This window comes from Chiloscyllium punctatum, chromosome 23 (genome assembly GCF_047496795.1).
Source record: "Chiloscyllium punctatum isolate Juve2018m chromosome 23, sChiPun1.3, whole genome shotgun sequence".
Taxonomy (NCBI): Eukaryota; Metazoa; Chordata; class Chondrichthyes; order Orectolobiformes; family Hemiscylliidae; genus Chiloscyllium; species Chiloscyllium punctatum.
In genome coordinates, this window is record NC_092761.1 from 50,727,221 (window position 1) to 50,871,399 (window position 144,179).

The 144,179-nt window shown below is 42.4% G+C and overlaps 2 protein-coding genes across 2 annotated transcripts; one reads left to right on the forward strand and one right to left on the reverse strand.

Annotated features, from left to right (window-relative positions):
• The first annotated feature begins 13,658 nt into the window (after nt 1-13,658).
• On the forward strand, nt 13,659-70,203 carry endou (endonuclease, polyU-specific). Its single transcript, XM_072592904.1, is given in 9 exon segments — nt 13,659-13,704; nt 23,257-23,376; nt 24,311-24,460; nt 28,165-28,324; nt 29,885-30,087; nt 48,551-48,664; nt 54,949-55,055; nt 62,344-62,486; nt 70,089-70,203. Coding segments are annotated over 9 exon segments (1,158 nt in total).
• Nucleotides 70,204-77,024: 6,821 nt separating this feature from the next.
• Nucleotides 77,025-103,626, reverse strand: LOC140493954 (baculoviral IAP repeat-containing protein 5.1-like). The gene is given in 4 exon segments (XM_072592906.1): nt 77,025-77,104; nt 80,128-80,258; nt 97,603-97,712; nt 103,549-103,626. Coding segments are annotated over 4 exon segments (399 nt in total).
• Between the last annotated feature and the right edge of the window lie 40,553 nt (nt 103,627-144,179).

Here is a 144,179-nt window from a genome sequence, read left to right on the forward strand (position 1 = left end):
CCCTCTCTTCATTTGTCCAATTCAATAATTTAGGCTCTTCCTCCAATTGTTTCAAATATAATTTCTTTGTTTTCTGTGCATAAGAGTCCATTCATAATCTACAGTACCCTGTTAATCCCAGGAATTTTCAAAATTCCCTTTTGGTTTTATGCGTTTGGAGTGGTACACACCTTCGGAAAAATTTGGCAAGAAGGAGGACTGATAAATAGCAGAGGAAATTCCCACAATTCCCTCAGTTCTTTCTGGGCTTATTTTTAGTTTTCCTTCACTGATTAGGTGTCCCAAATATCTGACTTCCTTCTCTACATACTGCAATTTATTCTTGGAGACTCTCAATCCTTGTTTTTTTTGATTAGATTACTTACAATGTGGAAACACGCTCTCCGTCCCAACAAGTCCACACTGACCCTCCGAAGAGCAATCCACCCAGACCCATTGAGGGTAAAAGGCACAATAGATATACTGTAGTAGATGGGGTAGAGAGAAGCGTTATCGAGGCTGAAAGACTGCCTAACAGCTGGTCAGCCCAAACTTGTGAACTCTATGCCTTAGAAAGAGCTCTTAGAGCATTAGAAGACAAGGAAGGAATGGTGTACACAGACTCCAAATATGCGTTTGGAGTGGTACACACCTTCGGAAAAATTTGGCAAGAAAGAGGACTGATAAATAGCAGAGGCATTCCCACAATTCCCTCAGTTCTTTCTGGGCTTATTTTTAGTTTTCCTTCACTGATTAGGTGTCCCAAATATCTGACTTCCTTCTCTACATACTGCAATTTATTCTTGGAGACTCTCAATCCTTGTTTTTTTAGATTAGATTACTTACAATGTGGAAACACACCCTCCGTCCCAACAAGTCCACACTGACCCTCCGAAGAGCAACCCACCCAGACCCATTCCCCTACACCTAACACTACGGGCAACTTACCCTGGACAATTCACCTAACTTGTACATCTTTGGACTGTGGGAGGAAACCGGAGCATCCGGAGGAAACCCACATGGGGAGAACATGCAAACTCCACACAGACAGTTGTCTGAGGTGGGAATTGAACCCGGGTCTCTGGCGCTGTGAGGCAGCAGTGCTAACCATCGTGTCCCAGAAAGTTTAGTAATTCGTTTGTGGCATCTATTGCTTTGCCCCTTTTCTCGCCTGTTACCAGAAGATCATCTACATATTGTAACAGAGTAGTTCCTTTGGGGCTATTAAACTTCTCCAAGACTTGTTCCAACACCTGACCAAAGAGATTCGGGGATTCAGTAAATCACTGCGGGAGTACTGTCCATCTGTAATGCTGTTTTCGCCCTGTTTTTGGATCTTCCCACTCGAAGGCAAACATATTCCTACTCCCCTCCACCAGTGGGCATGCCCAGAAGGCATCCTTCAGATCCACTACACTGAACCATTTATGGTCATGGGGAATCTTACTCAGTAGTGTATAGGGATTAGGAACCACAGGGTGGTGGGCTTGTACTATTCGATTCAATGCCCTTAGGTCTTGTACCAGACGATAACTACCATCTGATTTCTTCACTGGCAGGAGAGGGGTATTGTAAGGGGACATGCAGGGCTCTTGTAATCCATCCTTAATCAATCCCTCAATTACTGGCTGCAGTCCCCTGCGTCCCTCTATTGAAATCAGATATTGTCTTTTGCAAACCACTACTCCCTCTTTGTTGAAACTGATCTCCAAAGGAGGTACTTTTAATCCCTCGCGATTCCCTTCCAGTGCCCACACTATGGGTTCTATTTCCTTCTCCTCTTCCTCAGTCAAGACAGCCATTTGTATTACTAAGGTCTGGTCCCATACTCCAATCTCCAGTCCCAGGAGTATGATTAAATCCCTCCCCAATAAGCTACTTCCAAAATCAGGAATATATAACAGTTCACCTTCGACTATCTCTTCCCCATTTTCAATTATCATAGGTTCAAAAACTGTAACTGTAAATCCCTCCCCTTTTACTCCAGAAACAGCTAACATTCGTTTTGAGATTTGCTCTCCCTTGGGCTTAAAATTTAAGGATGACCTTGCTGCCCCTGGATCAACTAGGAAAACTACGTCCTCTTTGTAAGGTCCCACCTTTAAATTTATCAAGGGTTCCTGGTGAGTCCCCGGGGGCAGGGACCCCTGACACTCCTATTCTTCATCAAGATTCTTAAACAGTATTGCCTTTGCTTCCTTTTTCAGATCTGGGACACTCTCTCTTAAAGTGACCTGTCCTTTCATAGTAATAACATCCCGCCTGTGGGGATTTTCACTTTGATCCTTGTTCCTGTCTACCAGACCCCTTAACATCTGCTCCCTGATCTCTTCTCCTCCCTTTATTTTCAACAAGCTGCTCGCCACCATTCCGGTTTCCTCCTCCTTTTAGTTTTGTCCTTTTCTTTATTAACTCATCAACCGTGGCTATCATTATTTTTGCCTTTTGTTTCTGCTTCTCATGTTACGTTACCAAATCAATTGCTGAGCCGATTTAACCAATTGAACAGCTTTAGGGCCATTCTTCATCACCCAATGTTTTGTTTAGATCTTGATTTTTTAAAAATAAATATTGCAATATTTCTTGCTCCTTATAACTTTAAATACCAGGAGCCTCTTGCTCTCTGTGACCTCAAATACCAATTTATCAATTTATGCTTGTTTAACTTTAAAGCCTGTTCCGAACTATGCATTTTGGAATCTTACTTGTAAGTATATATATTTATATATTATAAATTCATTTATTCAGTATTTAATATTTAAAATGTAAAATGAATACAGTTCCCAACTTTGAAATCCACTATAAGTACCCAGTTTTAGTCCCTTAATGTAAAACCAAAATTAGTTTTCTTAAGTAGTCCTGACCAGTCATTGCTCAATTACAATGTTATAGGTCGTGAAATAACCGGAGCTGCCTTAAAAGGATTTGTCAATTCAAGTTTAAAAAAAACCTTCTAATGCATGAATAATGGCTGAATGCAAGGTCACAGATATAAACCATAGGATTTTTTTTGTATTTTTTACAATCTAATGTTGAACTGAAACTTTAACTGTCCTCCATAAATTGCTTTTATGTAAGGATAAAAGAGATTAGTTAGAAACTGATAGTAAGGCAGTCATGACCTGTAAAAAGAACAGGAGTTATTTCATAATCACTGTAAAATCCTTAACATTAAAGGAAATCATATATCCATAATAGAAATCAGATTCAAAACAGTCCCGGATCTCAAGCTCCAGCGAATAAAGCACAAACATTCAATCACCAATAAACAAATGTGCATTCAAACCAAATCACAAAGGTGTAAACTTTCTATTAGCTGTACAGCTCTTTTCTCTCTCTCTCTCTCACACACACACACACACACACACACACACACACACACACACACCGTATCCCACAGACACTTTCTGAGCTTCCAGCAACAACATGGAGTTCAATGTAGCTAAGTGTGAAGTGATTCACTTTGGTAAGAGTAATAAAAAGATGGATTACTGGGCTAATGGTAGACTACTTGGTAGTGTGGAAGAGCAGAGGGATCTTGGTGTCCATGTACACAGATCTCTGAAAGTTGCCACCCAGGTAAATAGTGCAGTGAAGAAGGCATATGGCGTACTGGCTTTTATTGGTAGAGGAATTGAGTTCCGGAGTCCTGAGGTCATGCTGCAGTTGTATAAGACTCTGGTGCGGCCGCATCTGGAATATTGTGTGCAGTTTTGGTCGCCATACTATAGGAAGGATGTGGAGGCACTGGAACGGGTGCAGAGGAAGTTTACCAGGATGTTGCCTGGTATGGTAGGAAGATCCTATGAGGAAAGGCTGAGGCACTTGGGTTGTTTTCATTGGAGAAAAGAAGGTTTAGGGGTGATTTGATAGAGGTGTACAAGATGATTAGGAGGTTAGATAGGGTTGACAGTGAGAACCTTTTTCCACGTATGGAGTCAGCTATGACAAGGGGGCATAGCTTTAAATTAAGGGGGGGTAGATATAGGACTGATGTTAGGGGTAGGTTCTTCACTCAGCGAGTCGTAAGTTCATGGAATGCCCTGCCAGTAGCAGTAGTGGACTCTCCCTCTTTATGGGTATTTAAGCGGGCATTGGATAGGTATATGGAGGATAGTGAGTTAGTGTAGGTTAGGTGGGCTTTGATCGGCGCAACATCGAGGGCCGAAGGGCCTGTACTGCGCTGTATTCTTCTATGTTCTATGTTCTATGTTCTAACTCCTCTAGAGGCTTCTCACTCCACCCCTCTATCTTTGAATCTTTTTCTGGATGTCTGGCCACGATTTAGTTACGAAGTGTACCCTCAATAGCCCTTCAGCTACTAGCCCTTCTGACACGAAGCATAATCTGATCCCTCCTGATTGTAAGGCTGTTTTCCGTTGACATATAAATTCAAATATTTACAAACACAGTCTTCGTCCAACCTGTGCTTTGGCCAGAAGACGGCAGGACTAAGAATGGATTCCTTAGTCCGTACAAAGCAACAATATTTAATCATCTTTTTCCCATCTTTTCCCCTTGTACAAGTATTATTTTTCCAATTCCACAACATCCTGCCCAACAGACTTTCTGGAGGTATGTTGTCAGGGACTGCACCCACCCCACCTCCCCCCTCCCCCCCCCCCAACGCCCCCCCCCCCCCTCCCATTTGCATTTTATTTTTTTTCCTGGAGGCTTTTTTTTACCCTCAGCACAGCCTATATTGAGTTCCTTTGTTAGTCCCTTATTAACTACGAAAACTCAATCCCAGCCACCAAGGCAGTGCTTAAAAGTCAATTTCCTGCCTTGGTCCATGCACGGAGTTGCCTGGCTCAATGTCTCCCTGTGTCTACTTACAACCTTTTGCCTGGTCTAGATAGACTCTAATCAGATCTTGATCAGTCAACCAGAATGGGGAACCCACCGCCGAGGAACACGGGACTGTTCTAAAAGGAACGGGACGTGTCTTCCCATCTGTCAACGGTGACTACCCTGCTGGTGATGATGGACACCCCAGACACCGCCCAAATTGTGAGAAACAGAGTTCACAATGTAATAAATTTCAGTCCGAGTCAAATTCTGAAACAGTGAATTTTATTGAAATGTTCTTGCAAGACGGGTGTCGAATAAGTAGGCACCCCGATCCAAAAATTACTCCACAATTTATACAGTTTAATTGAGTCTCTTTTGGTACTTCCCTGTTTATCTCATTGGCCTTCAAACCTATCAAAATTCCTTATTATTTTCTGCCCCTGCCTAGCTGCGCTTCTCCCCCTACTCCAAGCCGGGCGACCCTTATTCTTATTTACCCTGTCCCTTATTTGTAACTAACTTGGCTCATTTCAGTACCTACATGAGGGCAATTTGCCGAGTTGGCATAACTCAATGTTAAGACCATAAGACCATAAGACATAGGAGTGGAAATAAGGCCATTTGGCCCATCGAGTCCACTCCGCCATTCAATCATGGCTGCTGGGCACTTCAACTCCACTTACCCGCATTCTCCCCGTAGCCCTTAATTCCCTGAGACAACAAGAATCTATCAATCTCTGCCTTGAAGACATTTAGCATCCCGGCCTCCACTGCACTCTGCGGCAATGAATTCCATAGGCCCACCACTCTCTGGCTGAAGAAATGTCTCCGCATTTCTGTTCTGAATTTACCCCCTCTAATTCTAAGGCTGTGTCCACGGGTCCTAGTCTCCTCGTCTAACGGAAACAATTTCCTAGCATCCACCCTTTCCAAGCCATGTATTATCTTGTACGTCTCTATTAAGTCTCCCCTTAATCTTCTAAACTCCAATGAATACAATCCCAAGATCCTCAGCCGTTCCTCATATGTTAGACCTACCATTCCAGGGATCATCCGTGTGAATCTCCGCTGGACACGTTCCAGTGCCAGTATGTCCTTCCTGAGGTGTGGGGACCAAACTGGACACAGTACTCCAAATGGGGCCTAACCAGAGCTTTATAAAGTCTCAGTAACACAATGGTGTTTTTATATTCCAACCCTCTTGAGATAAATGACAACATCGCATTCGCTTTCTTAATCACAGACTCAACCTGCATGTTGACCTTTAGAGAATCCTCGACTAGCACTCCCAGATCCCTTTGTACTTTGGCTTTACGAATTTTCTCACCGTTTAGAAAGTAGTCTTTGCTTTTATTCTTTTTGCCAAAGTGCAAGACCTCGCATTTGTTCACGTTGAATTCCATCAGCCATTTCCTGGACCACTCTCCCAAACTGTCTAGATCCTTCTGCAGCCTCCCCACTTCCTCAGTACTACCTGCCTGTCCACCTATCTTCGTATCATCGGCAAACTTTGCTAGAATGCCCCAGTCCCTTCATCCAGATCATTAATATATAATGCGAACAGCTGTGGCCCCAACACTGAACCCTGCGGGACACTGCTCATCACTGGCTGCCATTCTGAAAAAGAACCTTTTATCCCAACTCTCTGCCTTCTGTCAGACAGCCAAGCCTCAATCCATCCCAGTAGCTCACCTCAAACACCATGGGCCCTCACCTTGCTCAGCAGCCTCCCGTGTGGCACCTTATCAAAGGCCTTTTGGAAGTCTAGATAGACCACATCCACTGGGTTTCCCTGGTCTAACCTACTTGTCGCCTCTTCAAAGAATACCAACAGGTTTGTCAGGCATGACCTCCCCTTAGTAAATCCATGTTGACTTGTTCTAATCAGACTCTGCTCTTCTAAGAATTTAGAAACCTCATCCTTAATGATGGATTCTAGAATTTTACCAACAACCGAGGTTAGGCTAATTGGCCTATAATTTTCCATCTTTTGTCTTGATCCTTTCTTGAACAATGGGGTTACAACCACGATCTTCCAATCATCCGGGACTTTCCGTGACTCCAGTGACTCTTGAAAGATCTCAACCAATGCCTCCGCTATTTCCTCAGCCACCTCTCTCAGAACTCTAGGATGTAACCCATCCGGGCCAGGAGATTTATCAATTTTAAGACTTTTTAGCTTTTCTAGCACTATCTCTTTTGTAATGACAACCATACTCAACTCAGCCTCCTGACTCCCTTTAATTGTTGGGATATTACTCCTGTCTTCCACTGTGAAAACTGACGCAAAGTACTTGTTAAGTTCTCCTGCTATTTCCTTATCTCCCATCACTAGGCTTCCAGCATCAGTTTGAAGTGGCCCAATGTCTACTTTTGTCTGTCATTTGTTTCTTATGTTTTGAAAGAAACTTTTACTATTGTTTCTAATATTACTGACTAGCCTACCTTCATATTTGATCCTCTCCTTTCTTATTACTCTCTTTGTTATCCTCTGTTTGTTTTTGTAGCCTTACCAATCTTCTGATTTCCCACTGCTCTTGGCCACTTTATTGGATCTCTCTTTTTCTTTAATACATTTCCTGACTTCCTTTGTCAACCATGGCTGTCTAATCCCTGCCTGGATAATCTTTCTTTTCTTGGGGATGAACCTCTGTACAGTGTCATTAATTATACCCACAAACTCCTGCCATTTTTGCTCTACTGTCTTCCCCGCAAGCCTCTGCTTCCAGTCTATTTTTGTCAGTTCCTCTCTCATGCCCTCATAATTACCTTTATTTAACTATGACACCATTACATCCGATTTTGCCTTCTCTCTTTCAAACTCCAGACTGAACTCTACCATATTATGATCGCTGCTTCCTAAGGGTTCCCTTACTTTAAGATCTTTTATAAAGTCTGGTTCATTGCAAAGCACTAGGTCCAGAATAGCCTGCTCCCTTGTGGGCTCCATGACAAGCTGTTCCAAAAAGCCATCCTGTAAGCATTCCATGAATTCCCTTTCTTTGGATCCACTGGCAACATTATTTACCCAGTCCACCTGCATATTGAAGTCTCCCATGATCAATGTAACCTTGCCTTTCTGACATGCCTTCTCTATTTCCTGGTACATGTTGCGTCCCTGGTCCTGACCACTGTTAGGAGGTCTGTACACAACTCCAATTATGGTTTTTTTGCCTTTGTGGTTCCTCAATTCCACCCACACAGACTGACGCTATGTCATTCAGTGCCATAGATTTAATATTGTTCTTAACTGACAAGGCAACCCCACCCCCCTCTGCCGACCTCCCTGTCTTTTCGATAAGTTGAAAATCCTTGGAGGTTTAACTGCCAATCCTGATCCCCCGTAACCAAGTCTCTGTGATGCCTACCACATCATAATCATTCACTATAATCTGTGCCATTAGTTCATCTGCTTTGTTATGAATGCTACGCGGATTCAGGTAAAGCGCCTTAATGCTAACTTTCTTAACATTAGAAATATTGGAAGTCATATTATGTCCTAAGTTATCCTTGCTTTTTTCTGCATTCCCAGACTGCCTCAATTTTAAATCCGCCTGGACACATGCTATCCTGCTGCTTGTTTTTCCATTTAACGCCATACTCCCTGTTGCTTTCACTTTCCCTTCCCCCCAACTCAGAAGTTTAAAGTCCTACTGACCACCCTATTTATCCTCTTCGCTAGAACATTGGTACCTGATTGGTTCAGGTGGAGACCGTCCCAACGGTACAGATCCCCCCTGTTCCAAAACTGATGCCAATGCCCCATGAAGTGGAATCCCTCTTTCCCACACCAATCCCTTAGCCACGTGTTTACTTGCCTAATTTTCTTGTCCCTATGCCAATTGGCACATGGCTCGGGTAGTAATCCGGAGATTATGACCCTTGAGGACCTGAGCTTCAATTTCCTGCCTAGTGCCTCGTAATCCCCAAACAGGTCCTCCACCCTAGTCTTGCCTATGTTGTTAGTACCAACGTGGACCACAACAACTGGATCCTCCCCCTCCCGCTCCAATATCCTTTCAAGCCGGTCGGAGATGTCCCGCACCCTGGCACTGGGCAGGCAACACACCATGCGAGACTCCCGATCCGGCTTGCAAAGGATACTATCTGTCCCCCTAATTATAGAATCCGCTATAACCACTACTTGTCTATTAACTCCCCCCTCTTGAATGGCCTGCTGCACCATGGTGCCTTAGTCAGTTGGCTCATCCTGTCCAGAGCCCTTTTCCTCATCCGAACAGGGAGCAAGAATCTCGTACCTGTTGGACAAGGTCAAGGGCTGAGCACCTTGTTCTTTGCACCTTATCTGTTTGTTATATCTTCCATTGTTTGCAGGCACATTTCATTCTTGTATACACTAATGTAACAGCAATTATGTATTTCCTTATGCACATTTTAACTAATGTAAAAGCAATTATGTATTTTCTTCACACAGTTCTCATTCTTAGCTGAAACAATTATACACTGGTGTTAATTCATTACCTTGCATAAGCAATTATGCTTGCAGAAGTAACACTGCTTTACCTATATCTCACAGTCTTTAACCACAGTAAGAGTATGAGAGTCCAGAGGAAATAGTGTACTGGCGAAGTGGGATAACAGCACTGAAGTGAGACATGGACAACAACCAAGCATGGGCTAGGAAGTGGCAAATACCACTTGTGCCAGACAATACCAGTACAATACAAGAAAGCATTGAATGTTTGATAAATATTTGAATTCCTACATTGTCTTTCCAGACCTCAAGATGTCCCAAATGCTTCCCAAATCAATGAAGTACTTTTGCATTGTACAGGTAAAAGACCTTTTAATGATATTTGCAGTTTAATAGCTTCTTCACTGTTTCTTGCTTGCCACTGTTCTCTCAAAGGTAAACTGAGTGCTTGAGAGAAAGGCAACAAGAAAACGATGGTGAGGCAGCAAATGCTGACAGAAATGGGGAGGATTGGGCTCCAAAAGGGTGGGTGACGGGAGAGAGGAAGGTGGAAAAGCACAAATGTGATCTGACCTATTTCTTATCCTCTGGGAATTTTGCACCAGGCATTGATATGTGAGTTCTCAGAATATATCCCAGTCTGGCAATGGCCCAGTGCTCCAAAGCTGCAATGTGATTTGTCAGTTCTGTGAATTAAAGAACAATATCAGAGGATAGGAAGTAATGTGTGGGTCACTCCAGACTCATCATGATGTTACCTCTTGTGATTCTGTTTGTTCTCCTGAATTCAGCTGCTTCTGGAATCCTCAAAGAAAGTGAGTATTTGTTTCTCTGTGCAACACTAACACTTTGGCATTCCTGCCCTTTTTGTGCTCAATGTGCCAATCTGTGAATGAGACATCAGTTCCTCATTTTCACAATTCATTTTAGAGCACTACTATTTGGCTCCTGAGCCGAGTAAGGTGCAAGTTACAATCTAAAGTTGCTCACAGCACCCTTGCCTTAAAATTGCAGGTCAATCATCAGAGATTTATTATTAAGTTTTGTTTTCTTTTAAAAATAGGTGGTAGCATGTTTCCACAAACTTTGTTATGAAATCCAATCTAAAAATGATCCATAGCAATTGTTTTTGGGGTTAAAGAGCTTATCATGAACACATTCAAACCTGTGAGCTGGCAAATTGGATACACAGGAAGCAGAGGGTAATAGTGTGAGGATGTTTGTTAGATTGGAGGCCTGTGACTTGTGGAGTGCCTCAGTGGTCGGTGCTGGGCCCATTGCTGTTTGTTATCTCTATCAATGTTTTGGATTAGAATGTACAAGGCATGATTAGTAAGTTTGCAGATGACACTAATTCATGCTGTATTGTGAACAGTGGGGAAAGTTCTCAGAAATTGCAGCAGGACCTTGATCAGCTGGGGAAGTGGACCAAGAAATGGGAAATGGAGCTTAATATAGATAAGTATGAGGTCTTTCACTTTGGAAAGTCAAGTCAATACAGGAGTTTTATGGTGAATGGTAGGGCCTTAAATAATGTAGTGGAACAGAGGGACCGGTTCATGGTTCTCTGAAAGTAGAGTCACAGGTAGACAGTGGAGTGAAAAAGGCTTTTGGCACACTGGCTTTCATCCGTCAGGACATTGAGTATAGTATGGGAAGTTGTGTTGCAGTTGTACAGGATATTGGAGAGGCTGTGCTTGGAGTATTGTGTTCAGTTTTGGTCACCTTGCTATAGGAAGGATGTTTTTTAAACTGGAAAGAGTGTGGAAGAAAGGGTTTGAGTTATGAGGAGAGGTTGGACAATCTAGGACATTTTTCTTTAGAGCATAGGAAAATGAGGGGGATTTTATCAAAGTGTATAAGATCATGAGAGGCATTGATAGGATGAATGCACTTAGTCTTTTTCTCAGATTTGGGGAATCAAGGATTAGCGGGCATCAGTTTAAGGTTAAAAGAGAAAGAATTAAAAGTAACTTGAGGGGCCACTTTATTTACACAGAGGGTGGTATGCATATGGAATAAGCTGCCAGCAGAAGTGGTTAAGGTGGTACATTAATAACATTTAAAAGGCATTTGAACAAATACATGGATAAGAAAGGATTAGAAGGATGTGGGCCAAGTGCAGGGAAATGGGGTTAATGTTTTGGTTGGCATGGACCAGTTTAGGCCGAAGGAGCCTGTCTCAGTGCTGTTTGACTGTATCCTTGGGATATGATTGCAAAATCATCCTTTTGTCGTTGGACAGATGTTGCCGCCAAGATCACTGGTTTGTATAGTACCCTGAAAGGTGTACTGAGGTGAAAAATCACTTCCGATTATGTAAAAAGCCTCTTGACACTGCTCAGTTCATGCAAACCACGATTTCTTTTTGGTGGGGAGAAACACATTCACTTGAATGCATTTAATTCCAACCCCTATACATCGTTGTGTCATGCAAAAAGTTTGCAATGCTCATGTCCACAAACCAGGCACAGCATTAAAAAAGGACAGAGCTATAGGGGGAAAGGACTGACCTTAGCTGAGGAGGTGGAGGACAGGGAAGATTGGAGTGAGCAAGGACCATCCCTATTCCATCCCCATCTCCATCTCCATCTCCCTCTTCAGATTTATGGCTCAGCAAATAAAGCCCAGTACGTTGCTCTGCATCATTACTGAATCCTGCTGTGACCTGGGCTATGATTTGGAGGTACCAGTGTTGGACTGGAGTGTACAACGTTAAAAATCACACAACGAGCTTTCGAGGCACTGCGTCTTCATCAGATGGTTGTGGAACATAACCATTCAGCACAGAACTTACAGCAAAAGGGTTACAGTGTCATTAAACAATTTTAGTTAAAAATCACATAACACCAGGTTATAGTTCTTAAACAAATTTAGATTAAGTCTTTCATCTTTTAGAATGGGATATGGTGGTTTAGGTTTTTTAAATATGTAAATCCCAGAATTACATTATCAAGGTGGGGCCAGCTTATCTATTCAAAGGTTAAACATCACACAACAACAGGTTATACTCCGACAGGTTTAATTGGAAGCACTAGCTTTCGGAGTGCTGCTCCTTCATCAGATGGTTGGACAAACACCTGATGAAGGAGCAGTGCTCAGAAAGCTAGTGCTTCCAATTAAACCTGTTGAACTATAGCCTAATATTGTGTGATTTTCAGCCTCTCCCTTTAGCTCAAATCCTTCAACCATGGCAAATTCCTTGCAAATCTTTTCTAAACCCTTTCAAGTTCCACAACATCTTTCTGATAGGAAGGTGATCAGAATTGCTCATAATATTCCAACAGTGGCTTAACCAATGTCCTGTACAGCCACAACATGACCTCCCAACTCCAGTACTCAGTACTCTGACCAATAAAGGCAAGCATACTAAACGCTTTCTTCACTATCCTATCTACCTGTGACTCCACTTTCAAGAAGCCATGAACCTGCACTCCAAATTTCAGGAACAGTCCCTAGGACCTTACCATTAAGTGTATAAGTTCTGCAAAGATTTGCTTTCCCAAAATGCAACACCTCACATTTATCTGAGTTAAACTCCATCTGCCACTTCTCAGCCCATTGGCCCATCTGATCAAGATCCTGTTGTAATCTAAGGTAACCTACTTCCCTGAAAATGTGTTGCTGGAAAAGCGCAGCAGGTCAGGCAGCATCCAAGGAGCAGGAGAATCGACGTTTCGGGCATGAGCCCTTCAGGAATGAGGAAAGTGTGCCAAGCAGGCTAAGATAAAAGGTAGGGAGGAGGGACTTAGGGGAGGGGTGTTGGAAATGCGATAGGTGGAAGGAGGTTAAGGTGAGGGTGATAGGCCGGAGTGGGGGTGGGGGCGGAGAGGACAGGAAGAAGATTGTAGGTTAGGAAGGTGCTGCTGAGTTCAAGGGTTGGGACTGAGACAAGGTGGGGGGAGGGGCAATGAGGAAACTGGAGAAATCTGAGTTTATCCCTTGTGGTTGGAGGGTTCCTAGGCGGAAGATGAGGCGCTCTTCCTCCAGCCGTCGTGTTGCTATGGTCTGGCGATGGAGAAGTCCAAGGACCTGCATGTCCTTGGTGGAGTGGGAGGGGGAGTTGAAGTTTGAGCCATGGGGTGGTTGGGTTGGTTGGTCCGGGTGTCCCAGAGGTGTTCTCTGAAACGTTCCGCAAGTAGGTGGCCTGTCTCCCCAATATAGAGGAGGCCACATCGTGTGCAGCGGATGCAGTAAATGATGTGTGTGGAGGTGCAGGTGAATTTGTGGCGGATATGGAAGGATCCCTTGGGTCCTTGGAGGGAAGTGAGGAGGGAGGTGTGGGCGCAAGTTTTGCATTTCTTGCAGTTGCAGGGGAAGGTGCCAGGAGTGGAGGTTGGGTTGGTGGGGACCTGACGAGGGAGTCACGGAGGGAGTGGTCTTTTCGGAACATTGATAGGGGAAGGGAGGGAAATATATCCTTGGTGGTGGGGTCCGTTTGGAGGTGGCAGAAATGACGACGGATGATACAGTGTATATGGAAGTTGGTGGGATGGTCGGTGAGGACCACTGGGGTTCTGTCCTGGTGGCGATTGGAGGGGCGGGGCTAAAGGGCGGAGGAGCGGGAAGTGGAGGAGATGCGTTGGGGAGCATTGTCGATCACGTCTGGGGGGAAATTGTGGTCTTTGAAGAAGGAGGGCATCTGGGTTGTACGGTATTGGAACTGGTCCTCCTGGGAGCAAGATGTGGCGGAGACAAAGGAATTGGGAATATAGGATGGCGTTTTTACAGGGGCCAGGGTGGGAGGAGGTGTAGTCTAGGTAGCTCTGGGAGTCGGTAGGTTTATAGTAAATGTCCGAGTTGATTCGGTCACCCGAGATAGAAATGGAGAGGTCTAGGAAGGGGAGGGAGGAGTCTGAGATGGTCAAGGTAAATTTGAGGTTGGGGTGGAAGGTATTGGTAAAGTGGATGAACTGTTCAACCTCCCCGTGGGAGCACAAGGCAGCACCGATACAGTCGATTCTCCTGCTCCTTGGATGCTGCCTGACCTGCTGCGCTTTTCCAGCAACACATTTTCAGCTCTGATCTCCAGCATCTGCAGTCCTCACTTTCTCCTAGAAGATTTTAACTTACTGCGAATCCTCTTGCAAGGATGCCTTCCTTGAAGAAGCTTTCTTCCTCCCTCTACAAGGATTTCAGTGAGTCCTTCTCTCACTGCACACCCCAGGTCATCTCCTCTGCCCAGAAGCTCTTCAGCCACGTTCTCAAACAGACTCGCTAACCTCCTTCCACCTATCGCATTTCCAACGCCGCTCCCCCAAGTCCCTCCTCCCTACCTTTTATCTTAGCTTGCTTGGCACACTTTCCTCATTCCTGAAGAAGGGCTCTTGCCCAAAACGCATCTTGTCCTGCTCCTTGGATGCTGCCTGACCTGCTGCGCTTTTCCAGCAACACATTTTCAGCTCTGATCTCCAGCATCTGCAGTCCTCACTTTCTCCTAGAAGATTTTAACCTTCTTCGCTGTCCACTACACCTCCAATTTTGGTGCCATCTGCAAACTTACTACTATACCTCTTATGCTCGCATTCAAATCATTTATGTAAATGATGAAAAGTAGAGGACCCAGCACCGATCCTTGTTGGCACTCCACTGGTCACAGGCCTCAAGTCTGAAAAACAACCCTCCATCACCACCCTCTGAGTTGTACCTTTGAGCCAGTTCCCTCTGTATTCCATGAGATCTAACCTTGCTAACCAGTCTCCCATGGGGAACCTTGTCGAACGCTTTACTGAAATCCATATAGATCACATCTGCCGCTCTGCCCTCATCAATCCTCTTTGTCACTTCCTCAAAAAACTCAACCAAGTTTGTGAGACATGATTTCCCACACACAAAGCCATGTTGACTATCCCTAATCAGTCCTTGCCTTTCCAAATACATGTACATCCTGTCCCTCAGGATTCCTTCCAACAATTTGCCCACCACCGATGTCAGGCTCACTGATTGAAAGTTCCCAGGTTGACCCCACCACCATTCTTAAATAGTGGCACCACGTTAGTGGCACCTCCAGTTTTCTAGCACCTCACCTGTGACTATCGATGATACAAATATCTCAGCAAGAGGCCCGGAAATCACTTCCCCAGCTTCCCACAGAGTTCTGGGGTACACCTGATCAGGTCTTGGGGATTTATCCACCTTTATGCATTTCAAGACATCCAGCACTTCCTCCTCTGTAATATGGACATTTTTCAGGATGTCACCATCTATGTCTTCCATGTCCTTTTCCACAGTAAATACTGATGCAAAATTATCGTTTAGTATCTCCCCCATTTTCTGCGGCTCCACACAAAGGCTACCTTGCTGATCTTTGAGGGGCCCTATTCATTCCCTAGATACCTTTTTGTCCTTAATGTGTTTGTAACATCCCTTTGGAATCTCCTTAATTCTATTTGCCAAAGCTAGCTCCTGTCCCCTTTTTGCCCTCCTGATTTTCCTATTAAGTATACTCCTATTGCCTTTATACTCTTCTAAGGATTCACTCGATCTATACCTGACATATGCTTCCTTCTTTTTCTTAACCAAACCCTCAAATTCTTTAGTCATCCAGCATTTCCTTTACCTACCAGCCTTTCCTTTCACTGTAACAGGAATATACTTTTTCTGGATTCTTGTTCTTTCATTTCTGAAGGCTTCCCATTTTCCAGCTGTCCCTTTACCTGCGAGCTTCTGCCTCCATTCAGCTTTTGAAAGTTATGGCCTAATAACATCAAAATTGGCATTTCTACAATTTAAAATTCAACTTTTAGATCTAGTCTTCTTTTACCATCACTATTTTAAATCTAATTGAATTATGGTCACTGGCCCCAAAGTGCTCCCCCACTGATACCTCAGCCACCTGCCCTGCCTTATTTCCCAAGAGTAGGTCAAGTTTTGTACCTACTCTAGTAGGTACATCCACATATTGAATCAGAAAATTTTCTTATATACACTTAACAAATTCCTCTCCATCTTATAACTGTACCTGCCACCACTAGTTCCTGGGTGGAATGATGGCTCAGTGGTTCGCGCTGCTGCCTCACAGCACCAAGGACCTGGCTTCAATTCCCACCTCAGTCTGAGTGGAGCTTACATGTTCTCCATGTGTCAATGTGGGTTTCCTGCAGGTGCTCTGGTTTCCTCTAACAATCCAAAGATGTGCAGGTTAGGTGAATTGGCCGTGTTAAATTGCCCATAGAGTTCAGGGGTACGTAGGTTAGGTGCATTAGTCAGCGGTAAAAGTAGGGGAATGGGTCTGGGTTACTGTTCAGAGGGTCAGTGTGGACTTGTTGGGCTTGATGGCCTGTTTCCATACTGTAGGGATTCTATGATTCCTCTGGCAGCTCGTTACATACACATACCACCCTCTGTGTGAAATAATTGCCCCTTAGGACCTGTTATATCTTTTCCCTCTCACTTTAAACCTATGGTGTCTAGTTTTGCACTCCCCTAGTCTGGGATATTCACCATATCAATGCCCATCATGCTTTTATAAACCTTTGTGAGCTCTCCCCTCAGCCTCCAATCCTCATGGGAAAATAGCCCTAGTCCATTTAGTGTGTCACTATTGGTTCAAACTCTCCAATCCCAGGGACATCCTTGTAAATCTTCTCTGCACTCTCAAGTTGAACAGTTCTTTCCTGTAGATAAGCAGGAGGCCAGAAGAACACAGCAAACCAGGCAACCTCAGGAGCTTCAGGTGATTTTTTTAATGTCAGATACGAAACAAAACACAACATTTGTTAGGTTTGTGGATTCTGCATTTGATGTAGAAGACGTAGAGGGCCTCTACAAGTTTGGGAAAGAGAGGCCTTGAGCTGGGGGATGAGGAGAGGGAATGGAGGTGCCGGTACACTGCATAGAGGGTTGAGTGGAGAATCTGGAGGGAGAATTGTTTGTAGAGGCTATTGTAAGTACGGAGCATCAAAGGTAGGTCTAAATTTTGTGGTTTAAGATGTACTTGTAGGCCGTGGAGATGGTTGCAAAGTCAGCAGCTCAAGAAGGTCACATGACTGTAGTTTGTTTCATGGTGTGGTCAAAGAGCTGAAGGGCTAAAGAGGTCACAGCAGTGTGGCAGTGAGTAAGGGATTCACTGGGTTGGCAGTGAGAAACAGACTCACTGAGTTAATCTCCACAAATAATTGTCCCTCCAGATTCTCCATTCAACCCTCTCTGCTATGTATCAGCACTTCCATTCTATCTCCTCATCTCTTCCCCATCTCAAGGCCTCTCTTTCCCAAACTTGTGGAGGACCTCAACTCTTATATATCCAACACAGAATCCACAAGCTCAACAAATGGTTTTTCTGTTTAATATTTGACATTAAAAAATTACCCGAAGAATGATTGTACGGAAAAATCGATTTCTCCACCTCCTGATGCTGCCTGGCTTGCTGTGTTCTTCCAGCCTCCTGCTTGTCTACTTTGGATCCCAGCATCTGTAGATTTTTGGTTTCTAACATCTTTCCTGTAGCAGAGAGACCAAAATTGAATGCAGTATTCCAAAAATGGCCTAGCCAATGTTCTGTACAGTTGCAACATGGCATCCCAACTCCTATACTCAAGCTACCGACCAGTAAAGGGCCGTGTACCAAATGCTTCCTTCATTATTCTGGGAGAAAGTGAAGTCTGCAGATGCTGGAGATCAGAGTTGAGAGTGTGGTGCTGGAAAAGCACAACAGGTCAGGCAGCATCCGAGGAGCAGGAGAATCGATGTTTCGAGCATAAGATCTTCATCAGGATGCTGCCTGACCAGCTGTGCATTTCCAGCATCATACTCTTAACCCTTCTTCATTATTCTGTCCATCTGCGATTCTACCTTCAAGGAGCTATGAACTTGCACCCCAAGGTCTCTTTCTCCGGCAACAGTCTCCAGGGCATGGAGGTTAATCTGATCTTAGAGTAGGATAGAAGGCCAGCACAATATCGAGGACCGAAGGCCTGTACTGTGCTGTACTGTTGTGTTCTATGACCGTACCATTAATTGCATAAGTTCTGTTCTGATTTGCCTTACCAAAATGCAACACCCTATATTTCTCTAATTCTGTGATTTCGTGTAGGCTCTAGGGAAGAAACAGTAAATTTAGATGCCATCATAGGAACAACATTCAGCCCCTGGAGCTTGTATACGGGTGGCACGGTGGCTCAGTGATTAGCACTGCTGCCTCACAGCACCAGGCTCCCAGGTTCGATTCCAGCCTTGGTTGACTGCCTGTGTGGAGTTTGCACATTCTCCCCGTGTCTGCCCGGGTTTCCGCTGGGTGCTCCAGTTTCCTCCCACAGTCCAAAGATGTGCAGGTCAGATGAATTGGCCATGCTAAATTGCCCATAGTGTTTGGAGCTTTAGTCAGAAGGAAATGGGTCTGGGTGGGTTTCTCTTCGGAGGGTCGGTGTGGACTTGTTGGGCTAAACGGCCTGTTTCCACACTATAGGTATTCTAATCTACTTCTAATCTATACCAGTCAATGAGATCATGGTTGACCTGTGGACTAGGAGAAAGTGAGAACTGCAGATGCTGGAGACCAGAGTTGAAAAATGTGGCACTGGAAAAACACACTAACTCTATATAGAGGTCATGTTGCAGCTGCACAGACATTGTTTAGGGCACTTTTTGGAATATGGCGTGCAGTTCTGGTCTCCCTCCTATCAGAACGATGGTGTGAAATTTGAAATGGGTCAGGAAAAATTTACAAGAATGCTGCCAGGGTTGGAGGATTCGAGCTACAATGAGGCTGAATAGGCTGGGGCTGTTTTCCCTGGAACGCCGGAGGGTGAGGGGTGATCTTAGAGAGGTTTATAAAATCATGGATAGGATAAAGAGACAAAGCCTCTTCCCTGGGGCGGGGAAGTCCAGAACTTGAGGGCATAGATTTAGGGTGAGATGGGAAAAATTTAGAAGGGACCTAAAGGATAACTTTTTAACACAGAGGGTGGTGCGCGTACAGAATGAACTGTCAGTAGAAATGATGGAGGATGGTCCAAGAACATTTAAAAGGCATCAGGATGAGTACATGAATTGTAAGCATTTAGAGGGATAGGGGCCAAGTGCTGGCAAAAGATGAGATTAGGTTAGGAATCTGGTTGGTGTGGATGAGTTGGACTGAAAGGTCTGTTTCTATGCTAAAACAAAAAAAGAACAAAGAAAATTACAGCACAGGAACAGGCCCTTCGGCCCTTCAAACCTGCACCGATCCAAATCCTCTATCTAAACCTGTCGCCTATTTTCTAAAGATCTGTCTAGATTCATTTAAATTATGCTATCATTCCTGCACCTAACACCTCTACTGACAATGCATTCCAGGCACTCTCTACCCTCTGCATAAAGAACTTTCCATGCATATCTCCCCTAAACTTCTCCCCTCTCACCTTGAACTCGTGACCTGCAGTAATTGAGTGCCCCACTCTAGGAAAATGCCTTTTGCTATCCTATCTATACCTCTTATGATTTTGTAGACCTCAGTCAGGTCTAATGAAAATAATTGTAATCTCCTCAAAGTCTCTTCATAGCTAGTGCCCTCCATACCTAGCAACATCCTAGTGTACCTCCTCTGCACCCTCTCCAAAACATCCACATCCTTCTGGTAATGCAGCAACCACAACTATGCGCAATTTTCCAAATGTGGCCGAACCAAAGTTTTATACGACTGTAACATGACCTGCCAACTCTTGTACTCAATACCCTGCCCAATGAAGGAAAGCATGCCTTATGCCTTCTTGACCATCTATTAACCTGTGTGTCCCCCTTCAGGGAATAGTGGACCTGAACACCCAGATCTCTCTGTGCAGCAAATTTCCCCAAGACTTATCAATTTTCACTCTTGAATTGGATCTTCCAAAATGCATCACCTTGCATTTGCCCGGATTGAACTCCATCTGCCATTTCTCCACCCAACTCTCCAATCTATCTATATTCTGCTGCATTGTCTGACAGTCCCCTTCACTATCTGCTACTCCACCAATCTTAGTGTCATCTGCAAACTTGCTAATCAGACCACCTCTATCTTCCTCTAAATCATTTATGTATATCACAAATAACAGTGATCCCAGCAGTTCTCCATTTTGAGAAACTCCCTTCCACTACTACTCTCTGTATCTTGTTGTCCAGCTAGTTCTTCATCCATCTAGTTAGTACACCCTGGACCCCATGTGACTTCACTCTCTCTATCTGCCTACCATGGGGAACCTTATCAAATGCTTAACTGAAGTTCCTGCATATGACATGTGCAGCCCCTCCCTCATCAACCAACATTGTCACTTACTCAAATAATTCTCTTAATTTCGTAAGACATCACCTTTCCTGCACAAAACAATGTTTCCTTTCACTGATAAGCCCATTTTCTTCCAAACGGGAATAGATCCTATCCCTCAGTATCTTCTCCAGCAGCTTCCCTACCACTAACGTCAGGCTTACCAGTCATACCTGGATTAGCCCTGCCACCCTTCTTAACCAAGGGGACAAAATTAACAATTCTCCAGTCCTCTGGGACCTCACCCGTGTTTAAGGATGCTACAAAGATATGCTGTGCATCTCTATGACCTGCATTCATCTGATATCTCTGAATACCAATGCTTAACAAAATCTATCTATCTCAGATTTAAAATTATCAAATGATCCAGTTTCCACTGCCATTTGTGAAACAGAGTTTCAAACATCCACCATGCTTTCATATAATCATAAAATCCCTACAGTCTGGAAACAGGCCATTAGGCCCAACAAGTCCACACTGACCCTCCAAAGAGCTCAGACCCATTTCCCTACCATACGATTTCCCTGACTAATGCACCTAGCCTAAATATCCATGAACATCGTAGGAGATTTAGCATGGCCAAGTCACCTAAACTGCACAGCTTTGGACTGGGGTAGGAAACCACAACACCCAGAGGAAACCCACGCAGTCACAGGGCAAATGTGCGAACTCCACAAAGACCTGAGGGTGGAATCAAACCCAAGTCCCTGGCGCTGTGAGGCAGCAGTACTAACCACTGAGCCACCATGCCACTTTGTTACTCATTCCAATTATTACTCATAGAATCCCTACAGTTTTAATGCAGGCCATTTGGCCTATCAAGTCAACACCGACCCACTGAAGAGCATCCCACCCAGATCCACCCCCTTGCCCTATCCTTGTAACCTTGCATTTTCCCTGGCTAATCTACCTGGCCTGAATATCATTGGATACCATGGACAATTTGACATGGCCAATCGACCTAACCTCCACATTTTTGGACTTTGGTAGGAAACCCACACAGAAGAATGTGCAAATTCCAAACAGACAGTTGCCCTAGGCTGGAATTGAAGTCCCTGGTGCTATGAGGCAGCAGTACTGACTACTGAGCTACCGTGCTGTTAACATCTTGAAGACTTGGATCAGGTCGCTCTTAACTTCTAACTTCTAGAGAAAATGTGCCTGCTTGCACAATCTCTCCTCATAACTTAACCCTTGAAGTCCAGGTATCAGTTTTTTAAACCTATGTTGTATAACCTCCAAGACCAATAAATCCTCCTTGAGGTGTAGTTTCCAGATCTGCTCAAAGTACCCCAAGTGGGGTCCAGCCATTGTTTTTTCATGACTGCACATAATTCCTGCATCCTTATACTCCAGTACTATGAAAACATACAAGCCAATGTTCCAATAGTTTTCTTGACTATTTTCTGCACATGTTCATGCCATTTTAAAGATCTATCTATCTGAACTACCTAGTCTCTGAATATCCACTGTATTTAACTTCATATTATCTTAAAAATACCCTGATCCCATTTTGGGTCCAAAATGGATAACCTCACACTTACTTACTATCTGCCACAATTGTGTCCATTCATTTCAGCTATCATTATACTTTTAAATTTGCTGCCATCATCTGTACTGTCTAGAATACCATTAACTTTGCTTAAGAAAGATGTCATTAAACTTACAAAGGTGTTACTAAGTTTCCAAGGATTGAGCTATCGGAGAGGCTGGATGTGCTGTGACTTTTTTCCCTGCAGAATGAAGGGTGACCTTTTAGAAGCTTATAAAATCATGAGGGATGTAGATAATGTGAATAGCCAAGGTTTATTTCCCCAGGGTAGGCGAGTCCAAAACTGCAGATCTCGTGTTTAAGGTAAGAGGAGAAATATTCAAAAGGGAGCTGAGGGGCATTTTTTTCACAGTGGTGTGAGCTGACAGAAGAAGTGGTAGAGGCAGGTGGAATTGCAATATTTGAAAGATGTTTGGACAGGTACATGAATTAGGAAGGTTTAGAGGACTATGGGCTAAATGCAGAAAAATGGGACTAGTTCAGTCTAGGAAAGCTGGTTGGCATGGATGAGTTGAGCTGAGACATTATTTTGCATGCTGTATAACTCTATGACTTATTGCTGATTCCAGTTTTTTCTATATCATTATGATTGTGTATTTATGAAAGGTTACTGCTTCAAACCAGTTACGATTAATTTTGTCATAGATTTAACTGATTTTGAATTAACAATGAATAAAAATGACTGAGCGAGATTGGGGCATACAAAATAGTCAATATTTTTGGGAACTCCATCCATTTCATTCAACATCCCATGCACCAATGCATATACATATTGGCAATAGTGTGTAATATCTACAAGAGGCACTATAGCAACTCACCAAGGGCCCTTCAACAGTGCCTTCCAAACTTGTGGCTTCTACCATCAAGAACAAGGATAGCAGAGCACCATGGGAACATCACGTCTGCAAATTCCCCTCCATGCAACACACCATTCTTGCTAGGAAATATATCACTGTTCCTTCACTGTTACTCAGTCAAACTTCCTCACGACACCATATGGATAACAGATCAAAGTGGCAACTCACCACCAGCACCTTCTCAAGGCAACTGGGAATGGACAATAAAAGCTCATGACATGCACATCTTATAAGCAAAAGATTACAACCAAAATAGTATGTTCCTGGTTCTCCTGTATATATACTGATCTTCTTAGTGTCCCTGCCCAATTCTCATGTCCTCCCAACCTCCCCAGCACTCCTTCCCCTCTTCATTTCAACCCGAAGACCAGACATACAAGGCAGATTTAGTCATTCCATTAATTTCTACGCTTGTTCACAGGAAACAAGGATTCATGTGTTGATCGCTGCGGGGATCATGTAAACCATAATTATAACTGTCAATGCAATAGCGCATGTGTGCGCCATGGAGACTGTTGCACCGATTACAACTTGTGTAATGGTAAGTAAGGAACTAATGACATTCGAAAAGCTAACAGGATGTTCAGCTTCTCAAGTACAAAAACAGTAAAGAGCAACAGTGATGACACTTCTCTCCCTGGTCACTATCTCAGGCTGAATTTGACTTAGTAATTTCCTATTTGATCCTGAGCTAAATTCCTGACTTCAGTCTCTCTATTAATAAGACCACAAAAAATTTACTCTCTCTCTCTCTGGATTTGTTTCTGTCTTGCTTTCTTTCTTTCTACTCCCATGCTAGTAAATTTGCTATTCACTGTCTCTCTGACTGCATTCACGCTCCCTCTCATTGTCCTGCTGTTCCAGTCTCTATCTTTCTAGGTATTCTACACTGATTGCATTAGCAGACTTCTTTTTAATCTTGGTGTCTCTCTCATCCATGCCTTATCAGAGGCACTATCTTTCTTTTGGACATGGAACAGTACAGCACAGGAACAAATCCTTCAGCCCACCAGTCTGGGCTCCCTTTCACTCTTGCTATTTCTCCCATTCTCCTCACTATTTCTTCCTTTCTCTCTCTCTCTCTCTCTCTGGTTGAATTTTTAAAGTCTGCTTTCTCTAACATTGTTTATCTTCCAGATCTGTTTGGTTCCCAAGAAGAGTTATTGGACTTTAAACAATAACTCTGTTTCTCTCTCCAGAGATGCTGCCAAGTATGCTGAGTTACTTCTGCACTTTCTGTTTGTAATTTTCTCTCCCTATTGTGACCTCTTTAACCAGGTGTTTTCTCACGTTCTAACATCCCTGTATCCGTATGATGTTTAAAATCTGTCTAATTGCACTTATATTAAGTACCTGCAAATGTTTGCAGTGTTAATATACTTCTATCTTGAGCAGTCAGTCTACCAAATGTGAGAAAGTTTACAAGTCTGCAGAGGTCATGACTCAACTGAACCTGCTGTTTTTACTTACTGCAGTGGGGTTGTCATGCAGGGGAAGGTGCAGTGAAGCTTATAATCCCAACAACCCCTGTCACTGCAATACCAAGTGCAGCCACTATCACAATTGCTGCCAGGACTACTCTTCTCAGTGTGGGGGTAAGAGTGAACTGTACTAATTGTGTTCGCGTATCTTTTTTCCTCTCCCTCTCTCTCTCTCTCTCGATCTCTTTCTCACTCTGTCTCTCCCTACCTGACCCCTCCCTCCCCCCACATCTGTCTGTTTCCCTCAAACTTCCCTCTGTCTCTTTCCCAAAACTCTGAAGCATTGTGAACTGTGAAGTATATAGAACCTCAAAAAGATAGGTTGGTGGAATAGCAGACAAGTGGCAGATGCGGTACAATGCAGAGAAGTGTGAAATGATTCATTTAGGTTGGAACAATGCAGAGAGACAATACAATGTAAAGGGTACAATTCTAAAGGGGTCATAGAAGTGGGATCTAGGTGTACATGTGCATAATTCCTTGAAGGTGCAGGATAACCCTGAGCTTCATTAAGAAGATTTTCACTAACACTTGATTCCCTAATTGATTAAGAATCTGTCTTTCCCAGGCATAAATATACACAAGGACCCTATTCCCACAACTTTCTGAGGCAAGGAGTTCCAAAGACTCTTAAGCCTCCAAGAAAAAAACTCCGCATCTCAGTTTTAAATTCATGCCCCTTTTATTTTGAGATTATGCCCTCTGATCCAAGATTCTCCCCTGAAGGGAAAACAGCATTTACCCTGTCAAGTGCCTTAAGAATCCTAAAAGTTTCAACAAAATCACCTTTCATTCTTCTAAATTCCAACGATTATGACCCCGATCTGCTTAGCATTTGCTCCTAAGATAATCCTTCCATACCAGGAATCATCATGGTGAACCATAAATGAAATATCTTTTCTTGAATAAATAGACCAAAACTGCACTGTGAAGCAGCAGGGCTAACCACTGAGCCACCGTGCTGCTGCTGGTAATGCTATTGAATGCTAAAGAGAGAGGGTTAAGACTCTCTACTGTTTGAGATGGTAATTCCTTGCCGTTTGTGTGGTGTGAAAGTTACTTGCCATTTTCCAGCTCAAGCCTGGATATTTTCTGGGTCTTCTTGTGTTTTAACACAATAGTATTGAGGATTTTGCAGTCATTAATGAGCATCCCACTTCTGATATTATGATGGACAGAAAGTCATTGATGAAGTAGCTGACAATGGTTGGGCCTCAGACACTACCCTGTGCTACTCCAGCAGAGGTGTCCCGAAACTGAGATGACTAACTTCCAACAACCTAAACCATCTTCCTTTGTGCCAGCTCTGACTCCAGCCAATGGGGAGTTTTCTCCCAATTTTTACTGACTGCAGTTCTGCTCGAACTCCTTGATGCTGTACTCAATCGAGTGTGGACTTGATGTCAAGGGAAGTCACTCTCATCTCACCTCACCTCTAAAATTTAGCTCCTTTTTCTATGTTTGGACCAAGGCTCTATGAGTGGCCCAGGTAGATCCCAAGTTGAGCATCAGCGAGTAGGTTATTGCTGAAAGTAGGACTGTTCTTTGTCTACTTCTGTCACTTTACTGATGATCAATAGTAGATTGGTGGAACAATAATTAATTGGTTTCTTTGTGCATTCTGCATACAGGATATATGTGGTACTGGAACAGGTTTGCTAGGGGCATAGCATGTTCTGGACTACAGGTCTTCAGTACGATAGCCAGAAAATTGTCGAGGCAATTAGCCATTATCAACTTGGGAATTACTCAAATTGGCTGAAGACTGGCATCTGGAATCATTCACTCGACACATTTGGCTGAAGACTTTTGCGAATGCCTTTGCACTAATATGCTAGGCTCCCCCTTTGTTGACAATAGGGATGTTTGTGGAGTCTCCTCTTCCAGTGAGTTGTTCAATTGCGCACCTTCATTCACAACTAGCTGTTCAGAGCTTAGATGTGATCAATTGGTTGCACAACTCCTTAGCTCTGATGATCAGTTGCTCTTTGTGTTATTTATCATCCCCTGATGGAGATAGTAGAGTGGAAGTTATACTAGGCTGTGGGGTTGTAGATTATGTTGGAGTACAGTTTGGCTGCTGTTGATGGTCCACCATACTTCGTGGATGCTGGATCTGTTCAATGTCTATTCCATTTAGCACAATAAAAGTACCACACAGCATGATGGTATTTCTCAATGTGTGGTGGGGCAGCAAGAGTGTGTGCGGCGGTAGTACATGGGAGTCAACAGGAGGTTTCCTTGCTCATTTTTTATTAGACCTGATTAGACTTCTAACTCCAGATTTTTATTGATGCACCATGATGAGATTCAAACTCACACCCCCTGGGTCTCCCACAGACCTGACTTATTAGTCCTGCAACAATGCCACTAGGCCATCATTTCCCCCTTTATTCTTCTTACCAAAGTGCATAACCTCACATTTTCATGTATTTTATTCCATTTACCAGATTTTTGTCCACTCATCCAAACCTGTCTATGTCCCCCTCTTCATACTCTGTGTTATCCTCACCTCTTCCCTTCCTACTAATTTTTATAACATTCGCAACCTTGGCTATAATATGTTCATTTTTCATAAATAATTGTGGTCCCTGTGGCTTCATTAGCTGAATGACAAAGATCCCCCACCCACATCCAAACTCTTTGTCTTCTGTCAGTTAGCCAGTCCTCTAATCGTGCCAATATATTACTCATCGGATCACAAATAAGCGTGAGAGTGGCAAAGGCATAGAATGTATTCTGGGTAGGAACTGCACTGTCATGGCCAAGAGTGGTAGAGATGGTTTTTCTAAACATATTATACATTTCTCAGTCTATTGTTAAGACTTGATTGTAATTTTGATCATTTTTCCAATGAGTGAAGTTTGGCTAACTGGTCTGTAGCCTTTATTTTCCATCTCTCTCCTTTCTTGAAAATACATGAATTCCTCTATGGTGGGACCATTCCTGAACTTAAGGAATATTGTGAACTTGCAGCTCGGATCTAGACAATAGGGATTTATTGGATTTTAGACCCTTAAATTTCTTCAGTACGTTTTGACTCAAATGAATTATCATAATTTTCAAACTCTTTTTACCTTTTTATTGCCTTTTGTTTCATTGTGCAACTTTTGTTTTCCACTGTGAAGAAAGACGCAAAATGTCTTATGTCTTTGGTGATTTCTTTATTTCCAGTGATAATTTCTCATGTCTCTGTTCCAACTAATTAATTTCTTTTATGCAACTTCTTATGTTTTTGTAAATATTCTTACAATTTGGTTTTATATTTTTGGCTACTTTATCCTCATGACTTTTATTTTTCCCTTTTCATCAGATGATTGCCCCCATTCCCCCAGTGCTCTGTAATGTCTGCAACTTGGACTGTAGCCTTGCAACTCTGAATCAAAGTTGCACAATCTTCAGTCACTTATTGCAATTATGGTTGTTTGGGACTGCAATGCATCCCACAGATTTTGAAATACTGTAGTCACAGCACAGCAGTATTAGCCTAGGTTAAATAGTTTATAACTTACATAGATAAAATAGTAGAATGTCTCATTATCCTGGCCTGGAAGCAAAGGAATGAGACTTGTCATATTTGGAGGCAAGAAAAGGTAGTTAAAAAGAGCATCTCTTCTCGATCTGTTTTGAATTCTCACATGAACCAAATTTCTGACTTTGCATTTGATCTCCATGTCACAGAGGTTGCATCTCCACACATGCCCCCTTCCTGTTTGAGTCTCACTCAATCTCTATTGCCACACATTTTTGGTTTTCTCTAGTTTATTCCCTCTTTTCTTCATACTGACTGGGTTTGCAAATCATGAAGAATTCCTGGCGTTGCTGATGTAAATTTTGTTAACTTGCAGGAAGTGAAGTCGGTTTTACCAATGAGGAAATTCTCGTAGTTTCTGAGCAGATTTATTCTCTGGACACCAACAAAGCAACAAAGAATGAGATACATCTTAATCTTCAACACTCTGTTTCCAATTCGCAAACTGGGACTAAGATTGATTATGCCCAACAGCGGTAGGTGCATTTGAGCAACTTGAGATCATCCAATAATCTGTATCTAGTTTTATTACCCATCATAGAACATAGAGCAATGCAGCACAGGTACAGGCTCTGTGATCTATCAGTTCTGTGCTGACCTTGTCGCCATTCTAAACTGATTCCATCTGTCTGCCTGCCTTTCCATAACCCTCTTTTCCCCACTGGTTCACATGCCCCCTGTGTATGTTGATTAAATTGATTCCTTGGCAATGTCTCAAATTTAAATTTCTCATTCCATCTTTTCACATCTTATTTCAGTTATGGGCCAGACCAAAGCCCCTCAAATATATTAAGAAAATAGCCCAGACCCTAACTTTTTCTTATTTTAAAGGTGAGTGTAAGGCAGTTGCAATTTAACTGGTTAGAATACCCAACATTAAGCAAAACACACTTTATTCATGCACTATAGTTAAAACACAATCAAAGAAAGAAGAAATTGGAATAACTTAACTCTAATTGGATAACTTAACAGAATAATAAGACATGCGGTGAGCTCTGTTACAAACAGGGTCATATATGCATACAGATGCAAGATAAGGCTACAATAATCAATGACTATTGGTATTGGAGTCATATAGCATGGAATCAGTTACTTCGTTCCAACTTGTCCATACCAACTAGGTTTCCCAAATTAAACTAATCCCATTTACCTCCATTTTGTTCACATTCCTCTAAACCTTTCATATTTGTATACCTAAGTAAATATGTTTTAAATGTTGTAACTCTACCTGCATTGAAAGTGTAGTGCTGGAAAAGCACAGCAGGTCAGGCAGCATCCGAGGAGCAGGAGAATCGATGTTTCGGGCATAAGCCCTTCATCAGCAATAAGCCCGAAATGTCAATTCTCCTCCTCCTCGGATGCTGCCTGACTTGCTGTGCTTTTCCAGGACTACACTCTCGACTCTGAGCTCCAGCATCTGCAGTCCTCACTTTCTCACAGTCTACCTGCATCTACCACTTCCTCTGGCAGTTCATTCCACATACAGTTTACAAGAAAGAGAACACTGATGAAATACCAGTCATGGTGGAAAGGTAGAGGGAATAAATAGAGTTAAAATTGATCAGCCTTATGGTGTAGGCTGTGGTGGAATAAGTAAGTCACCTGGTAGAGATAATGCATCCCAGATTCTAAAGGAAGATGGAGTGGAGATTGTCTAGTGACATTACCCTCCCCATGAGAAAACGCCCCATTAAAAAATCAGTCGAGACATGAGAGAGAAAAATAAATCATGTAGTGTGTGTTTGGAAGCTGGGATGTGCTGCCAGAGAGTGGGATGAAGGCAGAGTCGACAAAGCCTTTTGAAAGAGAATGAGCAGGGCTACAGGGAGAAATTGGAGGAATGCCACTGGGTGAATTTATCCCTCACAGACCTACCAGAGACAATGTGGATCAAATGGCCTCCTTCTGTGATACAGGACTCTGCAAGGGATAAGCATACTGCTGCATAATAAAGCATCCAATACAGAAAAATAATAAGACCATCTAATACAGCACACAGCAAATTCTTACAAACGCATTCCGAATTTCACATTTAGGCTTTTTGCTTATGTGAATGAAGAGGCTCTGTTCTCAAGGCCAACTTTTGCTAAATTCATCGCACTATTAAACAATTACAACCGAATGACTGGCATCGCAGAGAAGTTCACAGTGGAGCAGCTGGCAGAACAAGACATGTTCATCACAGAGATTATGAAGAGTTCCATCATGAACAAGCTGTACCAGGTCTTCCGGTCAAAGAGTAAGTGCTGAATCTTATCTTTTTTGGCTAAGTGCAAGCTTTAATGCTTTATCTCCATGAGGCCAAGTGAGGTATCTTGCTCATGTACCATTAATTACCTTTCCCATACATATGACTTCCCACGTGTCCAGTTCTAGCCCCATCTTACCACATGCCATTCCCAGAATAGTTCATAACCTGATGAAAGACCAGATCTTTTGCATCCACAGTTATTTCTAAAAACCCAATGTTTAGTCGATAAGCACTGTCACTCCAGAGCTGCCCTGCACAGTTCCTGACATTTGACTTGGATGTGACAGACAGGGGGATATCAGGGTCCTGTTGTGCAAGCAGGAAGACATCTAGGATAGACAGTGGCATCAGATCCCGTTGGTCTGGACTGAGGTTACCACCCAGCTCAGTGCCATCTCTGGAGGAATGCCCAGCATTATGAGAAGAAGATCAATAGCCTGCTCCAACTCCCTCAATCACTCGATGTTTGCAACTTGTACCCATCTCCCATTAAGATTCATGGTCTTCTGTTCTACCTGTTACCTGCAATATCAGGGGCTAATTTCGGTAGTGTAGTGGAGGTCTCGTTCACCTAATATACAAAACGTGCCCATATCAAATCCTTGTTCTCGACAGAAGTCTTTTTGTTCAAGAAGAGGAGTAGAGACAGCCCTGGAAATTATAGACCTGTCAACCTTGTGGATAAAGTGTTGGAAAGGGTTATAAGAGATAGGATTTATTATCATCTAGAGAGGAATAAGTTGATTAGGGATTGTCAACATGGTTTTGTAAAGGGTAGGTCTTGCCTCACAAATGTTATTGAGTTCTTTGAGAAGGTGTCCAAACAGATGGATGAAGGTAAAGCAGTTGATGTGGTGTATATGGATTTCAGTAAGGTGTTTGTTAAGTTTCCCCACAGTGGGCTATTGAACAAAATACAGAGGCATAGGATTGAGAGTGATTTAGCGGTTTGGATCAGAAATTGGCGAGCTGAAAGAAGACAGAGGGTGGTGGTTGATGGGAAATGTTCATCCTGGAGTTTAGTTATTAGTGGGGTCCCGCAAGGATTTGTTTCAGGTCCAGTGTTGTTTGTCATTTATATAAATGACCTGGATGAGGGCATAGAAGGATGGGTAAGTAAATTTGTAGATGACACTAAGGATGGTAGAGTTGTGGATAGTGACAAAGAATGTTGTAGATTACAGAGGGACATAGATAAGCTGTCGAGCTGGGCTGAGAGGTGGCAGATGGAAGTTAATGTGGAAAAGTGTGAGATGATTTGTTTTGGAAGGAGTAACAGGAATGCAGAGTACTGGGTTAATGGTAAGATTCTTGGTAGTGTAGATGAGCAGAGAGATCTCGGTGTCCACATACATAGATCCTTGAAACTTGCCACCCAGGTTGATAGGGTTGTTAAGAAGGCATACGGTGTGTTAGGTTTTATTGGTAGAGGGATTTTCAGAACCACAAGATCATGCTGCAGCTGTACAAAACTCTGGTGCATCCACACTTGGAGCATCATGTACAGTTCTGGTCACCATATTATAGGAAGGATTTGGAAACTTTGGAAAGGGTTCAGAGGACATTTAGATTAGATTAGATTAGATTACTTACACTGTGGAAACAGGCCCTTCAGCCCAACAAGTCCACACCGACCGCTGAAGCACAACCCACCCAGACCCATTCCCCTACATTTATCCCTTCACCTAACACTACTGGGATTTACTGGGATATTGCCTGATATGGAGGGAAGATTTTACGAGGTAAGGCTGAGGGACTTGCGGCTGATTTCGTTAGAGGGAAGACGACTTAATTAAGACATATAAGATAATCAGAGGGTTCGATAGGTTGGACAGTGAGAGCCTTTTTCCTTGGCTGGTGATGATTAACATGGGGGGACATAGCTTTAAATTGATAAATATAAGGCATGTGTCAGAGAGTAGTAGGGGTATGGAACACACTACCCACAACAGTAGTATATTCACCAATTTTAAGGACATTTAAATGGTCATTGGATAGACTTATGAACACGAATGGAATAGTGCAGGTGAGCTGGGCTTCAGATTGTTTCCGCAAGTCGGCACAATATCAAGAACAGAAGGACCTCTACTGCGCTGTAATGTTCTATGTTCTATCTTTCTTTACTCACTCTCATTAACACCACATGCACTCTTCAATGTCTACTTTCTCACTCACTCACTCACTCAGGACACCTCCTTACCTTCTCCAAAAGTCATAAACTGTGCCAACAATTTTCATCTCCATTAATGTCTGTGTCTTTCATTTGAGGATGAAAGCAGTGCACAATAGGGCAGAAAATATCCAGACAGGTAGCCTGATATTAGGCTCCTCACCAGACTGACTGCCTTAAAATGGCTGACTGACTGTGTCCAAGGCCCTGGTCTGATATTGGAGGCTGCTCTGAACTTATTGTGCCAGTACTCCCTCTTGACTTGTGTGAGTTCTGCTGACAACATGATAAGCTTCCTAGCTTTGTGTCTGTGCTAAATAACAAGGCAAGACAGAAATAATAAAAACCTGATAATTCTGGCTGAGGAAACAAAGCTCAAAAAAGCAAGGCAATGCGTGAGGCAGAGATACTATGAGCATCTTGGTAGGCTCAGAGTGGGTGAGTACTAAGACAGCAAGTAAACTGCAGGTACAGGTCTGGCTCATGAGCTGGGTATCCATTAGGGCTGAAGGTACAGCATTGAATTGCAGGAAAATACTCTATAGGATTGGTGATGTGTCATAAGAATTCTGAAAGGCTAACACATCAGATGTCATTATTGGTGGGTGGATTTCCTCACAATCAGTAATGAGCTAAGTTGCCAGGTACCTGATCTGACTTCCATGTCAAGAATTCTCAATGTTTAGCTTGTTTTGGCATGTTTAGCTATAAGATGTGGGAACAGAAGTAATCGCATTGACTCAATTCTACTTTCATGTTTTCCCTCATAACACCTTGTTCCCTCGCTGATTAAAAATCCGGCTATTTTAGCCTTGAATATACGTAACAACCCAACCTCAATAGCCCTTTGTGATAAACAGTTCCACAGATTCACTGTCACAGAGAAGAATTTCCTCCCCATCTCTGTCTTAATTGTGCGACCCTCCCCACCAATTCTGAGATTATGTACTCTGGTCCTAGACTCTGCCATGGTGGGAAACAACCTCTCTAAAATCTGTAAAGTCTCCTAAAAATCTGTTTGTTTCAATAAGGTTGGCTCTCATTCTTTTAAGTCCCAATGAATATAGGCCACACCTACTCAACCACTCCTCATCAGACAGTCCCTCTATATTCTGAATTAGCCTCATGAATCTTCCATGGACTGCCTCCAAAACCATTTTAATTTTCTTTAGATAAGGGGACCCAAAACTGTTCACAGTATTCCAACTGTGATCAAACTAGTGCCTTGCACAGTTTTAGCAGAGACTCCATTTCTTAATACTCCATTCCCTTTGAGATAAAGGCTGACATTCTATTTGATTTCCCTATTACCCACTGAACTTGGATGCTAGTTTTTTTGTAATTCATGCAGAATAACTCCCAAATCCCTGTGTTCTGGTGCTTTCTGCAGTCTTTCTCCATTTAAATAATCTTCACCTTCTTCCTGTTCTTCCTGCCAAACTGCATAGCTTCATGTTTCCCTGCATCTTATTCTATTTGCCAAGTTTTTGCTCACTAACTTCACCTTTGGTAAGGGAGGAAGCTGAATATTAATGATAAGAGTTGTGGTGTTAATAAGGAGTTTAACAAGCTATTACTCCTTTTAATTAGCAACTTGCCACCATTTAGTGAGAAACTCATCTCACCCCTCATCCCTCATGAGATGCATCAAAGATGCTCCTAATGTTCACCGGATTTCTCTCCCAATTCTTCCACAAATCTCACCATAGCCCACATCATTCAGGGCACAATGCAATCCTGCCCTAAGTGTGCTCTGCAGGCTTCTGTTCTTGAACTGTTGCTCTGTCCGCATTTCACTATCCATAATATGCCTTATGAAACAGACAGGTTAAATTTAACATACCTTCTGACAGCACTTGTTTCCAGTGGTGCAGTGACAGGTTCCTATTTCTAGTTGTCATTGACCAGGATGTAAGCAGAGCAACACATGCATCCTAGAAGGACAGCTTCAGCCCAAGACTCCACTTCAACACTGCCCTAGACATATGCATCAGCCCATAATCAAAATACTTGGTATACATTGGTATTGGACAGTGAGGAAGAAAGAATGTAGAAAGGACATAGATGGACAGGTGATGTAGGCGGACACATGGCAGCAGAAATTCAACGTAGTGAAAAATGAAATGGTGTGTTTTGGTAGGCAAAATAAGGAGCGATAATATAATCTAAATAGTGTGATTTTAAATAAGTTTATGTACAAATGTTGTTGAAGTGAGCAGGACAAGTTGAAAAAATGTCAAAAACAAACAGAATTCTGAGCTATTCCAAAGGCAAATATTTTATGTTAAATGTTTACAGATTGCTGATAAGCTGCAAAATTGAGAGCAAGTCGGATACACACATTAAAAGGAATTAGCAAGTTTTGAGAAGATTTGTAGCTCAGGTTGAGGTTCTGGATGTAGGTTTGCTCGCTAAGCTGGACGGTTCGTTTTCAGACATTTCACCTGAAAGAAGGAATGTCAAGGCTTTAGAATCATGGTATCATGCAATGTATACACCACAGAGCAAAACAATTCTGACCTGCTCTCTGCAAGAAATAATACAAGTACAATTATGTAGGAATACAGATGATAGGAAGAGGAGGAGGCCATTCGGTTCTTCAAGCTTAATTTGCCATTCATTATAAGCTTGGCTGATTACTCATTCTCATCCTCATGGCATACCCCCTGATCCTTTTAGTCACAAGAGCTACGTCTATCTTCTTGTCGCAAACACACTTTTTGACCTCAATCACTTTCATTGATTGAGGTCAGTCAGGACTGAGGTATGGCATTTAGGAAGACAGGAAAGGGTGGAGGTGTGGTTTTGTTAATTACAGATATAAATAATAGATAGTAATAACATAAATTGGGTTAGTCATAGTGTTAAGGATTTAAAGAGGGTAGATTTCTTGAAATGTTTCCAGGAGAGTTTTTTGTACTAATAATGAAGGCCACAAGAGCCACATAGTGCTGGATATGGTTCAAGGGAATGAAATCAGACAAGTGTTGGATGTGGCAGTGAGGGAACATTTAGGCGATACGACCATAACATGGCATGATTCATATTTGTTCTGGGCAAGGGAAAGATTGCTTGAAAAAGATTGCTTTGGATTGGGGGAAAGCAGATTTCATTAAAATAATGCCAGATCTGGCCATAGTAGACTGGGAACAGCTCCTTGCAGATAAGCCTACAGTACAGCTGTAGGGACATTGAAAAAGAAATAGGGGGGAGTACATGTTCAACACGTACCCTTTTGAAGGAAATCTGGGAGCAATATGTTCAGAGAATCCTGCATGTCCCAGACAATTCAGGACTGGATGAGGAAGAAGAGTAGGGCTTTTACTGGATAAATGCGAAGTGATGCATTTTGGAAGGTCGAACTTGAAAGTTGAGTACAGGATTAAAGACAGGATTCTTGGCAGTGTGGAGGGACGGAGGGATCTTGGTGTGCAGGTACATAGATCCCTTAAAATTGCCACCCAAGTGGACAGGGTTGTTAAGAAAGTATATGGTGTTTTGGCTTTCATTAACAAGGGGATTGAGTTTAAGAGCCGTGAGATCTTGTTGCAGCTCTATAAAACTTTATAAATATTGTGTCCAGTTCTGGTCGCCCTTTTATAGGAAAGATGTAGATGCTTTGGAGAGGGTTCAGAGGAAGTTTACCAGGATGCTGCCTGGAATGGAGGGCTTATTTTACGAAGAGAGGTTGACTGAGCTCGGACTTCTTTCATTGGAAAAAAGAAGGAAGAAAGGGGACCTAATTGAGCTGTACAAGATAATGAGAGGCATAGATAAAGTTGATAGCCAGATACTTTTTCCCAGGGCAGAAATTGTAAACACAAGGGGTCATAGTTTTAAGCTGTTTGGTGGAAAATATAGAAGGGATGTCAGAAGTGGGTTCTTTACACAGACAGTTGTGGGAGTATGAACTGCGTTGCCAGCAGCAGTTGTGGAAGTGAGGTCATTGGGGATATGTAAGAGACTGCTGGACATGCATATGGTCACAGAAATTTGAGGGTTCGTACATTAGGTTTACCTTACATAAAGATCAATGGGTCAGCACAACATCGTGGGCTGAAGGGCCTGTACTGTTCTATGTTCTATGTTCAGCAAGTCTAAAGGGAGCAATTCAGCTGTAGCTGTAGTGGAACTGTAGAAAGAAACTTAAGAAAGCAATTAGAAGAGCAAAAATGGGGCATCAGAAAGGACTTGGAAATAGGATTAGGGAGAATCCTATGATATTTTATAAATACATTAAAGGGAAGAGTAGGGAAAGGAGTACAAGGAAAAGAGTAGGGTCCATTAGGGACCAAAGGGGCAATCTGTGTGTGAAGCTACAGGGTGTAGGAAGCGTGTTAAATGAATACTTTACTCTGGTCTTCACTCTGGAAAAGGACAACTTAGATACAGAATTCAGGAAAAGGGACTGTGAGGAACTTGCACAGATTAGCATAATAAATGGGGAGGTATTGGAGTTTTAAAAACAGACAAATCCCCCAGCCCGGATGAATTGCAGCCAGGCTGCTGTGGGAGGCAAGGCAGTAAATTGCAGGGGCACTGACACAAATTTTCAATTCCTCTCTGGTGACAGGGGAAGTGCCAGGAGAATGGCTAATGTGTTTCTTCTTTAAGGGGGTTGGTACAAGTGAACCTGGAAATTATAGAGCGGTAAGGCTCACATCAGTTGCAGGGAAACTATTGGAGAAAATTCTGAAGGAATGAATTAATAACCACTTAGAAAGGCATGGGTTAATTAGGGATCGTCAACATGGCTTTGTCAGAGGGAGATCATGCTTAACAGATTTACTTGAATTTTTTTGTAAACATGATGAAGTGTGTGGATGAGGGAAGTTCAGTTGTTGTAGTTTCTATGGATTTTAGCAACGCTTTTAATAAGGTTGCAGGTGGGAGACTGGGAAGGTTAAAGAACATGGAACTGAAGGAAACTTGGTGAGAGATCAAAAATTGGCTTAGTAAATGGGACACAAGAAATAGTTGTAGAAGGCTGTTTGAGTGACTGAACCTGGTGTATAATGGTGTTCTACAAGGATCATTAAAGTTTGTTATATGTACAAAAGATATAGTTGAAAATATGGGGGGATTGTAAAGCAAATTAAGAATGGTTAATAGTGAAGAAGATAGTTTTAGTTTACAGGAAGATATAGATGGATTGATCAGATGGTATTTAACCCTATAAGTATGAGATGTGTGCTTTATAGAATAGAATCCTGACAGCATCCCTTCAGCCCAACAAGTCAACATCGAGTCTCTGAAGAGTGACTCATTCAGACCCATTTCCCTATTACTCTGCATTTACCCCTGACTAATACACCTGACCTACACATCCCTGAACACAATTTAGCATGGCCAATTCACCTAACCTGCACATCTTTGGATTGTGGGAGGAAGCCGGAGTACCCGGAGGAAACCCATGCAGACATGGGGAGAATGTACAAACTCCACACAGGCAGTCACCCAAGGGTGGGATTGAACCCGGGTCCCTGGTGGTGTGAGTAGCAGTGCTAACCACTGTGCCACCCTGGAAGAAGAAGCATGTTGAGGGAGTATTTAATGAATGGCAGGAGATCAGGAGCTGAGAAAACAGAAATCTTCAGGAAATGATTCACAGATCACTGACATCAGCAGCATATGTGAATAGGATAGTTAAGAAGGCATATGGGCACTTGCTTTCAACAGTCATGGCATAGAATAGAAGAGCAAGAAGGTAATGTTGGAATTGTACAGAGTGTTGGTCAGGCCACAACTGGAGCATTATATGCAGTTCTGGTCACTACAGGACAATGTGACAGGAAGCTTTGGAAAGGATTCAGAGGAGATTTGCTAAGATGTTGCCTGGTATGGAGGGAAGTCTTATGAGGAAAGGCTGAGGGACTTGAGGCTGTTTTCGTTAGAGAAAAGATTGAGAGGTGACTTAATTGGGATATATAAAATAATCAGAGGGTTAGATAGGGTGGACAGTGAGTGCCTTTTTTCTTTAAATTGCTTTAAATTGAGGGCTGATAGATATAGGACAGATGTCAGAGTAGTTTCATTACTCAGAGAGTAGTAGGGCATGGAATGCCTTGCCTGCAATAGTCTTAGACCTGCCAACTTTAAGGGCATTTAAATGGTCATTGGATAAAGATATGGATCAAAATAGAATAGTATAGGTTGGATGGGCTTCAGATTGGTTCCACAAGATGTCACAACATCGAGGGCCGAAGGGCCTGTACTGCACTGTAATGTTCTATGTTCTATGTTCTATAACACTAGAGGGATGCAGAGGAGATTCAATAGGATGTTATCTGGGATGGAGAAATTGAGCTATAAGGAGAGACTGACGGGCTTAGATTGTTTTCCTTAGAGCAGAGAAGTCTAAAGGGAACATGATTATACTGTACAAGATTTACGAGTGATATGGACAAGGTGAAGAGAGAACAGCTGTTCCCCTTGGTTGATGCATCAATCATGAGAGGACATAGTTTTAGAGTAAGGGACAGAAGATTAAGAGGTGATTTATGAAAAACTTCTTCACTCAGTGGGTGATGGGCATCTGGAATACATTGCCTGGGAAGGCTGGAAACCTTACAAGCTTTATAAAATATTTGGATGAGTACTTCAAATATAATAACATTCAAGGATATGGGACAAGTGCAGGAAATTGTGATTAGTGCTCTTTTAGTGGTAGTTATGTCAGTGCTGACTCAATGAGCTGAAGGGTCCTTGCGCAGTATGAATAGACACAATAGAGAGGAATGATCTAAATTGAGAAATCCAGGATTCTATTTGGGATAGAGATAAGGAATAATCAAAGCAAGAAGTCTCTTGTGGGAGTTGAGTGTAGGTTCCCTAACAGTCACCACATTGTAGGACAGGATATTAAGGAAAAAATAATGGGACACAAAAACAGAAGTTGCTGGAAAAGCTCAGCAGGTCTGGCAACACCTGTGAAGAGAAATCAAAGTTAACATTTCGAATCTGGTGACCCTTCCTCAGGGGCTTTTCCAGCAACTTCTGTTTTTGATTGTGATTTACAGCATCTGCAGGTCTTTTGGGTTTTTGTTAAGAAATAATGGGAGCTTGTCAAAGGTGTACATCAATTAATATGGAGGAATTTCAAACCTACTAATAGACTGGAAAAGTCAGATATGCAAAAGTAGTCCAGATGAGGAATTCATTGAATATTTTCAGGATGGTTTGTGTCCAATGGCACCAACCCAAGGAGCAGACTATACTAGACTTGGTTTGGACCAATGAGATAGGATTAATTACTGACTTTATAGTGAAAGCACATCTGGGTAACAGCGACCATAACATGATTAAACTTTACACATAGTTCAAGCGAGAGAAGTGTGGCTAGAAGTCAACTATTTTGAATGTAAACAAAGGCAATTATGAGGGTATAAAAGCAGAGGTATCAAACATGAACTGGCAATTTAGATTAAGGGCTAGGTCAACTGAGATTTTGTGGTGCTAATTTAATTGGATATTCCACAGAACACAGAATAGGTAAGTTCCAACAAATAAGAATAATTCATAGGCATGAGTAGTGTATGGCATGTTGAAATCTGGAGGGCCTTTTTGTTTGCTTCATGGTTTTTCTTTACAGAATGGGAATAAATTCTGAAGCACTGAGGTCAGCCTATCAGACAACCCACATGTGCAGCACTCTGAACTCTGCAGGGGTGTTAGGCCTGAAGAAACATTAGGCAGCGCTAGGCATTTTCTCCAAAGCAGGTTTGAAGAGGCAGCAATCTTTTCAACTCGATGCTCTGGAGTGAAAATTCTAGTCTAGGCGAAAATCCAATACACTTAAAACTTCAAACAATAGTAGTTCTAGGATTGTGTCTTTACTGTCAGACGAGAATATGCTGGCTACGTTTTCTCTATTCGTTGGAGCTTCAGTCTGCTACTAGAATAATTTTAGGTTTCATTTCTACCTGTGTTCCTGCCATTGTCTTTATGTACTAGTCCTTATCGACATGATACTTACAGGCTATTTCCAGTATCTACACGCAAGGAGATTTATCTATGGCAATATGCTTGTCCCATAGGTAAATTACTAAATTCTAGAGAACCCCACAGTAGTACAGTTGAAATTGATAATGATTGGGATTCAGAGTGAGCTTGCTAATTGGTGGACTGGAGGCCTGTGACCAGTGGAGTTCCACAGGGATTGGTACTGGGTCCACGTTTGTTTGTCATTTATATAAATGTTTTGAGTGAGAATACAATAAGTTTGCAGTTGACAATAAAATTGATAGTGTGGTAAGACAGTGACGAAGGTTATCTAAGGGTGTGCCCTTATTCAAGAAGGGCTGCTAAAGAAAAACCTGTGAACTATAGACCAGTAAGCATAACATCTGTGGTAGGTAAGTTATTTGCAAAGATTCTGAGGGATAAGTTATACGTGCATTTGGAAAGACAGTGTTTGATTAGGAGTAGGCAGCATGGCTTTGTGCTTGGGAGATCATGCCTTACAAATTTGTTACAGTTCTTTAATGAAGTGACCAGGAAAGTTGATTAGAGTAACGCAGTAGATATAGTCTATATTGATTTCAGTAAGGCCTTTGACAAGGTTCCACATGATAGGGTCTTGGGATCCTCCAACAACATGGGATCAATGTGGATTTCACCAGTTTCCTCATTTCCCCTCCCCCAACTTATCCCAGATCCAACCTTACAACTCAGCACAACCCTCTTGAACTGTCCTACCTGTCCATCTTCCTTCCCACCTATCTTCTCCACCCTCCTCTCTGACCTATCACCTTCAGCCCCACCTTCATCTACCTATCGTATTCCCAGCTACCTTTCCCCCAACCCCACTCCACTCCCATTTATCTCTCAACCCCCTTGGGCCACCCCCTCATTCCTAATGAAGAGCTTATGCTCAAAACCTCGACTCTCCTGCTCCTCAGGTGCTGCCTGACCTGCTGTGCTTTTCCAGCACAACACTCTTCTGCTCTGAAAGGTTAGATTACATGGAAACCAGGGCAGCTGGCAAATTGGATACACAATTGGCTTGATGGTAGGAAGCAGGGATTAATAGTGGTAAGCTGTTTGTCGGATTGAAGGCCTTTGACTACACAGGGGGCGGTGCTGGGCACATTGCTGTTTGTTATCTATATCAATGGTGCAGATGAGAATGTACAAGGGATGATTAGCAACTTTGCAGATGACACTAAAATAAGTGGTAACATGGTCAGTGAAAAAGGTTATCAGAAATTGCAGCAAGATCTTGATCAGCTGGGCTGAGAAATGGCAAATGGACTTTAATGTAAATAACTGTGAGCATTTTGGAAAATCAAATCAAGGTAGGAGTTCCATGGTGAATGCTAGGATTTAAGGAGTGTAGTAGAACAGAGGGACCTTGAAGTTCAGGTGCACAGTTATCTGAAAATGGAGTCACAGGTAGACAGGGGAGTGAAAAAAACTTTTGGCACACTGGCCTTCATCAGTCAAGACATTGAGTATTGTAGGGGTAGTTGTGCTGCAGTTGTAAAGGACGTTGGTGAGGCCACAATTGGAGTATTATGTTCAGTTTTGGTCACCTTGTTAAAGGAAGGATGTCATTAAACTGGAGAGAGCGCAGAAGAAATATACAGGGATGTTGCCAGGACTCAAGGGAGTTATAGGGAGAGGTTGGACAAGCTAAGACTTTTTTCTTTAGAGTGTATGTGACTGAGGAGGGATCTTATAGAAGTATCTAAGATCATGAGAGGTATGGATAGGGTGAATGCACTCAGTCTTTTTCCCAGGTTTGGGGAATCAAGGGCAAGAGGGCATCAGTTTAAGGTTAGAGGGGAAAGAATAAAAGTGGACCTGAGGAGCAACTTTTTTACACAGAGGATGGCACGCATATGGAATAAGCTGCCATTGGAAGTAGTTGAGGCAGGTGCATTAACAACATTTAAAAGGCATTTGGACAAATATATGGATAAGAAACATTTAGAAGCATATGGTATAAGAGCAGGGTTAACTTAGATGGACATTTTAGTCGTCATAGACCAGTTTGGGCTGAAGGGACTATCTCCAAGTTGGAGGACTGTCTGACTCTACTACAAACAGATCTTGATCAATTGGGTCAATGGGTTAAGGAGAGGCAGGTGGAGTTCAATTTGGATAAATATGAGGTATTGCATTTTTTGTTAAAGAAATAAGGGCTGGCCCTATATAAATAATATTAGGGCCCTGGGTAATGTTGTAGAATAGAGAGACCTGCGGGTTCAGGTTCATTATTCTTTGAGATTTGCATCACAGGTTGACAGGGAGGTTAAGAAGGCAGTTAGCACACATGCTTTCATTGCTCAGACCTTTGAGTACAGAAGTTGGGAGGTCATTGTTGAGGTTGTACAGGAGGTTAGGCCTCTTCTGGTGTACTGTGTGAAGTTATGGTCATCCTGTTATTATTAAACTGGAGAGGATTCAGAAAAGGTTTGCCAGGATGTTGCTAAGAATGGAAGGTTTGAGTTATGAGGAGAGGCTGGATAGGCTGGGATCTCTTTTGCTGGAGATTAGGAGGCTGAGGGGTGACCTTAGAGCAGTTTATAAAATCATTAGAGGCACATATAAGTTGACTAGCAAAGGTCTTTTCCCTAAGGTGGGAGAGTTCAAAAATAGGGGGCATAGAACATATAACAGTACAACACAGCATAGGCCCTTCAGCCCTTGATGTTGTGCCAACCTTTTATTCTACTCTAAGATCAAACTAACGTACATACCCTTCATTTTATTATCATCCATGTGTCTATCCAAGAGTCGCTTAAATGTCCCTATTGTATCTGACTCTACTGCATTCTATGCACCCACCACACTCTGTGTAAAGAACTTTCCTCCAATCACCTTAAAATAATGTCCCCTTGTGATAGCCATTTCTGCCCCAGAAAAAAAGTCTCTGATATCCACTCTATCCATGCCTCTCATCATCTTTTACACCTCTATTAAGTCAGTTCTCATCCTTCTTCACTCAATAAGAAAAGTTCTAGCTCTCTCAACCTTTCTTCATAAGAAATTCCCTTCAGCCCAGGCAGCATCCTGATAAATCTCCTCTAAAGCTTCTTCATCCATCCTGTGATGAGGTGACCAGATCTGAACACAATATTCTAAGTGTGGTCTAACCAGGGCTTTATAACTTTGCATAACTTCGCAACTCTTAAATTCCTACTAATGAAAGTTAACACACCAAATGCCTTCTTAACAACCCTATCAATTTGGGTGATAACTATGAGGGATCAATGTACATGGACCCCAAGATCCCTCTGTTCCTCCACATTGTCAAGAATCCTGCTTTTAATCCTGTATTCTGCATTCACATTCAACCTTCCAAAATGAATTACTTCACTCTTTTCCAGGTTGAACTCCACCTGCCACTACTCAGCCCAGCTCTGCATCCTGTCAATGTCCCATTGCAACCTACGACAGCCCTCCACCCTATCCACCATTCCACCAACCTTTGTGTAATCAGTAAACTTAATAACAAACCCTTCCACTTCCTCATCCAAGTCATTTATAAAAATCACAAAAAACAGAGGTCCCAGAACAGATCCCTTTAGAATACCACTGGTCACCAAGCTCAGGCTTAATACTTTCCATCTACTACCACCCTCTGTCTTCTATAGGCCAGCCAATTCTGTATCCAGACAGCCAAATTTCCCTGTATCCCATGCTTACTTACTTTCTGAATGAGCCCATCACGGGGAACCTTCTCTAAATTCCATGCACACTACATCCACTGCTCTACCTTCAATGTGTTTTGTCACATCCTCAAAAGAATTTCATAAGGCTTGTGACACATGGTCTGCCCTTTACAAAGCCATGCTGACTATCTCTAATCAAATTATCATTTTCCAAATAATCAAAAATCATGTCTCTCAGAATCTTCTCCAATAATTTGCCCACCACAGATGTGGAGGAATATGGACCAATGCAGGCAGGTTAGACAAGTTTAGTTTTGGAACATGGCATGGACTCATTGTACCAAAACCTTTGATTCTATGCTGTGTGATTCTGAGTCCTTTTGCTATGAGGACCAACAAACAGGATTTACCTTCTTTACTTTTGCACACTAAAGCACACATCCAGATTTCATTGAAAATTCTCCTCTCTCAATTTATAGCCCTTCAAATAGTAATCTGACTTCCTATTTTTGTTACCAAAGTAGATAACATCACATTTCTCCATGCTTTACTGCATCTGCCATGTATTTGTCCACTCGCTTAACCTGTCCAATTCCCACTGTAACATCTCTGTGTCCTCCTCACAACTCACCCTTCTAACAAGCTTTGTGTCATTTGTAAACTTGAGATATTTGGTTTAGTTCCCTCATCTAAATCATCAAGCTGTATTGAGTATAGCCAAGGGCCTTGTTCTGATTCCTGTGCTGCCCAGTAATTATTGCCTGCCATTCAGAAGAAAGATATGTTTATTCCTATCTTTGTTTCCTGTCTGCTAACCATTTTCTACTCATCTCAATTCACTGCCTCTAATTCCAAGCACTTTAATTTTACACATTAATCACTTACATGGAACTTTGTCAAAAGCTTTCTGATGGCTCACTCTGATCAACTCTACACGTCACATCCTTGAAGAGTTCCAGTAGATTTGTCAAGCATGATTTCTTGTCTGTAACTCCATGCAGATTGTTTATATTAGATTAGATTGCCTACAGTATGGAAACAGACCCTTCAGCCTAACAAGTCCACACAGACCCTCTAAAGAGTAACCCTCCCAGACCCATTCCACTACCCTATTTTTAGCCCTGACTAATGCACCTAATGCATTTTAGTATGGCCAATTCACCTGTCCTGCACATCTTTGGATTGTGGGAGCACCCAGAAGAAACCCACTCAGACACGGGGAGAATGTGCAAACTCCACACAGTCGCCTGAAGCGGGAATCAAACCCGGGTCCCTGGTGCTGTGAGGCAGCAGTGCTAACCACTGAGCCACTGTGCCACCCATACCGATACAGACTCACCAATCTATAATTCCCTGTTTAACTCTATCTCCATTTTAAAATAATGAGGTAACATTCACTAGTCTCCAATCTGTAGGAATTGTTCTAGAGTGTTATGGACCAAACCAAGCCTCCTCAAAATATATCAAGGAGTTAACCTAGACTTTTACAGGAAGACAAGATGTTGTGTTTCAGATGTGACTTGACTGGTCCACCACTAGGCTTTAAGAAAAATACTTTCTATTCTTATAGCACAGTTAAAATATAACACAAAAAGAAGAATTGGCAAAATTTTAATTCTATTGAAATACTTACTAAAATAACATATTTTCGTAAGTAATCATCAATTTAGTAATCAGCAATTGTTCTAACATAGCAGCGTCCCATTAAGACACCCTTGGCAAAGGCAAATTCAGAAAACAGATTTTCCTCACATGCTATCTCCCTCCTAGTCCAGAAGAAAGGAACACTCAAAGAAACAATCTAGCAGGAGGGAAAGAGCTTAAACTTTTTGCAGCAGCACCAACAGACAACTCCAAACTTCAACTAAAGCAAAACTATAATCCTGGGTCTGCATGAGTCTGACTCCAGCTATTTGTACTTCTTTCATTTAATATTTTTAAAACACTCAGAGAGCTCAAAGCTGTTTACTCACTGCTTCTGAATTAGAGATTTCTACACTACTATATCAACATCTCTCTCTAAGAACAGAACTCTCTTAAGACTGAAATAACTACACAGAGGCCAGCTTCCGTCACCAAGTCACCCTTTATTTACTTTTGTACAGTACACTGTCTGGCCAGCCAGCTCAGAGTCAGTCCTTAACTGAGGAGATTCTAATACTTTTTAATTTTTATCTTTTTCCCACACTACTGTCAAACAGCAGCAGTGCTTATTTCTCCCCAGCACACATGTTATGTGTGAGTAGGTGTTGGACACAGTGAAGAAACATCAAGTGCAAAGAACTTTATTTGTATTCCACCACCAGGAATGTGACAAGCAGTGCCACATTCCTTAAGGGCAAAGCTTGCATGAATGAAAAAGTGAAGGGGACGGCAGGGGTTAAATCAAAATAGAGTTGGCTGGGGAAACAAAGCACTCCATGCTCTGTGGTGCCCACTTTTCCCTCTCCAGTTTATAAATCTTTATTCAATTTCCACCAGCAGGAAGAAAGGAAACACCCAAATGGCCAGTGACAAGCAGTGCCCTTCTCATGAAAGGGCAATGCTGCGTGATCAAACAGTGAAGGGCAGGGGCTAAATCAAAATAGAGTTGGCAGGGGAAACTAAGCACGGCACTCTCCGTGGTGCCCAGCTCTCCCTCTCCAGGTTATATTGGTCAGCCAAGGCTTTCCAGATTGTCCCAGGTTATCAACCCCAACCAAGAACTTTGTAGTTAATGAGGCTAATCTGGTCCCAATCATACAAAGACACAGTACCATCACAAGAGTCTAAAGAATCTTGGAAGATTATCACCAATGCATCCACTATTTCTAATGCTAATTCCTGAAGTACTCTGGGGTGTTCATTATGAGTCTATGGGGATTTACCAGCCTACAATCCCCTCAATTTCTCAAAGACCACTTCTTTACTAATATAGATTTGCTTTCGTTTTTCCCTGTCACTGAACCCTGTGTTCCTCAACATTTCTGATAAGTTATTCATGTCGTCCGTTTTAGAGACAGAAGTGAAGCATAAGTTTAGTTGTTAGCCATTTCTTTGTAAACTACTACCATATAAGCCACAAAGCAGTGAGAAAATATAGAAGCACAATTCTGCAAGCAAATTAGACAAGCCTAAAAACTATAATTACCTTTTTGTATTTACATGGATGTGGGTATCATTGGCTCAGCAAGCATGTATTGTCTATCCCTCATTGCCTTCAAGAAAAAGCAAAAATAAGTTGCTTCCTTAAACTATTGCAGGTCATTTAGTGTATGCACAGTGGCACAGTAGTTAGCACTGTTGTCTCACAGGGCCAGAGACCCAGATTCAGTTCCCGCCTCAGGCAACTGTCTGTGTGGAGTTTGCATATTCTCCCCGTATCTATATGGGTTTCCTCCCGGTGCTCCGGTTTCCTCCCACAGTCCAAAAATATGCAGGTTAGGTGAATTGGCCATGCTGAATTGCCCGTAGTGTTAGGTGAAGGGGTAAATTTAGAGTGTGTTGCTCTTTGGAGGATTGGTATGGACTTGTTGGGCCAAAGAGCCTGTTTCCACACTGTAAGTCATCTCATCTCAATCTCAACACCATAAGGGAAGGAGCTTCAAGACTTTGATCCAGCGATATAAAGAAATGATAATATATTTCCAAGTCTGAATGTTGAGTTGCTTGGAAGAGAACGAGCAGGTGGTGATGCTCCCATATATCTGGCCTTGTTCTTCTAGATGGTAAAGGTCACGGGCTTGGAAAGTGCTGTTTAAGGATCCTTAGTGAGTTTCTGCAGTGCATCTTGTAGATGATACACACTATTGCTATTGAGTGTTGGTGGTGGAGGGACTGCATGTTAGTGGATGTCGTGCTAGTCAAGCTATGGCAGAACCCAAACTGAGTTTCAATGTGCAGGTTATTACTCTAAATGCTTTCCCACAAATAAGGTTAAACTGATTGGCTTATAGTTGCTGGGCTTATCCTTAATCCTCTTTTGAGCAATAATGGAACATTTTCAATTCTCCGCCTCTGATACCTTATCTGGGTCTGACGTGGATTGGAAAATTGTGGCTGTGTCTGCACAATTTCCATCCTTTGTAATGTAAATATATAAATGTATAAATAACATATTTTAATATTTACCACCGTTGCTCAGTATCAGATGGCCATTCATACTGCATCAGCGGCAGCCGAAGAATAGATTGTTAACTTTAACATCGAACCACAACCACATCCCCAGCCATACAGATTTATTTTACAAAACACTAACATTTTTGCACTTTTTAAAAACAATATTCTGTTTGTTTATTCTTATGACTACAGTGAATAATTTCACTTCTTCACATTATGCCTAATCTACTATCTTGTTGCACTCTCACTTATCCTGTTTTCCTGCAACATTTTTGTGCTATCCTCACATCTTGCATCCACATAACTTGGCATTGTCATCAAGTTTGGAGATATTACTCGGTGTCTCTCAGTTAAAATAATAAAATAGCAAATAGATGGGGCCCCAGTACTGACCCTTGTGACACAAGCTGTCATATGGAAAATATTGTTGTCTAATATTATTCATGCTAATATTATTATTCCTAGCTCCATGAGACCTAACCTTGTCCACTAATCTTGAGTGTGACACTTTATAGGACATCTTTAGAAAGTCTTTTATAGCATATGTCTTATTTCTTGTTCACAGAAATGTATAATTCCATCGCAGAGTTTGAGGAGGACCTGAAGAAGATGTGGTTTGGTCTCTACTCTAGAGCCAACAACGTTCTTGATTCCAGCGGCTTTGAACATATTTTTTCAGGTATGCAATGGTTTTGAAAAGTCTGACTGAACTTCTCACATTCATTATTGCAGCGCCTGACACTGAAAATCACTGCCACACCTTGAATATACAGATTTAGCTACCTTAGTGTTGTAACAACCCAAAAACTCAAAATAGGGTTTGACATCTTTGCCATCACACACACTCTCACCATTAGATTCTTCTTCACACATTCAACACAAAATTCGCCAGCGCACTCACTCACCAGTAGTTTCTCTTTCCCCACGTTCACTATCATAGTCTCACCGACACAAATTCTCATGGGAACAGTGACGGTGATTAGCTGTCCATGTAGTGGTCCAGTCATCCTTATTCCTATGTCGGTCTTCTTATCATTTTCGTATATCAGCATGTTCAGAGCTGTTATTACAGATGGGTCTTGAACCCAGGTCACCTAGTTCAGAAATAGGAACACTGTTTGGCTGTGCAATTTTAATTCCCTAAGGTGACCATCTAATTAGATTACATTACAGTGTGGAAACAGGCCCTTCAGCCCAACAAGTCCACACCGACCCGCCGAAGCGCAACCCACCCATACCCCTATATTTACCCCTTACCTAACACTACGGGCAATTTAGCATGGCCAATTCACCTTACCTGCACATCTTTGGACTGTGGGAGGAAACCAGAGCACCCGGAGGCAACCCACGCAGACACGGGGAGAACGTGCAAACTCCACACAGTCAGTCACCTGAGGCGGGAATTGAACCCAGGTCTCTAGCGCTGTGAGGCAGCAGTGCTAACCACTGTGCCACCGTGCCACCGTGCCGCCCATTTCCTTCTGAAATCATTGATTCTGTGTCCTTCCCCCTTATGGACAGCAAGTTCCAGGTTGTTAAAACTCATTGCATTGAAGGTTTTTCCTCTCATCCCTCTTGCACACTTGCCCAAAACCTGCTTCAAGACTCATACAGTACAGAAGAAGGCCATTCAATCCATCATCTCTGTACCAGCTCCCTGAAGGGCTACCCAACTAATCTCATTATTTTAAATATATCCTTCTAAATGTAAGTTTCTAAATATATCCAGTAACTTTCAAATATATATCCAGCTCTATTATGAAACCTCCTATGGAATCTGCCTTCACTACTCTGCCAGGCAGCGATTGCAAATGCAAGCAACTCTGATTAAAGGTGGAGTAAGTAGCTCATGTTGTTCCTCTGTTTGAAAAGGAACTATGGATAATCCAGGAAATTATAGACAGGTGAGTCTCGCTCCAGTGGTTGGGAAGCTGTGGGAGAGGATTCTTAGGGATAGAATTTATGCAAATTTGGAAAAGCATGGCCCTGTTAGGCACAGTTTGCGCGGGATAGGTCATGACTTACTACCTTGATTGACTTTTTGAGGAGGTAATGAGAGTGAGCGATGAGGTTAGAGCAGTGGATGCTATTTACATGGATTTTAGAAAGACTTTCAACAGAATCCCTCATGATATGCTCATCCAGAAGACTAAGATGCATGGGATCCATGGATGCAAAACCTGCTGGCACACCAACGCGCTCACCTCCATCCAGGGCCCTAAACAGTCTTTCCAGGTGAGACTGTTCACCCACCTATCCTCCAACCTTGTTTACTGCATCAGGTGATCCCAAAAAGTGGTCTTCTCTATATCAAGGAGACTGAACATAAACTTATGAATGGTTCACCGAGCATCACAGCTGGCACCGACCGGACCTCCCAGTCACCGCCCATTTTAATTCCCCCAACCACTCCCTTTCCGACATGACCATCCATTACCACATGTCTCCTCCATTACCACATCGAACCACACCACAAATTAGAGGAACAACGCCTCATCTTTCTCCTGGGCAGCCTACAGCTCGGAGAACTCAACATTGAGTTTTCCAATTTCAAGTAACTCCCTTCCCAGCCTCTCCCCCCATTTCACTCCTCCCTGCCACCAAATGGATCCATTACTCCTATTGACCAACCAGTTTGTACCTTTCACTTATCCCCATGTCACCACCCTGCCACCGCCACCCCTTTATCTGCATCTCCCCCTATACCCACCCCAAGTCCTGAAGAAGGGTTGCACCTGAAACATCAATGTCTCCACCTCCTGATGGCTTGCTGTGTTCTTCCAGCCTCCTGCCTGTCTACGGTGACTTGGCAATTTGGATTCTAAATTGTCTTGCCTATAGAAGACAGAGGGTGTTTTCCGTGACTAGTGGTGTTCCACAGGATTCTACACTGGGACCTCTGCAGTTTGTGATTTATAAAAGTGACTTGAATGAAAATGTAGATGGAGGGGTGGTTACTAAGATTGGTGGACTTGTCGCTAGTGTAGATCAGTTACAGATAGCGTATGGAGATTAGTCCAGGCAAGTGTGAAGTGTTGCACTTTGGGAGATGAAATGTTAGGGGAAAGTTAGGCAGGACTCTTAACAGCATTGATGTACAGAGGGATCTTGGGGTTCTATTCCATAGCTCCCTGAAAGTGGCCACACAAGTAGATAAGATGGTAAAGAAGGCATATGACACACTTGCCTTTATTGATTGGGACATTGTGTATAAGAGTCAGGAAGTAATGTTGCAGCTTTATAAAAATTGGTTAGGCCATACTTAGAGTATTACATTTAATTCTGGTCACCACACTACAGAAAGAATGTGGAGGGTTTGGAGAAGATGCAAAAGAATTTTATCAGGATACTGCCTTGATTAGAGGTTATGAGCTTTAAGAAGAGGCTAGACAAACCAGGGTTGTTTTCTCTAGAGCAGTGGAGGCTGAGGGGAGTCCTGATAGAAGTTTCTAAAAGTATGAGAGGCATTGAAAGAGGTGACAGTCAGAATATTCTTCCCAGGGTTGACATGGATAAATGAGCTGAAAAATGTTGATGGAGTTTAATCCGGATAAACAAGGGTACAATAAACAAGGGTAGGGCTTATACATTTAATGGTAGGGCCTTGGGTATTGCTGTAGAACAAAGCACCTAGGGGTGCAGGTATATAATCCTTTGAAGCTTGTGTCACTTATAGACAAAGTCGTTAAAAAGGCATTTGGCATGCTTGCGTTCGTTGCTTAGTCCTTAGAGGATAAGAATTGGAAAGTCTTGTTGAGTTTGTTCAGTGCATTGGTGAGGCCTCCTCGGGAATACTGTGTCCAGTTCTGTCACCTGTTTAAAGGAAGGATATTATTAAACTAGAGAGGGTTCAGAAGAGATTTACCAGAATGTTGCTGAGTATGGAAAGTTTGAAATATAAAGACAGGCTGGATAGGATGGGACTTTTTTCACCAAAATGTAGGAGGTTGAGGGGTGACCTGGTAGAACTTTAAAAACTAATGAGAGGTATACACAGAATTAAGGTAGTTGCCTTTTCTCTAGGATGGGGGATTTCAAAACTTGGGGATACTTTTTTAAGTTGAGTGGAGAAAGTTTTTAAAAAGACATGAGAAGCTTTGTTTTACACAGAAGATGGTGAACATGTGAGTGAACTTCCTGAGGCAGTGGTGGATGTGGGTACAATTACAATGTTTAAAAGACATTTGGACAGATACATGAATGGGAAAGGTTTAAAGGGATATGAGCCAAAAGCAGGCAGGTGGAACCTGTTTAGTTTGGGATTATGGTCGGCATGGACTGCTTGGATCAAAAGGTCTATTTCCATGCTGTGTGACAATAGAGTAGAGTGACCAAATGACTAGAGAACATTTTCAGGAAAGAGGAGTAAAGTTTGAAGGAGATGTGAGAGGCAATTATTTTACACAGAAAGGTAGGTGTATGGAATGTGCTGCCTGGGGTAATGGTGGAGGCAGATATGAGGGGATATTTAGATATGCACAAGAATATGCAAGGAATGGAGGGATATGGACCATGAGCAGGCAGAAGGGATTAAATTAACTTGCTAAACTTGTTAAATGTACTCTGGGTGGCAGATTTCAATGTCCACCAGCAAGAGTGGCTCACCAGCAGCCTACTGATCGAGCTGGTCAGCTCCTAAAGGACATAGCTGCTAGAAACGATTTGTAGCAGATGATGAGGGAACCAGCACGAGGGAAAAACATACTTAACTCCATCCTTAGCAATCTACCAGCTGCACATACATTTATCTGTGGTTGTATCTGTAAGAGTGACCACAGACACTCCTTTTGGTGACAAAGTTCTGCCTTCACATTGAAAATCCTCTACATTGTGTTGTGTGGCATTATCACTATAATAAATAGGCCAACGTTGAACAGATTTAGCAATGTGACTGGGCATCCCTGAGGCGCTGTGGGCCATCAACAGCAGAATTATACTTGGACACAAACTGCATCCTCATGGTCCAGGGGATCAACCATATTTCAGTGGAGAGTGCAGGAGCGCAAGGCCTGAGTAGCACCAGGCATACCTAAAACTGAGATGTCAACCTAGTGAAGCTACCAAACAGGACTACTTGCATATGAAACGGCATAAGCAGTAAGTGATAGATAGAGCTAAATGAACCCACAGAAAAATGGATCAGATCTAAGTTCTGCAGTCCTATCACGTAGGTGAATAGTGGTGGACAATTAAAAAACTTACCGAAGGAGGTCGCTCCACAAATATCCCCATTCTCAATTATTCTTCTATAACTTTGGCTATTTTAAACAGTTATCGCGCTCAGCAATTCCAGTTATTTCATTTGCAAACAAGCTGTTAACTTTAATGAAAATTAATGAAGACCAGTTGACATTTCTAACGAGCATCAACCTTTTTTTTCCCTGGGCCTGGTCAGTAAGCAGAATGTCTGGGGTGCTTGGGAGGGTCAGGTGTCACGTTGGGTTGGAGGTGGGAAGGGTAGCAGGTGAGTTGGGCCCTTAGTTTTAGAGTTAGCTAGGAATTAGCAAACTTTATTCTTACTTTTCCTAGACATCTATGTAGTTGGAAGCTACAGGCATCTCTGAACCTAACTCAGCTGGAGGCATTTTTGGAGGCTTCCAGATACAGAGTGGTTACCCTGAAGTTTAAATTTGGCGTCTTGTTCAGCACAACGTCATGGGCCAAAGTCCTGTGCTGCAGTCTTCTATGTTCTTTTTTGTAAAGAAGTTGTCCTCATCTCATCGCTAGCTGTTTTGGTGAAATTGTGACCCCCTAGTTAATGACACTTAAATTGGTGGAAATATAATATTCTTCTCTACCCTGTCAAAATTGTTCATAATTTTGAACACCTCAATAAAGACACATTTTAATCTTTTCTACTCCAAGAGAGCAGAGTATCCCCCATGTCCTTGTATCATCAGCAAATGGAAATAGTTTTCCCTTGCCAAATTTATCCAAATTTGACATTATTCTGTACATCTCTGCAAAAAATCCCTTCAATCTCCTTTGTTAAAAGAATAACTTTGACATTCCTAACCTCACCATCTAACAAAAACATCCCATTCCAGAAACTATATTAGTCAATTTTCTCTGCACCCTCTCAAGAATCTTCACAAATTTCTTAAACCAGAAGTGGATACAGTACTCTATAGGGCGGCATGATGGATTAGTGGTTAGCACTGTTGCCTCACAGCACCAGAATCCAGGTTCAATTCCACCCTTGGGTGATTGTCTGTATGGAGCTTGCACGTTCACCCTGTGTCTTCATGGATTTGCTTCAGTTTCTTCATATGGTCCAAAGATTTGCAGGTCAGGTGCATTGGCTGTGCTAAATTGCCCGTAATGTCCAAGGATATACAGGCTAGATGGATTAGATTCCTGTGAATGGGAATTGCACGGTTCCGGGGATAGAGTAGAGTTTGGATTTGGGTGGGATGCTCTTTGGAGGGTCAGTGTGACTTGATGGGCCGAATGACCCTGCTTTCATGCAGTGGGGACTCTATAATTTCTGGTTACCATTTCTGCATGGTAAAGAACCTTTCCATCTCAGAGGAAAGTCAACCCTCCACTGGTTGGAGATGCAAAGGTTGATGGGTTGTAGTTGTGGGAAACCAATCACCTGAGTCCTTAGGACTTTGCTAAAGAGCTCTAATTCATCCTGACTTTCCTTCTTTCATAAGGGCCAAGTGCTCGAAAATGAAACTAGAGTAGATAGGTACTGGACAAAATGAAAGACCCCTTTCCATGCTGTAAAACCCTGACCTCATAAGATCAGAAGTAAGATGTTATCTTATGATTGCATCATTACAGCCTGAGCTATTACATCAACTGCTTTAATTATACCTTACACTTACCAGCTGAACTCTGTCCTTCTACATTGCCCATCACTCAGGACTGACCAGCTATAGTTTGGTTTATTGGGTTTATAGTTTGCTATTCTAGGTCATCCCAGGATTAATTTGCACAAAATTGTTTTGGAAACAGGTGAAGTGAAGAGAGGGAAGGTGTCTGGGTTCCACAGTTGGATCCGCTTCTACCTTGCCGAGCAGAATGGCGAACTGAATTATTACAGTTACAACTATGACGGACCAGTGAGTGATTGAGCTCGAAAGAGCATTTGACCACAATCTAACATCATTACATTTCTTTTCATCTCTGTACACCTTTCCTTCCCTTCAAATCTCAGAAGGCTAGTTGGTTGAATCAGTCCTTTGATGTGAGGTTCTCAAGTCTGAAGTCTGACCTGCTGGATGGAGCCTGTCTCTGGATTGCAGTACCAATCCTTTCACCACCTCAGGAAGGATGGAAACTCTATAGATTGACTTTTGCTTTGGACATGTAGTCAAGTGTACTGCACCTTGGACTTAGATCTGAGTGTAAACTAGATTATTTGTGTGGTCCAATCATACCTCACACTGACAATACAATACACAAGGAAAAGGTAATGTGAAAGGCTGATGCATCACCCCAGTGTCTTACCAACCTCTCAAGAACTGATGGCTTTGTCTCATTGATTGGAAACAGAGGTGGAATGTGGTAATCACAGCTTCTGTGCTCCTGTCCTTGCCTACTGCATTTCAGATCTTGCTCTCTAGGGATCCTCCCCTGGGTAATGTGAAAGGCTGATGATCTCATCGATGGTCTCCACATGACAATGCAAGTTTGTCTAAGAAGAGCAAGACTGAATACTTAATTCTGAGAATTTGCTAAGTGAGATAATTTGGGAAATTAAGTAAGGGAGAAGGTACTGTTCTGGGCCAAGAGCGAAAGCCAAACACAATGAGACCTGAGAGCTGAAACTTGAAGGCATTAACTGGTAACTAATGAGTTTTAAGTATATTTAGTCACTCTAAACTGAAATAGTTAAATATTACATAACACCAGATTATAGTCCAATAGTTCATTTGGAAGCCCAATCTTTTGGACTGATGGTCCTTCATCAGGTAGGAGCTACCTGAGGAAGGAGCAGTGCTGTGAAAGTTAGGATTTCCAAATAAACCTGTTGGACTATAACCTGGTGTTGTGTGATTTTTAACCTTGTTAACCAGCACCTCCTCAATATAAACTGAAATAGTAGTTTAAACTATACTAGAGAGGTATAAATATTAAATTTAAAGTATATTTAGTTGAACTCCCATAATATAAGTATAGATATTCATTGATATTTCTTAACTTGAGATCTACTTATTTCAACAGAATAAAGATGGCAGGGCAGGTGATGTGTTGCAGCTATGTCATGTGGAAGCTGCTGAACACCGGTGTGATCCACAACAGCTAAATCTATAGTAAAGGTCTGTAACTCAAGGAGTGGAGAGTGTGGTGCTGGAAAAGCACAGCAGGTCAGGCAGCATGTGAGGAGCAGGAGAATCAACATTTCAGGCAAAAGTCCTTCATCAGGAAGTAGCTCAAGGAACTTTGTCTTAGACATGATGACCTGGGCTCTGAGATTCAGAGACTGATGCATAGGGGAGGGGGAAAGATTAATTGAATCCTTTGTTCCAGAAGGCATTGAGACCCCTTAAATTTGGTGCAAGAGATTTGCTGCAAGAGGAGATAGTGGAGAGTGAGACTGTAAGAGAGGCAGATATATGGATCCAGAAGATAACAATTGCAGAGTGCTAGTGCTTGGAATTGTTCAACAAGTTTGAAGCTCTTTCAGCTTTTGTGTCAAGAATGCTGGCTGCTAGATGGGTGAGCAAACTGACTACAATATGGGCGGCACGGTGGCTCAGTGGTTAGCAATGTTGCCTCACAGCGCCAGGGATCCGGGTTTGATTCCAGCCTCGGGCAACTGTCTGTGTGGAGTTTGCACATTCTCCCAGTGTCTGTGTGGATGTCCTCCTGGTGCTCCAGTTTCCTCCCATAATCAAAAGATGTACAGGTTAGGTGAATTGGCCATGGTAAATTGCCCGTCGTGTAGGTTATTAGGCAGGGGTAAATGTAGGGAAATGAGTCTGGGTGGGTTACTCTTTGGAGGGTCGGTGTGGACTTGTTGGGCCGAAGGGCCTGTTTCCACACTGTCAGGATTCTAAAAAATACCATGGTGCAAGGATCCATTCAAGTGAAGTGAATGAAAAGGAATGTAGTTATACCAGATAATTGAATATTCAGATGAGAAGGGAAGTAGGTAGATACTTTAGCCGAGAGCTTTGAGTCCTGATTCTGTTGTCTGCCAAGCTCCAAGTTAAGGATACCTTGGAGCTAGAAAGGAACTTGAAATGGGAAGGAAAGGATTCAGTTATTGTGCTCCATGTGGTTACCAACAACAACTAAGAAAAAGGTTCTGTTGAGGGAGTATGAGCAGTAAAAGACCAAATTGAAAAGTAAAACTATGAAAGTAATAATCTTTGGATTTAGAACATAGAACATAGAACATAGAACAATACAGCACAGAACAGGCCCTTCGGCCCACGATGTTGTGCCGAACTTCTATCCTAGATTAAGCACCCATCCATGTACCTATCCAAATGCCGCTTAAAGGTCGCCAATGAATCTGACTCTACCACTCCCACGGGCAGCGCATTCCATGCCCCCACCACTCTCTGGGTGAAGAACCCACCCCTGACATCTCCCCTATACCATCCACCCTTCACCTTAAATTTATGTCCCCTTGTAACACTCTGTTGTACCCGGGGAAAAAGTTTCTGACTGTCTACTCTATCTATTCCTCTGATCATCTTATAAACCTCTATCAAGTCACCCCTCATCCTTCGCCGTTCCAACGAGAAAAGGCCGAGAACTCTCAACCTATCCTCGTATGACCTACTCTCCATTCCAGGCAACATCCTGGTAAATCTTCTCTGCACCCTCTCCAAAGCTTCCACATCTTTCCTAAAGTGAGGCGACCAGAACTGCACACAGTACTCCAAATGTGGCCTAACCAAAGTCCTGTACAGCTGCAACATCACCTCACGACTCTTGAATTCAATCCCTCTGCTAATGAACGATAATACTCCATAGGCCTTCTTACAAACTCTATCCACCTGAGTGGCAACCTTCAAAGATCTATGTACATAGACCCCAAGATCCCTCTGTTCCTCCACCTGACCAAGAACCCTACCATTAACCCTGTATTCCGCATTCTTATTTGTTCTTCCAAAATGGACAACTTCACACTTGGCAGGGTTGAACTCCATCTGCCACTCCTCAGCCCAGCTCTGCATCATATCTAAGTCCTTCTGCAGCCGACAACAGCCCTCCTCACTGTCCACAACTCCACCTATCTTTGTATCATCTGCAAATTTACTGACCCACCCTTCGACTCCCTCATCTAAGTCATTAATAAAAATTACAAACAGCAGAGGACCCAGAACTGATCCCTGCGGAACTCCACTTGTAACTGGACTCCATGCTGAATATTTACCATCTACCACCACTCTCTGACTTCGACCGGTTAGCCAGTTTTCTATCCAATTGGCCAAATTTCCCTCTATCCCATGCCTCCTGACTTTCCGCATAAGCCTACCATGGGGAACCTTATCAAATGCCTTACTAAAATCCATGTACACTACATCCACTGCTCTACCCTCATCCACATGCTTGGTCACCTCCTCGAAGAATTCAATAAGACTTGTAAGGCAAGACCTACCCTTCACAAATCCGTGCTGGCTGTCCCTAATCAAGCAGTGCCGTTCCAGATACTCGTAAATCCTATCCCTCAGTACCCTTTCCATTACTTTGCCTACCACAGAAGTAAGACTAACTGGCCTGTAATTCCCGGGGTTATCCCTATTCCCTTTTTTGAACAGGGGCACAACATTCGCTACTCTCCAGTCCCCTGGTACCACCCCCGTTGCCAGTGAAGACGAGAAGATCATTGCCAACGGTACTGCAATTTCCTCTCTTGCTTCCCACATAATCCTAGGATATATCCCGTCAGGCCCGGGGGACTTGTCTATCCTCAAGTTGTTCAAAATGTCCAACACATCTTCCTTCCTAACAGATATCTCTTCTAGCTTATCAGTCCGTTTCACACTCTCCTCTTCAACAATACAGTCCCTCTCGTTCGTAAATACTGAAGAGAAGTACTTGTTCAAGACCTCTCCTATCTCTTCCGACTCAATACACAGTCTCCCACCACTGTCCTTGATCGGACCTACCCTCGTTCTCGTCATTCTCAGGTTTCTCACATACGCATAGAATGCCTTGGGGTTATCCTTGATCCTATCCGCCAGGGATTTTTCATGCCCTCTCTTAGCTCTCCTAATCCCTTTCTTCAGGTCCCTTCTGGCTATCCTGTATCCCTCCACTGCTCTGTCTGAACCTTGTTTCCTCAACCTTATGTAAGCCTCCTTCTTCCTCTTTACTAGACATTCAACCTCCCTCGTCAACCAAGGCTCCCTCACACGACCATTTCTTTCCTGCCTGATCGGTACATACATATCAAGGACACGTCGTATCTGCTCCTTGAGAAAGTCCCACATTTCCACCACATCCTTCCCTGACAGCCTATGCTCCCAACGTATGCTCCTCAAATCCTGTCTTACAGCATCGTAATTTCCTTCCCCCAATTGTAAAAACTTCCTTGTTGTGTGCACCTATCCCTCTCCATAACCAAGGTGAAAGTGACTTGAGTCATGAGCAGTGTGCGTCTCAGAGATAAATGTGGGAGAAATAATTGGGTTTTGGTTCATGGCACTGATAGCAGGTTTAGGGAAGGTGAGAACTGTAGTGTTGGGACAACCTTTATCCAAACCATGTTGGGACCAGTGTTTGGTAAATCATATCATTTGGGCTGTTGACAGGGTTTTAAACCTAACAAAGGGGAGGAGAGTTCACATGAGGGCAGATTTGGAAAATTTAAAAGAAAAGATAAAGTTATTATGATTAAAGATAACCAGAGTGTAACATGAAGAGAACAGGGAATATGATCAAAATGGAGTATATGGTCAAAAGCAGAATTAAAGCATCTTTATATAAATGCGCACAGCAATCATGAGAAGATTGATGAATTGACAACACAAATAGAAGTGATAGAATAGACTATGATATGAAAGCTGCTAAAGACACTTCTTTCGAAGTGACCACATCTAGAACCTGGGTATTCAAAGTTCTTTGACATTTCAGAAGGACAGGAAATAAGAGCAAGGAGATGAGGTGATTCTATTAATAAAGGATCAGAGGATCACAAAGTTGAATCTGAATCAGTTTGGATGTCGCTAAGGAAAGAAGTCAGTGGTGACATATGTTAGAGGATCCCTGGCTGTAGCTACTCCACTTCCCTATCACTAGGTAATTAATCCAGAGACTCAAATAATGTTCTGGGGACCCAGGTTTGAATCCTGCCACAGCAGATGGTGGAATTTGTATTCTATACAAAATATCTACAAACAAGAAGCTACAATGATGATGGGACTTTTTTCAATTTTTGAAAAAAAGTGGTTTGGATCACTAATGCCCTTCAGGGAAGGAATCCGCCATCCTGATCTAATCTGGTTTACAACGATGTGGTGGACTCTCAACTTCCCTTCAAAATGGCTTTGCAAGCCACTCAATCGTATCAATTGCTATGAAGTTTCAACAAAGAAATGAAACTGGACAGACCACCTAGCACTGACCTAGGAACTAGAAAAGTCAATGACAAAAACCGTCCTGTCAACCCTGCAAACTCCTCTTTACTAATATCTGGGGGCTAGTGACAAACTTTAGAAAGATGTCTCACAGACTGGTTAAGCAACAACCTGACAGTCATATTCACAGAATCATACCTTCTGAACAATGTCCCAGGCACTACATCACTATTCCTGGATAAATTCTCCCAGCAGGACAGACCCAGCAGAGGTAGTAGCAGAGGCAGTGTTACACAGTTGGGAGGGTGTTGCCCTGGAAGACCACAACATTAACTCTGGACCCCATGAGGTCTCATGGCTTCAGGTTAAACATGGGCAAGGTATCCTCCTGCTGATTGCCATGTACTGTCCTCTCTCGGGTGATGAATCAGTACTCTTCCATGTTGATCAATACTCAGAGGAACCAGTGAGGGTGACAAGATGCTAAATGTACGTGGCATAGCGGATTCAGCCAATTAGTTTAAACTATATCCTGAAAAGTACCAAATTCCAATCAAGTTTGAATTGAGTATATTGATAATCTTAAAAGCCAATGACACAATCTGATGCTCTCAGGTGTAAGACCCAGAAAAAAATAAACAGTTGGGAGGTGAACTGCCAAGCCCCAGCATGTAAAATGACTGCCTGAAAAATAGCTCTCTTAGAAGTACCTTTATTGATCAGTAACCTGTGAAGCTGAATTCCTAAGAAGAAGAAAAGAAGACACAGCAAGATCCAAATAGAAGAACCAAAAGCTGCCTGATTTTGAAATAAGAAGTTTGGTTTTGTAAATCTTAATTGACAGTTTTATTGTTCTAGTATTATAGAAGGGAATGTAAAAGATAGGTTAGAGTAAGGACTTGTGAACAGTTGTTAGTTAATTATTTTCTGTTATACTTTAAGAAAAAAAGTTGTTAATTTTTATTTTTAATAGTTCAAATTTTTACAGATTACTGCGTTTGCTGGTTTAAAATTAAGCAGGAGGGTTTACCCTGTGTCACAACACTACCAAACAGAACGACTTGCATGTGAAACAATATAAGGAGTAAATGATAGACAGAGCTAAATGATCCCACAGAAAAACAGATCAGATCTAAGCTCTGCTATCCTATTACATCTAATTGTGAATATTGGTGGACAATTAAACAAATTACTGGAGGTGGCGGCTCCACAAATATCCCATCCTCAGTGCTTCTTATATAATTTTGGCAATTTTAAACAGTTACAGAGCTCAGCAATTCCAGTTATTTCATGTACAAATAAGCCAAGGGCTGTTAATTCCAGTGAAAATTGATGAAAACCAGTTGATATTTCTAACTAGCGTCAACTGATGTTTCCTGGGGCCTGGCCAGTAAAGAGGAATGTCTGGGGAGCTTGGAAGGGTCAGGTGTCAGATTGGGTTGGAGGTGGTCGCAGGGCTGAGTTGGGCCATTGTTTTTAGAGTTACTTAGGAATTAGCAAGTTTTACTCTTACTTTTCATAGACAACTGTTTAGATAGGTGAGTTGGAACCTACAGACATCTCTGAACCTAACTCAACTGGAAACAGTTTTAGAGGCTTCCAGATGCAGAGTAATTGCCTCGAAGTTTAAACTTCACAGCAATTTCTGGTTGCCATTGCTTTGGGACTTTCAAAGGGTTTCAACTATCAGGATAAGTTGCAATTGGACAGTCCAGAACAATGTTTTCTTCCCTTATGTCAAACACCAGCTGGAACTCTTGATTTGATTCCTGTGTAAAGGTTCAAAAAGAACATTAGAAGAAGCTGTGTTGATCCAATTTTGCGGTTGTTAATTTCCAATAATTCTGATACCTTGTTCTATTTTTAATAGTGGACTAGCTATCCAGATGTGCTGGCGATGCAGTTTAACTGGAATGGATACTTCAAACAAGTGGGTTCAGAATTCATTGGCTCCAGTCCCGAATTTGACTTTGCCATTTATACTCTTTGCTTTATTGCAAGGCCAAATTCTCCGTAAGTATTACATAAAAACCAAGAGCAGGGTTAGATCATTTGGCCTTTCAACCATGCTCGACCGTTTATAGAACATTTATAAAACATTGCAGCGCAGTACAAGCCAGTTGGCCCTTGATGTTGCGCCGACCTGTGGAACCAACTTAAAGCTCATCTAACCTACACTATTCCATTTTCATCCACATGTTTATCCAATGACCATTTAAATGCCCTTAAAGTTGGCGAGTCTACTACTGTTCCATGCCCTACTGCTCCTCTGAGTAAAGAAACTACCTCTAACATCTGACTTATATCTATCACCCCTCAATGTAAAGCTATGTCCCCTCGTGTTAGCCATCACCATCCGAGGAAAAAGGCTTTCATTGTCCACACTATCTAACCCTCTGATTATTTTATGTATCTCAATTAAGTGGCCTCTCAACTTTCTTCTCTCCAACAAAAACAGCCTCTACTCCCTCAGCCTTTCCTCATAAGACCTTCTCTCCATACCAGGTAAAATCCTAGTAAATCTTCTCTGAACCATTTCCAAAGCTTCCACATCCTTCCTATAATGCGGTGAGCAGAACTGTATGCAATACTCCAACTGCAGCCACACCGGAGTTTTGTACAGCTGCAGCATGACCTCATGGCTCTGAAACTCAGTCCCTATCCCAATAAAAGCTAACACACCGTATGCCTATAATCATGGGCGGCATCTATCAGGGGTCTATGTACATGGACACCGAGATCCCTCTGCTCATCAACACTACCAAGAATCTTACCATTAGCCAAGTACTCTTTATTCCTGTTGCTCATTCCAAAGTGAATCATCTCACAAAGTAAATTCACTTTTATCTAGGTCTACCACCAAGCCTGCCTTCTGGAGTCGATCGAACAAGTCTGATAAATGCTGTAAATGTTCCTTTCATGAATGACTAAAAATGACCAGGTCATCATTATAGACAACACAGTTGGGTAATCTGGCAATGACCTTATTAGTTAGCCTCTGAAATGTGGCCGGAGCGTTTTTCATACCAAATGGCATGACCTTAAACTGATACAGTCTATTTGGTGTTATGAAAGCAGAAATTGCCTTTGCTTTCTCTGACAGGGATACCTGCCAGTAGCATCTGAACAAATCCAACTCAGAAATGTAAGTTTTTAACACAGTCTTCCAACCATGGAATTGGATATGTGTCAGTCTTTGTAACTGCATTGACTTTGCGATAGTCCATTGAGTACCATCTGGCTTTGGCACCATGACTATGGGTGAGCTCCAGTCATTGTAACTCACTTCGATTATGCTACATTGGAGCATACATTCTACCTCCTTCTGAACCTGTGCCAACTTTAGAGGATTATGCCTTTAAGGAAGTTGCTTAATTGGAGCAGCATCTCCTATATCTACATAATGCACAATTAGGTTAGTACTTCCCAGTTTATTTCTACATATCTCTCCATGTGATAGTAATAACTCTTTCAGGTCAGTTCAGTTTTTCTCAGGAAGTTAACCCAATAATTTATCCCAGTTTTTGACAATTTCCTCATTGTCCAATTTAATTTGTGGAATGTCCAATTCAGAATCCTCTGAACTTGATCTTCCTTCTGTGCTGTGATCATTAACACTTTCTCTGCTTGCTTTCCTTTCCTGGCAAAATACCTTTTGAGCATATTCACATGACACACTGTGAGATTGCTTCCTGTCTGGAGTCCTTATCAAGTAGTTTACCTCACTTGATTTCCTCTCGATTTGATAAGGTCCTCTAAATCTTGCTTTTAAAGGTTCACCTAATACTGGAAGGAATATGAATACACTATCCCCGATAGCAAAACTGTAAATTTGTGATTTCTTTTCTGCTTCCTGTTTCATTGCATTCTGCGATACTTTTAAATGCTGCCGAGACAACTCCCCAACTCTATTTAATTGTTCCCTAAAATTTGACACATAATCCAAATCTCTGATTTCTGACTTACTAATTTCTCCTTATCAATTTTAATGGTCCTCTCACTTCATGCCCAAAAACTAATACAAATGGACTGAATTTGGTCAATTCATTTGGTGTATCTCTGATCACAAAAAGCACAAACAGAATTCCTTTATCTCAATTATCTGGATAATTCTGACCATAAGCCCTCAAAATGGTCTTTAGTGTTTGATGCCATCTCTCTAGTACTTCCTGCGATTCTAGATGGTGCATGGTAGATTTGAATTGTTTTATAACTAAACTGTCCATACCTTCCTTGAATAGTTTGGATGTGACATTTGAGTTTTGAACTGACTGGATCTCTGTATCTAGTAAAAAAATTCGAGTGAATCCTCGGTAATCCTTTTAGCTGCCTACTGAAATGGCCTCTGGAAATCTCGTCAATATATCCATTATTGTTAACAAATACTGATTCTCACTTTTTTTTTGATGTAGGAGACCTATGCATTCAATTAAGACTCTTGTAAAAGATTCCTCAAATGCTGGAATAGGTCTTATTACTACCTGTGGTTTTCCAATTACCTGACATGTATGATACATTTGGCAATATTCAACTACATCCTTGTGCAGTCCAGGCCAGTAAAAATGCCTTTGTATATTAGCCTGTGTTTTCCTCACTCCTAAATGACCTCCAAGTGGTAGCTCATGTGCCACTCGAACTCCTCCTTTCTATACTCACTGACAATACAATTATATGAATTTCTGCCCATTTCTCATCTGCTTGAATATGTGGTGGTCTCCATTTCCTCATTAAGACATAATTTTTCAGGTAATAACACATAGGGATACATTCAGACTCTTTTCCTTTTGATACAACTGCTTTAAATTTTTATCTTTCTGCTATAACTCAATGAGCTCAGCAGATACTTGCAGGTTTATCTATTTGCTCCTGTTCTGTCCCACTTATATGACCAAAGACAGTCCCTGCTAATGCCACTTCAGCTTCCTTATCTGTGACCTTTGATCTCTCCTGCTTCAGGGAAGATTCCTGGATAAACATCCTGCATTGCTTCAGTTACCTGCATCTCTACTGGCCTGTCAACCAGAGTAGGCAGAATGCCCAATGGTGAATCAGCTATATCACTCACAAGGACAAATTATATTCCTGGAGCCAAGAGATTGTCCAGTACTGCTAACATAAATTCTTCGCTCTTTTCTGGACACTCTAACTTCACTTTACATAATTGAGCGCTTTTTGTCTCACCATGAACTCCTGTTATCAGTACCTTTTCTGGCAATAGTCCTTCAGCAGTACAAACTGAGAGGATTCTGTGTTCCTTAATATTGTAACTTCTTTACCTGCTACTTCTGGCCTATGTGAACAAACTTTACATTGCAAGTATATTTTTTAAGCAGATCTGGCACTTCCTCCTCAACCAAACTCTGTACACTCTGATGCAGATTTCTAGCTTCCACTGTACTTTCTGTTACTACTCCAACAAAACTCCCAGGCTTATCCTGCTTTCCCATGTCTGGCTTTCCTGTGCTTTTCCTTGCCCACCAACACTGTGATTTCATGTGGCCTACTTTACTGCAATGAAAACAGCAGAGCTTTTTAACTTCTTTGTCCCCTCCAAGGGTTTCTTTTTTACCCTGTGGTAAGATCTCTCTTCACTGAGACCTACTTTTCTCTTGCCACGTGAGGTTTTCTCTTTTCCCCAATTTCTGTCCCTCATGGATTGAAATTAATTCGGGGAGTTTAACCATGGTTTATTGACCAACTCAATCATCAGCCACTTCAGCTGCTGACCTCACCATTTTAACTCTTCCACATGAGTTTCCATTATGTTAGGCAGTGAATTTTTGAACTCCTCAAAAATAATTGTCTCTCTAAGTTTGCTCTATTTTTAAAGCTCTTGTCCACTCATCAAAATTAGTTTGTTTGATCCTTTCAAACTCAATCTGGATTTGACCAGAGTTCCTCCTTAGATTCCTGATACGTTGTCTATAGGCATCCGATACAAGCTCAGATCCACTTATAATAGCTTTTTTCATCCCCTCATACTCCCTAGATACCTCCTCTAATCGTGATGTGAATATCTCATTATCTCTACTGACAAGTTTGGTATGGATCAACAAAACCCACATGGTCATTGGCTACTGCATTTGTTTAGTTACTTTTTCCAAATGAGATGAAAAGGATTTCACATCCTTCTAATCAAATCTAGGCAATGCTTGATCATACTTAAACTCACACCAGGCTTTTGACAACCAGGTTCTTGCTCGTCCTCACTAAGCCTATCTCCAGCCTTTCTCTCCATCTTTTTATGCTCACTTCCCTTTTTAAGTGTCAATTTCTGAAGTTCAAACTCTCTCTCTTTTTCTTTCTCTTTTGGTAAAGCCCTTCATTTATTTTCTTCTGATTTTAATCATAACTCAAATGGTTTCATTTCTGCTTCTAACTGAAGCTTCTTCATTTGCAATTGAAGTTTAGCTATTTCTACAGATCCTGATGGAGTTTTCAGCAAATTTAAAGGCTGAGCCAATGCTGCAATCATCTCATATTTCCTCACATTAGGAGGTATCTTCAACCCCAGCTTGTCTATTAATTCCCGCAGCTTGGTCTTACTTGCCTTTCGTAAAAGGTCACCTCTTCCACCTCCAGAAATTCCTTAGTGACTGAAATAGCCATTGCTATCCAAGCACTGTTTAAACCAATCAAACCAACACGCAAACTAAAAGACAGTCATACCTACCACTCACTGTTTAAATCCTGCAAAGAGCCCCTGGTCTGTTATGGACTAGGCCAGACCCCTCAAAACCTCTTTCAGCAGGTAGCCCAGACCATAACCTTGGTATTTGTTTAGCTAGGCGTGTAGTGGATATTCCTGGTGTGAATTAGCTGGGTCGACTGTCAAGTTTTAAACAAACAAAATTCATTTACAAAATTACAGAACGAAACACAAAGAACAGAAAATAGAATACCCGATAAGTTATCCTATCCAAACCTGAATTTTAATGATGCTGTTCCAAAAACACGCACTTCCCTGAGCATAAACAGTAAAACACGGCACAGGCAACTCACAGTTCAAAATCACAAGGGCAGAAGGAGAGAGTATACCCAGCCTTTCTTTACACACACACTGCTGAACTGAACCAATAAACCTCAGCTGCCAGGACTGGCCACACCCCTTTCATTATACAAGTCATTTCTAAAACATGAGAGACTTTGGCCTGAGATATCATCTGTTTAGGGGTAAACAAAAAGGGCCCCAATAAACCATTCATCTCTGCACCAACTCAGCACTATGACCCCTCTGATAAAAATCAAGGGTACAGTCACTTTGAGAAAAGGGAACAGACTTGCAACATGCCCTTACTGCCACCCAGTTTTCTTATCCCTTGCAATACATATAACTAACGTCCTCCTCAAAGGCATTCCAGAAAATGTAAACATCAATGGCTAGAATAGAATAGAATAGAATAGAAACCCTACAGTGTGGAAACAGGCCTTTTGGCTCAGCAAGTCCACACTGACATTTTGAAAGTAATCCAACTTCAACTCTTCCCCTACATATACACCTGGCTAATGCACCTAACCTACACATCACTGAACACTGTGGACAATTTCGCATGGCCAATTCTCCCAACCTGTACATCTTTGGATTGTGGGAGGAAACCGTAGCATCTGGAGGAAACCCATGCAGCCACGGGGAGAATGTGAAAACTCCACCCAGTTGCCCGAGGGTGGAATCAATCCCAGGTTGCTGGTGCTGTGAGGCAGCACTCCTGACCACTGAGCCACCGTGCCAGCTAGGACACATTAAAATACAACATCTCATGCACTTCTAATGTGGAAACTTGTCTGAGTGTATGTCACAGTGCTGTATTGAAATAAAGACTGAATATTAAGTCAAAGAATGACATGTTGGGAAGTATCAAAAGATTGATTAAAGAGATATCAACTTAGAAATCAGCTCCAGGAATCTCTTTCGCCTGCCCCCCCCACTTTCAGAGTTTATGGTGTAATTTGTTGAAGGCTTGGTCACCATGGGATAATGAAGGAAATGGGAGGTGAACTAAAGGCTAAACTAATTCGATTTCAAATTTAGGGTGGTGAGAACTGGAAAAGATTATAAAAAGAGCATGGTGAGGCCATGGAGGGATTTACACAAATGATCATTTCAAACTGGAATTATTACTGGACAGGAATTGCCATAAGTCAGGAAAGATAGAAATGGTGGATGTTTTGGTTCGTGCTGTGGAATGCCAGTTTTCTGAAGGACTGCAGTATGGTAAGTGGGTGATAAATTAGTTGACTGCATTTCTCAGTTCATTAATAGAACAATACAACGCAGAACAGGCTCTTCGGCCCTCAATGTTGCGCTGACCTGTGAACTATTCTCAGCTCATCCCCCTACACTATCCCAAAATCATCCATGTGCTTATCTAAGGATTGTTTAAATCTCCCCAATGTGGCTGAGTTGACTACCTTAGCAGGTAGGGCATTCCAGGCCCTTACCACTCTCTGCGTAAAGAACTTGCCTCTGACATCTGTCTTAAATCTATCACCCCTCAATTTGTAGTTGTGCCCTCTCAAGCTGACGTCATCATCCTAGGAAAAAGAACTTCACTGTTTATCCTATCTAATCCTCTGATCATCTTGTATGTCTCTATCAAATCCTCCCTTAGCCTTCTTCTTTCCAATGAGAATAGACCCAAGTTTCTCAGCCTTTCCTCATAAGACCTTCCCTCCAGAACAGGCAACATCCTGGTAAATCTCCTCTGCACTTTTTCCAATGCTTCCACATCCTTTCTGTAATGGGGCGACCAGAACTGTACACAATATTCCAAGTGTGGCCACACTAGTGTTTTGTATAGTTGCAGCATGATATTGCGGTTCCGGAACTCAATCCCTCTACCAATGAAACCTAACACACTGTATGCCTTCTTACCAGCACTATTCATCTGGGTGGTCCCCCAGCAACCTGTAACATTCTTCCAAACTGTCCACTATTCCACAAACTTTAGTGTCGTCTGCAAATTTACTAATCCATCCACCTATGTTTGCATCTAAGTCATTTATAAAAATGACAAACATTGCAGTGGTCCCAAAACAGATCATTGAGGCACACCACTAGTAACTGGATTCCAGACTGAATATTTTCCATCAACCACCACTCGCTGCCTTCTTCCAGAAAGCCAGATTCTAATCCAAACTGCTAGGTCACCCTCAATTCCATGCCTCTGCATTTTCTCCATCAGCCTACCATATGGAACGTTATCAAAGGCTTTACTGAAGTCCAAGTATACCACGTCAACTGCCCTACCCTCATCTACATGCTTGGTCACCTTCTCAAAAAATTCAATGAGGTTTGTGAGACACAACCTGCCCTTGATGAAACCACGCTGACTATTTGAAATCAAATTGGTGCTTGCTAGATGATTATAAATCTTAACTCTCATAATCCTTTCCAAAACCTTTCCTATAACAGAAGTAAGGCTCACTGGTCTAGAGGTAAGGCTCACTAATCTCCATTCATGACCACTGATTGCTTATACTGTGATATGGGCTGTTTGGAGAGGATATAAATGCCCCAAATCTATCAAAATGAATATGCTGAGCCTGTCAGAATAAGCTAGTAGACCGTGCAATGCCGAGGTGATGATACCAGGACTGCTATTTTGTTTTCTGCAGGTGTACAGTGAAGCTTGGCAGGAACACTATGAAAATTCAGACATACACCTGGACCAAGTCCACATATGGAAATGGGAAGAAATATGTAGCATCAGCTTTCCCTCTAACTCCGTAACAGGAGCAGAATTCTTTCGTTATCATAATCTGATAGAAAATAAAGAAGATTGCTCTGCAATGTGGATTAGATTTGATTTTGTTCTCTGCAGGAATCAACTTTATCAGAGCCAACCACACTCGTGCTGTCTCCTCTCCATGGTGCCCATTCCACAGCATATGCTAAATCAACCTGCTGCACTGCTTTTCATTGATAGTCAGTTTGGGTTCGATTAGGCCCTGACTTTGTTGTAGTCTTGGTCCAAATGAAAAGAACTAATATCCAGAGGGAGGTGAGAGTGGCTGCCCTTGATATCAATACCATATTTGACTAAGGGTGGCATAGAACAAGCCCAAGATATTGTGCTGAACATGATGCCAAATTAAACTAATGGCTTCTGCCTGCCCTTAGTCCACTGCAATATGGTGTGAATTATACTATAAATGGCAGAACCCTTATGAACATTGACATATAGGCAGATCTGGGCTTACAGGTCACAGTTCCCTAAAAGTGGCAACACTTTTGGCCAAGGTGATTGAGAAGGCTTATGGTATGCTTGTCTTCATCAGACAGGGCATGGAGTACAAGAGTTGGCAAACCATGTTGCAACTATATTAAACCCTTGTTAGGTTATATTTGGTATATTGTATGCAATTTTGCTCACCACACTACAGAAGGACATGGAAGCTTTGGAGAGAGTGCAGAGAACATTCACCGGGATGTTGCCTCATCTCGATGGTATTGGTTATGAGGAAAAGTTAAAAAAACTGGATTGTTTTCACTGGAAATACAGCAGCTGAGAGGAGACCTGACAGAGGTCTACAAACTTAAAAGAGGCATAGTTAGGGTGGATAGTCAAAGGCTTTTTCCCAGGGTTGAAGTTTCAATTACAAGAGGGCACAAGTTCAAGGTTAGAGGGGGAAACTTTAAGGGAGGTGTGTGAGGAAAATGTTTCAAAGAGTGTTAGGAGCCACAATGCGCTGCTAGAACCCAGGCATCTTGGCAACATTTAGGAGGAATTTGGACAATTGTATGAATATGGAGAGAATAGAGGAATACAGACTGAAATAGGGCAGAAGATTTGTGTTTTACTTTAGTTAGGGCATGAAGATCAGCACAGCTTGGAGGGCCAAAGGGCTTGTTCCTGTGCTGTCCTTTTGTTCTTTTTGTGTCTAAAAGTCCCTTAGAACACTTCCTACTGCATTTGCCTCCATCATCGACCCTAGCAGCTTATTCCAGATACCTACCATTCTCTGTGTAAAAAGAAAACTTAGCCTTCACATCTTTGATCTTTTCCCCCTCTCACCTGAAATACATGTTCCCAGCATTAAACGTTTCAGCTCTAAGGAAAAAGATTCTGATTGTCAACCCTATCTTTGCATCTTCTATTTTATAGACTTCCATCAAGTTTCCACTCAGCCTCTGCCTCTCCAAAGAAAATAAGCTTTTTCTCACCTCTCCTCATGCCCATAATTCAGGCAGCAGACTTCTTTTGCACATTCTCCAAAGCTTCCACATCCTTCCTGTAATGTGACGATCAGAATTGAATGCAATACCTAAGCAAAGTCTTATAAAGCTGCAACATGACATCTTGACACTTGTACTTAATTCCCTGATGAATAAAGGTAAGCATGTTATATGCCTTCGTTATCACCCTATCTACTTGCGTGGCCACTTTCAGGGAGCTATAGACTTGCTGTTCTGGGTCCTGTCATTAACAGTATACTTCTCCTTAACATTTGATCTCCTTGAGTGATCTCCCAGCTCCTCACACTTGCCCAGATTAAACTCCATCTGCTATTTTATCACCTATATCTGCAACTAATCTATATACCACACTGTCTTTTGGTAACCTTCAACACTATCCATAACTCCCATAATCATTGTCATCTCCAAACTTACTAACTCACCCACCTACATTTTCATCCAAGTCATTTAGATATATCACAAACAGCAGAGATCCAAATATGGATCCCTGTAGAACATTACTAGGCACAGACCTTCAACCAAAAACAAACTTCTACCACTACCTCTGCCTTCTATGGGTAAGCCAAATTTGAATCCAAGCAGCCAAGTCACCTGATCCCAAGCATCTTAATCTCCTGGATGACCCTATCATGAGAGACCTTGTTGAAAGCCTTACTAAAATCCACATAGACAACATCTATTGCTCTACTCTCAACAATCACGTTTGGCAACTCCTCGAAAAATTCAAGTTAGTAAGACATAACCCGCACAAAGCCATGCTGACTGTCCTTAATTAGGCTATGTTTTTCCAAATGGCCATAAATGTTATCCCTAAGAATCCTCTGGAATAGCTTCCCAACCACTGATGTGTGACTCATTAGTTTATAGTTTCCTTCTTGAATAGCAGTAAGCTACTCGCCAGTCCTCCACGACCTCTCCAAGTGGCGAGCAAGGGTACAAAAATCTTGATTAAAGCCCCAGCAATCTCCTCTCTTGCCTCTCTCAAACTAAAGTAGATACTTAAAATAGAATAGAATCCTTACAGTGTGGACACAGGCCCTTTGGCCCAACAAGTCCACACTGACTCTCTGAAAAGTATCCCACTTACACCCGATATATACCCCTAACCAATGCACATAACCTACACATCCCTGAGTACAATGGGCAACTTAGCATTGCCAATTCACCTAAGCTGCACATCTTTGGATTGTGGGAGGAAATCAGAGCACCCAGAGGAAACCCACACAGCCACGGGGAGAATGTGCAAACTCTACACAGACAGTCACCCGAGGTTAAAATCAAATCCAAGTCCCTGGCACTGTGAGGCAGCAGTGCTAACCACTGAGCCACCATGTTGCCCTATACCATTGGGTGCTGGGGACTTATCTACCTTAATGCTCTTCAAGAGTCAACACCACTTCTTTCTTGATCTCAAAATGCCCTAGCATGCTTCACACTAATCTCCATATCCTTCTCCTAGGTGAATATCAACGTAAAGCAATCATTTAGGATCTATCCCACAAACAGGCAGAAAACTAGCCACCAGGTTACATGAACTCCAACTAGCCATGAAAGACATGGCCCACTCTTATGAGTATCCTTACATACGGATGAGGAAGGACACCACCTCAAATGGAACACATCTATCCTAGGACAAGCCAAAGACAAGCATGAGAATTCCTAGAAGAATGGCATTCCAACCGGAACTCTATCAACAAACACATTGAGTTAGACCCCATCTACCACCCTCTGAGAAAAAGAACAGGAAGTGACTTCACCACAGGAAATGACATCACCACAGGAAGTGACATCACCAACCCAAAGAAACTCAAACATATAAATAGAAAGCAGGACTTATCAGCAGTGCTTCTCCTGAGGCCCACTGAAGATATTACCAAGTAGGGTGACAAAACATCTGGAAATGAACTCAGCTCAGCGAGCAAACCTACATCCTGTCTACACCTCTCATGATTTTATAGTCCTCAATCCAAGCTCCCCTCAACCTCCTCTTTCCAATTAAAATAATCCTTATCTAGTCAACCTCTCCTCATAGCTAGCACCCTCCATATCAGGCAACATCCTGGTGAACCTCCTCTGCACCCTCTCCAAAGCATCCACATCCTTTTGGTAATGTGGAGACCAGAACTGTGTGCAGTATTTCAAATGTGGCTGAACCAAAGTCTTATACAACTGCAACATGACCTGCGAACTCTTCTACTCAATATCACATCCGATGAAGGAAAGCATGCCATATGCCTTACTGACCTGCGTTGCCATCTTCAGGAAACAATGGACCTGTACACCCAGATCTCCCTGTACATCAATTTTTCCCAGGAGTGTTCCATTTACTGTATAGTTCGCTCTGGAATTGCATCTCCCAAAATGTATCACCTCACATTTGTCCAGATTGAACTCCATCTACCATTTCTCTGCCCAACTCTCCAATCTATCTGTATTCTCTGACAGTCCCCTTCACTCTCTGCTACTCCACCAATCTTAGTGTCATCTACAAACTTGTTAATGAGTCAACCTACACCTTCCTCCAAATCATTTATCTATATCACAAACAACAGCACAGATCCCTGTGTCACTAGTCCTACCTTCTCCTTAGTTATCCTCTTGTTTTTAATGTATGTATAGAATGCGTAGGGGGATTCTCTTTACCCCCTACTTGTCAAGACATTTTGTGGCTCATTTCCTAATTCTCTGCTTGAGCTTGAGTTCTTTCCTGCTTTCTTTATATTCCTCATGAATCCTATCTGATTTTATGTTCCTAAATTGTGCAAACGCTTCTTTTTGTTTTCCTTTTTGACTAAATTCACAACCTCCCTTGTCATCCAAAGGTGCCTTACCTTGCCATCCTTTACCTTCCTCCTTACTGGAACATGGTGTGAGTCCTAATCTCTGATTAGTAGGCTTTTAAACAACTCTCCCTGCCTAATACTGACTTAATTTGGCCTCTCCTAGCTCAGTACCTTCCCCCAAGGTTCTGATTTAGCCTTATAGCTATCTTAAAACTTACGGAGTTGTGGTCACTGTTTCCAAAATGCTCTCCCACTGAAAGGTCAGTCAGCTGGCCAGGCTCATTAGTTAATATGGCCCCTCCTCTAGTTGGGCTATCCACACCGTTTCAAGAAGCCCTCTTGGATGAACTTAACAAATTCTGCCCAATCTAATCTCTTGTCCTAAGGGAGTCCTAGTCAATATTAAGTCACCCACAATGACAATGCTACTGTTATTGCATCTTTCCATAATCTGCCGATGCATTTGTTCCTCAAATGGTGACTATTGGGCAGCCTTTAGTATAGAGTGATTGCAACCAATTTATTTTTGACCTCTACCCATATTGCCTCAGTGGATGAGCCCTCCAAAATATCCTCTCAGAGTGTAGATTTGACATTCTCCATGATTAGTAATACAATTCCTCCATTTCTTTTACCTTCCTTTCTATTTTGTCTAAAATAACAAATGCCTGGAACATAGAGAGGATAGGACTGGCTGCAACATCATAGTGCCATCTCTTGATCTGGCTTGAAGCTCATCTGCCTTACCTATAAAGGCATCAAGCAGCTTTAGCAAATCAGAATTGGAGACATACCTTGCACTAAAGAAAATGGCTGCAGTTGTTGAAGGTCAATCATCTTATTCCTCAGACATAACTACAGGGCGTACTGCATCACTGCACCATGCTTAGGGGTAGTGTCCTAGGTCCAACTATCTTTATCTGCTTCATCAATGACCTTCCCTCCATAATATGGTCATGAGTATGAATATTCTTTATGATTATACAATGTTCAGCACTGTCCATGATTCCTTTGATATTAAAGCTGTCTGAAACCACATCCAGGCTTGTGTTGATGAATGCCAAATAACATTCATGCCACACTAATACCAGGTAATGACCACCTCTAGCAGGAGAGAATCTAACCGTCTCTCCTCAACATTCAATAATGTTACCATCTCAGAATTCCTCACTTTTAACATCACGGAGTTATCATTGGCCAGAAGAAGGGCTCATGCCTGAAATATCGATTCTCCTGCTCTTTGGATGCTGCCTGACCTGCTGCGCTTTTCCAGCAACACATTTTCAGCATAACCAAATAAATACAGGAACAGGTTGAGAATACTGCATTGAGGCATAGGGGGGCACGGTGGCACAGTGGCTAGCACTGCTGCCTCACAGCTCCAGAGACCTGGGTTCAATTCCCACCTCAGGCGACTGTCTGTGTGGAGTTTGCACATTCTCCCTGTGTCTGCCCAGGTTTCCTCCGGGTGTTCTGGTTTCCTCCCACAGTCCAAAAATGTGCGGGTTAGGTGAATTGGCCATGCTAAATTGCACGTAGTGTTAGGTGAAGGGGTAAATGTAGGGGAATGGGTCTGGATGGGTTGCTCTTCGGAGGGTAGGTGTGGGCTTGTTGGGCCGAAGGGCCTCTTTCCACACTGTAAGTAATCTAATCTAATTTCCTGACAGCCCAAAGCCTGTCTACCATCTACAAAATACAAGTCAAGAATATGACTGAATACCCCCCACTTGTCTGGATGGGTGCAGCTCCAATAACACTCAAGAAGCTTGACCCCATTCAGGAAAAACGCAGGCTGCTTCATTGGCACTGAATCCATTTCTGATAACAGTATCAGCAAGTATGTACCATCGAGAAGATGGACTGTAGCAACTCATCATCTTCTTTAGACAGTCAGATTGGCATTGATGTCAGGGACAGCTAAGAAGCTCTCGCAAAACTAGAGTCAATGGGATTTGGGGCAATCTCTCTGATGGTTGGAGACACACTTTGCACAAATGAAGATGACTTCTAAAGCTGTGACCTCTATCATTGGGTCAAAATTCTAGAACTCTCTTCCTAACAGTATTATGGGTATCCCTACACTAACAGTTTAAATAGGTAGCTCACCGCCACTAGCTAGACCTGCCAGTTTTGTTTGGCTGAACAATACCCACATGGTCAGCAGTCATTTCATTTGTTAAGCCATTTTCTCAAATGAAACAAAAACATCTTTCTCATTGAATTTTGGCAATTTTGAGGCATATTTAAACAGAACCCCACCAGGCCCTTGGCTATGATAGGATTGCTCTCCATTACTCTCCTCATCACATCTTTTTGGCTTTGAGTTTTCAGTTCTGATCTCTGAAGTTCAAAAATCCTCTTTCTCCATTTTTTCTACTAGGACCTACCTTTCCTTTTCTTTTTCCTCTGCTTTTAATCGTAGTTAAAACTGTTTAATTTCCTTTCTATGTTCAAGTTGCTTCATTTGCAATTAAATTTTAGCCATTTCCAATTATTCTGATTTCCAGCAATCATGAATGTTGAGCTGTTACCTTCTCTTTTTGCCACAGACAAAGGAAACCCCAACTCCAGCTAGTCTAACAATTCCAAAAGCTTTGCCTTGTTGACTTTTTGTAAAGCTCCCAAAGGGACTTCTTTCACCCCCCAGGAAACTTTTAGTGAACAGACAGAGCCATTATTACACAAAGCACACCTTATTTAAACAAATCTAATTCAACTCCAGTAAAGAGAACACAACTGTGTCTTTGAATCCAATAATCCTAAACCCAACATGGAATTAGAGATTTTGACCCAAACAAGAGCCCCCAGTTCATAACCAACTAACCAAATCCCTTCAAAATATATTAAGAAGATGGTCAAGACCCTAGGTTTTTTTTATCTTAAGAATTATTTAAGAGATAAGTTCTGAATGCAATTTAATTGGAGAGACTACTAGGACTGGAACAAAACACACTATATTTATTCACTATAATTAAAATACAGACAGAATAAACACAAAATAATTTGCTTAATTGTAACTATTGAAATGCTTAACAAAATAATATGTATTAACTACTAAATAACTGTTCCAAGAACCTGGTACGGAAGGTGGAGGGTAAGTCTGACGACCTCCTCGTGGGTCTGCTCCTGGGCCTGGCCAAACTGGCCATAAACAGGTCCAGGCAGCAGGCCGTGGAGAGGATCATTAGGGCCGATTGCCTACCTTTCTTCCGTGGTTATGTTAGAGCCTTGGTGTCTCTGGAGAAGGAGCGCGCAGTGTCTACCAACACCCTTGAGCTGTTCAGGGAGAGGTGGACACCGCAAGGAGTGGAGTATATTATTTCCCCCTCCAAATCTATTTTGATTTAATCCCTGCCCTCCCCTTCACTGTTTGATCACACAGCATTGCCCTTTGATGTGAAGGGCACTGCTTGTCACTGGCTACTTGGGTGTTTCTTTTCTTCCTGGTGGTGGAAATTGAATAAAGATTTGTACAACATGTGTCTTTCACTGTGACCCTTACCTGCACACACAACATGAGTGCTGGGGAAAATATATACTTAACTATTACATGCAATAGATATGCCCTTTTCAAAGGATTCAAGCAGCAGGAAGAGAACCCGAGCTTTTAGCTCTAACAGAGAGAGAAATAAAAGTTTCCACATTCAGCTCCAAGATCCCAGCAACCATCACTGAAGGCTAAAACTAAAAATAACCTGGTCTGAGTAAGCTTGACCCCACCCATTCACGCTGCTTCTACTTTTCCAACTTAAAAATAAAATTTATTGTAATTTTACAGTGTCCTAATGAGGAGCACGTGGCGAGTTTTGAGAAGATTTGTAGCTCAGGTTGAGGTTCTGCTGAGCTGAGCTGGAAGGCTTGAAATGTTGACTCTCCTACTGCCTGACCAGCTGTGCTTTTCCAGCTCCACTTTTGGTCACCAGAGGATGTGGATGTTTTGGAGAGGATACAGAAAAGGTTTAACATGATGTTGCCTGGTATGGGGAATTTTAGCTGTGAAGAAAGGTTAGATAGACTGGGTTTGTTTTCACTGGAGGTTGAGGGTGACCCAATAGAAATTGATATGATTGTGAATGGCATAGATAGAGTGGAAAGTATGAGGGTTTTTTCCCCAAGGTGAAGGGGTAAATTACTAGGGGACTCCAGATCAAGATGCGAGGAGGTGAGGGGTGTGAGCATTAAGAGATGTGTTAAGCACGTTTTTTCCACACAAAGAGTGCTGAGTGCCTGGAATGCTTTGCCAGAGGCTATGGTGGAAGCAGACACAGCAGCATTCAGGAAGCAACTGGACAAATATAGAGTCATAGAGTCATAGAGAGGTACAGCATGGAAACAGACCCTTCGGTCCAACCCGTCCATGTCAACGAGATATCCCAACCCAATCTAGTCCCACCTGTCAGCACCCGGCCCATATCCCTCCAAACCCTTCCTATTCATATACCCATCCAAATGCCTCTTAAATGTTGCAATTGTACCAGCCTCCACCACATCCTCTGGCAGCTCGTTCCATACACATACCACCCTCTGCGTGAAAACGTTGCCCCTTAAGTCTCTTTTATATCTTTCCCCTCTCACCCTAAACCTATGCCCTCTAGTTCTGGACTCCCCGACCCCAGGGAAAAGACTTTGCCTATTTGTTCTATCCATGCCCCTCATAATTTTGTAAACCTCTATAAGGTCACCCCTCAGCCTCCGACACTCCAGGGAAAACAGCCCCAGCCTGTTCAGCCTCTCCCTGTAGCTCAGATCCTCCAACCCTGGCAACATCCTTGTAAATCTATTCTGAACACTCTCAAGTTTCGCAACATCTTTCCGATAGGAAGGAGACCAGAATTGCATGCAATATTCCAACAGTGGCCTAACCAATGTCCTGTACTCCCAACTCCTGTACTCAATACTCTGACCAATAAAGGAAAGCATACCAAACGCCTTCTTCACTATCCTATCTACCTACGACTCCACTTTCAAGGAGCTATGAACCTGCACTCCAAGGTCTCTTTTGTTCAGCAACACACCCTAGGACCTTACCATTCAGTGTATAAGTCCTACTAAGATTTGCTTTCCCAAAATGCAGCACCTCGCATTTATCTGAATTAAACTCCATCTGCCACTTCTCAGCCCATCGGCCCATCTGGTCAAGATCCTGTTGTAATCTGAGCTCTTCACTGTCCATTACACCTCCAATTTTGGTGTCATCTGCAAACTTACTAACTGTACCTCTTATGCTTGCATCCAAATCATTTATGTAAATGACAAAAAGTAGAGGGCCCAGCACCGATCCTTGTGGCACTCCACTGGTCACAGGCCTCCAGTCTGAAAAACAACCCTCCACCACCACCCTCTGTCTTCTACCTTTAAGCCAGTTCTGTATCCAAATGGCTAGTTCTCCCTGTATTCCATGAGATCTAACCTTTCTAATCAGTCTCCCGTGGGGAACCTTGTCGAATAGAAGGGTGTGGATCCTGCAAGAGAAGATAGCTTTGTGTGGAAGGGCTGAATACGTTAGCACAGGCATGCAGGGCCAAAGAGCCTGTTCCTATGCTGTGTTGTTATTTGTTCTAAGTAAATGCCTTTCAGAAATCTCAGAAACACACAGAATAAATGAGAAAGAGAGAGAGCATGAGAGAGCAAGCAGATCTCCTTCCACTTTCCATCCCCCTTGCTGTAAAATTACATGGAAAAATCATCATGTACAACTTCAGCCCTTCCATTTCCAATCTGAAGAACTTTTCTATAGTCAGATCTAATACATCAATTTTCATAAAGAGGAATGCACAAGCTGGAGAATGACTCTGATGTTCTGACCTGTAGGCAGGTTGAGGGGAGGAGGAAAAAAAAAGATTAGTTAATGGAACAGTCACAGTTGTGATTTGATAGATAAAATTCAGATCAAGACAATCATCTTATCTATGTTCCAAAGATATGCCAGAAAGATCCTATATGTGTTAACATTGATTCCAACCCAGTTCACAATAACCTTGATGACTGTTTCATTGCATTCCATCCAAAGCCAATTCCCAGCTAGTCACATTGGTGAGGTAATATACCAAGTCTAGCCAATCACTGTCCAAGGCCCCAAATGATCCTTCCACATCTGATGGAGATTTACCTGTACTGCCACACACTATCTACTGTATCTGTTGCACCCAATGTGGTCTCCTGTACACTAGGGAGAGGAGATGTCACCTCGTGGATCGTTTCAGGGAACATCTCTGGGACATCTGCACTAACCAACCCACCATCCTGTAGCTGAATACTTCAACCTCCCCTCCCACTCCAAGGACATGCAGGTCCTGGGCCTCCTCTATCACCAACCCTAATCACCCAACACCTACATCTTCTACCTTGGGACCCTCCAAACGCATGGCATCAATGTGAATTTCATCAGTTTCCTCATTTCCCCTCCCCACCTTATCCCAGTCCCAAACTTCCAACTTGGCACTGCCCCCTTGACCTGTCTATCTTCCTTCCCATCTATCTGCTCCACACTCCTCTCCAACCTGTCACTTTCACCCCAGGTTCATCTACCTATTGCATTCCCAGTCCCACACACCTTCCATTTATCTCAGTCCCCTTGGCCCACAAGCATCATTCTTGATGAAGGGCTTATGCCCGTAACGTTGATTCTCCTGCTCCTCAAATGCACTTTTCCAGCACCACACTCTTCGACTCTGATCTCCTCATCTGTAGTCCTCACTTTCTCCATACTAAATCATGCATTACACTCAATTTTCCATGTTGGTAGATGGTACACTTTTGAGTTATCTAAATTGTAGGTGAAAAGGGCTTCTTGCCCACTGTGCCCAAGGAACTACAGTGAGGCAATTGCCAGCTGACTAATGCTGCCTCTATATCACATGCTTGCAAGGCAAAATGGGGAATCGGCTGTGCAAAGACAACACATAAGCAACTTCTCTTCATAGTCTGCAGCCAGAAAACAATCTTAAAACACCACATTCCAGCAATCAGTTGCAGGTAGCAAACACAGGAAAGTGTGGCTGGCATCACATCTCTCCTCTAACTGCTCCAACCCTCAAATGCCAAGAACAGAAAAGGTCAAATTAATCTCATTAACAAGTAATTAGTGAATAAAGAATAATCTCAGTTCTGATGTTGAGTCACTTAGATTTGAAAGAATTACATTTCTTCTTGGAGATACTGCCAGACCTGCTGATTTCTGCCAGCAATTGCTGCTTTAGTTTTAGATCTCCAGTTCCTGCTGTTATATGTTTTACTCAGATCATTTCTAACTAATTGAAATGTAGAAAATAGAAATGATACACTGCACAAGGGGGACATTCAGTCCATCTTATCCATGCTTACCAAAGCCACCCAAACATCCTTTCTAATCCCATCTTCCTTTAAAGAACCCATAAATGTTGTAAACTGCAAGGTTAAGGTGCAGAGCTAAGTACGATTTGAAAGAGTTTAGGGTCTCTGTATTCACCACTAAGCCAAGCAGTAAATTCCAGTCACTCAACCACTCTTTGCATAAAAAAACACTTTTCCTCACATCCCTTATAATCTTTTTGCCACCTAGCTTGAATCTACAACCCTTCATTTTTGATTTTGCTGCCAAGGGAAACAGGTTCCTCCTGTCTATTCTCTCTGCACCTCAGTTTTGTAAAACTCAGTCATGTCAATTCTGTCTCCTCTGTTCCAAGGAAAACAACCCCAACTCCTCCAGTCTCTCCTAGTAGCTACAAGCCCTGTCACAACATTCTTCTAAATCTTCTCTGCACTCTCTCCAGAGCAATGTGGTGTATGTATTGTGGTTTTCTTGTAATATGGTGACCAGAACTGCACACAATGCTCCAGGTGCGATCTAACAGTTTCATCTAACAGTCTTACACAGTTTCATCAGCATATTCCTACACTAGTACTTTATACCTCTGCTGCAGTACAGTATTCCATATACTTTCTTTATAAACTTATCTACTTTTATTGCTATCTTTAGTGACCTGTGCACTTGCACACCAAGATTAGATTAGATTCCCTACAGTATGGAAACAGGTCATTCGGCCCAATAAGTCCAAACCGACCCTCCGAAGAGTAACCCATCCAGACCCGACTCTATATCTACCCCTGACTAATGCACCTAACACTATGGGACCTGCACATCTTTGGATTGTGGGAGGAAACTGGAGCACCCAGAGGAAACCTGCAGACAGGGGGAGAATGTGCAAACTCCACACAGTAGCCCAAAGCAGCAATCAAACCCAGGTCACTGGCGCTGTGAGGCAGCAGTGCTAACCACTGAGCCACTGTGCCGTCCCTTTCACTTCATCAACCCCTCTCAGTGTATTATTTTATGGTATATTCCCTTTTAATGTTTGACCACCCTAACTCCATTACCTCACACTTAGAGTTGAACTCCATCTATTGCGTTATTGCTAATGAAGGTCTTTTGCCAGAAACATTGATTTTCCTGCTCCTCAGTTGCTGCCTGACCTGCTATGCTTTTCCTGCACCACACTCTCAACTCTAATCGCCAGCTTTTGTAGTCCTCACTTTTGCCCCCAGCTATTACTTTCCTGCCCACCCGACTAACTCCACGAATTTGAATGCAGATTACAGAGTTACGGGCAGAGTTCTTGGCAGTATGAAGAAACAGTATGAAGATCTTGGCATCCATATCCATAGATCCCTCAAAGTTGCCACCCAAGTTGATGGGGCTGTTAAGAAGGAATATGGTGGGGATTCAAGATGGCGGCGACCCAGCAAGTCTGAGTCTATAGTGCTCTTCCCAAGACTTGGGTAAAGTGGGTCACCCATCCCCACCACACTCACCAAATCATTCATAACAGCTGTTGAATTTAATTAGTTGCTTAGTATTACATTTAAACAGTCTAATATTTAGACCAAAGGGAAGGGAGACCACAGCTCTCAGCAAGCAGGACCCCCTCCCCCACCCTCTCCCTCTTCAGCTGCAGCTGAGGCATCCACAGCCGCCCCGAGGGACTCACCTACAGTAACAAGCCTTGTGGAGATGATGTCCAAACTGGACGCGAAGATCGACGCTTTTATCGAGGAGTCCCGAAATCGATGGGACTCACTCTCGGCCGTGCTGCAGAAGCACGACCAAGATATCCAGGAAAACGAGCGCCGAGTTGGAGGGGCAGAGTTAAAGGCTGTGACCTCCGAAACTACAGTGCAATCGGGCGTGGATCAGGTCCGGACTCTCCAACAGCGAGTCCGGACCTTAGAGAATTACATTGACGACCTCGATAATCGAGGTCGTTGAAAAATTATTCGTTTGCTGGGCCTTCCCGAACGGGAAGAGGAAGGCCAGCTTACAGCATTTCTTGAACAGTGGTTGCCACAGCTTTTAAATCTAGAAGCTGGATCAGGCCAGGTAAGGGTGGAATGGGCCTACCAGGTCGCAATACGCGGGCCCAGCTCGAACCAGCGCCCTCGCCCGGTCCTGTTCTGGCTGCAGAGATATAAGGAGAGGCAGATATTCCTAGAAGCCTCTAGAAATCTTGGGAAAGATCCCCAAGCCATGATTTATAAAGGATTCAAGATCATGTTATTCCAGGACTTTTCTCCAGTTCTGGTCCAAAAGAGGAAGGCATTCGACGAGGCGAAGAAGTGTTTAAGGGACTTAAATATTCAGTACTCCTTATGCTACCCAGCAACGCTACGCTTTAACCATGAAGGATCCGTGTATAACTTCGGATCACCAGAAAAGGCTAAGAAATTCTTGGACTCTCTTAGATAAATTGTAAGAGATAATGGATGTTGGTTTGTCTTTCCCCCTGCTTTGGTTTATATCCCCCCTTTTTTTTCTTACCTTACCATTTAATATTATCATGGGGGTGGAGAGAGGGATCTGATTTTCTCCCCCCCCCCCCCCCCCCCCACCTTGGGGTTGTTTCTTTTATTATTTTATGTATATATGTGGGTATGTATATATGTGTGTGTATATGTATGTATGTGTATGTATATATATATATATATATATGTGTATGTATATGTGTGTACGTATATATTATATATACGCTGGGGAGTTTGGTTAGTGTTGGTGGGGGGAGGTGGTTATTCTATTTTACCTCTGTCTTTAGGAGCGGGGTTGTTTCTCCCTTGTTATTTTGTATTATTATATTTAATTATTATTTGTTGAGGTTGTAATTTTATAGTTACATGTTTATATATGGTATTAACATTACCAAATATATCCAGGTGTTGGTGTGGGTGGGGTTAGGGTGCTCACTGTTAACTCTAGCTTTGTATTATATCTGAATTCTCCTCATTTTACTGAGGACCGCCGGGGTCAAGGGTGGGGCATTGGTTGGGAGAGGATATGATGGACTTTTGGAGAGGAAGTGACACCCCCTGGGAACAAGGGGGAAAATCTCCACTTAGATACATTTTATATTTTTTTTATTTAGAAATAGTTTTTAATAAACTGTTGTGAGCGTATTAGAGAGCCTTTATTTTTGTAAATTTTACAGGCTCTATGCTCTGGATGTTCTGGATAGGGTTTCCCCTCCTGAGGGGTCTCAGATTTGTCCAGATCATTATGGTTGATCAGTCGGTTAAGTGGTGCACCTGGAATGTCAAGGGGAGTAATTCGCCAGTCAAAAGGAAGAAAATATTATCAAATCTTAAGAAAGAAAGAGTTGATATAGCTCTCCTACAGGAGACACATCTGTTGGATAAAGAACACTTGAAATTATGAATTGCAAAGGATTACGGCTCTTAGGACAGCTCTAAACACTATGCTTACTCAAACGGCTAAGAGGGAAATATTATTTGCAAAACAAAGGTTATATGAATATGGCGACAAACCGGGTAGATACTTAGCATTTCTTGCAAAGAAAAAATAGGCCCCTCAGACTATTACGTCTACCAAGGAAAGTACGGGTATTTTGACTCATGATCATAAAAAGATTAATGCAATCTTTAGAGAATTTTATTCTGAGTTATATAAATCGCAGGATTGTGAAGACAGGACTAGGAGGATGCAATCATTTTTAAAAAAATTTGACCTTTCCGGGTCTAACTCCGGAACAGGTATCGGTCCTAAATGCTCCTCTAACAGTCCAAGAAATACTTGATGCAATTAGGCAACTTCAGAGCGGTAAGGCACCGGGCCCAGATGGCTTTCAAACTGAATTCTATAAAGAATTTACAGAAATATTGACTGGTCCACTTATGGACATGTATAACTATGCATATAGTCAGGGCTGTCTCCCGCCTTCGCTGAAAGAGGCAAATATCTCTCTTATCCTTAAAAAAGGAAAGGATCCAGAAGATTGTACGTCATACAGACGTACTAAATGTAGATTTTAAAATCCTTTCTAAAACATCAGCACTGAGACTAGAAAGGGTACTACCACATATCATAAAGGATTCTCAGACGGGGTTTATTAAGGGCCGTAGATCATCCAACAATATTAGAAGGGTTTTGAATATGATTCAAGCCTGCCATCAGGGAAAGATACCAGGAGTAGCAGTTTCATTAGACGCGGAAAAGGTATTTGATAGGGTTGAATGGTCATATTTGTTTTACACATTGGAAAGGTTTGGCGTTGGAAAGGTGTTTACCAAATGGGTCTCAACATTGTATAGTGATCCCAAAGCAGTTGTGGTTACCAATGGTTTAGGTTCGGATAGCTTCAGTGTGGGTAGGGGCTGCCGTCAAGGATGTCCTCTCTCGCCATTGTTATTTACGCTAATAATTGAGCGACTAGCAGAAGCTATACGGGCTGACCCTAATATAACGGCCCCGAGGATTGGTACAGGTAAACATAAAATTACCCTGTATGCAGATGATGTTCTTCTATTCCTCAGTAATCCTCTGATGTCCATACCTCACCTAATCCAAGTTATTAATACATTTAGCGCATTCTCAGACTATAAAATTAATTTTTCAAAATTGGAGGCTATGCCTTGCTATGATACCCCACTTAGTGGACGGATCCCTTTTTCCCTTTCGTTGGTCCCTGGACGGTTTCTTATATTTAGGTATTTTTATTACCCCAGTATTTGGTCAGTTATACAAGACTAACTTTGTGCATTTACTGGAAAGGATAAGGCAGGACCTCCAGCGATGGGGAGACCTTCCAATTTCCTGGCTGGGTAGAATAGCACTAATTAAAATGAATGTCCTGCCCCGTCTCCTATACGCTATGAGAATGCTTCCGGTGATGCTGCCAAGGCTGACACTTCGTAAATTATATGGCCGGTTGGGTTCCTTTATCTGGAATCATAGACGGCCCCTCATTAAGCTGAAGAAGCTACAGCTTCCACAGGCAAGGGGAAGATTGGACTTCCCAGATTTTAGGAAATATCAGTTAAGTTCCCTTTTAGGTTACTTAGCTGATTGGGTCTTGTCTGCTCCACAATCAGTCTGGCTGGACATTGAGGCTTCTCAAGTAAAATGCCCACTTATTAACCTTTTATTTTCAGACAAGAGGAAAATCATTACGGATCAGTGTAAAACCCTATAATACTAAATACAATTAAAGCTTGGAATATAATGCGGCAAAATGAGGGTAACTCACATAAAACATCCCCCTATGCACCGATAGTGGGAGCATGGGGATTCCAACTGGGTACAGATGCCACTTTTAAACTCTGGAGATCCAGGGGTATCTCATGTCTATGGGACCCATTTAAGGATGGGGTCCTGATGTCTTTTGAACAGCTGCGTCAGATATTCGGATTACCTAATGGAGACTTCTTTCAATACTTCCAAATTCGAGACTATATACAGAAGAAGACTACGTTATTAGATAGTCTTTATAAATCAGATAGAGAATGTAGTGTTCTACGACCAATGGGGGTATCCTCCGTCAGTACTATTTATCATTTACTACATGATGAAGTATCGGGAGATATGGACAATCTGCTTAAAACATGAGATCAGGATTTGGGACTAGAAATCTCTATAGAAACATGGAATGACATTTGGGAAAACGCCAGAAGAATCACCATCTGCAACAGAACTCAGGCTATCCAGCTGAAGATACTTCATAGGGCCCATATAGCACCGGATCGATTGGCAAAATTTAAGGCAGGAGCATCTCCAATGTGTCCCAAATGTAAAATAGAGGTGGGCACTCTTGTACATTGCCTATGGACCTGTCATAAGATCCGTAGATATTGGACTAAAGTAGCAAGTACCCTGACAGAAATTTTAGGAACGGAAATTAAAGTGGACCCTGTATCTCTCCTTTTGGGCTTTTCGAACTTACCCTCCCTGGATATGCACAGGAAGAGATTATTTTCTATTCTCTCTTTCTGTGCAAGAAAAAATATTTTGGTAAACTGTGTGGCTGAGGGCCCCCCTGGACTTTCAAATTGGCACAGATTAATTATGGAATGTATTCCCCTTGACTTCCTTACAAATATGGTGCACCAAAAGACCGAATTATTTTATAAAATATGGCAGCCCTTCTTGAATTACATAAATACAGATATTTCGGCCATCCTAACAAGGGCTTTTATTTAATTGAGATTACAAACCTGGCTGGTCCGGGGCCCCTTAGGAGAGGAATCCCGCACGAATACGGGTTTTATTACATTTGATGTTAACACATTCCGAGCATGTTAAGAGATTTAAATATACACTCTGGTTAGTTGTAGGTTAGATTAGTAGACAGTTGAGTTTTGTTTTCTTTTTCTTTTTCGGTGTTTCTTTTCTTTTGTTAAATTTTGGCTATTGTATATTTGATTTAATTGTATATCAATGTTTGTATTTGAGAGTTTTGTTTACTTTTGTAAACTTGTAAAAATGTAAAATTTCTAATAAAAATATCTTTTAAAAAAAAGAAGGAATAAGGTGTGTTGGCTTTCATTAGCAGGGAGATTGAGTTTAAGAGCCACGAGGTCATGCTGTAGCTCTATAAAGACCTGGTTAGACCACACTTGAATATTGTGTCCAGTTCTGGTTACCTCATTATAGGAAGGCTATGGAAGCTTTAGAGAGTGTGCGGAGGAGATTTACCAGGGTGCTGCCTGGCCTGGAGAGCATGTCTTATGAAGAAAGGTGGAGGGAGCAAGGGCTTTTCTCAATGGAGTAAAGAAGGATGAGAGGTAACTTGATAGAGGTGTACATGAGAGGCATAGATAGAGTGGATAGCCAGAGACTTTTTCCCCAGGGCAGAAATGGCTGTCACAAGGTGGTATAATTTTAAGGTGATTGGAGGAAGGTTTGGGGTGGCATGGTGGCATGGACCAGTGTTCGATTCCAGCCTCGGGTGACGGTTTATGTGGAGTTTGCATGCTCTCCCCGTGTCTGCGTGGGTTTCCTCCGGGTGCTCCGGTTTCCTCCCACAATCCAAAGATGTGTAGGTCAGTTGAATTTGCCATGCTAAATTGCCCATAGTGTTCAGGCATGTGTAGGTTAGGTGCATTAGCTAAATAAAGGATAATAGGGTAGGAGAATGGGTCTCTCTCTTCAGAGAATCGGTGTTGGACCGATGGGCCTGTTTCCACAATGTAGGGATTCTATGATTCTATGTCAGAGGTAGGTGGTTGCATGAAGTCAGATACATTAGGGACATTTAAGTGACTCTGGGATAGGCACATGGATGATAATAAAATGAAGGGTATGTAGGTTAGTTTGATCTTAGAGTAGTATTACTGTAATATGCAACCCATCTGTATCATCTTGTCTATTGTCTACACCATCCACTATTTGGCCAGTTTATGTGTCATGTGCAATTATGCTCCCCGCCTTCAACTCCAAATTAGTAGCGTATAAAACAAGCAGCAGGAAACAAAACTAAGCCCTGCAGGATACCACTTGAAACAGCTTTTCATTGTACTAAGCCAATTTTGGATCCAATTCGACATTGCCCTGTATTCCTCAGATTTTTGCTTTTTTGACCATTTGCCATGTGGGACTTTGTCAAATGCCTTACTAAAATCCATGTAGAGAATATTCACTGCACTAACCTCAAATCCTTCTGGTCACTTCCTCAAAATAATTCAATGAAATTTGTTAGGCATGACCTTCCTTTAAAGCCATACTGACCAGTAAAGCCCTTAAAGCCCTGACCAGTCCATGACTTTCTAAATGACAATTAATCTTATGTCTCAGGCTAGGAAAACTGCAGCAAGTAATCACCTCTTGACTCCCTTGATCTCCATCATCTACAAGGCACAGGTCAGGACTGTGATAGAATACTCCCTACTTGTCTGGATGAGTGCAGCTTTAACATCACTCAAGAAGCTTGACACCATCCAGAACAAAGCAACTGACTTGATTGGCACCATATCAATAAACATCCATTCCCTCCACCACAAACACTGCGGCAGTATATATTTTCATGATCAATTGCAGAAATCTTGAAAGGTCCTACTTTTTTTTTTCTGAATTATCCTTGGGCTCTTTATACCCTGCCAAAACATAACAACATAAAAACAAAGAGCAAGAGTTGGCCACCTGGCTCAGCAAGCCTGCTCCACCATTTAAGGAGATCAGGGCTGATCGTTTCATGGATTTCCGCTAACCCACCCACTCACCATAACATTTAATTCCTTTACTTCTCAAAAAGGAACCTTTGCTTTAAAAACATTCAATGAGGTAGCCTCAACTATTTCACTCGGCCAGGAATTCCACAGATTTACAACCCTTTGGGTGAAGAAGTTCTTCCTCAACTCAGTAGTTTTAATTGGAGTCCTTGTAAAACAAGCTATTGAATTAATTTAAAATGGCAGTATTATACAATTTTGAGAAATTGCATGAGAAATACAATGAGTTCTATGCAATGATTTATATATACTTAGGTTTTCACATTAAGAAGTGAATTGATGATTTGACTGTCAAAACATCTTGAAACCACTAGGTAATGAATGAGGCTGAGACATGGTTATAAATTCCCGTTGCCATCTGTATGATACACTGCAGAAATTCACTAATGCTCCTTAGGCAGCACCTTCCAAGCCCAAAACCAATCCACCTCGAAGGAAAAGGACAGTAGATATATGGGAAAACCTGCAAGTCCCTCTCCAGACCACTCACCATCCTGACCTGGAAATATACTGGCATTCTTTAATATTATCAAAATGGAGATGCATCTTCATTTGTAAATCACAGTTATGAATAATCAGGAAAGCCATTAGAATTTAAGAATGGACATGTGTTGGAAGCAGCTCAGAGAATGTACACTCGGCAAATAGCTGTAATGAGTGATTGTCCTATGACTGAATGGCTGGATAAACTCGGCTTGTACCACTGGAATTCAGAACTGACTTGATTGAAACAAACAAGATGCTGATGAAGAGAAAATATTTTTTGTTAAGACATTAGATAAAAAAAAACTAGGCACCAGAATAACTGAGAAAGCATGAGGTAGAGGTGTCTAAAATGTTCATATGGCAGTACCCGGCATGACCTCAGGATGCAGCAAGAGCAATTACCCAAGGTGTGCTGTGTCACTAAGATATCTATAATTATGTCTGGATTAACAATACAGGATGCTCTGTTATAATGCACGTTTTGTCAATGCATATTCGCTGTAATGGGGATGCTATTTCTGCAGTATGAATCTTTAAAGTGTATGTTGGCTATAACACAATTAACAGCACCAACACTTTAAGCATTGTTTCTAAAATAGAACTTTGCTATAACAAGGGGCTGCACAAGAATGCAACCATCATGTCATAGAAGACCGTATGAAAATTCATAGAACATAGAACATAGAAAAGTACAGCACAGAACAGGACCTTTAGCCCAAGATGTTGTGCCAAGATTTAATCCTAATGTAAAATATAGTAACTTAACCTCCGCACCCCTCAACTCATTGGATAGCCATGTGCATGTCCGGCAGTGGCTTAAATGTCCCCAATGACTCTGCTAAAGTCAATTGGAACTCTTTAGCTAAGTTAGTGCCAGAAACAGTCATGATTGTGATTCTCCACTTCAAGACCGGAACTGAGTGGGAGCAAGCAGAGGTCAGTCTGATTTGATTCTGAGGAGTAAGAGTTTGATTCTGAGGGGAAAACTGACAACTGACATCACAGGAGGTTTGTGATTTGATTGGTAAATAGGAAATCTGGTGAATTTGAATCTGTGTTAAATTGAACCTTATTAAATTTTCGGTTACAGCTTGCATTCAGATTAAGAAAATATGCAGAGATATAAAAAGCTTGTTTTAATTCAAAGCCAATTAAATAAAATAAAGATGGAGGGTCAGGCGATATGTTCTTTCTGCATAATGTGAAAGCTGGTGAATCCCATTGTGGTTCCCAGTTTCCATGTCTGTAGTAAATTTTGGTTGCTGGAAGAACTGAGGGGAATATGTTCATAGTCTTCGATAACATGATGGTTTGCGTTCTTGTGCAGCCCTCAGAGTTGATGAGCTGGAGTCTGAGCTTCAAACATTCCAACACATTAGGGAGTGGGAGAGTTACTTGGAAGCTGTGTTTCAGGAAATAGTCACACCCCTGAGAGTAACTAACTCAAATTCGGCCATTGGTCAGGGAGAGAAGGGTGTGGCTGTGAGTGAGGCAGGTAGATGGACCCAAGAGATAGATTTGCAGGAGACTCAGCTCTATCCTTGTCCAACAGGTTCGAGAGTTTTGCTTCCTGTGTGGACGGGAATGGGGACTGCAGGGAGAATGAACTGACTAACTGCAGCACCTTGGAGTAGGGAGCCATGCAAGTGGGAGGAGAAAATAGAAATGTTGTTATAATTTAGGATAGTGTAGAGGCAAAGTCACTGTTCACTGTGACCAGGATCAAGAGTCCTGAAGGTTGTGCGCTTACCTGCTGCTCGGGTTTGGGATATCTCATCTGGGCTGCAAATGAACTTAGAGTGAGAGGGTAAAGGTCCAGTGCTCATGATCCATGTAGGTATCAACAACATCAATAAAACTAGGGCTGAGGTTCTACTAAAAGCTTATGAACAGCTAGATGCCAAATTAACAAGCAGAACTAAAAAAAGTAATATCTCTGAATTACTACCCGAGCCATGAGCTAATTGGCACAGGATCAATAAGATTGAGAAAGTAAATGGATGGCTTAAAGATTGGTATGGGAGAAATGGGTTTGAACTCATGGGACATTGACACCAGTACTGGGGAAGAATGGACCTGTTCTGATGGGATGGTCTTTATCTGAACAGTGCTGGGACCAAACACATAACTGGGGCTGTAGACGGGGCTCTAAACTAAATGGGCTGGGGGTGGGGTGATGGTGGGGGAGCGGGTGGGGGTAGGATGCAGAACACAGGAGAGGTTATTAAAATCCCCAGAACAGACACAAAAGAAAATGTTTGGAAAGGGTTAGCAATCAAACTTCAAGCACACTGGACAAATGAATGACAATGACAAGAGGGAGGGTTCATTTAGGACTGAAGGTGTTAAATCTGAATGCACACAGTGAAATGAATGATGTAAATGAGCTTGTGGCATAGATTGAAATAGACAGGAATGGCGTGCTGGGCATTACAGAATCGTGTCTTCAAGGAGATCAGGAATGGGAGCTGAACGTCCTATCAAAAAGATAGGCAGGTGGGCTGATGAGGTAGGTGTGGTTACCTTATTATTAAGAAATGATGTAGGGACAGATGATGTAGAATCTGTGTGGCTAAAATTGAGGAACTGCAACTATAGTTGGAGTTATGTACAGGCTCCAAACAGTAGTCAGGAGCTAGGGCGCAAGATACACTAAAAGACAGAAAAAATGTGTCAGAAAGGCAAAAGCAATGGGTGATTTCAATATGCAGGTGTTCCTTGAAAATCAGGTTGGTGGTGGTTCAAAGGAAAGGAATTTGTGGAATGTTTATGAGAAGGGTTTTTGGAGCAGCTTGTTAAGAAGCCCACTGGGGAACAGGCAATACTGGATTTAATGTTGTGCAATGAGACAGAATTGATAAGGGAGCTTAAGATGAAGGAACCCTGAGGAGGTAGTGATCATAATATGATTGAATTTACTTTGTAATTTGAGAGGGAGAAGATAGAATCAGAGTTGAATAAAGGCAACAGCAGAAACATGAGGGAGGTGCTAAGCAGAATCAACTGAGAGAGCATTGCAGAAAAGACAGAACAGCAATGGCAGGAATTTCTGGCAGTAATTCTCAAGACACAGCAGAGATTCATCCTGAGGAAAAAGAAGGACAGTACAGGGAGGATAAGGCAACCACGGCTGACTAGGGAAGTCAGGTTGAGCTTAAAAGCAAAAGAGAATGCATATAATATGGCAAAGGGCAGTGGGAAACCAGAAGATTGGGAAGCTTACAAAGACCAACAGAGGGCAACAAAAAAAAAGATTAAATAGGAAGGTAAGCTAGTCAGTAATATAAAGGAACATTGTAAGAATTTCTTTTGGTGTAAAGGGCAAAAGAGCGGACATTGGGCTACTGGAAAATGACACTGGAGAGATAGCAGTGAGAAATAGGGAAATTGCTGAGGAACTGAATAATTACTTCATGGTAGAAGACACGAATAATATCCCAAAAATTTGAGAGTGAGCGGTACAGTTGACTATGGTGGTCATCACCAAGGAGAAGGTGCTAGAAAAACTGAATGGCCTAAAGATGGATAAATACCTGGACCAGATGGACTATACACCAGAGTTCTGTGAAAAGTTATTGGACACGTTAGCGGTGAGCTTTCAGGAATCGCTAGAGTCAGGAAGGGTCCTACAGGACTAGAAAATCGCTAATGTGACACCCTGTTTAAAAAGGAAGTTAGGTAAAAAATGGAAAATTACAGATTACAAATTAGCCTAACCTTGGTCGTGGATGAGATCCTGGAATCCATTGTGAAGGATGAGATTTCTGAATACTTGGAAGTGTATGATAAAATAGGGCAAAGTCAGCCTGGTTTCGAGGGGAGGTCATGCCTGATAAACTTGCTAGAATTCTTTGAAGTAGTAATAAGCAACTTAGACCAAGGAGACCAAATGGATGTCATCTATTTGGACATCAAGAAAGCCTTTGACAAGGTGCTGAGTAAGATAAGGGCCCATGGTGTTAGAGGTAAGGTGCTAATAAGCTTGGCTATGACAGAAAGCAGAGATTGGGGATAAAAGAGTCTTTCTCAGGATCACAGCTAGTGACAAGTGGTGTTCTGCAAGAGTCAGTGTTGGAACTACAATTTTTCATTGATACAATAACGATCTAGATGAAGGAATTTATGGCATTCTGTCTAACTTTGCAGACAATACAAAAATAGGTAGAGGGGCAGGTAATGTTGAGGCAGTGAGGAGACCTCATGAAGAATTTGGACAAGTAAGGAGAGTAGGCAAGGAAGTGGCAGATGGAGTACAACATGGAAAAATGTTAGGTCATGCACTTTGGTAGGAAGAATAGAGGCATGGACTATTTTCTAAATGGGGAGAAAATTCATAAGTCTAAGTGCAAAGAGACTTAAGAGTTCTAGTTCAGGATTCTCTCAAGGTAAACGTGTAGGTTGAGTCGGTAGTTAGGAAGGCAAATGCAATGATGGTTTTTATTTTGAGAGGACTAGAATATTCTCCCTGTGTCTGTGTGGGTTTCCTCCAGGTAGTCCAGTTTCCTCCCACAGTCCAAAGATGTGCAGGTCAGGTGAATTGGCCATGCTAAATTGCCCATAGTGTTAGTTGCATTAGTCAGGGGCAAATGTACGGGAATGGGTCTGGCTGGGTTGCTCTTTGGAAGGTTGGTGTGGACTTGTTGGGCCGAAGGGCCTGCTTCCACACTGTAGGGAATCTAATCTAATCATAAAAGCAGGGATGTACTTCTGATGCTCTAAAAGGTCCTTGTCAGACCATGTTTGGAGGAGTATGTGCAGTTTGGGCCCCGTATCTCAGGAAGGATGTACTGGACCTGGAGGGTGTTCACAGGAGCTTACAAGAATGGTCCCAGGAATGAAACACCTCACGTGAGGAACGTATGAGGACTCTAGGTCTATACTCAATGGAATTTAGAAGGATGAGAGGGGTCTAATAGAAACTTATGGAATATTGAATGGCCTGGACAGTGTGGAAGACATTTCCATTGTTAGGGGAGACTAGAACCTGAGGGCACTTAGAGTAAAGGGAAGACCTTTGAGAATGGATATAAGGAGAACTTCTATGGAGTTCATTGCCACAGAAGGCTGTGGAGGCCAGGTCATTGAATAAATTTAAGATGAAGATAGATAGGTTCTTGATTACCAAGGGGATCAAGGATTACGGGAAGGAAGTGGGAGATTGGGGTTGAGAAACTTATCAGCCATGATTGAATAGCAGAGCAGATTTGATAGGCTCAATGCCTAATTACTGCTTCTATGTCTTATGGTTTTAAGATGTGGTTGCAAAAATAAATACCAGGAGGAAATAGAAAGCAAATGAAGGCTAAAAAACTGAAAGATTCAAATGGCAATCCCATAGAAAATAAAACAGAACTTCAAGATAGACATAGAAACCAAAAGAACTCTGGGTTGTCAACATTATCTCTGATATGTCTCCACAGATGCTGTCAGATCTGCTGAGCTAAATCCAGCCATTTCTGTTTTTGTTCAAAATGGTCATGCGTGGAAACAGAAATGGTGGTGAATTAAACACCCAAATAAAAGCAAAGTCACGTGGATGCTGGAGAGGCCTGAATTAAAAACAAAGTGCAACAGAAACTCAGGAGGTTTGGCAGCATCCATGGAAAGAGAAAAAGTTCATGTTGTGTCCATGTGACTGTTCTTCAGAACTGTAATCAGCTTCAAAACATTAACTGTGTTTCTCTCTTCACAGATCTGCCAGATTGGAATATCCATGGCATGTTCTGTTTTTATTTCTCCAGCATCAGAGTTCATTGTTTGTATTTCACCAGTTTGGAATAATTTGGAGATGTGTGTGTGTGAGAGTGTGAATGTGTGCGTGTCTGTGTGCGTGTGTGTGTGTAAGAGTGTGTGTATCTGTGTGTGTGTGTGTGTGTGTGGGGGAGTGTGTGTGTCTGTGTGTGTGAGAAAGAGTGTGTGTGTGAGTGTGTGTGTGAGTATGTACAAAGTTGGGGTACACAAAGTTAAAAATCACACAACACCAGGTTATAGTCCAACAGGTTTAATTGGAAGCACTAGCTTTCGGAGCGTCGCTCCTTCATCAGGTCTTCCAATTAAACCTGTTGGACTATAACCTGGTGTTGTGTGTTTTTTAACCAATTTGGAAGTAATCTAGCTTACCTCAAGTCCTTGAGCCTATAGGAGCAGTGGAATCTATGCTGTCCGGACCCCACAATACCTCCATCAAATTTCATTTTAATCTTTGCTCTAAGAGAAAAGGTCCAACTTCTTCATTCTATTTGTGTAACTGTTTCACTGAGGTTTTTTTGCAATATCTAAACCCTTCACATCCTTCCCAAATATGGCATTCAGAACAAGATAATAGTCCCATTGATATCCACCATGATTCGGTACAAGTTTAACAAAGATTTTCGAGTTTGCTGAATGTTCTCTCAATCTGTTTCATCATTTTCAATGGTTCATGAATGTAGAACGAGGTCTGTCTGATGCATATCTTTTCTTTTATATTGTCTTGCTTCATTCTTTCTGTCACTCAACTGTGTGGAATGCTCTGCCCCAGAGGGCAGTGGAGGCCCAGTCTCTGGATTCATTTAAGAAAGAATTGGATAGAGCTCTTAAAGATAGTGGAGTCAAGGGTTATGGAGATAAGGCTGGAACAGGATACTGATTGGGAATGATCAGCCATGATCATATTGAATGGCGGTGCAGGCTCGAAGGGCTGAATGGCCTACTCCTGCATCTATTGTCTATTGTCTATTGTCTATTGTAAAATCAGTGTTGCTACTGTCCCTTTATTCCATGACAGACCATGAGCAATGTTACAACTCATTTAGAACAATACCAAGTGTTTCCCTGACAGACACATATCACTAGTATGATCCCTGATATGAGGGATTGATAGCAATGGTGAAACAGGTTGGGACCCTACTCGCTGAAGTTTAGAAGACTGGCCTTCTCCTGTTCCTATTTCTCATGTCTTATTATCTCAATGTTGTCCTCATCATGTCATTCATATCGAGAAAGAGCAGAGGTGTAGTACCAGAATAACATAACTGGCCAAATAGTTCCCTCGTGCTACACAAATTCTATTACTTTTAACACTGCACACAAGGTTCCAAGTTAACCATACACCCAGCATTATAAACAGGTCCACACAACTTCAAAATTCATTCCAATAGACTTAATATTTGAAACATCCCACCCTCCTCCCATATACCAGGGTTCATCTTCAGGTTCCCAGCTTTCCAACTCCTTCAGATAAAAAAAGCAAGTGGTGACATCAGGTTCATTTTCAGTTGGGCAGTGTAGGAATCAAGCCTTGGCCATCTGGACAGAAACAGTGAATCATCATTATCATCAATAACATGCTGCTGACCACAAAGTCTTGTGAACTTCATAGACTGGGCTTCCCTCCCTCTCCCCCCATCATTCATTTCATCCTCAAGCTGACTACAAGCAATCTCTTAATAAAGTCAAACAAATAGACTGACTCAGCAGATAATCATGTTGATTTCTCAAGACAGAAAAGAGGAAGTAACAAGTATCATTCATGGAAAGGTCAGTACTTACAGAAGTTTATGAAATAATGAGGGATATAGATAGAGTTAATGATAATTGTCTTTTCCATAGGATGGTGGATTTCATGACTAGAGAGCACATTTTTAAGGTGAGGTGAGAGATTTATAAAAAGACATGAGACATTTCCTTTAAACAAACACAGTAGTTCAAATGTGAAATGAAGTTCCTGAAGAAGTGGTGGATGTGGGTACAATTATAATATTTAAAAGATAGTTGGATAAGCATATGAATAGGAAAGGTTTCAAGGGATGAGCTAGGAGCAGGGACTAGGTTAGTTTGAGATTATGTGCATCATGGACAAAAGGGTCTGTTTCCATTCTGTATGACTGAAGTTTGATTGCCATCATAATAGGCACATCAGATGCTATTGGAAGTTACTAGAACATTTCACTGAACAGTTGAGTGGTAATTATATTTCTGAGTCAGGAGTCACATGGATGTCACACCAGGTTTTGGGGCCAGATTTTTATTCACTCACCATCCCCTCCCTGAACATTAATGAACCTGATGGCTTTTTAATGAAAATTTTTCATGATCAGAGTAGTTTTTTTAAAAAAAACAGCATAATTGAATTGAAGTTTCTTAGCAGGATTGAGTTCTTGTCTGCAGATCATCAGTCTGGGTTCTGGAATGCTAGGACAATAATATTGTTGCAATTATTTCCCTTCTATAAGTTTAATTATAAACCTGCAAACCAATTTTATTTCTGTAGAAAACAAAAGAAAGAGTGTGACATGAAGAATTAAGGTAGCTTAAAAAAGAAGATTAAAAGTATATCGAAGATACAGAAAAAAGGAGAAAATTAATATAATACTGTACAAAATACAGAATTAATTTCCTTGGGCCTGAGGAGCTGTTCATTGATAAATGATTTGGAATATGAGAAAAACACCAGGTGCATTTTAAAAAAAATACTTACTTTTAAATTACAATCCCTGACTGTTCAGTTCTAGCTATCTTTGCAGATGTCAGAAGTAACAATTTTCTTTAGTTTAATGGCAGCAAATACAACGTCCTTTACTGCATCAAGAGAATAGGAGAAAGTGAGCACTGCAGATGCTGGAGATCAGAGTCGAAGAGTGTGGTGCTGGAGAAGCGGCATCTGAGGAACAGGAGAATTAACATTTCAGGCATTCCTGATGAAGGGCTTATGCCAGAAACACCGACTGTTCTGCTCCTTGGATGCTGCCTGACCAACTGTGCTTTTCCAGCACCACACTCTTTGATAATCTTTGACATCAAGACAATCTAGACGTGGTAAATCCTCAATTTAAATAATCTGAATTTACTTTAGTCATCTCCCCTTTTCCTTAAAAATACTGAACTGGTCAAAAGTTGACTTACAGAATGGACTGTTCCAAATGACAATATTCAGCCCTACACATGCTGTTTGAGAGAAACCACTCAAAGTAAACTTAGTTCCTCTCTCCATTGCTAGAGAAAATAAGTGTGGATTCATGTTTAATTGCTTGAGAAAAATTACTATTGAATCTGTGTCCACAACCCTGGTGCGATATTGATTTTAAAGTAAAACTGAATGGTAAGTTTTACCAAAAAGAAACTTGGTAGAATGATCTGAAAGAAATATAAAAGGTGGAGGAAGAGAGTAGGAATAGAGTAAACTTGATATTTAAAACACCACAGCTACAATAGCCTGGATCACATGATTTTTAAAAATCTGACAAATTGCAATAAGTGTTTACATAGTTTAAATTGAGAATCCAATGCAACAGGTTTAATTACAATTATATATTTATATATAAAAATGGAGACTAAATGTTAAACAAAATGATTTAGTGAGTTCCAAACTGGGGATTTAAAACTGCAGAATAGAAGGTCATGATCCCAAGAGTACTATTTAGCTCCTGTGTAGGTAAAAAGGTCAGAAATTCTAGAACATCAAATGTGAAATACGATGAGGCACTTTTCCAGCACCACTCTAATCTAAACCTCAGAAGCCCAGCCAGCAAATGAACAGATAGCAAGAAATGAGCTAAGAGTTCCCCTATGGAACCAGGAAAAAACAATTTACCTTTCAACTAGAGTCAGAACAAGGAAACAGTCCAATTTGTCCATGCTGACCAGATATCCTAAATAAATCTTAGACCCATTTGCCAGCATTTGGCCTATATCCCTCTAAACTCTTCCTATTCATGTACCATCCCGATGCCTTTTAAAATGTTGTAATTGTACAGGAAATTGCATTTCCTCTGGCAGCTGATTCCATACACTCAGCACCCTCTGTGTGAAAAAGTCGCCCCCAAGGTCCCTTTTAAATCTTTCTCCTCTCACCTTGAACCTATGTCCAATGGTTTTGGATTCCCCCACCTCAGGGAAAAGTCCTTCTCAATTTCCCCTATCCATGCCTCTTATGATTTTATAAATTTCTATAAGATCATCCATCACCCCCTGATGCTCTGTGGAAAACAGCCCCAGTCTATTCAGCCTCTCCCTGTAACTCAAACCCTCTAGCTCTGGCAGCATCCTGTAAATCTTTTCTGAACCCTTTAAAGTTTCACAACATACTTCCTGTAGCAGGGAGACCAGAATTATACGATAGTGGCCTAATCAATGTCCTGTACAGCCACAACATAACCTGCCAACTCTTATACTCAATGCACAATAAAGGCAAGCATACCAAATTCCTTCTTCACTATCCTATCTACTTGCAACTCCACTTTCAAGGAACTATGAACTTGCACTCCAAGGTCTCTTTGTTCAGCAATATTCCCCAGGACCTCATCACTAAGTGTACTTTGGAAAAGTTTACTTTTCCAATTTTGGTCTCATCTGCAAATTTGCTAACCATACCTCTTGCGTTCATATCCAAATCTTTTATGTACAAAGATAAAATGCAGTAGAATCAGCACCAATCCTTGTGGCAACCACTGGTCACAGGCCTCCGGTTTGAAAAGCAACCCTTCACCACCATCAAGCCAGTTCTGTACCCAAATAGCTAGTTCTCTCTCTATTCCATGTGATCTAACTTTGCTAACCAGTATACCATGTTCAAATTCAGCACAGTTCAAATTACTTTACTAGAGTAAGGTGACTGAATTGAAAACTTTGATATCACAAATGGCTCAGATAGTAATGCAGTTAAATAAGCAAAGCAAACAATGGAAGGGGAGTAGCCAATTCTCACAGTTCAGATTTTTTCCAGTTTGATTTAGCTGTAACAGTCACATGATGAGAGTGTCCAGGGAAGTTGTAAACTTCAGTAAAGAATACCTCCGACTTTCTCCTGAAACCTCCCAATAATTTGTCCCCTCCTGCCTGCAATAAACTGTATTTGTATTTACCTCTTTGCCAAGGGGTGTGGTTATGGGATGTTACTGTATTGGAACAATTAATTAGTAATGATTACTATATCAGGTCTGTAGAGTTTTCTAGTATTTAAATTAAGTTATGAGGGTGATTTACCAGTTTGGATCAGAAGTTGGCTCACTGAAAGAAGACAGATAGTGGTGGTTGATGGGAAATGTTCATCCTGGAGTTCAGTTGCTAGTGGTGTACTGCAAGGATCTGTTTTGGGGCCACTGCTGTTTCTCATTTTCATAAATGACCTGAATGAGGGTGTATAAGGATGGGTTAGTAAATTTGTGGATGATACTAAGTTGATGGAGTTGTCGATAGTGCAGAAGGATGTTGTCGGTTACAGAGGGACATAGATAAACTGCAGAGCTGGGCTGACAGATGGCAAATGGAGTTTAATCTAGAAAAGTGTGAGGTGATTCACTTTATAAGGAGCAACAGGGATACAGATTACTGGGCTAATGGTAAGATACTTGGTAATGTAGATAAGCAGAGGGATCTCGGTGTCCATGTCCAAGCATCCCTGAAAGTTGCCACCCAGGTTGATAGGGTTGGAAAGAAGGCATACGGGTGTGTTAGCTTTTATTAGTAGAGGGATTGAGTTTCAGAATCATGAGATCATGCTGTAGCTGTACAGCACTCTGGTGCGGCCGCACTTAGAGTATTGTGTACAGTTCTGGTCACCACATTATAGAAAGGACGTGGAAGCTTTGGAAAGGGTTCAGAGGAGATTTACTGGGATGTTGCCTGGTATGGAGGGAAGGTCTTACGAGGAAAGGCTGAGGGACTAGAGTCTGTTTTCGTTGAAGAGGAGGAGGTTGAGAGGTGACTTAATTGAGACATATAAGATATCAGAGGGTTAGATCAGATGAACAGTGAGAACCTTTTTCCTCAGATGGTGATGGTTCGCACGAGGAGGCATAGCTTTAAATTGAGGGCTGATAGATATAGGACAGGTATTAGAGATAGTTTCTTTACTCAGAATAGTAGGGGCCTGCAACGGTAGTAGACTCGCCAACTTTAAGGGCATTTAAATGGTCATTGGATCGACGTATGGCTGAAAATGGAATTGTGTAGGTTAGATGAGCTTCAGGTTGGTTTCACAGGTCAGCACAACATCGATGGGTGAAGGGCCTATACTGCACTGTAACATTCTATGTTATTCTATATTCTACTTTCTTCAGTTGGTGTTTCAACTATAGTGTTTAAATAAATCCTGTTTGGTTTAAGGCTAAGTATCTTTCCCAGCTGCATCTTACTGGGAACACCTCTTTCATATCAGCTTTTAAAATATGAAAATGTTAGGGTCTAGGCTAACTTAAAATATTTTGAGGGGGTCTGGCCTGGTCCATAACAATTGGTTCCACTTTTCAGAAAGAGAGAAGCACAGGGCCCTAAAGATGTTTTTATGAAAATGGGTTGAATGTAATGTCTTCACTCAGAAATTGTTGTCTTGGATTTTAGACAATATTAGGAAATTGTAGACCTCGTTAGTCAAATATGGATTACAGAAACTACAGAATAATGAACAAAAAGATAAACCCACATGGTACGTATTACAGTCTGGAATTATAAGGGGTAAAGCTAGGGGAGTCTTACTTTTTTCATTGGTGTTACTCCCCCTTTGCCAAGTAGCAAGCAGATAAGTTAGGGACTATGAAATCAATGGTAGCAGCAACGAAAAAGCAGAAACTGACAAAGAACAAGATCAGAGCAGTCAAGGGATAGAATCAATAAAATACAAACACTAAGCCAATAATATTCTTATTCCAATGAGTCCAGAAATTTCATCTCTTCATTTTGTAATTTATTCTCAGGTTACTGAATTATCATTCTACTTAATAGTGAGCTAGCCAAAGCTAACTGCATTCAGTAGCCAAATGTGTATTACATCACTCATTATTACATAAAAGAACATCAACAGTGGTAACTCAGAGCTCTAACTCATTTTAAAACAGACAACAAACCCAGAAACATTTAATAGCACTTATATACAAAATCATTAGCTTCCTATTCTTTGGAGAACATGATTGCTCAGCCAGCCAGCACTTATTCAGAGGAAGATTTAGCGGAGCTTCCAAAACCCCATTATTCTATAACAAACTTTTGCAACAGTCATTGTTTTGTGTTGGGAAGTGGGGTCCCTGAGTACAGGGTATTTTAAACTCTTCCTTCCACAGGACTACAAAGCAGTGCAGTTAAGTCTATTTATATACCCACACACAACCAGCTCTAACTCCCACAATGCACATTCAAACATTCCACTTACATTTTCAGGTGTACACCAACAGTTCTCAGTAAATGGCCAATTTCTGACAGTAACCAGTCTATTTTCATAGGAATACATTAACTTGTACTCCAAAAGCTGAATACAATGGTCAACCAACTTGATAAAACAAATAGCTCCCACCAATGAACTGTTTACTGTTACTGAGAGAAGGGATAATCAACTGCAGCTACTCAACCACCATCCAAGTCTCCTGAAGGAATGAACCAATAAAACAGAGCCCTTTATTAAATAACCTTGTGGTGGTTAAATAAATTCCATTGAGGATTCTTCAAGCACCCAACTTTTAATAAAAAGAGAACACAATTGGACAGGAGTTCAGTGGAACAACTCTTGTTCAGTGATTAATAAGAATCATACTTGTTGGTAGGAATTAGCAATGCTGTCTTCCCAAAATATACTATTCAACACAATTATGTGTATAGGTTAGCATCAGATAGTACTGATCCCTTTCCATCCATCCATGATGGATGCTGTGTAAAGTTAATCTCTCTGCATGTTGTCCAGTTTTCTCTGCACTTGAGTAATGTTGGCTATGAAGCTCGTAGTGACATCACTGATATTTCAAGTGCTCTTTGACCAGAGACACACAGGAACTGGAGTTTATGGTGGAAATTGGTAAGAACAATTCTTTTTTAGTTTCTTTATTTTTACTCTAAGTTCTTTATTCATAGAAATAGGCCTTTTGGCCCAACAAGTCCACATCAACCATCTGAAGGCTAACCCACCCAAGACCCATTCCTCTACAAATATCCCTGACCAATGCAACTAACTTACACATCCCTGAACACTATGGGCAATTTAACGATGTCCAATTCACCTGACCTGCACATCTTTGGAATGTGGGAGGAAACCGGAGCACCTGGAGGAAACACACGCAGAGATGAGGAGAATGTGCAAACTCCACACAGACAGTCGCCCGAGGCTGGAATTGAACCTGGGACCCTGGCACTATGAGGCAGCAGTGCTAACCACTGAGCCACCGTGCCACCCTAAAAGTTAAAAGTGACCTTTTGTTTTGAAGTAAGCATCGGCTTGCTTCAAAACAAAAGAGAACAAGCTGATGTTTGCTTATGATGCCAGGCATGAACGTTATTTGCAATATTGGTTCTGTTCAAGGTATACAGGCACATCGACAGTAGTGAGACATTATGCTCAAAAGGATGGCAGTTGTTTGAATGGTAGCAGAGGCCTCAAAGGGAGATAGCCTGCCCTACAAGGAGAAACGAGAGTTTGAACCAGCTTTTGGACTGTGTTTGAGTCAAAAGTATTGTGGCTATTCATAGTTACAGGGTGGAGTTTGACTGTCCCTGGTTGTCTTCTCATTATCAAACTTTTTGAAATAGTGGAGTATAGAATCTCAGTTATAACTCAGTGAATATTCTTCAAAGCCTACTGAAGCTAATTGCTTCAGTGTATCAGCGTCTTCAGAAACCAAGCAAGATACAATCCCGTATACCTGAAATTTTATGGAACATGATGTCTATTTGACTGAATTAACCAGTTACATCTTATTTCTTTGTTTTAATTTACTCTATAGCTGTGTCTGTCTTTGTATGAGTGGCTAGTTAGAATTAAAGGTGATTGGATTTACATCATAGATGTTAATTAGATGACCATGTGCTTTAACTTTGCCTTGATAAAGCTACTATATTATTAACAAATAGTTTAATCTTTTATTTGATTTAATTTGATGTATTGTAGTCACATGTGCTTAAGTACAGTGAAAAGCTTTATTTTGCAAGCAGTCCAGTAGCAAACAAGGACATACAATGTGTGGTGCTTAAACGGAGCAAAGCATAAAAGATTACAACTGCACAGAAGATGCGCAAAGCAAGATCAATATTACTTGAAGTTAGAGAGATCCATTCATCAGTCTAATAACAGCAGGGAAGAAGCTGTTCTTGATCTCTTGGTGTGCGCGTTCAAGCATCTATACCTTGTGTCAGGTATTGGTTACTCACAAACTCTGGTACTGGTTATACAAAAGTCTGGTTAGGAATAGTTGGGGTAAGTTTTAAGGGCCATTGCATAATTTAATTTTACTGTGGTGTGAATGCAGCGTTAGGAGGTCTGTGTATCACTATGTCATAACATAACTGGGGGCTTGCCTGGGATTTTGGAGTGCCGAAATATATTTTAGTACTTAGAGTCGGCAATCAGACACCAAGTTTGGATACATATTTAAGATGGTACTGGAAATTGTTAAAGGTTGTTTGAAAGTGTCAGAAGTTTCCCTGGTACTGTTATAGAGTACAATTAAAACTAAACTAGCAAAGTTAGCCAGCAGATTGAAAATAAAGTTATCAGAGCAATTTTAGAAGCCAGCGGATAGATTTAATAGGGAAGTGATTCTGTGTAATGAAAGTAGGAGGTAGATGTGGTACAAAGAACATAGAACAGTAAAGTACAGGAATAAACCCTTCAGCTCACCATGTCTCCACCGACCATGATGCCGTTCTAAACTAATCCCATCCGCTCACACTTGGTCCACATTTTTTGATTCCCTGAAAGTTCATGCGTCATCTAAATGTCTCTTAAACTGTGTTATTGTATATGCTTTCCAGGCACCTACAGCGCTGACTTTAAAAATCTTACCTCATGCATCTCCTTTAAACTTTCCTCCTCTCAGCTTAAACCTGAATATTTGACTCTTCCACTCTGGACAAAAGACTAAAACTATCCATCCTATCCATGCCTCTCACAATTTTACATACTTCAGTCAGGTTGCCCCTCAGTCTCTGATGGTCTAGCTAAAACAATCCAAATTTTTTCACACACTCCTTATAGCTAATACGCTCCAATCCAGGCCACATCCTTATTAAATCTCGTTTGCACCCTCTCCAAAGCTTCCAAAACCTTTGTATAGTGTGAAACCAAAATTACAAGCAATACTCAAAATGAGGCCTAATTAAATTTTCATTTGGCTGCTACATTCGATGTATCAGTGAAACTTGAATTGCAGTTCTGGTAAATAGAAAAAATTTAAGACAGAACTCTAAAGAGATTTAGAACTTAAAATATTGGAATTCCAACTGGCAGAGGAAGAGAAAGAAAGGGCAGAGAGAAGAGAAGAAAAAGAGAAAACGGAATTCAAATTAAAAATAATGCAGCAGACACCTTTTTGCCCGAAACGTCAATTTTCCTGCTCCTCGGATGCTGCCTGACCTGCTGTGCTTTTCCAGCACCACTCTAATCTAGATTCTGGTTTCTGCGGTCCTTGTTTTTACCACAATTATATCTTGTCAACTTGATAGAATTATTTGAGGAAGTGACAAGGTTGATTGATGAGGGAAGGGCTGTAGAAGTCATATACGTGGACTTCAGGAAGGTGTTTGATAAGGTTTCTCATGGTATTCTGATGGAGAAAGTGAAGTCGCATGGGGTTCAGGGTATACAAGCTAGATGGATAGAGAGAGAACTGGCTATGCAGCAGGACACAGAGAATAATAGTGGAAGGGTGTTTCTCAAAATGGAGAACTGTGACCAGTGGTGTTCCACAGGGATCTGTATTGGGACCACTGTTGTTTGTGATATACATAAATGATCTGGAGGAAGGTAGAGATGGTTTGATTAGCAAGTTTGCAGATGACACTAGGATTGGTGAAGTAGTAGATAGTGAAGGGGACAGTCAGAGAATGCAGCACAATATAAATAGATTGGAGAGTTGGGTGGAGAAATGGCATATGGAGTTCAATCCAGGCAAATGAGAAGTAGATTTTGGAAGATCCAATTCAAGACCAAGCTATACATAAATAGAAAAGCCCTGGGGAAAATTGGTGTACAGAGAGATCTGGGTGTTCAGGTCTATTGTTCCCTGAAGGTGGCTGCACAGGTTGATAGAGTGGCCAAGAAGGCATATGGCATGCATTCCTTCATCAGACAGAGTACTGAGTACAAGAGTTGGCAGGTCATGTTACAGTTGTATCGAACTTTGGTTCGGCCACATTTAGAATACTATGCACAGTTCTGGTCGCCACATTACCAAAAAGATGTGGATGCTTTGAAGAGGATGCAGAGGAGTTTCACCAGGATGTTGTCTGGCATGGAGTATGCTAGCTGTGAAGAGAGGTTGAGTAGATTAGGATAATTTTCATTAGAAAGTCGAAGGTTGAAGGGGGTCCTGCTTGAAGTCTACAGAATCATGAGAGGTATAGAGAGGATGGATAACAAGAAGCATTTTCCCAGAGTGGGGGACTCAATTACTAGGGGGTCACAAGTTCAAGGTGAGAAGGGAAAAGTGTTATGGAAGATAAACTTGGAAAGTTCTTTACACAGAGGGTAGTGGGTGCATAGAACGTGTTGCCAGTAGAGGCAGTAGAGGCGAGCACCATAGCATCATTTAATGGATGGGCAGGGGGCAGAGGGATACAGATCTTGAAAAATAGGTAACAGGTTTAGATTGAAGACCCGGATTGGCACAGGCTTGGAGAGCCAAAGGGCCTGTTCCTGTACTGTAATTTTGTTTGTTTTTGATCTTTTTACACCAGAGGTTTGGGATGACTTGGAAGAGTAAAGTTTAGTCGTAATCCACTGTTCAGTCAGGAAGTATTTAAGGTTGTTCAGACTTTGCTAAATTTGAACAGAAGGACATGGAAGCATGTTTTATGTCATTTGAGAAGGTAGAAACCCTTCCCTAAAGGTGGCCAAAAACAGATTGACCTTATCTATGCAAAGTAAATTAACTGATAAAGCACAAGAGATTTATGCTCACCTGTCCAAAGAATATTCGAGGGATTGTGTTGTAGGGAAAAGATTCCAGCCTGTTGTGTCCTGTAGTGTTGGGAAATGGGGACCCAGCCGATATCAGCATAGCAAACTAAATAGATGCAATAGTCAAAGTTGTTGCTGGGAAAAAGACAGAGAGAAGTGATCTGGGCAGCTATGAGAAACAGAGTAAAGTTCAGTTTTGGGGTGATAAGCCGTTTTGAGGGTTAATGATAACCCTCATTCCCAAGTCTTCTTTTCCTGCTGTTAACACAGGCAGGAGAAGTGAGGATAAGCAATTTCTTTGTATTATTCACTTGTGGGATGTGGGCATCTATGGATGGCCAACATTTATTGCTCATCCTCGAGAAGATGATGGTGAACTGCTTTCTTGAACCATTGCAGTCCACATTGTGTTATGACCTACAATGCCCTTAGGGAAGGAATTCCAGAATTTTGACCCAGCAGCAGTGAAGGAACGGTGAAATGTTTCCAATGTCAGAGTGTTGAGTGGCTTAGAGGTGAACTTGAAGGAGGTGGAGTTCCCATATATCTGATGCCCTTGCCCTTCTAGATGTAAGGGGTCACCTGATCCGACAGCCCTGGATGCACCTGTTCCTTCTGTAGATGTAAGATCTGTCTTCCTGAGTGTGAACCCGAGGAAAACAACTGGCCCAGATGGAATCCCCAGTCCTCACTTAGATCCTCTGCAGATCAGCTGGCAGAGGTATTCGCTGACATCTTCAACCTTCAAGAAGACCACCATCATCACAATGCAATGTGCCTCAATGACCACTGCCCAGTGGCTCTGATTCCAAAATCATGAAATGCTTTGAGAGGCTGGTTATAGCCCACGTCAAAGTAAACTTCCCAGACTGCCTTGATCCCCTGTAATTTGCCTACCGATGAAACAGGTCCACAGTGGATGCCATTTCCCTATCCCTACACTCATCCCTGCAACATCTGCACGCCGACACCCACATCAGACTCATTGACTCCAGCTCCACCTTCAACACCATAATCCACTCCAGACTAATCTCAAAACTGCAAGAACTAGGTATCAATTCTGCCCTCCAGGACTCAATCTTCAGTTTCCTGACTCACAGATTGCAATAAGTGAAGATAGACAACAGCATCTCCTCTACGATAATCCTCAACACCAGTGCCATGCAACGATGCATTCTCAGGCCCCTACTTACTCCCTGTGACCCACAGCTGTGCAGTCACATTCCAAATGAGAGCCATCTTTAAGTTTGCTGATGACACCATTGTGGTAGACCGGACATCAAACAAAAATGAGTTGGAACACAGGAAGGAGGTATAGCACTTGGTGACTTTGTGCAATACTAGCAAACTCTCTCTTTTAATGTCAACAAAACAAAAAAAAGGGATCATTGATTTCAGGAAAAGAGGAGAAGGACAAGTCCCTAACTATGTCAACACAGCTGAGGTAGAACTAGTCTGCAGCATGAAGTTCCTAGGAGTGACAATAATCAACAATCTGTCCTGGATCTCCTACATAGATGTGATGGTCAAAAAGGCACAACAGTGCCTCTTCTTCCTCAGGCAGCTTAGGAAATTGAGGATATCCATAAGGACTCAACCTTTCCAGATGCAATCTATTCAGGTGCATAATTACTTGGTATAACAACTGCTCTGTTAAGGGCTATAAGATACTACAGAAAGTTGTGTAGCCCAGACAATCAAGAAAGCCAACCTCCCATCCATGGCATCCATTCACACTTCTCATTGCCACAGAAAGGCTGCCAACTTCATCAAAGATCCTTCCCATCCTGGTAATGCTCTATTTCAACCTTTCTCCATGAAGCAGAAGATACAGAACCTTAAACGCATACACCAACAAGTTCAAAAATAGCTTCTTACCTGCTGTTGTTAGACTGTTGAGTGGACTCTCTGACTTCAAATAAGGTTGATTTTCTAACATTGATCTTGCTTTGTGCACCTTCCCTGCAGCTGTAACCTTGTATACCTCTTTCTATCTAAGCACCCTGTGATCTATGTGCCCTTGTTTGTTATGGACTGCCTGTACTGCTCGCAAAACAGAACTTTTCACTGTACTTAGGTACATATGACAAAAAAATAAATCAAATCAAATAAATTTAATCAAAGGACAATAGGAGCGAGAGACATAGATGCAGGCTGGTAAAAAGTAAATGACAGGAAGTTTTTCACATAAAAGCTGATCAATATCAAGAATGAACTACCCAGAGTTCATTTGAAGTGAGGCTGTTGATTTTAACCCTACTGCGAATCCTCTTGCAAGGATGCCTGCCTTGAAGAAGTTTTCCTCCCCTCTCTACAAGAATCTCAGGGAGTCCCTCTCCCACTGCAACTCCCAGGTCACTTCCTCTGCCCAAAGCTCTTCAACCATATCCTGAAACAAACTCACTACCACAGCCACATTTCCCCTTCCCTCATCTCACCCCAGTTCCAAACTTCCAGCTCAGCATTGTCCCCATGACTTGTCCCACCTGCCTATCTTCTTTTCCACCTATCCACTCCACCCTCCCCCCAACCTATCACCTTCATCCCCTCCCCCACTCACCTATTGTACGCTATGCTACTTTCTCCCCAACCCCACCCTCCTCTCACTTATCTCTCCACCCTTCAGGCTCTCTGCTTGTATTCCTGATGAAGGGCTTTTACCTGAAACGTCGATTTTACTGCTCCCCAGATGCTGCCTGAACTGCTGTGCTTTTCCAGCACCACTCTAATCTAGACTCTGGATTCCAGCATCTGAAGTCATTGTTTTTACCCAGTATTCTGTTGTTGTCCTTAGCTCAGAATCAGTCTCACATTGGATCGGAATCAACTTAGTTAAAAAATCTCAAACCGTTTACTTAACAAACAATGTTAATGACCTGTACAAGAAGGACAAGTTGCATCTGAACTGGAAGGGAACCAATGTCCTGGGCGGAAGGTTTGCTCGAGTTGTTCGAGAGGGTTTAAACTAGTATGGCAGTGGTGGAAATCTGCGCTGTATACCGGAGGTGAGAGTTGATGCAGATGAGGCAATAGCAAGAGGTAGACCAGCGAGTGGGAACGGTTTTCCTGGCAAGGAACCAAGGTATCAGTTAAAGTGTGTTTGCTTTAACGCAAGGAGTATCAGGAATAAAAGTGACAAACTTAGAGCATGGATCAGTACCTGGTGCTATGATGTTGTGGCCATAACAGAGACATGGGTTTCTCAGGGGAAGGAATGGTTGCTGGATGTTCCAGGGTTTAGAGCATTTAAAAAGAATAGGGAGGGGGGGAAAAGAGGAGGGGGTGTAGCACTACTAATCAGAGAGGGTATCACAGCTACAGAAGCTTCCATTGACGAGGAAGATCTGCCTACCGAGTCAGTATGGGTGGAAGTTAGGAACAGCAAGGGAGCAGTCACCTCTTTAGGGGTTTACTATAGGCCCCCCAGTAGCAGCAGGGAGATGGAAGAAAGCATAGGTCGGCAGATTTTGGAAAAGTGTCGACGTAGTAGGGCTGTTTTAATGGGTGACTTTAACTTTCCCAATATTGATTGGAACCTCCTTCGAGCAGAAGATTTGAATGGAGCTATTTTTGTAAGGTGTGTTCAGGAGGGTTTCCTAACTCAGTACGTTGACAGGCCGACGTGGGGAGAGGCCATTCTCAACTTGGTGCTCGGAAACGAGCTGGGGCAGGTATCAGATCTTGTGGTGGGAGAGCATTTTGGTGATAGTGACCACAGCTGCCTCACATTCTACATAACTATGGAGAAGGAGAGGATTAGGCAAAATGGGAGGATATTTAATTGGGGAAGAGGAAATTATGATGCAATTAAACATGAGTTAGGAAGCATGGATTGGGAGCAATTGTTCCATGGTAAAGGTATTATAGACATGTGGAGACTGTTTAAGGAACAGTTGTTGCAAGTGATGAATAAATATGTCCCTCTGAGACAGGCAAGAAGTGGTAAGATAAAGGAACCTTGGATGACGAGAGCGGTGGAGCTTCTCATCAAAAGGAAAAAGGTAGCTTACATAAGGTGGAGGAAGCTAGGGCCAAGCTCAGCTCTACAGGATTACAGGCAGGCGAGGAAGGAGCTCAAAAATGGTCTGAGGAGAGCCAGGAGGGGGCACGAGAAAGGCTTGGCAGAACGGATTAGGGAGAACACAAAGGCATTTTACACTTATGTGAGGAATAAGAGAATGGTCAAAGAAAGAGTAGGGCCGATCAGGGATAGCATAGGGAATTTGTGTGTGGAGTCTGAGGAGGCAGGGGAATCTCTAAATGAGTTTTTTGCTTCTGTCTTTACAAAAGAAACAAACTTTGTAGTGAATGAAACCTTTGAAGAGCAGGTGTGCATGCTGAAATGGATAGAGATAGAGGAAGATGATGTGCAGAAAATTTTGTCAAACATTAAGATTGACAAGTCGGGGGGATCCAAGATGGTGGCGACCCAGCAAGTCTGAGTCTACAGTGCTCCTCCCAAGACTTGGGCAAAGTGGGTCACCCACCCCCACCACACTCACCAAATCATTTAAAATAACTGTTTAATTTAATTAGTTGATCAATGTTGAGTTTAAACAATTTAATCTTCAGCAAAAATGACTAAAGGGAAGGGAGCCAGCAGCTCTCAGCAAGCAGGAACCCCCCCCCCAACCCTCTCCAGCTGCAGCAGAGGGGTCCGCAGCCCCCCCCCCCCCCTCCCCCCGGGGGACTTACCTACGGTGGCGAGCCTCGTGGAAATGATCTCCAAACTGGATGCGAAGATCAATGCTTTCATTGAAGAATCCCGAAGTCAATGGTACTCACTCTCGGCCACGCTGCAAAAGCACGACCGAGACATTAAAGAAATTGAGCGCCGAGTCGGAGGGGCGGAGCTAAAGGTCGCGACATCCGAAACTACAGCGCAATCGGCCGTGGATCAGGTCCGGACTCTCGAACAGTGAGTCCGGACCTTAGAGAATTACATTGACGACCTCGATAATCGAGGTCGTCAAAAAAATATTCGTTTGCTTGGCCTTCCCGAACGGGAAGAGGAAGGCCAGCTTACAGCGTTTCTCGAGCAGTGGCTGCCACAGCTTTTAAATATGGAAGCTGGATCAGGCCAGGTAAGGGTATAATGGGCCTACTGGGTTGCAATACGGGGCCCGGCTCGAACCAGCACCCTCGCCCGGTCCTGTTCCAGCTGCAGAGCTATAAGGAGAGGCAGATACTCCTAGAAGCCTCTAGAAATCTTGGAAAAGATTCCGAAGCCATGATCTATAAAGGATCCAAGATCATGTTATTCCAGGACTTTTCCTCAGCTCTGGTCTGAAAGTGGAAGGCATTTGATGAGGGGAAGAAGCGTTTAAGGGACTTAAATATTCAGTACTCCTTATGCTACCCAGTGATTCTACGCTTTAACCATGAAGGATCTGTGTATAACTTCGGATCGCCAGAAAAGACTAAGGAATTTTTGGACTCTCTTAGATAAATTGTAAGAGACAATGGATGTTGGTTTGCCTTTCTCCCACTCCGGTTTATATCCCCCCCCTTTTTTTCTTACCTTACTGTTTAATATTATCTTGGGGGGTGGGAAGAGGGATTTATTTATTTGTTCTCTATTTAACTATGTATGTATGTGTGTATGTATATGTATGTGTGCGTATATATATGTGTGTATATATATATATATATATATATATATATATGTATATAAGTTGGGGGGTTTAGTTAATGTTGGTGGGGAGAGGTGGTTACCTTATTCTATTTTACCTCTGTCTCTAGGAGCGGGGTTGCTTTTCCCTTGCTATTTTGTATTATTATATTTAATTATTATTTGCTGAGGTTGTAATTTTATAGTTATATATGTTTATACATGGTATTAACATTACCAAATATATCCAGATGTGGGTGGGGGGGGGGAGCGGTGGTGGGGGTAGGGTGCTCACTGTTAACTCTAGCTTTGTATTATATCTGAATTCTCCTCATTCTATTGAGGAGCGCCTGGGTCAAGGGTGGGGCATTGGTTGGGAGAGGATACGATGGACCTTTGGAAAGGAAGTGACACCCCCTGGGAACAAGGGCGAAAATCTCCATTTAAATATGTTTTATACGTTTTTTTTATTATTTAGAAATAGTTTTTTGTTATACTGTAGTGAGTGTATTTTTGTGAATTTTATATGCTCTACGCTCGGGATGTTTTGGATAGGATTTCCCTTCCCGAGAATTCCCGGACTTGCCCGGACGATTATCGTTGATCAGTCGGTTAAGTGGTGCACCTGGAATGTCAAGGGATGTAATTCGCCAGTCAAAAGGAAGAAAATATTATCAAATCTTAAGAAGGAAAGAGTTGATATAGCTCTCCTACAGGAGACACATCTGTCGGATAAAGAACACTTGAAATTACGACAGGGTGGATTTGATCAGGCCTTTTTTTCTTCTTTTAGCTCAAAAAGTAGGGGAGTTGTTGTTCGTATCCGGAAGAATTTCCCTTTCAAAATCCTAAATCAGATAAAAGATGAATTTGGACGATATATTCTGATTAAAGCCCTTATAAATGGAGAAGAATATGGGATTTTAAATTTGTACTGCCCCCCCGGCACACCCCTTTAAATTTATAATGGAAGCCTTCTCAAAATTGATGGCTCTCGGTGCCCATCATACAATTAAAGTATGATTGTATTATGGATCCGGAAATAGATAGGATTCCCAAGAGTACTGCAGGAGTATCTCCCAGATCTAGATAATTGGTGGATCTGAACAAAGAATTAGGATTAGTAGATGTGTGGAGATGTCTTCATTCACAGGGCAGAGATTTTTCTTTTTACTCCAATCCACATAAATGCCAAACCAGAATTGATATTTTTTTGCTCCCTCGATTTTTTAAAATTCCATATCATCCTGTAAAATAGGTAGTATAGCAATTTCCGACCATGCTGCTGTATATATGGAAACTAAGGTGAGGAACAATGAGACATCCCCTCGGCATTGGCGTATGGACCCCTTCCTAATGAAAGACAGTAAATTTGTAAAGTTCTTTTCTCAAGAATTTTAGACTTTTTTAGAAATTAATTCAGGTACGGCTAGCCACCCATCAATGATGTGGGAGACCATCAAAGCTTACGCGCGAGGTTTGATCATCTCATACTCAGCGACCCAGAAAAAATTAAAGGGAGAACAACAGCGTCTGCTTGAAGCCCGCTTAAAAGCAGCTGAAACTGCATATGCTGATAGACCTTCTATTATTAAATTGCAAAGGATTATGGCCCTTAGGACAGCTCTAAACACTACGCTTATCCAAACAGCTAAGCGGGAAATATTATTTGCAAAACAAAGGTTATATGAATTTGGCGACAAACTGGGTAGATACTTAACATTTCTTGCAAAGGAAAAAAAGGCCCCTCAAACTATCATGTCTGTCAAGGAAAGTATTTTGACTTATGATCATAAAAAGATTAATGCAATGTTTAGAAAATTTTATTCTGATTTATATAAATCGCAGGATTGTGAAGACAGGACTAGGAGGATGCAATCATTTTTAAAAAATTTGACCTTTCCAGACCTAACTCCAGAACAGGTATCGGTCTTAAATGCTCCCCTAACAGTCCAAGAAATACTTGACGCAATCAGGCAACTTCAGAGCAGTAAGACACCTGGCCCAGATGGTTTTCAAGCTGAATTCTATAAAGAATTTACAGGAATATTGGCTGGTCCACTTATGGACATGTATAACTATGCATATAGTCAGGGCTGTCTCCCGCCTTCGCTGAAAGAGGCAAATATCACTCTTATCCTTAAAAAAGGAAAGGATCCAGAAGATTGTGCAACATACAGACCAATATCCTTGCTAAATGTAGATTTTAAAATCCTTTCTAAAATGTTAGCATTGAGGTTAGAAAGTGTATTGCCACATATCATAAAGGAGGATCAGATGGGGTTTATTAAGAGCCGTAGATCATCCAATAATATTAGAAGGGTTTTGAATATGATTCAAGCCTGCCATCAGGGAAAGATACCAGGTATAGTAGTCTTATTAGACACGGAAAAGGCATTCGATAGGGTTGAATGGTCATATTTGTTTTACACATTGGAAAGGTTTGGCGTTGGAAAGGTGTTTACCAAATGGGTCTCAACATTGTATAGTGATCCCAAAGCAGTTGTGGTTACCAATGGATTAGGTTCGGATAGCTTCAGTTTGGGTAGGGGCTGCCATCAGGGATGTCCTCTCTCGCCATTGTTATTTACGCTAATAATTGAGCCACTAGCAGAAGCTATATGAGCTGATCCTAATATAACGGCCCCGACGATTGGTACAGGTAAACATAAAATTACCCTGTATGCAGATGATGTTCTATTCCTCAGTAATCCTCTGATGTCCGTACCTCGCTTAATCCAAGTTATTAATACATTTGGCGCATTCTCAGGCTATAAAATTAATTTCTCAAAATCGGAGGCTATGCCAATGGGTGGCCTTGCTATGATACCCCACTTAGTGGATGGATCCCATTTTCCTTTTCGGTGGTCCCTGGAGGGTTTCTTATATTTAGGTATTTTTATTGCCCCAGTATTTGGTCAGTTATACAAGGCTAACTTTGTGCATTTACTGGAAAGGATAAGGCAGGACCTCCAGTGATGGGGAGACCTTCCAATTTCCTGGTTGGGTAGAATAGCAGTAATTAAAATGAATGTCCTGCCCCGTCTCCTATACCCTATGAGAATGCTTCCGGTGATGCTGCCGAGGCTGGCACTACGTAAATTATATGGCTGGTCGGGTTCCTTTATCTGGAATCATAGACGGCCCCTCACTAAGCTGAAGAAGCTACAGCTTCCACAGGCAAGGGGAGGATTGGACTTCCCAGACTTTAGGAAATATCAGTTAAGTTCCTTATTAAGTTACATAGCTGATTGGGTCTTGTCTGATCCACAATCAATCTGGCTGGACATCAAGGCTTCTCAAGTAAAATGCCCACTTATTAACCTTTTATTTTCAGACAAGAGGAGAATCATTACGGATTACTGTAAAAACCCTATAATACTAAATACAATTAAAGCTTGGTATATAATGCAGCAAAATGAGGGCAACTCACATAAAACATCCCCCTATGCGCCGATACTGGGAGCATGGGGATTCCAACCAGGGTTTACAGATGCCACTTTTAAACTCTGGAGTTCCAGGAGTAACTCATGTCTAGGGGACTTATTTAAAGATGGGGTCTTGATGTCTTTTGAACAGCTGCGTCAGAAATTCGGATTACCTAATGGAGACCTCTTTCGATACTTCCAAATTCAAGACTATATACAGAAGAAGACTACGTTATTAGATAGTCCTTATAAATCAGATAGAGAATGTAGTGTTCTACGACCAATGGGGGTATCCTCCATCAGTACCATTTATCATTTACTACATGATGAAGTATCGGGAGATAATCTGCTTAAAACATGGGATCAGGAATTGGGACTAGAAATCTCTATAGAAACATGGAATGACATTTGGGAAAATGCCAGAAGAATCACCATCTGTAACAGAACTCAGGCTATCCAGCTGAAGATACTTCATAGGGCCCATATAGCACCGGTTCGATTGGCAAAATGTAAGGCAGGGGCATCTCCAATGTGTCCCAAATGTAAAATAGAGGTGGGCACTCTTGTACGTTGCCTATGGACCTGTCATAAGATCCGTAGATACTGGACTAAAGTAGCAAGTACCCTGACAGAAATTTTAGGAACGGAAATTGAAGTGGACCCTGTATCTCTCCTTTTGGGCTTTTCGAACTTACCCTCCCTGGATATGCATGGGAAGAGATTTTCTATTCTCTCTTTCTGTGCAAGGAAAAATATTTTGGTAAACTGTGTGGCTGAGGGCCCCCCTGGACTTTCAAATTGGCACAAATTAATTATGGAATGTATCCCCCTTGACTTCCTTACAAATATGGTGCACCGAAAGACCGAATTATTTTATAAAATATGGCAGCCCTTCTTGAATTATATGAATACAGATATTTCAGCTATCCTAACAAGGGCTTTTATTTAATTGAGATTATGAATCTGGCTGGTCCGGGGCCCCTTGGGAGAGGAATCCCGCACGAATACAGGTTTTATTACATTTGATGTTAACATATTCCGAGCATGTATCTCACTATCCAATTTCTGTGTTATCCGCTGTTTTTTTTCTTTCTCTTATTTGAATAATGTAAGAGACTTAATTATACACTCTGGTTAGTTGTAGGTTAGATTAGTAGTTAGTTGAGTTTTGTTTATATTTCTCGGTATTTTTCTTTTGTTAAATTTTGGTTATTATATATTTAAGATTTAATTGTATATCAATGTTTGTACTTGAGAGTTTTGTTTATTTTTGTAAACTTGCAAAAATGTTAAATTTCTAATAAAACTATCTATTAAAAAAAAGGATTGACAAGTCGCCAGGCCCGGACCAGATTTGTCCTCAGCTGCTTTGGGAAATGAGAAATGCAATTGCTTCACCACTTGCGAAGATCTTTTCATCCTCGCTCTCCACTGGAGTCGTACCTGAGGACTGGAGAGAGGCAAATGTAATTCCTCTCTTCAAGAAAGGAAATAGGGAAATCCCCGGCAATTACACACCAGTAAGTCTCACGTCTGTCGCCTGCAAGGTGTTAGAAAGGATTCTGAGGGATAGGATTTATGACCATCTGGAAGAGCACGGCTTGATTAAATTCAGTCAACACGGCTTTGTGAGAGGCAGGTCATGCCTCACAAACCTTATCGAGTTCTTTGAGGATGTGACTAAAAAAATTGATGAGGTCGAGCTGTGGATGTGGTGTATATGGACTTCAGCAAGGCATTTGATAAGGTTCCCCATGGTAGGCTCATTCAGAAGGTCAGGAGGAATGGGATTCAGGGGAACATGGCTGTCTGGATACAGAATTGGCTGGCCAACAGAAGACAGCGAGTGGTAGTAGAAGGAAAATATTCTGCCTGGAAGTCTGTGGTGAGTGGTGTTCCACAGGGCCTCTATTGTTTGTAATTTTTATTAATGACTTGGATGAGGGGATTGGAGGATGGGTCAGCAAGTTTGCAGATGACACAAAGGTTGGAGGCGTCATTGACAGTATAGAGGGCTGTTGTAGGCTGCAGTGGGACATTGACAGGATGCAGAGATGGGCTGAGAGGTGGCAGATGGAGTTCAACCTGGATAAATGCGAGGTGATGCATTTTGAAAGGTCGAATTTGAAAGCTGAGTACATGATTAAGGATAGGATTCTTGGCAGTGTGGAGGAACAGAGGGATCTTGGTGTGCAGGTAAATAGATCCCTTAAAATGGCCACCCAAGTGGACAGGGTTGTTGAGAAAGCATATGGTGTTTTGGCTTTCATTAACAGGGGGATTGAGTTTAAGAGTCATGAGATCTTGTTGCAGCTCAATAAAACTTTGGTTAGACCGCATTTGGAATACTGCGTCCAGTTCTGGTCGCCCTATTATAGGAAAGATGTGGATGCTTTGGAGAGGGTTCAGAGGAGGTTTACCAGGATGCTGCCTGGACTGGAGGGCTTATCTTATAAGGAGAGGTTGACTGAGCTCGGACTTTTTTCATTGGAGAAAAGGAGGAGAAGAGGCGACCTAATTGAGGTATACAAGATAGTGAGAGGCATAGAGTCGATAGCCAGAGACTATTTCCCAGGGCAGAAATGACTAACACGAAGGGTCATAGTTTTAAGCTGGTTGGAGGAAGAATCTTATCTGTGTCAATGAAGTCACCTCTCATTCTTCTAAGCTGCAATGAACATAGGCCTGACTCAACTGTTACTCATAAGAATATCCCTCCATGCACAGGATCAACCAGGATCAAACTTCTCTGGACTTCACTCCATGCCATTTGGGTAAGGAGACTAAAACTGTTCAGTTCTGCCCTGCCACAAAGACTGTTGCCAACTAGTCGTAGCTGGCACCATCATCTCTCCCCTCGCGACACCCCCTCAGCCCTGCAGAAGGGTGCTACCTCAGTTACTGACACCAGTGGGGAAGGTGGAGAGCATCCACAGGGGAGGAAAGCTCAGAAAGAAGACTAAACATTTAGGGGTGGCCTCTCAAAGGATTCCCCAGTAGACTCTAAGAACATTGCTGTCTGGGGCAGGATCCCTCTCAATGGATAGCAGTCCCAGGCCTGTAGGGAAGGTACGGGATTTGGAACCTGATCTGGGGCCAGTCGATGATGAAAGTGCAAGTGAGTTAGTGTTGCCCCCAGTTACCCCTGACCCCCTATGAGCCCTGAAACCAGTGAGAGACAAGGAAACAGGGAAGACAGTTAAGGGGTGTGGAGGCAGCAAGACAATGGAGAGATGGGAATGTCTCTTGCTCACCCACCCTCCTGGAAAAAGCACCACACAGGGTTAGAGGGACCAGGGGAGTCTGGTATTAACAACACCTTTCCCAGGGATGTGAGCATAGTGACCCCCAGAAACCACCCTTACTCCCCACTAAGGGAGGGAGGCACACAGCTAATCTGCAGTACACCACAAATGGGCCATAAACCTTGGAGGTTGAGGTGGGCATGACATACCATAAGGACTGGAAAGCCTTGAGGCAATGGAGATAGCTACTGTGAGGGCACCCTGGATGGTTGCTATGAAGAAGCAAGCCTCTTCGTTTCTTCCTAGACCTTGCTGTGCATCCCTGCACTCTGGAGATCTTTTCCCAGATACAAAGGGTGACCCAGCACTGAAAGCGGAGGAGATTTCTGAACTCCTGCAGCCCATGAGCCCGACATTTTATGAAAGTGAAAGTGAAGACTGCAGATGCTGGAGCCTGCATTGATTCTCCTGCTCCTCGGATGCTGCCTGACTTACTGTGCTTTTCCAGCACTACACTACCAGACTGACATTTTAGTCAACATTTTAGTTGTCTGATATAATCCAAGGCTTGGAGGTCCCTGCAAAGGATCCTCCTGCTGTTAACCCTGGGGGTGGGGTTGAGCCAGGGGTGTGGCCAATCAGTGTGCCTAGACCATCCCCTGCACTCAATGTAGGAAGGGTTCAGGGATGGTGGTGACATCCTGGAGTAGGACTAGGTGTCACCTAGCACATTGGACAGGACCACTGATCGTGTTGTTCTACAGATGCGAGTGCTAGTCATAAACCAGCTGGTGGCCACCATGTGATACTGGCTGGCCACTTTGGTCTCTCCCTGGGGAAGCTTTTTTGGGGACAAGAGACAACACAGGGTCACTGCTGCGGTTCTGGGACTCCTGCTTGAGGAGGGTTGTCAGGCGCTAGTGTGCTTTCACACCCAGGTAGTGACTTTCCATCTTCAGACTCTGCAGCGATACCTTTATGTCAAGCCTCCTGTTATGTAGTGTGCCTTGAAGATGTATTTCTTCCATCAGGCACGAGTTCCTGTTCTTGCAGCAGTCCCAGCCTCTGGTCTTCTGCAAAGAACTTTCTGTCTTCTGTCAGTACCTGATTACAGTCTGGAATATGGTTGGCTCACATCAGACTTTCCCCCAATGGAGCTTCTGCTCAGGAACAAGTACCTCCTCAAACATGGTTTGCGCTGGCCAAGAAAGGAGAGAGTTCAGGATGTAGGGCTGACCAGGGTCAGGGACGTGCTGGATAGCAGAGAAGTGGGCTGGATGACACCAGCACAGTTGGTCATGAGGACATCGGTCCACCTCTGGTTGGTGATCTGAGTCATCTGGAGCCTGATGGTCAATGTATTCCGCTCCGACACCTCAAGGCGGCTCAGGCATGTGACGGGCTTCCAGGTGAGCTGACCCTTGTCTGTCCAGACCTCTACATTGGCCCTGTACTGTTGGCTGTCTCCTGTGATGCAGTGCCCCATAATCTGAGCTGTCTCAGAGACATCTCCCATTTCCCTTTCAAATGGCACAGAGGCATCACCTGAATGGGCTGATGCTGCACACTCTCCACTGCTGTACAACCCAGACATGCTTTGGTGTGACATTTGTCCTCCAGAGGCAGAGGTCCCCAGTGGAGGGCCCTCTCTTACTTGGGGATCTCGAGTGGAGAGTGCTGCTGGCAACCTAGCATGTTTACAGGGTGCTAGACCACATGCGCATTCTGTGGCATGAAGGAGACAGCCTTCCAGTTTCAGATCGAGTGCATTCGTCTCCAGGCTCTTTTTAGTTTTTTGAAGGGGCTACTGTTGAAATTTTGTTTGCACTTCAGCACCATGCTTCTGAACTACTGGGGAGGGTGGTCAAGTCTCTGAGCGTTCTCATGATTTCGGTCCTGGGCCTGGCCAAAATGGCCATTAACATGTCCAGACAGTGAGAGAGGAGGGGCTTGTTCCTAATTGTCTGCCCTCGTTTGCAGTTACAGTCAGGCTTGGGTGCCCCTGGAGCAGGGATCTGCAGTGTTCCCCAGTACAGTTGAGGCCATTCATGACCAATGAGTGCTGTAGGGACTGGAGGGAATCATAAACCTGAACAATAATGTTTTAATTCAATAAATCTTTTTGTTTCCATAATAAAACTTTCCATTTTGCCTTTTGAATTGTATTTGTTTTTGGTTTGTTGCCCCAGGAAGAGCGCAGTCTTATTTTCCTTTTGGTTCAATTTTTGACACGCTGGATGAGCCATGAAGGCTTTCATTCCACATTTTACATCTTGCTGCCCCTATCCTAAGAATGGTTGGCAGGGCAGAGTCAAGAAAATCCATTTTTGTTTCTGTTTGTTGATTTGTTCGAGTCACTGGAGTTTCATTTTGGTTCAAAAGTTGGGGATTTTTTTTACTTTTCTGTTGTAAAAGGTTGGAGTGAGCTTAGTGCAGTACATTGTTGCTCTGTGCTTTGGAGGTGAAGGGAGTGAAAAGTGAAGGTTGCCAAGGTGGTGATGACCATCCATGTTGCTTTGTCCTTGTCGGCATCAAGGTTCTCTTGGAGCCGGACTCATCCAGGGAGTATTCTATCTGAGTCATTGCAGATGGGGAGTGAGGAAGTGTGCTTTTGCACCCTCTCTCAGGCCTTCATCTGTCTGTGAAGATGCATATACAACCCCTTTAAGAGAATCTGTCTTTGTGAGTTCTGAACTTAATGATCCTCTCCTTGGGAACCCCAATCTCTGAGATGGTTTCTCAACACAATTCCACAAACTACAGAAAGGAAAACATGACTTAGATTTCACCATGGTGTTCGCTGTATTGTTGTGTATTTTGAAGCTATTTAGTCTCCCAAAGAAATACTAATGGAGTCCATAAGCTTACAAGGAGAAACTTTTATTTGCAGTACAATCTGTTCACAAACACAGTTGATTTGAGCTTCAGCTGGCTGTCATTAAAAAATTATTTCATATGGCAGACAGCTGCTACTTTCGCTGAATTAGTATGGGGTAAAGAGGATGGGTCTGCGGAAGATTCGAACCGGCCCTGGCATTGCTTGAAGTAGTGTCATTGGTGGTGCCTGAAAAATGGTGGGAGCTGCAGCCGGATGTAGAGGCAGTGTAGATGAGACTGTTGTCATTGCAGAAGTCAAGGGATTGGGCAGGAATCTGGCCTCTACTGACTCCTGGAGCTCATTCTGAAATGGCAGAAACATCTGATGAAATAAGAAAAGTCCTTCATTGGAATATCTTATCCTTGTAAATATTAAACAACAAAACATTAATCTCTACTTTGTTATTGATCATGGAGTTGACTGACTGATAAGTTTCCACCTGAAACTTTGTGTCTGAATTTGAGCATCACACTTTGGGAAGGAGGTTGAGCATTTTCAAAGGATGCAGAAGAGATTTGCTAGAATGGAAATGGGGATGGGAATTGTCAATTTCTTCACTCCAAGGCTGGAATTGATATCTTAAGAAAATAGAATATTTTGAGGAAATTTCACGGAGCAGTTTAAAATCATGTATTGTTTCAATAGGTTAAAAAAAAGAAAATTGCAGAGGGATCAGTAAACACATTTAGAAGAGAATTAGCAAAAAGAAGCAGAGGGTGAGATGGCAGAGGCCAGGGAACTTATTTTTCATGATGATTTATAGTTATCTGGAATGCACTGCCTGAAGGGTTGGGGTGAAGAAGCACTTTCAATAATAGCATTCAGAAGGGAATTAAATAAATATTTGAGAGACAGAAACTCCAGGGAGTAGAGATAAAAGAGAGTAAGTTGGATTAATTCAATAGTTTTAAAGAACTGGCACAAGCTTATTGGGCAGAATGGTCTCCTTCTGTGCTCTGTGAATCTGAGTCCCTGATAAAATGCTTTTAAATTTTCCTGATAGCATTAAATAAGGAGCAGAAGGTCTGAATGATTCTCATCTGTTAGCCCAAAGACAACAACTTCTATCATACGTTTAACATTATCAAGTACTCAAGGTGCTTCACAGGAGCACAATTAACCAAGATATGATCCTAAGGCACACCAGGAGCTTTTAGGTCAAGTGATCAAGAGTGGTTAGTTTTAAAGGGGGGAAAGTGAAGTTGAGAGATGGGGAGGTGTGGGAGCAAATTCCAGAGCTTAATGGAGTGATTACAATTATATAATTAGGGTCCTTTCTCAAAGTTACATTACAGATCCTGCACCTCATCCTAGTTATAGTATGAATAGAGGATTGTGACAATGGCTAATTACTAAATTTTTATGTTCCCCTTAGGCAGGATAACAGCCATGAACACCAAACCAACTTTGTGCCCATTGTTCAGCAAGGTGGATAGGCTGGGAGAGAGCACCACCTGGTCATGCAACCAGTGCCCATTAAAATCTCCATCAAGATAAAAACTCTGTTTCTCCCTCATTAACCTGTCACCACTCTCCTTGCTGGGGCATGCCAGTCCGTCCCAACAGGTCAATAAAATAAAATAAAGAACCACAGATGTTGGAAATTTGAAACAAAAACCAAAATTGCTGCAGAAATTCAGCAGAATTGGCAGCACCTTGGAAAGTATGCAGATTAATGTTTTGAGTCCAATGACTCTGCTTCAGATCCTTCTGAAGAATGACTTGAAACGTAAACTCTGCTTTCTCTCTATAGCTGCTGCCAGACCTACAGAATTTCTCCAGCAATTTCTGTTTTTGTCCCAACTAGACCCCAGACTTGATTCAAAGACCAGCTCCATCGCTGCACACTGTCCTCTGGGACCATTGTCCATTTCTGATACAGTTGCTGAAACAAGTGAACTGCTAGCAATGTGTTGATTGCTAGCTTTCTGAGGCGAGACTTTTCCTTGGAGACAACTGGAGGGCATGGTGACCATTTCACCTCAGACATACTCTTTCCAAATAACAAGAATTATTGAAGGTGTGTATTCCATTTTACCAATTTGCTACGTATAATGTCATAGAATTCTTACATCTGAAGAGGAAGTCATTAGAGCTATTGTGTTCTGTACTGGTCTTCTGAAGGGGTAACTCACCCAGGCCACAACCCTGCCTTCTCATACAGTCCTGTATATTCTTCCTTTTTAATTATCCCTGAAATGACATGATTGAATCTGCCTTGGATCATTCTTTCAGGCAGCCCATTCCAGATTCTCTTCATTGGTGCACTAAATGATTGGCTCTTTGTCCTGAGAATGTGTTCTTATGCTCTAGACTGCTCAGTCAGGGGAAATCAATCTCTGTGTTGACCCTGTCAAGCCACTTTGAAATCTTGTTTATTTAAATGAGATCATCTCTCATTCTTCTAAACTTCAGAGCTTCATTACAGTAACCAACACCCATTTAGCAACACTTTTATTGACAAACAGATAACTGTCTCTGTCAGGACATTTCTATTGGTTGGGATTTTGAGCATGCAGTTTTGCCATTTTTAAAGTTTTAAATGAGAATCTGACCATTAATAGGAATTATAGCTTGAAAAACAGTTGCCAGAGATTTCCCCATTCACATTCCCAAATTAGCACTCATTCCCCATCAGACTCTGTGCTTTCTCAGCTACGTTTGCTTTGCCCTGATTAATCATTAATATTCTGGATTTTTTTTGTCTTTTTTCATGTCTAGGGTTGACTCCTACTGCAATGTGCTTTTTGCATACGTCTGTCCTCAGCTCTGTCAGTTCCAGCAGTAACACCAAAACCTGATTCCATGTTATCACTGATTTCTAAAGGTTCCTGTTCTGACTTATGAGATTCACTTATACCTGGTTCTTGAGGTGGGTATCTCTGTCTACTTTCTCATCGAACATGGTGAGAAAATTCTCCTGACCATACTTTAATGACACCTTGCCCCACTCTGTCCTTTACACGATTGTTGTGCGAGTCTGAATGCCCCATTGCAATTTCTTTCTAATTTGTAACCCTCTGTAATTTCCATTCAAATTTGTACCATTACTTGGGCAATATGCTATACTGGGCTTTGTAATGACACCTTTTGATGGCACCATTTGTTTGTTTCTTGTCTCTAAGCCAAATCAATTCTGAACTTAACCCCTCCTCGACATGCTTTTTCTCTATTTTCACATTTGCTTCTATTTCATTTCACTTTTCTTAATAGGCTTAGTTTTGTATTTTATAGTCTTAGAATTAGAAATATTATTTGTTCTTGAATAAGAGGAGCTAAGACAATACTTCCGATCTCCCCTGAATAATGCAATATCGGATATTTGCTATTTTGGTTCCAGACTGCACTATTGGACACTAGGGAAAGAAAATGAGAAGAATTGGTATTGAAACAGATCCCATGCCTTCCCCCATTCCAGTGACACTTACTGCTGGTGCTTGAACATTGAATTGTAGCTTCTTTTTTGGACCAGGTTTGGGTTTTGGAGTCTTTCCTGCAACTCTGTCCTTATGCCGTCGACTGGATATATGCTAAAGACAGGAAAAAAGTTCTTGATTTTTTAGCAGTAAAACATCGGGTCATAAAATCCGTCTTTGCAAAAATTGAGCTCTCTTCATTCACTGTTACTCCAAATATCACCTGCCAAATCTTTGCTCTTTCACAACCACCACATTCCAAACTCTCTGAAACACCCTCCCTCCAGGTATAAGCAACTGGGCATAGGACATGTCTGGGCAGTAGTTGTGAAACAGGTGCAAGGAATAATTGTGGGACAGGTACAAGTACAAATAGGCCTCTGAGGCATATACAGCCAGCAGGGTGGGGCATGCAAATAGGGAACATTGGGGAAAACACAGGTGGAGCATGTGGAGGAGGTAGGTATAGGTAAGTAGTGTGGAGCAAATATGTGTGGCAAGAGTGGGGAAGATGCAAGCAATGAGGATGAGGACTGTACAGCAAGTGCAGACAGAAATGGTGGGGAAAGTACAGGTGGAGCATATGGGAAAGATTAAGGCACTAGATCTAGGGAAGTTACAGGAAATTGATGTGCGGGCAGGTATAGACAATGAGATTGGGATAGAGTGGTGTTGGAAAATCACAGCAGCTCAGGCAGCATCAGGAAGCATTCCTGATGAAGGGCTTTTGCACAAAACGTCGATTTTCCTGCCCCTTGATGCTGCCTGACCTGCTGTGCTTTTCCAGCACCACTCTAATCTTGACTCTGATCTCCAGCATCTGCAGTACTCACTTTCACCTAGAAAGAGTTCAGTCAAGTGAATGAGTATAAGAAGGACCAATTTTTCCTGTACAGATAGAAGCTGGTGTTAAAGCCAGAGAGAAGCTAGATATTTATAACATGATCCTAGGATGTGCCAAAGAGTTTGATAGCCAGGTAATTACATTTTCAGTGCAGTAACAGTTGTAGTACAGGAAATGTGGCAACCAACATGTATACAGCAAGACTCCAGAACCCCATAATGAGACAGAGAGAGCCGATCAGCGATTGTTAGTATTGGCTGAGAGATAAATATCTTCCAGGCCTCCTGCCAGAATCACTTTGTTCCTCATCAAGCAGGTTCCACTGCATCTTCCATGTTCCCCTAACAGAGCAGGATGGCCCTTGGTTAACACCTCATTCAAGAGACAAAGGTAAAAGAGTGGTAAAATAAGGACTGAAGCCAATCAGGAAATGATAAATGAATTTATACTTGAAGGTTAAGGGTCTGGCTGATGCATTAATTGAATATTTTATCAAAGTTGGGAGTATTGATTCAGGTTCGACTTTGCTGCTGTGGAGTCCGTGGACCACATGCATATTAGCTGCAGGCAGTTGAACCCTGCTTTTAGTTACCTCAGGAATTTATTGTTGTTCTTGTTCGCACTTCTGTCCTACACCCATGACCCAGCCGGTGCAGAAGAAGCGTGGTTAAGTCTGAGACCTCCTCCTTTGGCCAGGCTAAGGTAACCATCAACAGGTCTAGACAGCAGAACACGAACTCCACAGCTGCACTCACACTTGGTTGTCAAACCCGGGCCTGCAGAACATGATCTCATCCTCCAACACCCATTTTGATTTAGTTTGTTCCTTTTTTTAATAAATGTGTTACTTTGTTTGTATTTTGTTGTTTGTTTAATCAGACATCTGAGTGACTTGGTGCCTTAAAAAAAGGGATTGAATTCCAGGAGCATTATTTGTCCTTCCAATGCTACTTCCTTCCTTCTTCTCCCTCCACCCCAATTTTTAAGAAAGATTTTTGTTACTGTTGCATAGCCCCAGTTTTGGCTGTTATGTGATTTTTCTTAAAAACATGACACGGAGATGCCAATGTTGGACTGGAGTGGACAACATCAAAAATCAATTAACACCAGGTTATAGTCCAACAGATTTATTTGAAATTGCAAGCTTTCGGAGCTGTGCTCCTTCCTCAGGCATGGTATGATACACAATGTAAGAAACACAATATTTATAAGCAAAACTAGCTTTAAAACTAACTGCCCTTGTTGAATCCTTTAATCAGTTAGGAAGTAGACTGCTGATTCAAATGCAAACTCCATATTCCTTTGTCCCTAGGTAATGAAAGATTTTATCAATGTACAAGGGGTGATATCTCAGTTAAGACAATGCAGTCTGCACATGTGATCCCGTTTGGACTCTATATATTTCAAACTAAGGTCTGTTTTTTGACAGAAAATAATCTAAAATGAAATAATTGCCCCCAGCACGTGTGTGGTTGTGTGTGAACATATGTGCGAGATAGAGAGAATGTGTATGCAAATGTGAGAAGTGCGCACACGTGAGAGAGTGTGTGTGAGCATATGCTTGCATCTGCATTCGAGTGTGAGTGTATATGCGAATGTGCATATGTAGGAGAGGGTCTGTGTAAGTTGGGAATCTGTATATGGGAGCATATAGTGTGGTTGGGTTACCTGTAGCGAGATATGAACCCAAAGTCATGGTTGAGACTATTGCCATGGTTATGGAACTTAGCTATAGCTCTGCTCAGCAATTTTGCATTGTTGCATATCTCAAAGTCCACCTTGGAGGATGCTCATCTGAAGGTTAGAGGCTGAATGTCCTGGACCAACAAAATGATCCCCGACTGGGAGGGAACCCCTCTGTGTTGATCATTTTCTGATGCATATTCATTTATTGTCGCAGTTTCTGCATGGTCTCACCAATATGCCATGCCTCAGGGCATCCTTGCCAGGATTGTATAAAGTAGATGACATTGGCCAAGTCACATGAGTACTTGCTATGTATATGGTGGGTGGGATTCCCGTGTGCGATGGTAGTATCATGTCCTGCAGAAGTTGCCATGGCAGCATTGTGTGGCGTTTTGGTCGATGTTGACTAAAGGCTGGGTAGTTTGTTGTGAACAAGGTTCGGCAGTTTTCTGAAGGTGAGAAGTGGAGGCGTAGGGAAGGTCGTGACAAGGTATTCATTGTCATTGATGCGTTAAAGGTGCAAAGAACATAGTGAAGTTCCTCTGTTCCTGGGGAGTACTGGATGATGAAGGGTACCCTATCGGTTGTATCCCATGTATGCATTGAGGAGGTCATTATGGTTTTTCGCTGTGGCACAATGGAATTGGTGATCGAAGAGCTGAGCACAATATCTTGTTCACGTGAGTGCATTCTTCAACAACTTCAGGTGTCCATCGCGTTCCTCCTCATCCAAGCAGATCTTGTGTATGTGTAGGGCTTCTCTGTAGGGGGTGGCTGTTTTAATATACAGCATTTAGAGTGGAAGCTGGAGATGTGTAGCATTGTGAGGTTATCTGTAGGTTTGCAGTAGAGTGCGGTGCTGAGGTGTCCTACTTTGATGGAGATGCATGTGTCCAAGAAGGAGACTGATTCTAAAAAGTAGTCCATGGTAAGTCTGATAGTGGGGTGAAACTTGTTGATCTCACTGTGTAGTTGTTTCAGTGATTCCTCGCCATAATACCAACAGAAGAAATTGTCATCAATGTTTCCAGTGTATAGGGCTGGTTAGAAGTTCTGTGTGGGATGAAGAAGTCTTGTTTAATCTTGTGCATGAAAATGTTGGCATATTGGGGTGCAAATCTGGTCCCTGTCGTCGTTCCATGTGTCTGAATGAAGAAGTCTCTCTCTCTTGCTCTCCCCTTCTCTCTCCCATACACAGCAGTCTACCTTCTTACTGATTAAAGGATTCAACAAGGGTGCTAGTTTTAAAGTTAAGTTTTTGCTTTTAAATACTGTGTCTTTTTAATTTGGAGATGCCGGTGTTGGACTGGGGTGTACAAAGTTAAAAATCATGCAACACCAGGTTTTAGTCTAACAGGATTAATTGGAAGCACTAGCTTTCAGAGCATTGCTCCTCCACATCCACCTGATGATGGGATGGTGCTCTGAAAGCTGGTATTTCCAATTAAACCTGTTGGACTATAACCTGGTGTAGTGTATTTATATCTCTTTATCATACTATATCTGAGGAAAAAGTGGAGCTCCGAAAGCTTGCAATTCCAAATAAACTTGTTGGATGATAACTTGATGTCATCTGATTTTCTTTTTACCTTTCTTAAAAACAGCTCAGTTCTTTCATATGACCAGCCCATGGCCTGCTCCTCAGCTCAGCTGAAGTAATCATCCACTGGTCGAGTCAGTGAGTTGTGGAAGAGATGGTAATTCCCAACCGACTGCCTCTCCTTCGTGGCTAAGCTCATGCCTGGGTGTCTTTAGCGAGGAAGCACATGGTGTGTACCAGCAACCTTAAAGCTTTTACACAGATAGAGGTGGACTCTGTGGGAGCTAACACAATTTGGTTGAGACTCTCTCCTTTGTCATTCTCTTTTAGGTTTTGGTTTTTGTTGCTCTGCCAATGGTGGCTCATTGCATGCTTGGTTTAATTTACAGTTGGTGTTTGTAAATAAGGTTGATATCCTCCTCAAATCCAGTGTTCGCTTCTGATGAAAGAACAAGAAGGGAATGATGGAAACTGATGTCTGTATTATGCTGTAGGTTTACAACAAAAACTTTGTATATCTTTGAAAGTCTTTTGCTTCCTAATTTAACATGCATAACATATGGAGCATACTTTGTATCTGCCTTTGCAATACAATAGTTTACCCAAGTCAAGGGTACTGTGTTCACCCACTCTTCTCAATGTGTGGCTTCCTCCATTGAGAGACTGATGCTTGTCATACAGAGCTATAGGCAGCAGTTCAGATCCTTTAGGGATGGGATTTATGTGTATTTGAAACAGCATGGCCTAATGAAAGACAGGAATGAGGAGGGTGTGCCAAGCAGGCTAAGATAAAAGGTAGGGAGGGGCTTTGGGAATGCAAGTGGTGGAAGGAGGTTAAGGTGAGGGTGATAGGCCGGAGAGGGGGTGGGGGTGGAGAGGTCAGAAAGAAGATTGTAGGTCAAGAAGGCGGTGCTGAGTCCGAGGGTTGGGACTGAGATAAGATGTGGGAGAGGGGAAATGAGGAAGCTGGAGAAATCTGCATTCATCCCTTGTGGTTGGAGGGTTCCTAGGCGGAAGATGAGGCGTTCTTCCTCGAGGCGTCGTGTTGCCATGGTCTGGTGATGGAGGAGGCCAAGGACCTGCATGTCCTTGGCTGAGTGGGAGGGGGAGTTAAAGTGTTCAGCCACGAGGCGATTGGGTTGGTTGGTCCGGTGGAGTTGCAGAGGAAGTGGTCTTTACGGACCGCTGATAGGGGAGGGAAATATATCCTTGGTGGTGGTCCACACCTCCCACCAACCCAACCTCCACTCCCGGCACCTTCCCCTGCAACCGCAAGAAATGCAAAACTTGCGCCCACACCTCCTCCCTCACTTCCCTCCAAGGCCCCAAGGGATCCTACAATATCCATCACAAATTCACCTGCACCTCCACACACATCATTTACTGCATCCGCTGCACCCGATGTGGCCTCCTCTACATTGGGGAGACAGGCCGCCTACTTGCGGAACATTTCAGAGAACACCTCTGGGACACCCGGACCAACCAACCCAATCGCCCCGTGGCTGAACACTTTAACTCCCTCTCCCACTCCGCCAAGGACATGCAGGTCCTTGGCCTCCTCCATCGCCAGACCATGGCAACACGATACCTCGAGGAAGAACGCCTCATCTTCTGCCTAGGAACCCTCCAACCACAAGGGATGAATGCAGATTTCTCCAGCTTCCTCATTTCCCCTCCCCCACACCTTATTTCAGTCCCAACCCTCGGAGTCAGCACCGCCTTCTTGACCTGCAATCTTCATCCCGACCTCTCCGCTCCCACACTCTGGCCTATCACCCTCACCTTAACCTCCTTCCACCTATCGCATTCCCAACACCCTTCCCCCAAGTCCCTCCTCCCTACCTTTTATCTTAGCCTGCTTGGCACACCCTCCTCATTCCTGAAGGAGGGTTTATGCCCGAAACGTCGATTCTCCTGCTCCTTGGATGCTGCCTGACCTGCTGCGCTTTTCCAGCAACATATTTTTCAGCTCTGATCTCCAGCATCTGCAGTCCTCACTTTCTCCTAATTAAGGACAGGGCAGTCATGTCTCACTAACTTGATTGAACGTTTTGAGGAGGTGATGAAGGTGATTGTTAAGGGTAGAGCAGTGGATATTGTCTACTTGGATTTTAGTAAAGCATTCGACAAGGTAGGGTCATCCAGAAGATTAAGGTGTATGGGATCCACAGTGACTTGGTCACGTGGATTCAGAATTAGCTTGCCCATAGAAAGCAGAGGGTAGTGTTGGAAGGTTGTTTTTCAGGCTGGAGTGTTCCGTTTGGATCCGTACGGGACCACTGATTCTTGTAATATATATAAATGACTTGGATGAAAAGGCAGATGGGTGGGTTAATAAGTTTGTAGACTTTACAAAGCTTGGTGGAGTTGCAGATAGTGCAGTGGTTGTCGAAGGATACAGTGGAATATAGATCAGTTGCAGATATGAGGGGAGAATTGGCAGGTGGAGTTTAATCCTTGTAAGTACAAAGTGCTGCATTTTGGGAGATCAAATGTTAAGGAAAAGCATACAGTTAATGGCAGGACCCTGAATAGCATTAATGTACAAGGGATGTTGGGATTCAAGTCCATGGTTCCCTGAAAGTGGCCACACAAATAGATTGGGTGGTGAAGAAGGCATATGGCATGCTTGTCTTTTTTGGTCAGGGAATTAAGTACAAGAGTCAGGATGTCATGTTGCAGACTTTTAAGACTTTTGTTAGGCCACACTTAACATTTAGTTGTGGTTGCCACATTACAGGAAGGATATGGAGACTTTGGAGAGGATGCAGAAGAGGTTTACCAGGATGCTGCCTGGATTAGAGAGTATGAACTATATAAGGATAGGCTTGAAAAACTTGGGTTCTTTTCCCTGGAGCAGTGGAGGCAGAGGGGACACTTGATAGAAGTTTATAAATTATGAGATGCATAGATAAAGTTGATAGTTAGAATCTTTTTCCCAGAATTGAAATGTCTAAAAGGAGGCAGCATGCATTTAAGGTCAGGGGCAGAAAGTTCAAAAGAGATGTGAGGGGCAAGTTTTTTTTTAACCAGAGTAATAGGAATGTGGAATGCGCTACCCAGGATGGTGATGGAGGCAGATACAATAGAGGCATTTAAGAGACTTTTAGATAAGCACATAAATATGCTAGGAATGGAGGATATGGACTATGGGCAGGCAAAACAGATTAGTTTAATTTGGCATCATGTCTACTCAACGTCATGGACTGAAGGGCCCCTCCATGTGCTGTACGGTTCAATGTTCTATATTCAAAACTCCATTACCTTGTCTCTGAGCCAGGAGCTGGTGGCAGGGAGAAAAAGGAGGGCAAAGAGTCAGGAGTCCCATCTAGTTCATGGTCACTCGCAAGCAAGCAGGGTCAAATTAACCAGACAGTTATGGATGAACAGTTCTTGCCGGAGTACTTCTAAGAATGACTCCCTTTCCTCAACTTCCTCCACCTCTCTGATATTTATACATCTGGTTGCCTTGGAGATAAATGTGTCTCTGGTGATTATGTAAGTATTACCTCCCACACCAGGACCCTTCAACCTTGGGTGACCTGGGGATGGGCTGCAAGGTACAGAGGCACTAGGGTGAACAGCCTGTTTCCACAAAAGCTGCATGGGAGTCTGAATGGGAACTGGTTTGCACCAGATATGATTAATAAATCATATTGAACACACATGAGTTTACATGAGTAAACTTTGATTGACTTTATTGAAAAAGCTGTGTGTTCTGGACAGAACAGATGAAGAGTTCCCATGGTTGCACGGATCAAGAACAGGGCACCAGAGATACCATAATCAGTAATGTAACAATGTGGGCAGCGCGGTGGCAGTGGTTAGCACTGCTGCCTCACAGCGCCAGAGACCCAGGTTCAATTCCCACCTCAGGCAACTGACTGTGTGGGTTTCCTCCGGGTGCTCCGGTTTCCTCCTCCAAAAATGTGCAGGTTAGGTGAATTGACCATGCTAAATTGCCCATCGTGTTAGGTGCAGGGGTAAATGTAGGGGAATGGGTCTGCGTGGGTGCGCTTCGGTAGGTCGGTGTGGACTTGTTGGGGAGAAGGGCCTGTTTCCACACTGTAATCTAATGGTGACATCTTCTCAAGGGCAAATATTTATGGTCAATATGTGCTGACCTAACTAGCAATTTGAACATCCCAAAAAGCTTTTTCCACAGTGAGTGGTAAGGAGCTCTGGATGCATTGCCTGAGATTGTGGTGAAATCGAGTTCAATAAAGGCTTTCTAGGAGGAATTAGAATTCAAAGTTTGGGAGAAGATTTGTAGCTCGGGTGCTCATTGTTGTGGTTCTGTTTGCCGAGCTGGGAATTTGTCTTGCAAACATTTCGTCTCCTGTCTAGGTGACATCCTCAGTGCTTGGGAGCCTCCTGTGAAGCGCTTCTGTGCTGTTTCCTCCGGCATTTATAGTGGCCTGTCTCTGCCGCTTCCAGTTGTCAGTTCGAGCTGTCCGCTGTAGTGGCCGGTATATTGGATGCAGGTCGATGTGTTTGTTGATAGAGTCTGTGGCACTCATCCACAGACTCTCCACTGATAAAATTACACAGTGACATCAACAGGTTTCATCATACCACCACTATTATGCGTGGGAACACCTCCCACCTTGAAAATGGCAGATACCCATCTGACTCAGCTAACGTTGTCTATCTTATACGTTGCAGGCAAGGATGCCCTGAGGCATGATACATTGGGGAAACCGAGCAAAGGCTACGACAACGGATGAATGGGCACCGCACAACAATCAACAGACAGGAGGGTTCCCTCCCAGTTGGGGAACACTTCAGTGGTCCAGGACATTCAGCCTCGGACCTTCGGGTGACCATCCCCAAAGGTGGACTTCGGGACAGGCAGCAGTGGAAAGTAGCCGAGCAGAGGCTGATAGCTAAGTTTGGTACCCATAGGGAGGGCCTCAACCGGGACCTTGGGTTCATGTCACATTAAGGTGATCACCATTGCACTACACATACACACACTCTCAGATACACACAGACACAGGTACACACAGACGCACACATAGATACCCACACACACCCTTATAGACACATACTCCAACACTCACACATGCACCCCCTCACAGACTTAAGATACTCTGCACTCACTATACACACACACACACAAAACCCCCACCCCAGACAGACAGACACACACCCACATGCACACATATATTTTGTGTGGTGAATTTGTACTTTATGGAGTTCAATGTAGCTAAGTGTGAAGTCATTCACTTTGGTAGGAGTAACAAGATGATGGATTACTGGGCTAATGGTAGGCTACTTGGTAGTGTGGATGAGCAGAGGGATCTTGGTGTCCATGTACACAGATCTCTGAAAGTTGCCACCCAGGTAAATAGTACTGTGAAGAAGGCATATGGCGTACTGGGCTTTATTGGTAGAGGAATTGAGTTCCGGAGTCCTGAGGTCATGTTGCAGTTGTATAAGACTCTGGTGCGGCCTTATCTGGAGTATTGTGTACAGTTTTGGTCACCATACTATAGGAAGGATGTGGAGGCACTGGAACGGGTGCAGAGGAGGTTGACCAGGATGTTGCCTGGCATGGTAGGAAGATCGTATGAGGAAAGGCTGAGGCACTTGGGGCTGTTCTCATTGGAGAAAAGAAGGTTTAGGGGAGATTTGATAGAGGTGTACAAGATGATTAGGGGTTTAGATAGGGTTGACAGTGAGAACCTTTTTCCGCGTATGGAGTCAGCTGTTACTAGGGGACACAGCTTTAAATTAAGGGGAGGTTGGTATAGGACAGATGTTAGGGGTAGATTCTTTACTCAGCGGGTTGTGAGTTCATGGAATGCCCTGCCAGTATCAGTGGTGGACTCTCCCTCTTTATGGTCATTCAAGCGGGCATTGGACAAGCATATGGAGGTTATTGGGCTAGTGTAGGTTAGGTAGGCTTCAGTCGGCACAACATCGAGGGCCGAAGGGCCAGTACTGCGCTTTATTTTTCTATGTTCTATGTTCGACTTGCAGAGTTACATTGCACTTTGCTCAAAAACTGCATACATTCATGTAGAACTGAGCTCAAAAACTGCATGAATTTATGTAAAACTCTTATCTCACTTTTTAGATTAGAATCAATCTAAACATCAGGTCATAGACAGAGAACACAGGGGGCTAACACCTTCGACATATTGTCTAGCTATCACCATTGTTAACAGCTAACCAGAGAATGCAACTTTAAAAAAAGGGTTTTGTGATTTACACATGAAAGAAGTGAAACTATCACTGTATTCTAACAGATGAAAGGCTTAACAGACAATCAATTTTTCAATGTATAATTTCAGTTACATCACACTGCAAATTTTTTCTATAAATTCTGTGTTATGATCGAGTCCTCCAATATCACCTGATGAAGGAGCATCGCCCCGAAAGCTAGTGTGCTTCCAATTAAACCTGTTGGACTATAACTGGCGTTGTGTGATTTTTCACTTTGTACACCTCAGTCCAACACCGGCATCTCCAAATCATTAGTGGGAAGGATTAGCAAAACTCCAAAAGCATTCTACGATTATGGGGGATCACAACAGAATGATCAGAGAGAGGATAGGACCGATCAGAGATAGCGGAGGGAATTCATGCCTGGAGTAGGAAGAGGTAAAGGAGGCCCTAAAATGAGTTTTCTGATTCAGTATTCACTAGAGATGGACCTTGTTGATAGTGAGAACACCATGGGCCAGGTTAATAGGATGAACAGATTGATATTAAGAAGGTAGATGTGATAGAAATTCTGGGAAGCATCAAGATAAGTCCCCAGGGCTGGACCAGGTTTATCCAAGGTTACTACAGGACGTGAGAAATGAGATTGCTGCGCCTCTGACAATGATCTTTGCATCCTCAGTGTCCACTGGAGTAGCCCTAGATGATTGAATGTTGTTCCTCTGTTCAAGAAAGGGAATATGGAAATCCCTTGGAATTATAGACCAGTCAGTCTTATGTCTGTGGTAAGCAAGGTCCTGGAAAGGATTCTGAGAGATAGGATTTATGGTTATTTAGAGAAATATAGTTTGATTAAAGGTAATCAGCATGACCTAATGAGGGACAAGTCATGCCTCACAAACCTTACTGAGTTATTTGAGAATGTGACAAGACAGTTTGATGAAGGTTGAGCAGTGGATGTGGTGTATATGGATTTCAGTCAGACATTTGATAAGGTACCCCGCAGTAAGTTCATTCAGAAAGTTACGAGGTATGGGATACAAGGAATTTGGCTAGCTGAAAGAAGACAGTGAGTGGTAGTGGATGGAAAGCATTCTGCCTGGAAGTCAGTGACAAGTGGTGTCTGGCAGGGATCTGTTCTTGGGCCTCTACTCTTTGTAGTTTTTATAAATGACTTGGATGAAGAAGTGGAAGGGTGGGTTAGTAACTTTGTCGATGACACAAAGGTCAGTGGTGTTGTAGATAGTGTCGAGGGCTGTTGCAGGCTACAAGACATTGACAGGATGCTGAGCTGGGCTGAGAAGTGGCAGATGGAGTTCAACCTGGACATATATGAAGTGATTCATTTTGGAAGGTTAGATTTGAATGCTGTATGCAGAGTTAAAGACCGGATTCTTAGCAGTGTGGAGAAAAAAACGGGATCTTGGGGCCCATGTAGATAGATCCCTCAAAGTTGCAACCCAAGTTGATAGAGTTGTTAAGAAGGCATATACTGTTTTGGCTTCCATTAACAGGAGGATTTGAGTTTAAGAGTGTGAGGTTTTGCAGCAGCTCTATAAAACCCTGGTTAGACCACACTTGGAACATTGTGTCCAGTACTGGTCTCCTCATTTTGGAAGGATGTAGAGTCTTTAGAGAGGGCGTAGAGGAAACATACCAGGATGCTGCCTGATTGGAGAGCTTGTTTTATAAGAGGTTGAGTGAGCTAGGGCTTTTCACACTGAAGAGAATAAGAGAGGTGACTTGATCGAAGGGTACAAAGTAATGAGAGGCATACATAGAGTAGATAAACCAGAGATTCTTCCCTAGGGCAGAAATGGCTGTCATGGGGGATCATAATTTTAAGGTGATTGGAGGAAGGTATTGGGGAGATATCAGAGGTAGTTTCTTTATGCAGACAGCGATGGGTGCATGGAATGCACTGCCAGAGGTGGATGGCAATAATTTGAGGGGTGTGTAAGTTAGGTTGAGTTTAGATTACGATAAATGCTTGGCACAACATCGTGGGTTGAAAGGCCTGTACTGTGCTATACTGTTCTATGTTCTGTACAGTGGAGAAGGCAATGGAGTACCATGAGGTGTATTGATCATTTGCAGGGCAAGCACAGACAGATACAATGGACTGAACAGCCTCCCTCTGTGCTGTAACTATTTTATAATCCTGTGATGACAGCTTTAGGATGAAGCCTCCCTCAATACAACAGTGAGAGAGTCAACATGGATTAAGTCTCTGGAGCAGGAATTGACAGAGCCATGTTGTGATTTATGAGCAAATGAAGCTGACAATGAGTGTACACAGGGCTGTCAGAGAGAAGGGGCAGTAAAATCAACATTTCGGGCAAAAGACCTTCATCATCCTGTATTCCTGGTGCCCAAAACGTCGATTTTCCTGCTCCTCGGATGCTGCCTGAATTGCTGTGCTTTTCCAGCACCACTCTAATCTAGAATCTGGTTTCCAGCATCTGCAGTCCTTGTTTTTACCACCCTGCCAGAGAGAAGCATAACACCCTAATTGTCTCCACTTAAACTTGCCACAAGAATGCTGGTGGTCACTCAATAGAATTCCCTCCCCTCAAGAGTTTTGAAAAAAAGTCATTGGAACTGTCAAGTTAACTCTGCTTTCAAATGCTTTCAGACCTGCTGGGTTTCTCCAGGAATTTCAGTTTCTTTTCTGTTTCTTTTTCAGAAACCCCTCCTGTGTTGGGAGCAATGAATTGTGGGAATAAAAGTATATTTTACAGAACTATCAGTTCCCATAGCAACAGAAGTTAGTGAAAAAAAATGCTTGATGAGCTACATAAGATTATGGTGAAAGGGTGTCTATAATGAAGCTACTATTATTCTGTCAGAACAAATATCATTTGAAAGAAGTGAAGTTATTAGAAGGTAACTGCTGGATAAATTAGACACAACATTTCGGTAGTTATTGATTAGATTTTCAGCTAAACTTGCTCTTACCTGGTTTTAGACACTATTGTATTTGACATTTTAGTTTTGAGAAACCTTGAACCACAATCTTCTTTTAGTGAGGGTGTCTTCCACCCAATTATTGATGAGCACAATCCTGGGGCTGCTCCTCACTGATCAATCTCTTCTCCAGCTCCAAGCCTCTCCCATCACACTTGTGTCTAGTCTTTTACAGCCCCATATCTGATCAAAATTTTTTTTAAAAACTGCAGATGCTGTAAATCAGAATCAAAAACAGAAATTGCTGGGTAAATCTCAGTAAGCCTGACAGCATCTGTGGAGAGAAATCAGATTTAACGTTTGAATGGTCACTCGACCCAAAACGTTAACTCTGATTTCTCCCCACAGATGCTGCCAGACCTGAGCTTTTTCCAGCAATTTATGTTGTTATTCTATACCTGATTAGACTCAGTTTTGGAATGAGGATAAATCAGATCAGTTTGCACCTGCTTTAGTTGCATTTCTGAGTTAACACAAACGTCGCACCATCGACAGTGGAAAATCCTATCCTGTAATCTGCACCAGGGCTTTGTTTGACCATGGGTTTGGAAATGTGGCTTTGGATAAACCTTTATAGGACCCAAACCTTTCTGAACTGCCATCATGGTCTTGTGCTTAGTGCCTGGAATAAAGAGAGAAAGTATTTATTCTTCAATTCTTTAAAACATCATCCATTCAAACACTCATTTAATTCCTGTTTTGCTGACCCCATTACCCCAAAGCCACTTGGCACACCAGCCTCATTCCTGAAGGGCTTATGCCCGAAAAGTCGATTCTCCTGCTCCTCGGATGCTGCCTGGCCTGATGTGTTTTTCTAGCACCAAATTTTTCAACCCCATTATCCAAAAGTCAATCTTGCTATCGACTTAAGAACATCACAGAGCATTACTTGCTTAAGGACATTTGCAGCAACTTTTAATATTTGAACCAAGACCCATAGGAGATGGAGAGACATTTCTGAAAGTAAGCCGTCACTTACCTTTGTTGTGAGCTTGCAGCTGGGATAATGAGTTCAGGCCTACTTTGCAGAGTGAACAATATTGCAGTTTCATTGCTGTCTCCTTGTCAGACTCCTTGTTAACCATTCTGGCATCAACTGTTGTCACTCCGTCCACTCCAGAAGCTCCAGTCGATATAGTTACAGGAGCCAATGTACTGTCAGTTGATGCAGTGAGGATAGCGGATGGTTGAAGCTCAGGAGTGAGCAATGGGGAAATAGACCAAAGAGTTTCTGAGGGAACTCCAGTAGAGACAATCTCTACATGATCTTCTGTTAAAAAAAAGAGCAACATATTGTGAGGAAAGCATGAAACAGGCTGACGTTAAGAAGGAGGATGTGCTGAAAAGTTTGAAAAACATAAGGATGGATAGGTCCCCTGGGCCAGGAAGTGAGGGAAGAGGTTGCTGCGTTTTTGGCAATGATCTTTGCATTCTCACTGTCCACTGGAGTAGTGCCAAATGATTGGAGGGTGTCAAATGTTATTCCCTTGTTCAATAAACGGAATTGGGATAATCCGGGGAATTACAGACCAGTCAATCTTATATCTGTGGTGGGCAAATTATTGGAGAGGATTCTGAGAAACAGGAATAATGATTATGGCCTGATTAGAAATAGCCAACATGGCTTTCTGGAGGGCAAGTCATGCCTCACAAGCTTCATTGATTTTTTGGAGGATGTGACATTGGTGAAGGTTGAGCAGTGGATGTGATGTACATGGATTTTAGCAAGACATTTCATAAGGTTCCCCATGGTAAGGTCATCCAGAAAGTAAAGAGGCATGGGATACAGGGAAATTTGGCTGTCTGGATGCAGAATTTGCTGCCCCATAGGAGACTGTGTGTGGTAGTAGATGGAAAGTATTCAGCCTGGAGCTCCATGACCAGTGGTGATCCACAAGACTCTGTTCTGCGACCTCTGTGGGAAGCTAGAGAATTGATTGCTGGGCCTCTTGCCGAGATATTTGTATCACCGATAGTCACAGATGAGGTGCTGGAAGACTGGAGGTTGGCAAACGTGGTACCACTGTTTAAGAAGGGTGGTAAGGACAAGCCAGGGAACTATAGACCGGTGAGCCTGACCTCGGTGGTGGGCAAGTTGTTGGAGGGAATCCTGAGGGACAGGATGTACATGTATTTGGAAAAGCAAGGACTGATTCGGGATAGTCAACATGGCTTTGTGTGTGGGAAATCATGTCTCTCAAACTTGATTGAGCTTTTTGATGAAGTAACAAAGAAGATTGATGAGGGCAGATGTGATCTATATGGACTTCAGTAAGGCTTTCGACAAGGTTCCCCATGGGAGACTGATTAGCAAGATTAGATATCATGGAATACAGGGAGAACTAGCCATTTGGATACAGAAGTGGCTCAAAGGTAGAAGACAGAGGGTGCTGGTGGAGGGTAGTTTTTCAGACTGGAGGCCTGTGACCAGTGGAGTGCCACAAGGATCGGTGCTGGGCCCTCTACTTTGTCATTTACATAAATGATTTGGATGCGAGCATAAGCGGTATAGTTAGTAAGTTTGCAGATGACACCAAAATTGGAGGAGTAGTGGATAGCGAAGAGGGTTACCTCAGATTACAACAGGATCTGGACCAGATGGGCCAGTGGGCTGAGAAGTGGCAGATGGAGTTTAATTCAGATAAATGCTGCATTTTGGGAGAGCAAATCTTAGCAGGACTTATACACTTAATGGTAAGGTCCTAGGGAGTGTTGCTGAACAAAGAGACCTTGGAGTGCAGGTTCATAGCTCCTTGAAAGTGGAGTCGCAGGTAGATAGGATAGTGAAGAAGGCGTTTGGTATGCTTTCCTTTATTGGTCAGAGTATTGAGTACTCTATTGGGAGAGTTGGGAGGTCATGTTGCGACTGTACAGGACATTGGTTAGGCCACTGTTGGAATATTGCATGCAATTCTGATATCCTTCCTATTAGAAAGATGTTGTGAAACTTGAAAGGGTTCAGAAAAGATTTACAAGGATGGTGCCAAGATTGGAGGATCTGAGCTACAGGGAGAGGTTGAACAGGCTGGGGCTGTTTTCCCTGGAGCGTCGGAGGCTGAGGGGTGACCTTAAAGAGGTTTACAAAATTATGAGGGGCATGGATAGGATAAATAGGCAAAGTCTTTTCCCTGGGGTCGTCGAGTCCAGAACTAGAGGGCATAGGTTTAGGGTGAAAGGGGAAAGATATAAAAGAGGCCTAAGGGGCAACTTTATCATGCAGAGGGTGGTACGTGTATGGAATGAGCTGCCAGAGAATGTGGTGGAGGCTGGTACAATTGCAACATTTAAGAGGCATTTGGATGGGTATATGAATAGGAAGGGTTTGGAGGATATGAGCCGGATGCTGGCAGGTGGGACTAGATTGGTTTGGGATATCTGGTCGGCGTGGACGAGTTGGACTGAGGGTCTGTTTCCATGCTGTACATCTCTATGACTCTGCTCTTTCTGATTTTTCTAAATGGCTTGGATGAGGAAGTGGAAGGGTGAGTTAGTAAGTTTGCCAATGACATGAAGATTTGTGGAGTTGTGGATAGTGTAGAGTGCTATTGTAGGTTGCTACACGACAAAGACAGGATGGAGAACTGGGCTGATAAGTGGCAGATGGAATTCAACCTGGAAAAATGTGAGGGGATTCATTTTGGAAGGTTGAATTTAAATGCAGAATACAGGGTTAAAGGCTGGATTCTTGGCAATGTGGAGGAACAGAGGGATCTTGGGGCCCATGTCCATAGATCCCACAAACTTGCCACCCAACTTGATAGGGTTGTTAAGAATGCGTATGGTGTGTTGGCTTTCATTAGCATGGGGATTGAATTTTAGAGCTGCAAGACTATGCTGATTGGACCACAGTTAGAACATGGTGCTCAGCTCCGTTCACCTCATTATAGGAGGGATGTGGAAGTTTTAGTGAGGGTGCAGAGGAGATTTACCTGGATTGGAGAGCGTGTCTTATAAAGAAAAATTGAGGGAGCTAAGGAGTGAAGGAGGATGAGGGGTGACTTGAATGAGGTGGACATGATGATGAGAGGCTTTTCATCTGTCCCAACGTTGCTTGCTCAGAAAAAAGTAGATTTTCATCTTTTAGTGAGTGTGTATTCCACTTAATTATTGATGA